Source organism: Chelon labrosus (assembly GCF_963514085.1).
Source record: "Chelon labrosus genome assembly, chromosome: 14".
Lineage (NCBI taxonomy): Eukaryota > Metazoa > Chordata > Actinopteri > Mugiliformes > Mugilidae > Chelon > Chelon labrosus.
The window spans coordinates 29,020,717-29,164,895 of NC_140347.1; the positions used below are offsets into that span (position 1 = coordinate 29,020,717).

General features: G+C 40.2%; 7 protein-coding genes and 1 pseudogene across 9 annotated transcripts; 4 read left to right on the forward strand and 4 right to left on the reverse strand.

Annotated features, from left to right (window-relative positions):
• Positions 1-2,323: 2,323 nt before the first annotated feature.
• Positions 2,324-4,830, reverse strand: fosab (v-fos FBJ murine osteosarcoma viral oncogene homolog Ab). Its single transcript, XM_084559764.1, has 4 exons — positions 4,458-4,830; positions 3,829-4,056; positions 3,611-3,718; positions 2,324-3,497 (listed from the first exon to the last, which is right to left on the reverse strand). Exons 1-4 carry the CDS (start codon positions 4,587-4,589, stop codon positions 2,823-2,825), a joined length of 1,143 nt encoding a protein of 380 aa, XP_084415890.1. The 5' UTR covers positions 4,590-4,830; the 3' UTR covers positions 2,324-2,822.
• Positions 4,831-8,701: 3,871 nt separating this feature from the next.
• On the forward strand, positions 8,702-11,200 carry LOC311499151 (protein c-Fos-like). Its single transcript, XM_084560024.1, has 4 exons — positions 8,702-8,952; positions 9,409-9,624; positions 10,180-10,287; positions 10,472-11,200. Exons 1-4 carry the CDS (start codon positions 8,824-8,826, stop codon positions 11,174-11,176), a joined length of 1,158 nt encoding a protein of 385 aa, XP_084416150.1. The 5' UTR covers positions 8,702-8,823; the 3' UTR covers positions 11,177-11,200.
• Positions 11,201-20,785: 9,585 nt separating this feature from the next.
• On the forward strand, positions 20,786-31,541 carry jdp2b (Jun dimerization protein 2b). Its single transcript, XM_084560441.1, has 5 exons — positions 20,786-21,227; positions 22,261-22,313; positions 28,927-29,144; positions 29,513-29,617; positions 29,825-31,541. The coding sequence occupies exons 3-5, from the start codon at positions 28,950-28,952 to the stop codon at positions 30,014-30,016; spliced, it is 492 nt and encodes a 163-aa protein (XP_084416567.1). The 5' UTR covers positions 20,786-21,227; positions 22,261-22,313; positions 28,927-28,949; the 3' UTR covers positions 30,017-31,541.
• Positions 31,542-32,132: 591 nt separating this feature from the next.
• Positions 32,133-36,051, forward strand: LOC311499048 (annotated as a pseudogene). Its single transcript has 11 exons — positions 32,133-32,555; positions 32,652-32,827; positions 33,457-33,564; positions 33,701-33,794; positions 33,884-33,933; positions 34,082-34,163; positions 34,820-34,905; positions 34,981-35,175; positions 35,285-35,380; positions 35,477-35,605; positions 35,776-36,051. The product of its transcript is annotated as an uncharacterized misc_RNA (transcript).
• Positions 36,052-39,009: 2,958 nt separating this feature from the next.
• Positions 39,010-46,570, reverse strand: LOC311499224 (dihydrolipoyllysine-residue succinyltransferase component of 2-oxoglutarate dehydrogenase complex, mitochondrial-like). The gene is made up of 15 exons (XM_084560122.1): positions 46,408-46,570; positions 44,431-44,461; positions 44,082-44,124; positions 43,828-43,892; positions 43,665-43,739; positions 43,481-43,536; positions 43,266-43,374; positions 42,930-43,070; positions 42,736-42,809; positions 42,526-42,623; positions 42,263-42,393; positions 42,099-42,172; positions 41,892-41,975; positions 41,543-41,710; positions 39,010-41,445 (listed from the first exon to the last, which is right to left on the reverse strand). The coding sequence occupies exons 1-15, from the start codon at positions 46,468-46,470 to the stop codon at positions 41,311-41,313; spliced, it is 1,347 nt and encodes a 448-aa protein (XP_084416248.1). The 5' UTR covers positions 46,471-46,570; the 3' UTR covers positions 39,010-41,310.
• Positions 46,571-47,163: 593 nt separating this feature from the next.
• Positions 47,164-53,688, forward strand: LOC311499881 (prospero homeobox protein 2-like; the record flags this gene model as incomplete). The annotated part of the gene is made up of 5 exons (XM_084561016.1): positions 47,164-47,168; positions 47,373-48,738; positions 49,156-49,257; positions 49,622-49,816; positions 53,466-53,688. 5 exons carry the CDS (start codon positions 47,164-47,166, stop codon positions 53,631-53,633), a joined length of 1,836 nt encoding a protein of 611 aa, XP_084417142.1. The 3' UTR covers positions 53,634-53,688.
• Positions 53,689-54,004: 316 nt separating this feature from the next.
• ylpm1 (YLP motif containing 1) lies at positions 54,005-76,149 on the reverse strand. 2 transcript variants are annotated; one of them, XM_084560120.1, is made up of 22 exons: positions 75,319-76,149; positions 73,804-74,028; positions 72,883-72,921; positions 71,949-72,137; positions 71,359-71,849; positions 68,186-70,840; positions 67,868-67,991; positions 67,548-67,698; positions 67,361-67,450; positions 67,067-67,247; positions 66,641-66,828; positions 66,331-66,485; positions 66,182-66,244; positions 65,933-66,052; positions 65,633-65,809; positions 65,465-65,548; positions 65,268-65,351; positions 65,098-65,172; positions 58,963-59,014; positions 57,189-57,316; positions 56,776-56,958; positions 54,005-56,427 (listed from the first exon to the last, which is right to left on the reverse strand). In XM_084560120.1, the coding sequence occupies exons 1-21, from the start codon at positions 75,880-75,882 to the stop codon at positions 56,812-56,814; spliced, it is 5,982 nt and encodes a 1,993-aa protein (XP_084416246.1). In that variant the 5' UTR covers positions 75,883-76,149; the 3' UTR covers positions 54,005-56,427; positions 56,776-56,811. The 2 variants fall into 2 exon arrangements, with proteins under 2 accessions (XP_084416246.1, XP_084416247.1); XM_084560121.1 differs by lacking the exon at positions 72,883-72,921.
• A 16,912-nt stretch (positions 76,150-93,061) lies between these two features.
• Positions 93,062-126,046, reverse strand: esrrgb (estrogen-related receptor gamma b; the record flags this gene model as incomplete). Its single annotated transcript, XM_084559862.1, has 7 exons — positions 93,062-93,413; positions 95,934-96,203; positions 102,690-102,851; positions 103,153-103,263; positions 111,977-112,093; positions 116,786-117,201; positions 125,997-126,046. 7 exons carry the CDS (start codon positions 126,044-126,046, stop codon positions 93,169-93,171), a joined length of 1,371 nt encoding a protein of 456 aa, XP_084415988.1. The 3' UTR covers positions 93,062-93,168.
• Between the last annotated feature and the right edge of the window lie 18,133 nt (positions 126,047-144,179).

The window sequence follows — 144,179 nt, forward strand, 5'->3', positions numbered from 1 at the left end:
GACACAGCGAAGTGGTATTAATAGACAAGAGTTATTAGGCGCTGCATGGTCGCACATAGAAGCTTTACTGAGGAGAAAAGGGGGTTCGGATTAAGTGCAAAGGAAAACAGATACTCAGAATAAGGCTGTTATGCAACAGCACCTTGCACAAAACAAGAGGTTCTGTAAAAATACAGGTTTCATCCAGACATTTCAAAAGTGATCTGCAAGTACGAAACAAGAGGAAGTATTGTACTTAAGGCATTTTAAAAAAATTTTAAAAAATGTTCCTTTGATTCATTTCAGGCTTTGGAGGAGTGGCACTGTATCCATACAGGAAGTAGAACTGCTGATATCTTGTGTTGCACAAAAAGGGTGTGACTACATTGGAAGTGCTCAAACGTCAGAGTTAGTTATTGTGGGATGTTCCACTGAGCATGTCCCTCACACACTCCACGTAATACTAATTAAAGGTGAAATGGGCAAGAGAGGTGAATAAAAGTAGAAGGGAAGGGTGGGAATGCTTTGATGACAAACTAAGGAAAAATAAGGTGGAAAGTTTTATTTGTAAAGATATCGATGATAGAATAAAAACACGGCAAACTTGATTTGCTTCATTAAAACTTGTGGGAAAGTACTGGAACACAGTACCACGCCTAGATTAATTTTAAATGGCATGAATAAACACTGAGTTAATGATGATTAACAAGATGGAAGATGCATATACACTCACCTGCCAGTTCATTAGGTACACAAGAGAAAATTAATCCACTTCAATATAACTGTCCTGCATTAAATATAGCTGCATGAAGGTTATGGTCTTCAGCATTTGTTTCAAATAACTGTGAAAGCTGTTGACTCAACTGTGTTTTCATTTTGGAAGCTGTGGTTTGTAGTACTATGGAATTGTATTGTGTAGCACTGACACAGGTTTCTATTATTTTGACATGGGGGATTTAGTACAGGGCTGTTATATTAGAAAGCATTTGTTTTTAATAGTGTACCTAACGAACTGCAGTTAAAAAATATGTTTAAGCTAACTGCAGCAAGGATTCAAAATTTGAGAAAATTCTAAAAGAATGTGCAATAGAAACTTGTACGTTTATTTAACCCCATTTTAGTCAGTGGGCTAGACTAAACAACCACACTTTAACGTTTAATTAAGCTCAGTTCCTCCAAAAGAGGACAGTTGAATTACTACCTTTCCTAAGCTGTTTAAACATAAACTCAACAGTATAACTATGAGCATTCAGGACTGGACTGTTAAATCAAAATGCATTCATTTTCACTATTGTCGTTAATGTGTAGTGTATGTGACTTGGTGTTTCTCTGCATCCCGTCTAAATTTGCGTAAACAACCAATATCACGCAAGATTGTTTGAAAATTAAAATCCTGGTTTTGCTATCTTCCAAATCGAGAATTTTCATGAGATCTTTTTGATCAATATTAATCTTGGACCAACTTGGGGAAGGACCCAAGAGGCCAATTTAGACTGTCTAACACCCTGCAGACACCATACACCTACGTCTGACTGTCTGCATGTCAAAGTCCATTTAGTCTACACCAAGCCGAATATGTTGTATGGGCCTTGATGAATTATTTAGGAGGACTTTTTTTTTTCTCGTATCGTGCTGTAACTCACATTTGCGTCTTTTTGCGTCCCCGTTTTGGGAAGAATCTTCCGAGCGAACGCCATACATGAGACCTACGTATATCGTGGTTTAAACGTTGCTTTCGGTTCCTCTTGCAAGTTTCTCTTGTAAGCTGTTGTAGCCTGTGTGTGCTGTCTTGCAAGAAGAAATGAGAAGCATGTGGCCTCGACTATGGAAGAGAAGCAGGAGGTTTTCCTCTTTTCAGACAGACATGACATGTATCAGACGGACGTTCCCTGCAGAGAAACCCCTAACAACAAATAAAGGCAAAAAAAATACCCATGGCCGTACAGCACGTCTCATTTCTGCTGGCAGAAAGAACCGGCAGCAACGACTCCTTGTAGAATTCTATATTTGGGCACGGAAGTTTGACGTCAACGCGCACAGCTTGCAAATTAAAAAAATGGAAAGAACGCACTGACGTAAGCGCCCTGACGTAAAGTTAACCTTGGCAACAGACGGAACAATAAATAGAGCTGGTAGAGGTGCAGGAAAATTACTGCTATCTCTGATACAGGCTGAATTTTGAGATTGTTTCAATAGTTTTTTCGTTTTTTAAAGCTTACCACTGCAGCTCAAGATCAATCAAAACAATAAATAAATAAACAAATAGTAAGCAAATAATAACACAAATTCAACCAAACAAATTACTGAATTTAAATATTACTATTTTTTATTTACACATTTTACAAACAACATTCGTCTTTACTCTCTCTGTAAAAAAATAAATTGAAAATTTCATAAATTAAAACCACTAATGTTTTCACAGAAAACCTTAGATAGACCACTCAGACCATGGTTAAGACAAAGCACGTCAGTTTTTAAAGTGTCACAGACAGTTCACTACATTAATACTCTCACATTCCAATAACCAGAAAATAAACTGGATCGGTAATAATAATTATAGCTATTGCTCTGAAAACACATCAATATACAACAAGTCTTTTTGTTATCTAGCACCATAAAATCATATAGAAACTAATAAAACGACTAAGTGGTATTAGTTGAAACATGCTTTATAACTTGCTACATTGGTGTAATAGGCAAGTATAGATAAAGGCAGATAAAATCATAAATAATTTGCTTCCTGGTACAAGTCCATTCCATAGCCCTGTGATCTGCGCACTTATCTCATACAGTAAGAAATAATGTGCTTAATAGGAAGAAATGTTTCGTGTCTGGAAGAGTCTTTAGAGAGCCAGCAGGGTTGGTGAGCTGAGGGAGTCGGAGGACTGGTCATTGCTGCTGCTCTCTCTCCTGTGGGCAATGCCACAAGTGGGGAAGGTCTCGGCCTCTGGGAAGGTAAAGACAAATGAAGACGTGTAGGTGGTGCAGGCTGGGGTGCAGGTCACGACGGGTGTGCACAGGGGCTCAAAATCATTGGAACCGGCTGTGGCGTGAAGAGGCTCCCAGTCCTGACTTGTGTAGAGGGAGTTGGACAGGTCAACCTCTGGCACTGATCGCGCGGTCTCCATCTCCGTTTTTGTCAGCAGATCCAGAGACTCCTCCAGGACGGAGGCCTCCAGATCTGTCATTTTGACCGTGCTGTCAGCGACTGTGGCGGTGGACAGGATGGAGCTGGTGCTGGAGAAGATAGAGTTGGAGGTTGAGGTGAAAGTCGGCTGGCTGGAAGTGACAGTAGATGTTTGTGGGATGGTGGTCTGGGGCTGGGAGGGCACGGCGGAGGAGAGGCAAGCGTGGACAGGAGAGAGGGAGGTCACTGGGAAGTCCGTGTCCAGCTCTGATGGGATTTTGCAGATGGGTTGGTGGGCAGCCAGAATAAACTCAAGCCTTTCCTTTTCTTTGAGCAGATTGGCAATATCATTCTGCAGACTGGACTTCTCATCCTCTAGATGATCAGTTTCCTGTAAGGGAGAGAGAAAAAGAGGAAGTGGCATTTAATTGGCTGTCGGACAACACTGCTATTAGCTCTGGCAGTAATTTTGAAGAATGAGGGTAAATCTGGTGGGATACTTACAGCTTGCAGAGTGTCTGTAAGCTCTCGCCTCCTGTTGCGGCATTTAGCTGCTGCCTGCTTATTTCTCTCTCTGCGAACTCTCCTCTTCTCTTCCTCCTCAGGTGAAATCTGTATAAAATGGAAGAAAAGGTTAAGACTCCAGCTCTATAGTGCACTATAAAATGTAATTTACTACTTGTTTTGTAACGCTTGAGGTATATTGATTAGATGATAATTACCTGTTCACCTCTACCCCTCTTGGTAGAGCTGTGAGACTTGGATGTTGCAGACTTCATGGTTGCTCTTAAGTAGGCAGGGCTGGGGCTGGAGTTGTAAGGGTGAGCTCTGTGAGAAGGTGCCACTGAGGAGATCAAAGGCTGGACCATCCACTGCAGATCCGGGCTTTTAGAAATGGCTGTTACAGTGGGGATGAAGGAGGCACTTGATGCTGTCAGGTCAGTGAAATCCTAGAAGAAATAAAGCAAAGATCGTCAGAACGTTGGGTATGATTTCAGGAGGGGGTTGCAGCGATGCAAGAGATCTATGAATGAAACAGAGGGTCTATAAAAAGCTGGACGGTTTAAAAATATCCTTATGATGTCAACTATGACGTTACACTCTCTCTATGGAGTTTCCAGGTGGATGAATGAAGACTGCCTTGCACTGTATGCAGCGCAGGTCAACAAGCTATTTCAAGCACGGCCAGTCATGGCTTATTATTATTTGTCAGACAGTCTATATTTATTATCTGTTAACTTTTTGAGTGAATTTTCCATTAGATTTATCTAAATAAGTTCTTCCCTGCAACAACAATTCAAACAATACATGGCTAGTTATATTGTAATAAATGTTTTATGACGGCACATACCTGAGATTGGGGAGATCCCATGCTGGAGTAAGATCCCGCTGGTGATGGGTAGTAAGGATTGTCTCCGGACGGTGAAGCGGTGCTGCAGCGGGAGGAAGAATCGCACTCCGTGTTGAAACCGGTGAACATCATCGTTCCCAAGAAAATGAAGAAGTAAGATCCAAACAAACTCGACTGCGTGGGAATGCAAACTTGAGATGAGGAAATCCCTCTCGTAAGTTTGTGAGAAACTTAAAGCGCTGCTATCGGTCCTTTTCCTCTTGTCCTTGTTGTGCTACTGAAAGTTAGACTGCCAACTCTGAAGGCTTGGACCGCCTTTATAGGAAATCGAGACATGCCGTATGACGTCGGCAACAGGGAGTGCTCTTCACCCGACACCGCGATCAGGAAAACACCAAAACACTGCCCCAACAACCCATTAACAACGCCGACTACCGCTTACTTTCTTTAAATCTATTAAATATTAAACACGAATACTCTGTTTGCAACATTTAATGGCGAAAACTAGACAGCAGTTTAAAATATTTTTCGAACTCACCCTCAAAATGGAATATTCCAGAACGGGATCCCCGATACGTAATTTTCCAAATATGGTGCATCCTGTAAAAAGGGGCGGTCCTTGATGGGAAATACATTGAAATGACGTATTCAAACAACAAACACAAGAGGCTGTTGTGAAAACTGAAGAACAGCAAAAGTGCACCCTACACATCAGACAACACGAAATGATAAAATTAAACAAGTATATGCGTCTGTTGTGAACTAAATGTATCAAACAAACGCTTTCAAACGCACACCTCTGGTACAGCTGTTTTGACATTTGTTTCCCTGAAGTCATTACAACGCTCTTATTAAACACTCTTTATTCTTAATTTTACCCCCTTTATTCAGGTATAATTGTATGCATTTTTATAGATTAGAGCTTTTGTTAACCGAATTTACACAAGTTTCAGAAAATCTTGTTAGATTAGAATTTACCTGTCAGCACATAAACTCTAGCCAAGTAATAAAAAAGTGTGCAAAGAATAATAGTTACAGCAAGTTGAGCATTAGATAATGAATAGAAATATTAAAGATAAACATATTATACATATCTAATGTTTCATTTTAACTGAACAACTAGACTATTGTTAAGCTTGTGTTGATGCAGCAATGTGTACTGGATAACTCATTTGCCTATATAAACATACACCAGCAACATTAAAGAGGCATGTCAGAGCCTCAGTTGTTACGTGTGTCTTACACCCTCAGGCTGGGCTTGTACCATTTGCCTGCAATCCAGGAAAGGGTGTGTTTATAGTTGCAGAGCAAGCAGATAACTGGTTTGTTGCTTGTACTTTTCCACGACAGCTCTTGCTCTTCTCAGGTGTGACCGACTTTTTCATAAAGGTCTTCCCCTGAGACAGAGGGAATCCTCCACTTCCTTTGAGATTTAGACAATGACATGAACTGAGTCCATGTAATAAAGGTTGACATGGAGCCAGCATTAGGACTTTAATTTGCTCTTCACCTGAGTTACTGCAGTGCTTTACAACATTTCATTCACATCCACACCCTAATCCACACCAGAACTGTACAACACATTTTTGATGTTAACAAGCAGGAAATTAGAAAGCAATGTAACTCAGTGACCTAATCTGTCTGCAACATTTTATTGACAAGTTTTTTGTCGTTTTGCATTTATAAGGAGCTATAAATGGGAAAATACATTAGATCTCAAGCTACAATGGTGAATTCAAACATAGACAAAGTTAAGTTTTGCTATTTTTTTGCGATTTCTTTGAGGAATGTTGCTTATTACTAAGCAGTTCCTTGGAAAGTACACAGGCTGTGCCGCTGATAGGGTTAGGGATATATGGGTTAAATATAAAAAGTATTCTTCGCGGTCACTTGCCATTAATAGAGATATAAAACGTGAATAATGGTGTTATTGTGTCAAAGTGCATCTATTCAGGTTAAAAGACTTGTGTTTTGTTTCCCGCGTTCGTGTTTTGTTGAACATTCCTAGTCGCCATAGCAACGCCCAACCCCTTCGCGTCAGTGACGCCATCGTTTTGCATAGCAACAAAGATCGTTTGTGTTGTAAAGGCCCGCCACTTCAACAAAGTAAATCGACACCGACTTCTCATTCGTCGCCAGTGGAGAGGATCCGCACAACACGTCATTGCGTCAGCGCGTAAACTGAAAGTTACGGTTCCAGGAAATAGCGGAAGAGTGAGAGCTCTGTCTGTCTCGTGACTCTCAGGCTGTTTAGCAGTGGAATGAAACAGGACACCGAACAAGCCGTTTACCTTGTGGATTGTTTGACTAGTTGGCAGGAACAGAAGCTTCCAAATCAGCCACACTGAGTGGGACTATTTGTTTAACTTTGTTAATCTTTTTTTTTTAGATCTTTGAAAGTGAGAGTAGATCAGCAGCTCGTAGGCTTCTTTTAGTTGGTGACCACAAAATAAATGAAAAAGTCAGCATCAGGAAGCGTGCAGTAACACGAAAAGGATAAATAAAAATGACACAAAAGTAGTGAGTTATACTTGCTATTTTTATGCCATTATGATTTTCCATTGTTAATTTATTTATTTTTTCTCATTTTATCGAATCCAGTTTATTTTTAAAATTATTAGAAACTGTAGTGTTAACTGACAGGAGCATGGTTAGTTTAACAAAATGATCTGTTTGTCTAATTTACATGAACTTTGAACGCTGATGTCCCCGAGTCTAAAAATAGACTCCGTCAGTCTGTGCACATTCACGCTCAGGTTGCTTTGAAGAAAACAAGTCTTTGAGCTGTGGTGAGAGGTGCGTAATGTTATGTCCGACCTTTGAACTATTCTGTTCTTTGGGCCTCCTGCGACTGAATAGGGTCAGTGACCATCCACTGATGTGCCGGTAAATAAGCCTAGAAAAGGGGGCTGTGACTACCGGGAAGCAGCCGGGAGCGCAGCCCTTCTGAGTGGAGAGCCCCCCTCTATTCACCAACCCGTCCCTTTCCCTTCACTGGATTTGTGAGGTCATCTGAAGCCTAAATATAGCATGTGCAGCCTATAGAGAACCCCTTTCTTATAGGAATGAATATATGCGGGGACAATGTGTACGTAATTGGTTCCGATAAACTGCATCAACTGGTGAATTTGTGGTAGAACAAACACTGTGCTGCTCTCTCACTGACAATCTACAGAGAAGTCACCCATCAAGTCAACCAATTAGTGAAAGGCTACTTGAAGAAAAGCATCTTGAATTCACTAATAATGAATTTGATTACAGATGAGCATATAAAAGCTCTTCTCGTACTTAAAAAAAAATGGGTCAAGTGCAGGTTTACCTCCTTCAAGTGACGCCTCTGTGGGTCGTTCAAGAGGCAGCTAATGACGCTCTTGTCACTATACATGACGAGCCTTTTAGTGCGTGTTTCGCTTTCTTTTGTGGCCGCTTGTGAGTGAGTGGGCCACACGCAGCCAAACGTCCGTCTGCGCGCTCACGGTGCACCACGGCGCAGCCCTTCTCCACCGGAAACACCATATATGGTTCGACCGGTCCATTCGGCGATTGGCTGCCTTACTACAGCGACAGTTCTGTTGCTGGAGCACTATTCATGTGCAGAGGCAGGTGAAAGGCAGTGTGATAGATATACGTATATATTTATGTGACACTTCATTTAGCAGCTCATAAATGATCATACAGTTTGCTGGGAGCTTTAATTAAATAGTGCTGCATTTCACAACACTGGCCAAATAATAGTAGGGACATCATTGCATCAGCTTTGTTTTAGTCTGTGCTCTTTGGAGGGTAATAAAACACCAGAGCCATGTTTAATAGGCTGTTGTTTATTACTGCATAACCATCACCTTGCTTCTAATTAAAAGCATTTCTGGCAACATAAAAGCCCAAATACCGTCAAAGTACATGTAGAGAACATATGAGGACATAACGGGAACATGATGTATAGGATGCAGATGCTGCATACATGACGTGACGTAGTTCATTCATGGCAGTGGGCACCTTTTTCATGCAGGGGTGTTACCCTATCCATGTTCGCTGTTTTTTATAATGTCTGACTAAATAAGATCATTTTAAATGCAGTGATTGTTAAGTGTTGTTACTCAGACATTTATTGGATTTAAATGTTAAACAGTAAACCATCAACTATTTTTTTTAACATCACATCTCCCTCTGTGAAATGGTTTGGTCTCACCACACAGATTTCATTCATAAAATTCCAGCTCACTATAAAAGGCGGGCCTCTCCACTATCTGTACAGTTATAAACCTGGCAAATGGAATATAGGTAGGCGTTCAGGGATCGTGTTATTTTTTAAACTTGGAACAGAAAGACGAGTTCGTCTTTTTATGCAGCGATTTTAGAGGAAAAAATGCGTCCAGACTCCAACACTGAGCTCGACTTGTCGTCCAGCTGCAGCACAGCATCGCCTGGCGGGGACACCCCTGGGTGCAGCCAGCATCCTCCTGACTCGCTTTCATCATCAGTGGACAGCGCCAAGGTAGAACGGGATCTGATCTTTAAAAAACATCACCGAAAAACAAAAAACGAAATACTACCGGATAATTGATACATAAGATTAATACAGGTCATCAAATACTCTTTCACAATTTCAAGTATAATCTCAAGAAACTACGTTTTCTTTCACATGGTTACTGTCCAGCAATGTAAATGATTCTATTGAAACGTATCTTCGTGTAGAAAATCTGTAAATTATGTTTTGTAATATACTTTAAACTGTCATGGTCGTGACCTTTTATTCTACAGTGGTGATGGTGGTGACTTGCCAGTGAGTGATAAGCACGATAGCCGATTTTGATAGATTTGTCTCCTATGACATTTATCAGCCAAATGATTGATGTACCATTTAAACATTGGTAAAGGTCAGCCATGATTCAGATGCGCCAAATTAATGTTTGGCTCCACATGCATGTCTCTGTGATGTGGAATTTTGCAGGATACTGAGATCTGTGCAGCAGCACCCTTTGTTCCGACTGTGACTACAATCTCAACATCGCCGGAACTAAAGTGGATGGTGCAGCCGACAGTCATCACATCTGTCTCCCCGTCGTCGGGCCGTGCAAAGACCAAAACTCATGCCGCGACCCAGTCGGCTTCCCCGGCAGGTGCAATTAAGGCGAAACACTGCAACAGGAAAGGGCAAAAGGAGCAGGTATGCAAGAGACCAGGGCGGTTTTCTGGTTGACTCTTAATGAATCGATCAACAGCTAGTTAATAAAGCAAGCAATCAAGGAGGTTGTTTTGTTCTTCAATGATATCCAAACCAGCTCCTCCCCACGATTCAGGTTAATGTTCAGGTTAACTGAGATATCGCGATGTTTTAACTGGGGGAGGATGAAGTAGGAAGACATCTGCTTTTGTTAATAAAATTAATATAGGGAGTAGATCAATTACTGCATGGAGTAATTCGGGAGCTGATTATGTTTAATTGGTGCAGCTACTTTTTGGAGTACTGTATATGAATGGGATTAGGGAATTGCGAAAAAGCGCGTTCACGTGAGCTGACTAGACCGTGCCTGTGGTGCAGCATTTTAACGCCTGAGCTGAGAGTCTGCACCGGCTAGATCAGTATTCCCAGCATACTCTGCCAAGAAGATTTTTTTTCTTCCTTTTTTTGGCAAATTAAATGGTGTTTAAGAGCCAACTGCCGATATGGCAGGAATTAGCAGGATGCGCCATTAAACTGACTATTTGTGATTGATTTTAGCCTTCCAAAGAGGAGGAGGAAAGGAGGAGGATCAGAAGGGAGAGGAACAAAATTGCTGCAGCAAAGTGTCGTAACAGACGGAGGGAGCTGATAGACACCCTTCAAGCTGTGAGTATGCCGTTTTATGAAATCATGTACATTCACACAGGAGATAGACGCACACCCCAGAGCTGGAGACATACACGATGTGACATGTCATTAAAGAGCAAAACAAGGATTATGGCAGAGAAACACAGGGTAAATTCAAGCTTTGCTCATACAAATATTTTTTTCATGTTGTGTCCCTTCTTAGGAAACTGACACACTAGAAGAAGAGAAGTCAGCTCTCCAGACGGAGATAGCCAACCTGCTGAAGGAGAAGGAGAGACTGGAGGACGCCTTAGCTTCCCACAAACCATCCTGCAAACTCCCTGCAGGTGATGAGAATGACAACATGGAGGACGACAATGAAGATGATGTTAACACAATGCTGCAGGATCCTCCGGCCTCCCCGCAGCTGCTGTCCATCTTAGAGAATGGAAAACCCCCAGAGAGCAACACTACAATTGGAGAAGCCCCTATTGGTCAAGACATGGACAGTGTCCCTTGCATCCCTGCTGCAGCCATTTTGGGGAACTCCAACATCCTCCTGTGTTCCAGTGCAGAAGAGGAGGACATGGAGGACTTAAAAGGAGATGACCTGGATGATTTGGTTCCCAGTCTAGAGATGGCAGTGACGTGTGAGACAGCCGCCTCTGTCCCCGACATAGACCTGAGCGGCCCCTTCTGCCTCTCAGACTGGGAAACCCTGTACAAGTCAGTGGCAAACGACCTTGAATCTTTGAGCACACCAGTCATGTCTTCCAGTCCCACTTGTAGCAATTACCGCACAGTGTTTTCCTTTAATTACTCTGAGATTGATTCCTTGGCTGAGGGCTGCGAGAGCCTCAAAGGCAGCCCCAGCGCGTCTGAGTTAATGAAAGATAGTCTTAACTCACCAACACTTCTGGCCTTGTGAATGCAAAGAATTTATGCAACAACAGTATTTGTATTCTAACCAGCCAGCAAGCTATGATCTCTCACAAATTATCTTCTGTCATGTGAGTTTTGATGTAGTGTAAGATCAGAGGTTGTGTATATGATGTGTTTTCTGTGACTGTAACAGGGTTGAATTCTTCCATGCTGTCACTACAACTGTCGGAGACGAGAGTATCAAAAATGCATGCAAATACAAGTCATCTGTAATCCAAGAAGAGACAGCACCCTGTGTTTTTGTGAAATTAAATCCTGCTCAGTATCTTAATGTGTGTGTGACATTGTTACTGTAACAAAGCTGTGTTGTAACAACTGGAAATAGAGGGTTACTAATATGTAGCGTGTAGGTGTAACATCTTGCTGTAAGGTGTCCTCTTCCTTTAAAAATTTTCCATAAAAAAAAAAAAAGATCATGCCATGTATTTTATCGAGATGTATTTTATGACATAGTTTATTTTTTTACTTATCAAAAAACGATGCAAATGCAAAAACTGAATTATGCTGGAAATAAAATAAGACAACCAGAAATCATTTCTTGCCGCTGTTGTTGTTGAGTTCATTGAGTCATTGAGTCACTAAAATTCACTTAAATGGACAATCTAAGATAATAATCCTCATTTATCCCACAATGGGATTTCAGTCGCATTACTTCCACCACTGTTCTTCATTCACAGATAAAGATAGGTCCTTAAACTGTTCAGGGGGGGGTCCATCGGTCCATCGGCTAATAAAGATGGTGTGATGCTCACTAAACAGCTAAACCTTCAAAATATAATTTTCACCCCAGTATCATCCGTAAAAGATAAAGATAAAGGTAAAAGATCCCTATTTTTAGCCCGAGGATTACATAAAGAACTACAGCCAAGGTGTGAATCGTGTTTAAAATGAGTGGGAGCCGCAGAAACAGCAGGTTAATTATTTATTCACGGCTCCCTCTTTGCTCCACTTTTGTCACGGCGAAGGGAATCCGATTCCACCATAGACTGTACACGGCAACGACGCAGCGCAGAGCGTCAATGCGTGCTGCGCCTGACGTCAACACGCGCTTGTTGTTTCACTTCCGTCATGACCATGTTTGGGTAACTGCAGTTGTTTTGTTTCCATGGCAACCGGTGTCCAATTTCTGGGCTGGCGCAACGACACGGAGAGAATAAAAAAAATATATAAACAGGAGCGAGAAGGAAGGTTGTTTATAGTAAACAGATGAAACTTTCCCATCAATTGCAGAGCGGGAATCACGTGCTTGGTGATAATTGGTAAATAATTAAGCAGTGCCAAAGCCTTTCTCGGAAAAGCAAACGAGGGTATAATGACCACAGAGTGTTTGGTTTCGGCCTTCAGTGAGTAAATTATGTATAATAGTTCCTTCAACACCAAACTGGATGCACTTAATGTAACCACATGAAGCCCAGAGGATTGTATATTACTCGTTTTTGCATGACAGTACCGGACCCCTTGTGTCTCAGGTCTCATGTTTGCTTTTCTTGTCACCGGTAGGGGGAGACAACGAGCAAACAACATAGACAGATAGATAGATAGATAGATAGATAGATAGATAGATAGATAGATAGATAGATAGATAGATAGATAGATAGATACTTTATATATTCCGAGGGAAATTCAATGTCCAGTAGCTTCATCCCATAAAAAATAGAATAACAATGTAATAATAAAAATAAAACTATATACCTATAATCACAGTCCAGTTGGTTCATTACAGGGAGGTGTTGTATAGTCTTATGGCCTGTCTCTGTCCTGGACCTGTCTGTGGTGCAGGACAGAGACAGCAGCCTGTCTTTGAACGAGCTTCTCTGCCTGACTATGGTGTCGTGTAGAGGGTGGCGGAATTTGTTCAAGGTCCTTGCCTCTGCCACTGATGTCTACACATTCATCTAATGAGTGGTGGAGCAGATAAAATAATGCACACCTTTCAGTACATCTGTTGTCTATAGGACAAATACTAACAACAGTTGGGATTATGCAACATTATTTAGATTAGATATTTAAGACTTTACCTCAATTTTAATTGGAGAATCAAAGTGAACTAAGATGCTTAAAGACGCATGCCTCAGCCTCTTACACTGCACAAGTAGTAATTTGAAAATTTGATTAAATCCAAATATATGCAAGATAGAAAACTCAAGAAAAAATTCATTCATTCATTCATCTTCTATACCCGCTTTAGTCCTGTTAAGCGTCACGGGGGTCTGCTGGAGCCTATCCCAGCTGTCATCGGGCGAGAGGCGGGATACACCCTGGACAGGTCGCCAGTCGCCAGTCGCAATCGCAGGGCTAACACAAAGAGACAGACAACCATTCACACTCACACCTACGGCCAATTTAGAATCACCAATGAACCTAATGAGCATGTCTTTGGATGGTGGGAGGAAGCCAGAGTACCTGGAGAGAACCCACGCAGACACAGGGAGAACATGCAAACTCCACACAGAAAGGCCAGCCGGCCCATGGATTCAAACCGGTGACCTTCTCGCTGTGACTCAAGAAAAAATATTCATCTTAAAGCTTGCGACCACTTTTGACAGACTCCTCATAATACAGAAAGTCATTGTGAATTCATAACTTACACTTTACCTGCCAGTTTATACCTGCCAGGGTACACAGTAGTGAAAACTGCTCTTACACTGCGTCAACATAATGAACTGGCAAGTGAGTTTATATATCTGGTTTATTTTTTTATAATTTTATTTTTTATTTTTTAACAGTGATATTTGCAGAGCAAAACCATAAAACTGTAAAAATCACAACAGTAATCTGATCATATTTTAAGGTATTAAACAAGAAATATTGTCAATCCTAAAATTACACAATTTTGAATAATAATTTTACTTGGTAGCAACTTCATGAGATTTATGATAAACTCTTTGCAGCTGTTTCAACATAATGATCTAGCTTGCCACATCTGAAAATCCTTTTAATACTTTTTGAGGAACCTGTTCTTCCACCATACTTCGCAACATTTTTTCTATCGACCATGTGTGCGTGATGTCTTGGTGTACAGCTATTTTAGAGTGATGACAGACGGGTCTGTCAACAGTTCTGATGTCTCCTGACTCACTCTCTGTCCACTTGTTCCATAAAACTCTGTGTATTTAGCAGCGGGATGCTTCTCACCTCCGTAGTTAGTTTCACAGTTATAAAATATCACAGAGCTGTTCCCATCCAAACAGCAAGTCGCAGCCCAACTGTGCGAGACGTGAAGAAGATTTTAGTTTACCTTTTTAAAGATTAGGACTAGCCCTGCGATAGACTGGCGACCTGTCCAGGGTGTACCCCTGCCTCTCGCCCGATGACAGCTGGGATAGGCTCCAGCAGACCCCCGCGACCCTTAACAGGACTAAAGCGGGTATAGAAGATGAATGAATGAAAAGATTAGGACTGGGGATTGAAATGTTTGTTGCAAGCTGGTAAAGGTTAGATCTGCATTGTTCAAACTATAAAGGAACATATTTCATGAACAATCCAAATCTGCAAAGTAACAGTCATTGGTATCAAATGTAGAGAAGTATATGCATAAATATGCATTATTATCCCCTAAAATCTTGAAACAGAATGAAAAAAGTGGTGGAAAAAGCTTTCATATATTTTAGGAAAATAACAATATCACCATGTAAAACTACATGAGGCATTCAGATTTTTACTGAGTGCAGTTAAAGATACATTCATTCATTCATTCATCTTATGTAACTACTTGTCCTGTGAAGCGTCGCGGGGGGGCTTGAGCCTATCCCAGCTGTCATCGGGCGAGAGGCGGGGTACACCCTGAACAGGTCTCCAGTCTATCGCAGGGCTAACACAGAGAGACAGACAACCATTCACACTCACATGCACACCTATGGCCAATTTAGAATCACCAATAAACCTAATGAGCATGTCTTTGGACAGTGGGAGGAAGCCGGAGTACCCGAAGAGAACCCATGCAGACACAGGGAGAACATGCAAACTCCACACAGAAAGGCCCAGATGGAATCAAACCCAGAACCTTCTTGCTGTGAGGTATCAGTCAATTAAAGGTACATAAAAGGTAAAAGTACTCAGTATAGCCAAATCATCATTGTTGGATACTGATGCATTAGTGTCCAATCTGCTATAAAATATTGTTTAGCGATCTTAGCTAAACAATATTTTGGCTGTGAAAATAAATGCAGAGAAATAAAAAGTGCAATATTTCACTCTGAAGTTTGATGGAAACTAGCACAACTTGTTCAGAACTGTATGAACACATGTAACCAACACATAAACAAAGGTACAACACACCCATCTTTCACCTCCTGGGGCAATTTTCTGGTTGATTCAAGTCAGTTGAATGTGTGAAAATGGTTTGGTTTCTATAATCATTACTATCCTATGAAGTTTGGTGACCTTTACGCAAAAGTATTTCCTGCCATAATACCACATCCAACATTAAACTGACCATATATCTAATCGCCCAGAATGAACGAAAACACTTCAGAGCGCTGGAATATATGTAATTAGTTACATTTTAAGTGATGGATCTTGTCTGTTTGAGTGTCCTAGCCTGCACAATACCACGGGCCTCAAAGTGAAACAGCAAAATGGAATTCAGCTGTTGTTAACATTGTTATTTTACTCCTGATTTTTCTAATCTGACTTGTCGAAACGCTTTCTGTGATAAAGGCATATTCATCTTTTCAGCTTGCATTTAGAGATAGAAAATAATAATAAAAGTGATAAATTCAGTGTTCTACTGGGAAACATTCGTGTGGATGTTACTTACCTGTTACCTAGACATGTAGCACCCACCTAGACCAGACAGACCAGGCATCCCCACCTCATAGCAATGACACTCCTTGATGGCAGCAGCCATCCCCAGCAGGATACAGCCTGACACAGACACACAAAAACAGTTTAGGAACAACTCAAGGAACATGAAGAACAGCACAAGGTGTTGACCTGGACTCCAAATTCACTAGATCCCAAACTGATCAAGTATCTGTGGAATGATCAACAGAGGCCCCTCCCCTCAACCCACAGGACCCAAAGGCCCCCACTAACAACATTCTGTTGCCAGACACCACAGGACACCCTCAGAAGGTCCATGTCCATTCTCTGATGAGTCACAACTGTTTTGGTGGCACAAGGGAGACCTACATAATATTAGGAAGGTGGTCATAATGCGTGTTACTAACTAATAGAAAGTGTGTGCAATAAAGCGCTGACTTAGCATTAAAAAACTACCAAACACAAAGAGGTTTGAATGATTTCAGAATGAGATTTCTTCCAGCAACATCATTACCCTCTCTCACACTACACGCCTGGTTACAGATTTCAACCAGTGATTTGTTTGTTGCTCACTGCTTCCACCGGTGTTATCTCATCCACCTTCTGACCACTCTTTCCTGCTTGCTGCAATATTCCCAAGGAAGTGCTATATTTACATGGATAAATCAGCGTCATTTGATTTAGGAAGGCTGGATCACTTGACCTGCAGTCTGAGAGCAACCTTGTACCGGTTCCAAAGATGCTGTTGATACGTGCATGAACTCACTGTCTGGTTCCACCTGCAGCTGGCACAATGGTTGACACAGTGGGAAGATATTGTGCTGAGCTGGTATTTCTTTTATTTTGAAATGACTTGCCTGTTTTTCTTGGGCAACAAAAGATGAAATCATCGCCTGCCCATGTAAGATAAAACTGCAGAGATTTTAGTTGAAATACAGCAACAATGGAAGATTTTACACAAATGGAAACAGGATCACGAGGAGGATGGACTTTGATTTATCCATGAAAGATTGTATGTGCCTCATTATTTGGAATAATTTGTGTCCACCGCTGTGTTGATGCGTCTGTACTGAGTAAACTGTGACAAAATAAGAAATTCCATTTGCTCCACTGCTGTCAGAAAATGGGAACTATCAATCTGTAGTAATACAACATTTCCAAATGTCACACAAAATGTGGCAAAACGCAGGACTTCTGTCAAAAACATAAATCATGCGTCAAGCAGGCATATTTTAGACTTGGCTTCCAACTGCCAGAGATTATTGGGAAAGACGAAAAAAAAAAGAAAGGAAGGAAATTAAATGGAGCAGTGGTAAAAATAATATTTGTATATAATGTCTGCAGTGATGATTCAGGTTTGTGTCTGGAGGTGTCTGGTTCACTGGGTATTTCCCAAAGATGTGATGTTGGATAATGTGACGGCAAAACACTTCATTTTGAAGATGTTAATCAGTTAAGTAAGTTGTTCGTTTAGCTGAGTGCACTAACAAACACGAGTAAATACCCGTTTTGAAAATCACGAGCTATTAAAAAGGCTTTGGTTGAGCAGAAAAAAAGTTGTTTTTACCTTGACTACTGACGCCCACAAAGCAAGAACTCTGCAGGAGTTTGGCAAAGCTGCAAAACCACCAAGTGCAGTCACTCTCCATTCATCATTTTGGCAGCTGTTGGAGAGTGCACCCAAGTGTATGTTGCTAAAGACTCTCTGGAGAACTGCAATAGGCAAAAATAAAGATCTGGATAGGTACTGTAATGTGTGTTGAGGCATGATTCTTTACTTTCAAACAGGAAAGCTTTAAAGTCACATCCTGAAGCAGATATTATTTTCTATAACAACGGTGTTAATGATCATTTATGTGTATTGTAACAACTTTCTTTTTCATTCTTTGCATACTTGCCAGTTCATTAGGTACACTAATGAAAATAAATGCATTCTAATGTAACAGTCCTGCAGCATTTGTTTCAAATAACAGAGAGCTGTTGATTCAACTGTGTTTCCATTTCGGAGGCTGTGGTCTGTTGTACTATTGAATTATATCGATACATATTTCTATTATTTAGGCAACCCCACTGTAGTCAGTGGTCTAGGCTAAATAACCGAAGTGCTTTTGTGAAAATGATCATGGAGTTGAATAAACTCCTTTCTTTTGCTGTTTCAACATAAACTGAACCTTATAACAGTCATGTTAGGAAGTCAGGACGATAAGATTTAGTGCAGAATTGTCATATTAGAATACATTCATTTTCACTTGTGTACTAATGAACTGGCAAGTGTATACCAGGCTGGCATATTTTTATACTGTAATCATCGAGCTTATTGTTCTTGGCAGAGACAGTTCCCTCTTAGGGGCTTAAAGTGCCAAATGTTGCTGCACCATATGTGTTCGCGTACTGAGTGACATTGCTGGCTTTCACCCTGAACGCTTGAAACTCTACACCTGCAAGGGGAAAACCTCTGTCTCGCCTTAACTGTGAACATCCTGATTCATGAAATCTGTCTGCTCATCTGTCGAGTTCTGCTTTATTAACTCCAAATGTCTCCCCTAAAATTTGTCATCTATGTTAAGAGCGACCGTGACGCACAGACTGCCCCAACCCCCCTCACGCCAGAAGCAAGACATAAATCATGGCAGAACCAAATTAGAATCTAAAAAAAGGAACAGAGTGGAGTATTTTGGTGAGCCTCTAATAACTCAGCTGCTTGTTCTAGGTGGAACAGTTGAGCTGGCATCGTGTAAAACCCAACTGAGCCTCAGATAAAGTGATAAAACCTGACATGTAATAAAAGCCACAGTGAAGAATGACTTAATTGCTTGCAGCAATAAAATTATATTAATATGTGTTATTTTATTGCAATTTACGTCCAAACTGATAACAGGGATTGGTTGTGACATTGTAGGTCAGTCGTGACCTTTGCATTGATTTGTAAAGTAAGTCGGTTATGATTCTGGCACTATTTATCTGCTATATCACCAATAAATCAAACATTTCATTCAAGTAATACACAAAACAATCTGAAAATAATCACAATTATTTCAAAAAGAGTTGTTTTCAGTTTGCTATGGCTATAACGACCTGTCTCAATAAGGAACCTGTTTTATAAGATTAGATGTAGTTACGGTGGCCCACACTAGAGGGAAGCAGCAGGAAGGGGTATTGTCTTTCTGGAACTTTCTGGAAACACCCTGTGAAATATTCAGACATTATTGCATATGTGTTTTGGATATTACATTTAGGAATCAAGTAGCAGCTAAAACTACACGTGCAGAATCTACTGCAGTGTGGGCATCTAACTTCCTCTACCAGCAGAAAATAGTAAGACCTTAACTTGTGTGTGGAAGCTGTCTGCAGGGTAACAATGTGTAAACACCATACTGGGGATAAATCTGCACAAACATCTTTGAGGACCAAATGAATTTAGGGTAAAGGGTGAAAAACAAGGTGAAAATAAGTGTAGTGAAAATGTGTCATAGCAGCTGTCCATGGCTAGATTAAACAGGAAGTGAGAAGTCTTGTCTTCTTTTGAAAAAATGGTCTTCAATATTTCCACGTTTGAATATTTATAAAATATGTTGCATCAAATATGAATTTGTGCCATTACTGAAAAAACAAAACATGCGAATATTATTCATTTGAAAAGTTTGACTACTGTTTACAAGAAGCACCCAATTTACTAAACATCCAAATGCAAATCAGGCTTCAAGTTTCCACATAAGTTTCCTACTGAAGAGTGTTATGATAGTTATGATATCACAAATTCTTGCTTGTAGGCCTTAAACTTTTAGTGGAGCTTATAGAAATGATGCACATTCAGCAGAAGTATACACAGCAATCATTACTCTGCACATTGAAGATTAAACATGACTTCTCAATGGAGGGCTACATACACATTTCAATGTTTGCTTTGTAGAAATATGGGTGGCATACAGTTTGTTTGTTTTTGTTATTTGTAGGCTGCAATTTTATTCAAGGGTTACAAAATGTTGTCGACGTACTCAATTCCTTGTAAAAGACTAAATGGGTAATTTACTTAGGCTGTTTACAAGCATTTAACAAACACTGTTTAATATGGCGCTAATCCACATCCTTTACTCAGTCTTCTGATGGATTTAAATGTGATTTTACTCTTTAAAAAATGAATGAGCGTATGTGCTAACAGTTTAAATAAAGTTCAATTGAAAGTATAGGGAGTCACGATGATTAGGATTATACAAGAAAGAAAAATACAAATTTTATTGAAGACTTTTTTTCAATTTCTTTTAAAATTGTTGCTCAATTTTTATTTTATTTTTAAATTCAAAATTTCTCTTTGGTTGACTTACTCAGCATATGTCCACTACCTACAGTACGTAGCCAGTTCATTAGGTACAATCAAATGCATTCTAATAATACAGCCTGGTAGTAAATCTTAAATTCTTGAAGGTTATAATGTTCTGTTTATGTTGAAACACCATAAGAAAAGTGGTAGAAGTGGTGGATGTTGGAGGATGTAGTTTGTGGTGCTGTGCTGAATGAAACACTTTTTTTTTTTTTACCCTAACCCACTGACTACAATGGGGGTGTCAAAATAATAGAAACACGTGTTGGTACAACACAATATAATTCAATAGTACTACATACCACAGTCTCCAAAATAAAAACACAGTTGAATCGGCAGTTCTCTCAGTTATTTTAAACACTAAATGTCATAACCTTTATGAACATATAAGATTTACTGTTACATTAGAATGCATTCATTTTTACTAGTGTACTTAATGTACTGGCAAGTGAGTGTATAAACATTGTAATAAAATCTGTTGCAACTATTTTCTTTCTTTTTCAATTCAATACTGTAATAGAAGTTATAAATAACAGCTCGGACCGATATATTTTTATTGCTGGCAGTCCTCCTCGTGTCGAACATTAAAACACCTGCAGCTAATTCCAGTGCATATTATGAATTGACGAGTTTACGGACGTGGGCGTGTGTTTTACCCATAGACTGTACCCGGTGTGGATGTCTCTATCGGTCCCTCCGCTGAAACTTTCCTGTCCTCCGCTCTGTGTATGTTTTTCGGTTGCTATGGGTGGAGCAAACAAAGCTCTTGTGTCTTCAGCCCTCCTACATTATTTTCATCCATGCTTACGTCTGGGACAGCAGTTCCGCATTCCTGAGAGTAGATCGGTACTTAAACGGGGCTGATGCAACGACCTCACTTAGTCCCAAAACCTACATCCGACTCCTGACTCCCACACCGTGCCATTATTACTGCGGATTTTTGGACGCACAGCAGGTAAGTCTGTGTGCGAAAGAATGGCTCTAGAATGGCTCGCACTGTAAGCCATTCTAGTGTTTTGTTTTGTTTTTATCACATCTTTGCTTTTGAACTGGTTATTAGCTAAACGGTACGAGCGTCACCTATTTGCATATTATTGTTTCAACACTTTTCACACCACGTTTTACAAATTTATTACACCGTATTTTGTTTGGTATGCGATTTCTTATGTTGAATTTGTTTCCGTAATATAAATTGTTGTATTTAGATTTAACTGTCGTAAAAAGTCTGAACAGTTTTAAAGTTTTCCGTTTGTTGCTGCCACAGCCGTCAAGTACGTTGTTGTTACAACTGTTGTAGCAACTGTCGCTTTACAGCTCGTTATTTACAGAGCCGTTAGCTTAATGAGACGCCGGGCTATGTCAGGAGGTATTTTCACCTCGGTATCCTTCATTTCAGTGTTACTAAACTCAAAACTGTCGGTTTGCCTCGTCTATGTGTGTGTATGTGTGTGTGTGTGTGTGTGTAGGCAGTTATGTAACGAAATACACGCCACTCATTGTGGGTTTCAAAGTAGTTAACCGCTAAGCTAAGCTAGCTGGGTGCAGCGAGCTACACGGAATCTGCAAGCTTTTATCTTTTCACGTTAAGGAAACACGGAAATTAAAGTTTGTTAAAGTCGTACAGTCACTGGATTTGATCAGACTGTTGTGAAATTAATATCGGCTAACTCGTACAATTCAGACATCGTTTATTGAAAGTAAACACTTTGCATGCTGCTGTAATATAGGCAATATAAGTACGATTTAAAAAGAACGGAGATTTCCTGTGGGCTTGGGTTTAGAAATAATCATCTTTCAATTTAGCAACCGAATGAATTATTTGCATTTATTTTCGGCCAGTTGAGTTCGTTGGTTTGGTCTTCACATTAGAAAAAAAGGTCACATTTGGTACTATTTGATAATTCACCCTGTTATCATTACCTTTTTTGTCAAACAATTATTCAGCTTCCACTGTAAATAGTGATCAGTGTCTTATTCATTTCCTACAGCGTCCAATCAAAGTTGCATCATTGACAGAAGACAACTGGAAAGTTTTCTCTGAGTAAGTATTCTGCCTTTAAAACAGATTTAGGCAAATTAATCAGAGCTGCTCTCACCATCTGCTGTGCTAAGAAAAAACATCTTGGCATTGCTAGTTCACCTTGAAACATAAGTGATGTAAATGAACTGTGAAGTTTCTTTGACAGCATGGGATGACAGCCAAGAATGCGTGCTCAGATTGGATTCGTAATCTTTGCTTTGGCCCATTGTAGCGTACATGCTCTGTATGTTTCAATATATTTTCATGGATACTGGATGAGGGAAACTCGTGTGTATGTGCAGGCCCCATGTTTACAATTTCAGACTACCAGATAAACAAACTAGTAAATTAACTCTTCTTGACTATTTGAAGTTCTTTCAAAAGATTTACACAATCCTGTGTAACAGTAACTCTGTCTTGGCCAGCGTATCTGCCCTTGTTGGCCTGAAGGTTAAAGGCCAATCATTGCACAGGAAGTATGATTGTTTTGGGGGGGGTTGTCTCTTGCAAGTTCATAGATTCAGTTCTTTCCTATATAGTGAGTTCATGCCCTTCAGCTGCTGCTGTGCCTGCTCTCACAAATATATGCCACGCAAGGGAAACTATTTGTGGGTTCTTTATATATGTTTCCTTTGTGTCTGTATTGGTGTTTGTATGTGTGTCTAAGTAAATGAGCGTGCGCTGCAGAGGGTTTAAATGCCCCAGCGCCTGCCTGGGCACATCCGTAGGATGGTTTCCGCATAAATGGAACGCTGCAGTGGATTAATGGGGAAGGGCTGGCGAGCCGACAAGCAGCGCAGGGCCGACAGGGCTGAGAGGCTCGACGTGGGCGCACAGGGTTTATTTTAAGTAGAAATGCCTTCCAGTGCGTCTCTGGAGAGCTAGAATTGCCAAGCTGCACCCCTGTACACTGAATAGACAGCAGACGCATTGCAGTTGAGTGAGCCAACTATGCAAGAGCTAGGCTCAATACTAATACTAATGCTGGGGGAACAGCTATTCACTGCTGTGGGCATCACATTATCAGTATCACATTTTAGCCCCCCCATAAGCTTTTCCACATGGTTCGTAAAAACAGTGTGTTAAAACAGACTAGATGAACACTGTGGAAGTAAACACCCAAATGTAGAGAAGAAGCGTTAAAGTAGTTATTTTATTAAAAAAAATAAAAATAAAAAAAATGAAGCTTTTACACAATTACGACTTCCAGATTTCCTGAATTTCTTTTGGAACTGAAGCCTGTCTTTTCTGTTTGCACAGAAAACACCCCTGCTGCTAAATGGTGACCTAAACACTGACCTCTAGCTTGTAGCAGTATTTGAGAGCCACAGAAGTACTGGACACATAGTGCAACGCTTCCACTAGGGCTTATTTAATCCCTTCAGGGTCTGCACTGTACAAGTGTCTGCTTGACGTGGGGCAGATGAGGAAATATCAGAGGACAAAGTATGAAGCAGTATCGAAGTGACAACCACACATTATGTAATAATAGTGATTGCTTCAGCAGGCGGCATTAAATTTAATTTTCTGGACTTGGTTGGCCAATATCTTGTTGTCAAAGATTGCGCATAACTTGTGATTTGTCATAGACGTGGACTCCATACGTCTGAAAAGGCTTCTGTCTGCATCTTAAAAAAAGTGATTAATTTAATCCTCGTCTGAGCCAAGCCGAAGTTCTGTGCCATGCAAAGTCAAATCTTGACATACAAAGCGGAGAAAAATAGTAACATTATAATAATTCAACCAGGACCACCCAGATGCGGAATATAGATGTGTGACTGTTTGAATGGCATGAAGCAGGCCAAGCAGGAGCCCAGCCAATGATCACACAGTAATGTTTGAATGAAGGCAGCCACAGACTCCGTGCTTTGTCCATATCTGCAGGTGCTTAGTGTTTGGTTTTGCCTGAAGTTTTTCATTCTTAGGCTAAAGTCTACAATAAAATGCAGTAGTTAAACTTTCTGTTCTCTTGTGTAATTTCATTGCAACAAAAGATGACCCGTGAATGCACTCCAGCTTACTTCACTGCTGAGGCATTCAAAGTGTGTGGGGAAATTAAGCTCTGCTCATTATTGTTGCAGATGAGGGTCTCATCATCACTGACAGTATTGCAAGGTTAAAATGCTGCGTTGTGTCCTCTTCACTGGAGGAGTTTTGGCTGTGGCATCTCTTAGCCCATAAGAACATCCAAAAAAGACGTGGAGGCTGAAATGAATGGATCCAGTTTTCTGTTTTGATAATAACTTCCACTCCTACACACAATCATCCTCAAGTTTAATGGTCAGAGATGACACCAGCCTGATCAGAGGCGTTATTACTGTGTCTCCTCTCTTTCCGTGCCTGTGTCTTGTCTTGTCCCTGCAATGAAAATATAATGAGGGGTTGGAGGAATGTTGATACTGTATATTTGGACTGTCCTGTCCTCAAGGAAAATCGGTGCCAAATTCCCTGGTTTCCTCAGAGAATTGCGAAAGCCTGTAACTCAACACACTGCCTGACTGAGTGCAGACGGTAATGATGATCGCCGAGACCTTGGCCGGAGAGTGAGAGAGTGTGCCTTGGCCTCCGCACCCATTGCTCACTTTCAGTGCTGAGTTGAAGCTGTTGAAGCAGTTTGCAAGAGTTTTGCAAGATGCTGGTGTGTGGGCCATGCAATGCTTTAGTCATCCAAAATTAGACTTTAATAAATTACACTGATAAATAGTGGTCACAAGGCATCTTGGAAATTGCACGTCTTTCCTGTAATGCCACGATCCAGAGATTTAAAGTTGAGCAGTCATGCAGCACAAACATGTACCTTTGTGTTTTGGTCAGATAAGTAGGAATCCTGCTTTCAGTCAACCAAATTGTTTCACAGGTAGGAATTTGCGTGCTCCCTTTTAAAAAGTAACAGTTGAAAGGTAATGAGTAGCCATTGAAAACTCCTACCCCCCACCCCCACCCCCCCTTCTCTTCTTCACCTTCCCTATAAGAAATGCTGCTGGCTATTTGGTAAGGGGCTGAATTCCTCAGCCGCTGCTAATTGCTCTCAGGAAATGGGCACATTTGGTTAAGCTGAAGACAGATAAAGTATGTGAGCATAGAAACTGTGGCTTGGACATATACATATCCAGTATGATCTATCTATCTATCCACTCTGTGTGCACGTTTAGACATAGGGACTTTCACATGCACCCTCCTGGCAAGCTGTCTGCACACACCTACAGCTAGCCACCACTCACGTGCAGTTAGACTAGTTTTGGGCAGTTGCCAGCGTCTGCATTGGTATGGTCCTAGATTTCATATCCAATACATGACATTTCCGCTCCCCGCCCTTGGCTTCTGCTCGTCTCCTCTCAGTTAGCCCTGAGAGCTTGGGGTGCCCACATTGCCGCTGACTTGTGTAGGTGTTTTTGTTTGAGGCTAGTGTGGGCCTAAAAACTGTGGCACTAGCTTTTCTGCTTGACTGCAAAAGCACAGTAACGCCGTTGCATCATCAAATGCTGACCACTAATCCTCGGCTGCAGGCTGCTACTGACGAGGGAAAAAAAAGAAAGAAAAATACCCTTCCTTTGAAAAATGTAAAATTCATTTTGACTCATGCTTTTGGGGTGTAATTACACTCTGCAAGACATGCATCAGCAAACTTTCCCTGTTTTGTTCAGATGAGACTTCTATAGGGTTTCATGTCTCAAGGCTTGAATGGGTGTTGAATTTGCAAGGGGGATTTTCAGACACTTGTGTGGCGGGCGGGTAAAGACAGAGTAAACACAATAAACATACTCAACTTAAAAGTCATGTTTAACTCAAAAGTGATTCACATCAAGAGACTGTCCTGTCATATATTGTAACCTAAAACAGTTGTCTGAAACGGTGTGTAACTCACTTTTAAGTCACATAATTGATAGGCATCTTGCTGCATGCATCATTTCACCTTTGTTTTGGAGGCTGCAGGCTAAACTACCCCTGTGGGGGTTTGATTCATGTGATCTGACATTATGCAGTTAAATATGAGGTTTAGGTATGTTTACATACTGAAAGTGTCTGTGAGTATGGTAAGTGCTGGCTTCAACGGCGTGTTTCAACAAGCATACCAAGGAATGGGGGCTTTCCTTGCCAGTTCCTTCAGTTACATTGTGCTGTAAGAGGAGTCAGTCTAACAGACTAAAATAAGATTATTCCTGAATTGACATATTTTTTTAAGCACCTTTAGTTTACTTGGAAAAACTGCGTTTGTCCAGGTTTGAGCCTAATTTGAGTCTTGAGTGTCTGGCCAGCTTTAATAGTGGACTCCATTTTGACTCTGAAAGTGATTTGCTCAGTCACTCCTAATGGGCGCTTCAGTTCCTATGGCTGTTCTCTCTGCCCAGGGGTTAGTGCGGATTGCATCTTTTGAATTCTGTCGCAGTTACTGATCAGCAATAGGCAATCAAAAAATAATGCAACACTTTTTAGTCACACGTCAAGATCTTCTGCTAACATTGGCATAATTTCTTCATTCATTTAGAAAAACTTACAGATGTGCAATTACAGCAAATGCAGTCGTTGAGTCACGTTTTACACAATTACACATATTTCCTTGTTCTTAGACAGTCTCTCTACACAGCGAGAAAGCCTCAGCACTGGCCACACCACTACACCTCTCCTGGGAGTTTTAGAGAGGAATTTTGTCTGAAAGAGATTTTTTACCAGGCCTGTCTTGTTCCTTTCCTCTCCAGCAAAAACAACAGGCGATTGCCAAGTGCAGTGTAAATGGGAGTATACATACAGTGGGAGACGAGGGAGGGGCTGTTAGGGTTTCTGTAATAAAATGCCTCATGAGACACTGGCTCCACACACACAAACTTGTCCTTGGAGAGAATAAATGATGCAGACTGAAGATGGAGGAGAACATGTCCAAAAGTATGAAGATTAATTGAAACCTTTGACTGTAATTGAACTGCAGCTTCCTTTTAAATGTATTTAGAGTTGTATAGCTTCTTTAGAATTCATTTGCATTATGCTTGTGCCTGATCACTGCTGATGAAAGTGAGCTGATTTTGGTAGCGCCATGCACAGCAGTAAACTCTACTGTAAAAACGCTTTGGGACCAGTCCATATGCAGGGTGGAGTACATTAGAATAGAGTTACATAACCCTGATTTTTTCATTAGCTCTTCTATGGCCTTTGTAGTAGAGCGAGTCTTTCAGTCTGCAATAAAAAAAAAAAGAGTGGCAAGAAAGAAAAACTTGGTTTAACTCAAGATACTGTCAGCTAGTCACCCACCATCTAAGTCAGCTGTTTTTGCTGCCCCTCACAATACACGTCTTTGTTGGTTCTATATGAGAGGGGCTTTGTTCAGTTTGTGGCCAACCTGTAGAGTTTCTGCTACAGCTGAATGCTCAGGAGGCTAATGTGAATATTAATCTCAAAGCTACACTGATATCTGTCTTCTGAAAACTCGGTTTGGGTTTGTAATCTGTAATCTGATGTTACAGATGTGTAACAGTTTTATCCCTTTCATCTGCGGTCAGTGTGAAATGATTGCCTTTATTTATTCGTCTTTATTTACTGGCCACGCTACAGCAGGAGAAACAACTTCAAGTTCTGGTCTTTCTGAGATCGCAGGGATGGGCAGGGCAGAATCGGCTCATGTTACGCTGTTCTCATCTGTAACATTTGTTTTTTATTTGGCCATCAGAAGTTTTCCCAGTCTCGGTCTTACAGTAATTAGAGAGACGTCTTAATTCTCCAGCCACTTCCTTTATGCCTGCACAACTTCTCCCTTTTCTCCTCTGTCCCTCATTCCTCCCTGATTACATTAAAAAGTGCTGTGGTCAAACCCTCTAAACTACCCCAAATTGTTGAAAGAGGGTGGTGATGGAATGCATGAGTGTTACCCACTCTGTTTTGACACAACCTCTTTTGATAGCTTTTGAATCCTCTTTACGAAAAGCAAAATAAGCATTCAAGACCAAAACCACTGGGTAAATTGTGAGAGGCATAAATGTAAAAGGTAACTGTCCGTTTCAGTGATCCTACTAAAGGCCTTTGTGGCTTCTCTTTGCATGTAAAGCTACAGAGATGAGTGTGTAGCTGCTGACAGTGTGGAGTTTGTTTTTTCGCCGGCTGCTGACTAAGAAGATAACACAGCTGTCAAAGCTGTCAACTTTTGAATGCATTCTTGGAAACGGCAACCCATATTTACAAAGATATTTGATGACAAGGACAGAAGAGAGTGAATGATCTTTTTTGGGATGAATGCCACCACATATAAAAGATAAAAATGCAGTCAGATGGCTGCAGGATGATGAGTATAAATGCACAGCTCATGTTATCACCAGATGTTGAAGAATGATAAATAACTATAATGCTCTCAAAATACAAAAATTCTACATGGAACTGTGACATGCTATTTAGTAAATATACAAAACGGGGAATACTGCATATATGAATACACAATATGTTTTAATTTTAATAGCAATTTAAGGAATTTAATTGGTTATTTTAGGCTAAGGGGAAATGAAAGCTATAAGAGGTGTGTTCACTCTCCTTCCCAGTGTACTAAAAAAAGCAGCACTGAAAATTCATTATCAGCAAATTGCTTTTAGCAAGTTATTCTCTCATCCTAATCATTGACTCTCTGCGTCTTCTCTCCTCCTCTCTCCCTCCACAGCGGTGGTGGTGGCCGGGTCGGACATGATGCCGGGACAGATACCTGACCCTTCGCTGGCGGCGGGCTCCCTGCCCAGTCTGGGCCCGCTGGCGGGCATCTCGGCCACCACGCTCACTGATCAATTAAAGCTGGCTGACTTCCGCCAGCTGGGCACCATGCTGTCCCCGCTACATTTTCTGGGGAGGTTGGGGAAGAGGCCACTGGCCATCAAGACAGAGGTAAGGAGGAAGAGAAAAGTGTAGAAAAGAGGAAATGGTGTAGTAGAAGGATGTGTGAAAGATGTGTGTCAGGTCAAGAGGGTATTAGTTTCAGGATGATCTGTCATTAGACAACAGAATGATGCTTTCAAATGCCAACCATTCTGATTTGTTTTGCATTTTGGAAAATGAGTTGTAACTAATTTCATTTAACTGTAGACCTGGTAAAATATGTGTGTTTTTTGTTACAATTGTAATTATTAGTTTAATTGAGATAGCCTTTGGGATAGAACAACAAAGTGACGAGATGAGTAAAGCAATTATCAGATGTTTTCCATGTAATATATAGTCAAAGTCTGTACTGTATTAACAATACAATGCAATTACAGATGGATGAAGATGAAGAAAGGAGGAAACGAAGACGAGAGAAAAACAAGGTAGCTGCAGCGCGATGCCGAAACAAAAAGAAGGAACGGACTGACTTCCTTCAAAGGGTGAGTTCATGACGCAGCATTGCATACTGATGAGCAGCTAAGGATTGGTAATACAAAATAAGCTGACTTTACATTAGTAAGTATTTTAGCACCACCTAAGAGCTAAAACGTATGCACAGTTTCTCGGATTATTAGGCATAAGACTGACAACTGTAAAACTGATACTGTTTATGTCCAGTAGTATCTAATAGTTCAATATGTGTCCAGGAATCAGAGCGTCTGGAAATGGTAAACTCTGAGCTGAAGGCCCAGATCGAGGAGCTCCGTCTGGAGAGGCAGCAGCTAATGGTGATGCTCAACCTCCACCGGCCGACCTGCATCGTCAGAACCGACAGTGTCAAAACACCCGAGAGTGAGGCCAACCCCCTGCTAGAGCAGCTGTCCACCGAAGCCAAGTGAGACCAGAAGAACAGGGATGCAAAGCTCCCTGAAGCCCAAACTAGCACCGCAATGGCTGCCATTTAAATGAAAACATAACTGGCAATGCATTTAAAACAAGCACTTGAACTCCAAGCTGGACACTTTTGGAGACTCTGCCCAAAGATCTGAGGTTGTGGTGCTTCCTCAGTACTGCTACATGAGCTGGCTCTGTCCATTGGAAGACTGGAACTACCCAGGTTCATCTCCACATAAAGTGTTGTTGACACCCGCTGTGCCTCGTTGTTACTTCAACCATCTCTACATAAAGGGACCAATGGAAACAGTAGAGTGTGAGTGGAGACAGCGCTGAGGAAACACACTAATAACTGTATGGTGCTCGATACAAAAGCCCCGAATAGATTGTGTGGCATTGTTGTAATGCAGAGGCCCACAAAGGCTTAGTGTTCTGCAGTTTTCCTATGTATGCTAGCTGAAATATACAGGTGTAGAGTTTTTAGGATACATTACTCGATATGAATACACCAGATGGAGTAGAAGTTTTTTAATGTTGATTGCTATACCCTGCCTTGACGATGGCAGTTACCGGTTGATCCGATTTGTGGTGACGCTGGCGTCATGAAAAGCACATATACACAAAATGTTTACACCCTTATTTTTTGGACTTGTTGTCTGTCCATTATTGTACTTGTTTTATACTGCTTTGTATACATAAACATATATGAAATGCCTGTTAATCACTTGATGTGATTTGTCTCTTCAGTCTTTCCAGTCTGTCATGTTGCGCTGTCAAACAGCTGTGAAAACAAGCAGAAATCTCTTCAGCTGAGCAGTATTTCAGTGTCTGTTCTGCATCTGTATCTATGTATGAACTCTGATACCCTGAATAGATTAAATTTTATTTTCTAACTACAAGAAAGAGCATCTCATAGTTTCTTTACTTCACAGATGTTCATTGCACATTTTCTCCAGTGAAGTAAGTCTATGTATTTCTTCCTGTCCTGACAGTAGAACTATAAAATGAGATGTTGTGCAACTATGTTTTCTTCAGCTGAGGCATATTGCCAAAATCAGGGCTTTACTTTCATTTACACAACTCTGAAAAGGTCATTCATGTTTTTGTTTCTTCCAGCTTCCAGTACTGTAGCTCCCTTTTTTCAGGGCTCAGCAAGACAAAGTCTCCTCTGCAGACAATGCTGACAGGGGTTTAACTAACCACATATCATTCCATGAGTTACTGCCAAACACTGGCTGCAGCTAACTTTTACTTTGTATTAATAAATCACAAAATTAGATTTTAGATTTTCCCGTAATGGCTTCATTTGTAAATTTAAAATTCCTTTGTGTAATTGTTCTTAGTAATTAGTATATAATAAAATATATAAGACTTATCAGATTGATTGTTCACAGAGATGTTGAAATGAAATTTTATTATAGTCATTTTTATTATTCTGTTCTCTTAATTAGATGTAGGAACAAAATAATTTTGTACAGTTAATTTTCTTGGGGTTGATTACGGCACCCATCAAAATGTACGTGCAAGATCCAAAAAGGGAAGTTAATAAAATGTTCAAGGCGACTAAAAACCAGAAATGTTGTCGGGTTACTCTCCTGTATTGCATCTTCCGTAATATGCGTTACGACAACTACTACAACATATAAACTGTAGCGATGCGTTTACGGTCAACAGCTCCATCTAGTGGATACCTTAATGAACTACACGATCTCAATAAATAAATCGATGGACAGTCGGTATTTAATAACACAATGCCGACTGCTGAAATGTCGGATTTAAAAAGAAAAAAGTCAATTTTTAGGTTTTATGTTTCATTACTTTTGTCGTCTCATAGATTTGTCGCATTTTTCCTCGAGAAATTGAACTCATCGTGAAAACACCCGTTAAGTTTTCTACGGTTAAACGTTCATATTTTTAATAATCATAAAAATTGCACTGGTAAGCTTACGTTTTATGGACTCTGAAACATAGAGAAAATCTGACAGAAAAAATATAATTGTTTTAATACAAATATATCTACATTTAATATTTTATTTATGTTCTTTATTTTCTGTTATCGTTGCTTCATCATTAAATCGAGTGGTAGAATTAGCTTGCTAGCTATCTGAATCGTCGGCCGTTCGACTTTATTGTCAAATATTATTTAACAAATTAAACTTCAGCAATGTTAAATTAACCACAGTGTACCTTATAACATTGTCCACACTGTGCTAAGGCTCTGTGTGTGTTCCCTATTTAGTTTTCTCTATCAGGCTAACACTACTACAATAAGCTAGATTTAGTCAGCTCATCTTACGTTTATCCTCCTCGTACGTGTAAATAGACGTGAGAGGTTCCCGGGATTTTGTGATGCGATGGATGAATTTCATGAGGACAGTGAGGGGTTCCAATCCAGTGAAGAACAGCAAGAAGAAAAGCAGCCAGCGGATGATCAGTCAGTTCTCCTGTCCGTAGGAAGCCAGGATCAGATGGAGGTCCTGGAGAAGCTCACACAGGGCCAAGAGGGGGACACTGGTGATGAGTGGGACACTGATCTGGAAGACAGCATGTTATAGAGACAGTTCAATAAGAGTAAATGCAAAATCTTGACGTTCTCATGTATTTTCTCCTTGATTCTCTTTTGTCCCATTTCCCGTCCAGATGCCACCAATCAGAAACAGAGCTCCTTCCTGGCAGAGTTGTACCTGCGGGCCTGCCAGAAAACAGGGGTCATCCCTGTCTCCTCCTTCCTCCATCATTTGGGTGAAACCACTGCAAACCTGAATCACTGTGGCGTGGGACCTCTTGGAGCCAAAGCTCTGGCAATAGCTCTTAAAGTAATCTTTCAATCAAGATATTCACTCATTCCTTCATTCATTCATCTTCTATAACCGCTTGTCCTGTGAAGGGTCGCGGGGGGCTGGAGCCTATCCCAGCTTTCATCGGGCGAGAGGCTGGGTACACCCTGGACAGGTCGCCAGTCTGATATTCATTTTATGTCTGCAAAATTAAGTTGGTGCATTTATTTTGGGTGGAGTTTGTCTCGTTTGTAAATTGTTATCTTTTAAAAAGTCTGAGTGGTTAGAGAATCAAACTGAGGGGGTCAGGTTCGAATCCTTTCTACATCCATGGCTGATGTGCCTTGAGTAAGCACCTAATAATCCCCCACAAACGCATCCCCGGGAGCGCCATGTGTATCTTAACCCCTGCCAACTACTGTCTTTACAAAGGGATAGGTTAAATAATGAGAGTGAATTTCCCCATGAGGGGTTATTAAAGGATAACGATGTAAAATATAAATACATTTTAAATGTAGGCAGAGAAAAAGAGATGTAGACAGAAATGGGTTTCAGCGTCTACTCATCAAATGTTCAGTATCTCCTGTCATTTATTAACAATGGGAGTTTAATGATTCTATTGCCAAATACTTAGTAGAGAACTATTTTGTCTCTTTTTTGTTTTCTAGAATGACAATGTTATCACTCACCTCGAGCTTGAGGACAACGCACTTCAGGCAGAAGGGATCCACTATCTGATGAAGATGCTTAGATCAAACATCACCATTCAGAGTCTTGTAACGTTTCTAAATCTATAATGTCGAATACTCAAGTTCTGCTTTGAACTACAAGACGAACACCATCATTTGTCTAATTTAATTTATTAGCACTAATGTTTTTTCCATAAAAAAACAACTGAACATCTTTCTTCAGAATCTTTCCGACAACCATCTGGGCCATAAAGGAGCGTACATCATCTCCAAGATGCTGTTAGATAATTATTACATCAAATCCATCAAACTCTCAGGTTCACTACTGCACTTCTTAAGATCTTTTTCAGTGTTAGAAGGCTTTTATTGGATTAGTATTAAAATTTATTCCCTTTTGTTCTCTCAGGAAATGAATTTGGTGATTCTACTGCCAAATACCTAGTAGACGCTTTAATGGTGAGTCCAAAGTACTAAATGTTGTCTCGATGTGCCAGATGACTGTTTGGACTCGCACTTCTCATGTTCCCTAATGAATCAAAGCTATTTCGTTATATCTAAATGTGCATATGAGCTTCAGTTCAACATTTTCTTTGTTGTGAAACAGGACGACTATGTGGTCAAAGAGCTGGACCTCAGTCACAACGAATTCTGTAATACAGGAGGAGAATACCTTGGTCACATGCTGGGTACAGTAGTTCATTTCTGACTGTATGAATGAACACACAGATTTAATCTCATAAAGTTGAAGCTAATGCAAAAACGCTTACAGACTGAGAGTGCAAATGAAATGCTGAATGCCCTTTAGTTCCAACTTTAAACTGTAATGATGCTACAGCTATGAGCATATTTATCCATTTGTCCAAATAGCAACGAGCTGTTTGTGGACATAATATAGGAGCAGAGCAAGCTTTTATTTAACAATAAACTTGCAGGACAAATGCAGGTGTTGATACAAACATAAATGATCATGATCATTACATGTGTTAATGTTAAGTGTAATGCTCAGTGTCCCCTGTGATGTTTGGTGCTCCACCTAAAGGTGCCTGAAATCATGATGGGAATGTTGTTCAATTATGTTGCAGAACGTTATAGTAAAGGTGTCACACAGTAACTACAGCATGTTGAGAGAAGAACATGAAATATGCTGTACAGACATTCTTAAATGTGTCGGATTATTATAATAACCACACCAGCAGCATGTGTTCATTTATTTAATTATTCGGCCATAACAATACATAATTGCCATAACAGTGGAAAAGGCTACGTTTTCCCTTTAAAAAACATAGTTTATACGATTTAATGTGTAATTTTTGTGTTTCAATTAAATTCCTTTCCACCTAAGCCAGGAATCAAGGTATTGAAGTCCTGAATCTGAGCTGGAATCATCTTCGTATGCGCGGGGCTGCAGCTCTGAGTGCTGGTCTGAAGGTGACAAACAACACACTCACATCTTAAGTACTTACGTAACTGTCTGATCCTAGCTGTCTCATTTTCCTTTCTAAGGTGAACTCTACTCTGAAGCAGTTCCACCTCTCGCACAATGGTTTTGGCCACATCGGGGCAGAGTCACTAGGTCAAGCACTGAAACAAAATAACACACTCGTGCTGCTTGACCTCAGCAGCAACTATATCGACGATCAAGCCGTGGCGCTGCTCTGTCAGGGCCTCAAAACAAATGGCACCCTCAAGGTCCTCAAAGTGAGTGAACAAAAGGGTGATTTACGGAGCAGTGTTGACCATAATCATAATTATTTCAAACATTACGCACTCTGAGAGGAGTAACGCTTGGTGTGTACATTTTATTCAGCTGTCCCATAACCCCATGACCAGTACCGGAGCTCTGGCTCTGCTCAAAACAGTTAAAAACAACACAAGATCAGCAGTGGAGAAGATAGATATTTCTGTAAGTGGTTACCTCAGCATGTGAACGGAAACTTCTGTGCTTTATAACTACTGTTCCTACTGTTCCTACAGTATGTATGTGCATGTGTGAGTGCAGAGGGTGTTTGTATGCGAGACCTTTGTGGAGCTGCTTCAAGAAGCCCGTCAGAGACGTCCTGCTCTTGATGTCCAGTACAGTGTCATGAGCTCTGTCACCAGGAACCTATCTGCCATTCAGACCTTCAAGGTCAGTTGTTAGGAAGAGGGAGAAAACTGGTGATGATAATATAATGAGAGAACATGAAATTATTACACCTTCAGAAAAGTTGTACCAGGTATTTTAAAGAGTTATATATGCACTCTAACCACTTTTCCACTTTCCACTTAGTGTGAAACATGATCTGGATTGTTTTACAGAAATAACTTGAAGAACGAAATGAAAGCGTCACGGATTTCTTCCGGGATTTAGATAAACCAGAAACCATGAAGGTCTCCACCTCTGCCTCAGGCTGTAAAGGTCAGGCTAACCATTTCTCACCCTGCACTTATGTCATGAGTGAATACAAAGAATCTGTCACAGATAATTCATCAACTATGCTGCAGCACTTACTCATGCATGAATGACCAATGTAGAAAATTAACTTGGCTTGCATATTTTCAACAGTATGCCGCAGTGTGACTTTGCCCAAAGGTATTGTGCACCACTGACAGGTGCAACTCAATAGCCGCTTCCTGTGACGTCAAATGTAGTTCTCAATCCAATGCTTTACTTGAACCTCTGACACCAACCAGCTGCACCAACCTCAGCGCTCTCAGCCGTATCTGCGGTCGGGCCACAGGGTCCTCTGCCTCATTCTCTCCATCTAAAATAATCTTCTGGTATGACAACAGAACAAGAGGTGGAAGAAAAAGAGAGCTGGCGTCCATATCAAAGGAGCGAGCGGGAGGAAAGAATAGCGCCAGATGCAAGCTAGTTGTTTTGCCACGTGGGTTAGCTTTGAATGAAGCAGCCTGTAGAGGAAATGGCACTCTCATGAATATGCATGTTGAGCATTACTTATGCAGGCCCTGCAGAGTGGGATTATCAAGGGCGTGCTGATGAATTGTCTCAAGGTGTGATATCCAGCAGTGCGTTTCGTTTCCGTCAGGTGGCTCTGTTGGTAAGCACAGAGGAGACAATGACAGAATCCACTGCCTCACCGGCACCTATTCTTTGCGTTACATTTTAACAGCTTATACTAATACTAGCTTATACTACTGATTATACTAATTAGCTACATGTGTTGCTGCATTTGGTTCAATTTTCAAATGCAAGTAGCTTGATTTGCAGTCATAACAATTACCTAGCTGTAAAATGAATTTAAAGTAGAATAACAAGGACATCTTATTTGTGGAATAAATCAGAAGTACTAGTTTATAGTCAGACTCACAATGTTGATGCTGCTTTCACCTTCATCTCATCTTCTCTTATGGATCTTTCAGGCAAAGTCTTCTTCAGCATGCTTGCAGACTTCTACGTCAACACCTGTTTTATTGTCAGCTTCATCAGAGCTAGTACTGTCACGATCACTTTTGGAGGTGCTCTACAAGCTCTCAGTCGTAATATGTAACCTCTCTCAACTCCTTAGTTCATCACAACTTTCTCTCTGGATCTTCTCTCAGATACCCCAGACCACAGAGAGGCCTCATCTATTCAACATCTGTCAGCCTCAACTAGCCTCTGTTGCCTTTTCCATCATTTTATTAAAAAGGATCAGACACAAAAGTTAATAAATGTGTTGCAGGTTTACCTCAATCCAGCTGGTGATATTTAAACCCTGCAAGTAAAAATAAAATAAACTGTGCAGACATTTTAGACCAAGTGCAGAAAAGGTCAGACCCAAATAGTGGACCCTCATCAGTGAAATAAATCTTTCTGTCAGTATCTATATGACAAGTGAATCCAAATAATGATAGCATGAAAACAATGCACTGAGCTTATTTGTCCCATTGGCTGCTGTAAGCTATTCAGTTTGAACCAATAACTAACTTGGGCACAAATTAAACACATTAGAATGATTTACTCTGTGGACAGAGGAGCAATAAATCTGACAAAATGTGTGAAGATGAGTTGACAACGGCTAAATTAGGATGCTCTCAAAAATTATAGTAAATTAATTTGTGTATTATTAAGTCATTTGTGACAACATTTAATGTGACCAAACTTATAGTTCTCATGAGTTTCTCAAGGTACTTGTCAGGTAAGAGGTCACAAACATCTTTGAGAACTCACCTTGGTATTTTCAGTGGGTTCGTTCTCCCAGTTTCTCTTCATATAATCCCACTCCATGACGCCGAGATCCGTCTTTTGGGGTTCAGATCATCTGCATATTTGTGGTCACTTTTAGTGATGCAGAGTGAATTTAGGACACGTCCGACGTCTCCCCTTGCCTAACAATTTAGCACTCTCCCTAAAATAACTTGTGTGTTTAAGAATAAAAAACAGGAACATTTTGACTATTAAAATAAATATGTCCTTAAACTCTAAATACACTTTTGATTTGTACGAAAATACAATTCTTTATGTAATAGCACAGGTAATAATTGGCTTATTTAAAAGACAGAAAAAAATAACAGAATAATTTAGGTAAATCATCTCTCTGATGTGGCTTAATGAAAACAAACAGCTAGCTGCCAATTTCTAATGGGCCATCTTTCATCTGAATGGACACAAAGACTTAAAACCCACGTCTTATTGAGCAGTCCAATTGGAAATTCACAGATTTGGCCAAATTTTGAAGACGAAACAAAAACCTGCCAACAAACCCTTCAGATATCTATGCACCCACTGGCATACGCTGCCAATTAACATGATCTCGAAAGCGCTAATGGAATCTTGAGCGGTAATAAAAGTAAATAATTAAATTAAAGGAGCCCTTGTATCATTGTTTGCTGTATTCAGGCCCATTAGGACCTCTAGTATTCTCATGGTAATCTAATGTTTTGGTTTTTTGTGCCCGGATAATGAATTCATTTTTTTCCCTCCAAACAGTGTTGTTCAGACATTTGTGTAGGTGCTGGCAGAGAAACAAAGACATACATTAGGAGCCATTGTCCCCCGTGATTATTAAAGTAAACAGAAACACTGAAGAGGTATCGTACACAGCTGCACACACTTGAACCTGTGTTTGTGAAGTGGGAAAAAAGGGCCAAGCAACCCTCAAGACTCTGTCAGAGACGATCCCATTATTTGGAGCTTCTCAAGAGTCGAGCGGCAGGCTGGCTAATGAAGCTTTGAAGATGCACCGTTGGCACACAACTCAGACTGCAGGACAGAATTTGGGAACACAACAGGTTTGGCACGAGATAAAATGTTTCAGCTAAGATCGACCATGAAGATGTTCATTGCCTCGGCTTTTATTTTGCCGTCATTATTTACCCGAATCCTTTTCAAAACAAAAGGTCCTCATGGAAGATCAATTTTAAGGTGACATGCGAGTTTCTCTTGTACAGAGTTTGCTTGGCACCATATAAACAATCATTTTTGTATCAGTTTTGTATAAAACATAACAGGAATAACTCGTTACTTGCTCCAGGTTGAAAAAAATAAAAATAAAATAGGCAACATAAGCAGTACATACAGATTTTGAGAATGGATGAGTGCAAGGAAAGTCTCAGTGAATAAAACTTTTGCGATGTTTAATGTTTAAAGTTGTTTCTTTAAATAGAAGTATTTCATGTACAAGATAAGACAGCTAAAATCCGTCCCAACAGTGGAGCTCAACATAAACACCTGCTGGCAAATTGTGCGTTTTGAACAGTACTCCCCAAATAGTGCCCATAAAGGAGAAAGAATAAATGTATAATAATAAATGTATAAATAAAACAAACAAAAAAGGTTTGTACAGTTTCTGCTCAGAATAGTGAAATAATGTGTCTAGTTTGATCAGAATACGTAGTCTTGACAATAGCGAGGCAAGTTTAATACTAGAAATGATCCAGGACACCGACTGAACTGAGTCACATTCAAACACAGACTACAGACATGGATTTAAAGTCATGGCAGTGGCATACGCTGCGTGCACAACTATAAGGCAAGTTGCACTTTTGAGGATTAGTTTTATTATTTAACAACAACAGTGCTCTTGACCAATCCAAAATGTTAATAAACCTCAAACCTGAATATTTAAGGAAGTGAAAGTGAGGTTTTGGATTTTGTATGACAATATCTGTGTGTGCACAATTATTAGGCAACTCAAAATATTCCCTTCTCACTTCTTTATTTTCATCTTTTGAAGTGAGAATAATAAACAACTCAAACTTTACAAATAAACATTTCTGACATTTCAAAAAATAAATCTGTGACAAATATAGCCACCCTTCTTTTCATGAACACTCAAAAGTCTTCCATCCATGGACTCTGTCTGTTTCTTGATCACTTGACCATCAACTTTTTGTGCAGCAGCAACCACAGCCTTTAAGAAGGGCCGACAAGTTCTCAGTAGGGTTTAGGTCTGGTGAAGAAGGGGGCCATGTCGTTATTCTTTCACCTTTAAGGCCTTTACTGGCTAGTCAGGCAGTGGAGTACTTTGATGCATGAGATGGAGCACTGTCCTGCATAAAAATCATGGTCTTCTTGAAATATGCAGACTTTTTCATGTATCACTGTGTGAAGAAAGTGTCTTCTAGAAACTGGCAGTAGGTTTGGGAGTTGAGTTTGAGTCCATCTTCAATCCTAAAAGGTCCAACAAGCTCATCTTTCTTTACCCGGTATGGGTTTCAGCCTTTCTTACCATGACCATGTCCCTGAGCACTGAACACCTTGTACTTCTGGACACTCCAGGTGGGCTGCAGTTCTGGAATATGACAGCACTGGAGGATAATGGGTTCCGGGTAGATTCACGATTCTTCTCAAATCTTTGGCAGTTAATTTGCGTCTTTTTCTCTCTCAACACGTTTCTTGCGACACTTTTGGCCATTTGCAACAAAACACTGATGGTGGTCCGTGGTCATGTCCTAATAGCTTGACAATTTCAAGAGTGCTGCATCCCTCTGAAAGATGTTTTATAGTTTTTGACTTTTCAGAGTCTGTTAGAGCTCTTTTCTGGCTACCTATTAATTGCGCACACCTGATATAGGGTGTTGATCTCCTAAGGCCACACCCTCCCACATTACACAAATGCACACGACCTAGTATGTTTAAATCCAATAGGCATTCAAGTTTATTCAGCTTGGAGTTGGAAAGTATACAAAACGATATGGTTAAAATACTCACTTGCCAAATAATTGTGCACGCAGTGTACACCTTCCATACAGAAACCTAGTGTTCTGGTTGCCAAGTCTTTTTTTTCTTCTCCAGACCGTTGCCCATTACAATATTTTGCAGCAAACCAAGGAAGCCTTTCAAACCTGTGTTAAAATTCAACATCTTGAACTTATTTGTATTAGCTCCGTTTGGACCGGCTGTGGAAAAACTGGCTCCAGCTAACGAGGAGGTTATGCAACCAAGAGCTGTCTGGAAAAGCCATTTTTTGTTTCATTATTACACAACTGTGACGAGAACACAGCGAGCGTTTATCTACTGCCTCGTAAGTCCATCTGAGGAGCATGTGGATTTAATTGCAAAGCCTGCCAATTTCTAATTTGAATAATATGTGCCACCTATGGCATGCTTTAATGTGTCTGTTAATTTAAAATGTTGCAAAACCATCAGTGATGAAAGAATAGTAAGCCATCTTAACATTTTGTCGATTTAGCCCACATTGCAGATACTAAGGATACCTTCCTACAAGCAAGAGCATACGTTTAAGTGCCATGAGTGTTGGAACCCAACCTCAGTATTTCCCTGCAGTTTGAACACATAACAACAGTTGTATAGGTGGCATTGTGTGATTTGTGCGTTGTCTGCTATGTGGAGTTCGGTTTATGTAGCTGAATATCTTTAAATAAGAGTAATGTGGTGTGGTAGAAACATCACATGTCCAGAAGCAGAACTCGTGGATCTTCCACCACCGATTTGATCTTGCGTAAGAAAGTGACCGCTTCTCTGCCATCGACGAGCCGGTGGTCGTATGTCAGTGCCACGTACATCATGGGGCGGATCTCCACCTGCCAAAGTCGAGATATGTTTAGATATGATTTTACTTTTTCTTTTGAGACACAGCGACAGATGCTGCATTTGTTTTCTTGGACACATAATTCTCACCTTGCCACTGATCGCCACGGGTCGGTCGAAGATGCCGTGCATACCCAGGATGGCAGACTGGGGGGGGTTAATGATGGGTGTGCCGAACATGGAGCCAAACACCCCACCGTTGCTGATGGTGAATGTGCCGCCATCCATGTCTTCAACAGCAAGCTCATTTTTACGAGCCTGGGGAACACAACAAATGACTCTAAATTTCATGATAGCAGTCTTAAGAAGATAATACATGTGTTGAGTTTTGTTAAGCTGTCCTAAGTGGCAAATATCAGAGACAGAGAGCTCGTCACAGTGAACGATTTAAAACCACATCACTCTTAGGTGTCCTCACTTGTTGAATATAGATTTATACCTTTTCCCCCAGTGCATTAATGGCTTTTTCAATGTCAGCGAAGTTCATGGTCTCAACATTACGGATCACTGGAACAACGAGCCCCTACAGGTGGAAGGCGAGAAACTGGTTAATCATATGTGATTCATTTATGTGCAACAATATGCGGTATACAGTCAATATAATGTATAAACACCAATATAATGTATAGAGAGTTCAGATTTGCACCTTTGGAGTTGCCACAGCAACACTGATATCTACGTAATCCCTGTAGATGATTTCTTTGGTTGTGTCATCGATTACTGTAGTGAAAAACAATAGTAAAGTCCTTTAGGTAAATAACTTATCGTTATTATTAACAAAAAAAAAAAAAAAGGAGACTGTGCTCTTACCAGCATTGACAGCAGGTTGGTCGGTCAGAGCGTGTGCAGCAGCCTTGACAAACGCTGACATAAAACCCAGTTTGATGTTGTGTTTCTTCAAGAAAGCGTCTTTATGAATTTTCCTCAGTTCCTGAATGTTACTGAAGCAAAACCGAGGACATTAGAGAAACAGAGACTCTGGACGCAACTACAATCATGTTGTTTTGTACTGAGACTCGAATCCTTTTTAGCAGTGACATACTAAAAAAAGTTCTAACGTTTTTGTGTCTCACCTCATGTCCACCTCGTTGAAGGTAGTCAGCATGGCGCAGGTGTTCTGAGCCTCCTTCAGTCTCTGAGCGATCCTCAGCCTCATACGGTTCATCTTCACCTGGACAAAGAAAAAGACAACGAACAAACCGTGTTTTGTAAATTTTTGACAGAACCTTTTCCAATATAAGAGGAAAATAAATAGAAATAACTCAAATCCACATGCGTGTTACCCTGCTTTCTCCTCTGACCGCTGCTGCTGGAGAATCTGGTGCTGGAGCTGCAGCTTGAGGCTTGACAGCAGAAACTATATGAAGAAGAATAAGAATAATAATGACAAATCGAATAAAATAAATAAATACATGACAAGGAAGTTGTCTGTGCATACGTTAAAATGAATACATTTATTATAGACAGGGAAACACACCAGGCTTAGGTTGGACAGCCTGTGGCGGCACTGGAGGCGTGGCAGCAGGGGTTACAGCTGGAGGAGCATGAGGTGGGGTTTCAGCCGCCGGAACTGGTGCCTCTGCAGCTGGGGCGGGAGCAGCCTTGGCAGCAGCAGCAGCTGAGAGGAAAAGAAACACACACATTTTTCTTTGAAATCAGCGTTCTGAGAAATGAACAGAATATATAACTTCACACTTAATACAGATTGAAGAACCTCCCAGAGGTTTCCCATTTAAAACAAACAGTTAAATGTGGCCTATGTTGTAGAAGTGAAAATTGATGATGGTGATAATTGATGTTCAACTAAGCAAACCTCCTTTCCGGAGTTTGAAGAGGGGTGTTCCTCCTTCCACTTTCCCTCCATCAGGCACCAGTAGTTCCTCAATTACACCAGCTACTGGAGAGGGGACTTGTACTGACGTCTGTAAGCACAACACAATAAAGTTTTACCGTTAAAAAAAAAAAAAAAAAAAAAAAAAAAGATAAGCAAACAAATGATTGCAAGTTGACAGGTCTCCTTGTTCATACCTTGTCTGTCTCAATTTCACACACCACTTCATCTTCTGCCACCGAGTCACCCACAGCTATAAATAAATAAATAAATAAAAATTCATTCATTTAATGTGCAAACAAATTAGTAACATTAGTCTCACTGCTATCACAATGTGGAACTCTAACAGCTGTGAAATGCTGAAAATAATTCAGACGTTACCTTTCTCCCACCTCACATCCCCCTCCGTAACTGATTCTGCAAATGCAGGAGTTTTGACCGTGACCACTTCATCTCCTTTGCAAAGAAAGAACCGTTAACATAAGCAAAACGTGGAGCAGAGTTCAGTTTCATACTTAACACTGAGGATTTTTGCAGTACATACTGTGAACAGCAGATGTCTTAAAGTATCTGATGGGGCAGACGTTGGCTGAAGATGGGAACTGACACCTAAATGTCAGAGAGAAGAATTTAACAACTGTTGTATCATCAGCTGTTATATTTCAGTTTTTTACTGAGTGCACTTGTCAATCAATCAGCAAGAAACTTTTTGCTTTTCTGATGACGAAATTTTGTGCAGAGATATACAAACCAGTTTACAAATGTTTACTGAAGGGTATTCAAGGAAAGAGCACTTACGGCTGAGAGTTCCTGTAAACTATCTGGCTGCAGACTGAATGACCTATAAGGTGAAAAAAAAGAAAAAAGACAAAAGAAGAAAATAAGCAAACGCTTGAAATACTTATTTCCAATCAAGCACCGACACGATATACAAGTGGAGTTCTCTGAAAGCTGCAGTTAACCACTCATGGGCTCCTCAGGCATCTCAGCCATTCAACAAGCATTACTGATCCTGCCGCGGATGACCCACTCACACGACATGTTTATTCACGAGCAGTGAAGTAAAGACAGCAGTCTTAGATGCTGCATTACTGCTAAAGGTTCTCAAATCCTGTTAAATGGCTATCGAACTCAGAAGCACACTTACCTGACACACTTTGTCGGAGCGCATTACTGGCCTGAAAAGACAAAACAGAACAGTTCAGACGTATCTTGATTTGAAAATGAAAATGGTTGCAGCCTAATGTGATTTAAGTGGAGATCAGTATTAATAGAATTATTCATTTGTTTTAGTGTCTGAATTTATTTATTTTCCCACCGTGGGATAATTTAAAGGATTATATTATCTTAATCTTTCAAATAAAGCAGACCATTTTCTCCATTATGTCGGGGGATACACATCATGGGTACAGTTTCCCAACATTTCAGGAAAAACATTTTTCAAAAATTCCTGAGGAAAAATCATTTGCTCCTTCTCAGATGGAAATAAACATTCATACCCTCAACATTCAGCTAAACCACAGGGCTCTTCTGGTGCTGACAAAGCAGCCGTCGCTAAAGCTACCCAGCTTCTGAATGGCATGATATGAGTCATACATGTACGTGTATTTTAAGGGCAAGGCCTTGACAGAAGAGGCCTGTCCAGTTTAGTCTGCTTTTTACACTGATGTTTATCTGGTAGAGTCCTTCGTGACGCTAACCTAAACCGTATGATGTGGGAAGCCAGAGGAGGGTGGAGTAGCCACAAACGCACAGAATAATTTGCTTCAAACTCACTTGCGCTTCAGTCGCTTTTACAAATGGACTCAATTACAACTGAGAGTACAACGTTACACTGGTTGATAATCTCTCCAAACAGATATCTACACGTGTATATGCAGAACATTTAGGCAAGGGACATGGTTTTTGTAGTGGAAACCTTTTGGTTTGTGTTTGTCACTGACAATCAGTCTTAAGTGTTGAGGATAGTGGGATAAACAGTCTGTGTGGGAAGCAAAAGAGGCAAAAAAAAAACATGCGTACCCTGATGGCGAGCAAGCAAATACGGCAAACAAAGCTAATGGTTTGAAACTGTCAGCTGAGTGTAAACTGTTGTAGATGTCATCTCTAGACCCCAAATCTACCAGACTGAAGAATCACCAACTCCATTCTGTTTTATTCAAACAGCAATATTCTTGCAAAAGTCGTTTCTTTAATAAAATCTCCAGATGGATTCTTTCCAACAACTCTTTTGTGCCAGTACATACTGCAACTCAGTTGACCGTTTATTAGCTATTAATGGCGTTCCTAATTTATATAATTATTCAATCAGCTAATCAAAAGAAATTTCTTATGCAAAAATGCAACAACAAAAAAAGCCCTAGTTCCTGTTACTAAAACTAACTACAAGGAAAATAATAATTAGTTGGAGCCCTAGTTATATATAATAAAATGATAATTAGTGAGGGAGGGTTAAACATTAGTATGCTGGATGGATCAACCTTTCAAGTTCTTTCAGATAAAAACTGAACCCTGCAACCTTCATGTGTGTAAGAGTTGTTATCTTACACTGCTTTACTTTTAGGGTGGTGGGAGAAATAAACTGACAACTGAGTTTTTCTCACAGACACCAACACTAGCAGCAGGGGGCTCTATGAAGCAGAGATTAGTACAAATTACCCAGTTTCATGATAAAAACATTGAAAAGGCCGCTAGACTAGCACGTACTGTTTAAAATGACACGGGCGATCTCAGTCAGGTCAGCAGGTCAACACAACTCACTCACACAACTATTCTGCACCACTAATATTAGCCTGTCAAGACTGCGGCAGTCACTTATAAACAGCAGCTAGCTGGGGACAGAGAAGAGTTTCCTTGTTAGCTCGTCAAGTTGTTATGACCAGCTGTCTAAAGCTTTCCTTTAAGAAAATTCAACCTTATATTTGCGGACTAGTTAACACGATACTGTTCTGAGCTTCATGACAAACTTGAGCTGCCCCTAAAGGTGTGTGTCCTTGGTAGACGAGGCCCCGCTGAACAAGCTAGCAGTTGATGTGCGTTAGCTAACAGCTAACTGCGTTGTTTTAACATGTACAGGTACTTCTGGTGTTAATATTAAAACAGGGACACTTTATTTGCCACATACCTGACTAGCTGCCGACAGAGAGCGGCCAAGCGTCCGGTAAACACACGGTGATCTTGAAAGCATAGCGTTAGCTAGCTGAGACTGTCTGAGCCCGGCAGGAGGAGAAGCAAGCGGTACGGAAGCTCACTGCTGCCAGGAGCGTGAGCGGTCAGACTGGAAGGAACCATTACGGCCAGCCGGGAGGGGTGGTTCGTGTACTGAGCGGCGACAGCTGGGGTAGGTTATTACCGGATATTACTCAGCCTCTACCACACCATAAACAAGAATAATATAAATAAGAATACCACTAGTTTAATTAAATACTTAACTAAACTAAATTTTACTTATTTAGATAATAAATAATAATAATTTAAGTATAACAAGACTGTACCATCACCTGACTTGAGCAGCAAACACTACTGCTATACTTCAAAAGCAAAAGTATTTAAACCGATTTAACCCCACAACAAAAAGCGCTTAAAACAGTAGGGAAAACATAGTACACATCGTTATAATTTATTATTCACTGGAGCTGTCCAATTTAAATAATATATTTAATATTATTATGTGGCAGGCAGGGATGGGATAGGTCGCCCTATTAAACCACACCTCCTAGTGTTTGGAGGGGCTCTTATCTGGACCAGTACAAATATCAGTTGAGTCGTCTTCTCCGCCTTCACCCTCCAGACCTGCAGCCTCCTCTGGTCCTCTCCTAACCCCAACAGGTAGGTTATCAGCTCTATATACTGCGTCTGCATTGTATAATATTTCAGATACATGCTGTATGTTTAGTAGTTTAATTACTAGTTTGACTTTAATTGTGCGTTTGTATAAAAGCTCTATAATCTGCAACAACAACAACAACAAAACATTTTGGATGCATTTTTCTTTTTCTTCACTATGCTCATTATCTATAATTAATAATAGTACTTTTCCTTTGTGTCTTTTTTTTTTCACCTAATAAGCATGAATCCAAGTGTTTGAAGCAAAGGCATGTATCCTTGCACTGCAGAGCACCTTTCCTCTTTCCAACCTGTCCCCATGCCGTCAGATTCAGATGCATCCGGTACTTCTGTGACCTTACACAAAGACAGTGACAACATGGAAACAATACCAGACAGTGCGTATTACAGCAGAGACGCTGGTTCAGGTTTGATGTGTTCCAGTCAGCTGGAGCTCAGTATATCCAGAGACCAGAGCACCACTGGACAGCCGTCCACGAGAAGGCAGCCGTCTCCTTCACCCACTTCTTACGGGCACCATGACTGGAGCCTAAACAGTGGCCATCAAGCAAAGCGAGCCAGAGTAGAAAATATCATCAAAGGCATGACCAGCTCTCCTGGTATGTACTGTACAGACGTGACAACAAATCAGCACGAGGAGACCAACTGCATGCAGGAAGATAAAATGATTCAAGAGCTGCCTTTAGATCAGAAGCACATGGAAAGAAATGAACCTCACAGCTCGAGAGAAAGCAAAGCAAGAAGACAGCTGCTTGAGAGACAGAATCAGCACCTCGGACCAAGGTTTACTTACGTGGACGGAGAGACTGAAACTACAGAGTGCAACAAGGAAGAGAAATATCCCACCTGGAGCGATTCTCCCGAAATATCTCCAACTAATACATATGCTGATACAAACAGTGAGTTTGAAAGCAACTCGAGTAGAAAATATCAAGGATGGAAGAAGGTGAAGTTGATGAATTATTTCCAATCCAGACCAGAACGATTAAAGCTAATGGCAGATGTTTTAAAGTATGAACTGTCCAGAGCTGTCAGTAGGAGCGTTGACTCCATTTTCAAAAGCATGCCGCTTTTGCACACAGCGACAAATGATGTGGGGAATGTAGAGACCGACATGCCTCTTCAGTCGTCAGTGTGCGGCGATAATAAATTAAGGCTTTCTTGTTGTGGGGCTGCACAGGCGCAGGTCCCAGATGTTCAAACAGAAGCTCTGTCTCTGGTTGTACAAAAACCTGAAATGGAACAATCCGACAAGTTTGACCTCCAGCCCAGGCCCAGAGCTCATCATCACCCAAAATCTACAACCCCCTTCAGCCATGAATGCATACTGGACGAAGATCATGCATCAGAGGAGAGTCATGGCTCCAGTCGACGTCATGCTCTCAGGTGCTTGCAGGAGGGATGCTCTGAAGTCACTCAGTCGAAGTTTGAGACGTTTGACACACATTGGAATTCGGTCAAAGTGAGATCAAAGGTCAACTCCAGATCCATGAGAAGCCCTCAGACTCACACTCTGTCGATGAATCCAGTGCTTCTGGAAACCCTGTGTCTGCCTCATGTAAAGATAGAGTCTGATGCCATGGTGAAAAATAACCTGTACATGCTGAATGTATCCTTCAGACGTCCCCAATGCTGTTCATCTGTGGCTTTAAGTAGCACTCAGAGGTGCCTGATATTTCTGTGATTATTGCAGCTGCCCTTAGATACCAGTAATAACGCTACCTGCCTATTTGAGGTTCAAATAGCAACTAACAGTGTAATAAACCTTGTCACCACCTCAGATATTTGCTATGAATCAGTCAATTTGCTTCCTGTAAAGGGTAACACTTTGGCACCTTCCAGAATCCAATAAGAACTCCCTTTGATCTTCCAAACTTTGAAGAAAATTGCACTCCCTCCATCTGTCCTGAGCTGTAATGATTTCTTGGAGAGAAAATGTCTGTGGCCTCATTAACAAAGAAAACTGCTCCGTTAGTCAAGGCTGTGTGTGTGTGTGTGTTTTATCCTTAACACGGGTGTATTTAAGGAGGGTCTGACCACAAACCATCTGAAGAAAGCAAAGCTTATGTTCTTCTACACACGCTACCCGAGCTCACTGGTGCTGAAGATGTGCTTCCATGATGTGCAGGTGAAAAAACCCATGCAGTATTGAAAACAAGCTCAATTCATCTCCACTTTAGAAGATTTCAAACCCAAAACAAAAATTAAATATAAATGTTCTATAATAATAATATCTGGGTTCATTAAATCTTATTTTCACACACGGGAGTCAGTATTTCAATTAAGAAATCACCACACATATATATCGGTATGTAAAAATAAAAACAACAGCATGGTCAAGCACAGTTAATTTTATTTGTGCCACATTTTATACTGTGTTTTATACTAAAACATGTTTATCAACTCACATAAAGACAAAATAATTCCAGTATTTCATATTACTTTCACTGTCTTCACATTGCATCATTGCTCACTTACCTGTTTGTCCTCAGTTTACGCGCTGCATTACCTCCCAGCTCATCAAGTGGTTCAGCAACTTCAGGGAGTTTTACTACATCCAGATGGAGAAGTTTGCCCGACACGCTCTCATGGAGGGAGAGTCCAACGTGAGGGCTCTGGCTGTGGGGAGAGAATCAGAACTTTTCAGAGCTCTCAACATGCACTACAACAAAGCCAACGACTTCCAGGTGAGGAGGAACAGATGGTCTATACTGAGTGTTACTGAGAGTTACAGTCCTTTTTGTATAGTTTGTTGTTGAGCATAGTTCCTGAATGGTCAATCAGCTATTTGTAGTTGCATTTGTAGTCTTTGCTGCTTTTAATGATTTTTTTTTGTCTCATTTTTGATCATGTGCACCCAACACAGGGATGACTCTATTTTTTCAATTTTCTTTACTTGGTCATGCTCACTGCATCTGCAGCTCTTTTTTTATTTGATTTAATTTCATTTTATTTTATAAGAAAACAATAATGGACAGTGGCTTTATATAGTTCATCTAGCTGCTCCTAATATTTATGTATTATAATACACCCACAGAATAGTAAATTGCCTAAGCGACACCTGTAACAAAAGGTTTTTCATATCATTTATATGCATTTTAGATTTTGCACCTATTTTTAATTTAGTTACAACATGAAAACATGTCTTAGTACTGCATTTAAGCTTTTAGAGTTTGCGTAGTATTGTACTTTTTAATCTTAAGCTAAAATGTGAAAAAACATTTTCACCCATTAAGAGGACATAGTTCACATATTTCATTTGGTTTGTGCATTCTGTAATCAATAAATAGAACAGAGCGAGGAAATTATTTGTTGAGGATTAGGTTTCATCAAGCTTACTGTAACTTGCAGTAATAAGTGCTGACTGTATTAGTATAATGTTATCTAATCATTTCTTCAAAAGGGCTGGAGATGCAGTGTTAACAGTGACTTTATTCATAAAGTAGCTGAAGTTAGATTTGTCTATAAATTTATAATGCAGTGAAATGCTATTCACGTGGATCCATTATTATACGCCATATTAACAAGATCACTTTTTCAATCTGCCACATACTAAATATATAGTTCATATATAGATCAATGTGATATAAGTGATCATATAAGTGATCTTAACTATAGAGAACGGCTAATCAACTTTTACTAATTTTGTAATTTTGTCATTTACAGACTAAACGCCGTCATTATGAACGAGCAAAAAATTCTTTGTGATCAGTCTCACACACAGCACTGAAACAGACTTAAATTATTTTACACTTTGAAAAATTTAATTACTCTTTGCACCTTTTTTTTTTTTAGAGCATTTTCAACACAATCAAGTTAAATGTTATTATTTTGTTTGACTCGTTAAGTATACCAGGACAAGACAATTAATAAATCTAGATGACAAAACATTCAAAACCAAGGGGGCCTAAACTTAAAGTTGTTATAATGTCACCATTTAGCAGACAGGTATGCTTTTTGTTTCTTGATGAGTAGCAGGAGACTCTCAATGTACAATTCTGCTTCAAGGAGCAGCCGTGCAGGAGTAATAAAGGGCAGAGAAGATAAGAGGGTGTGAAAGACCATGACTTTTCTAAGGTTAAGCAGATGATTTTTTTTTTTTTAAGAGAAAAATACAGAATCTAGTAAACCCATTCCTGCTCTGACCAAGATGTTTAAATCAGTAAATGCTGCACAAATTTAATTGTGGATATCATTTGAGAATATGAACTGAAATCTGTGTTCATGCCTCCTGCCACAGCTGTTGCCAGCCCGGCAATGTAAAAAGATGTTTTCGGGTTACCCATCTGCCCCATTCTCGTGATAGCAAATAACTCAAGAATGCCTTGAGGGAATATGTTCAAATTTGGCAAAGCGTTCACATGGACTCAAGGACAAATGACTAGAACTTGGTCATCAAAGGTCATTTTGACCTTTGAAAATATGTTTCCGCCATAACTCAAGAACTCATGAGCAAATTATGAAAAAAAAATCAACCAATGTCTAAAATGATAAAATGAAAAAGAAATATCTTATCCAGGAAGGTCAAATGTCTACTTCACTGTGACATCATGTTCTAAAAAAAATCTTTTTTTGTGTTTATTTATGTAACCCTTAAATTAATACAGCTGAAAACTACAAAAGAAACCATTCAAAACTGTATGAGGAAAGGGCAATACAGTCCAAACAGACCTGCAAGAGACTAAATACTTTGCAATAAATGTTCATTAAAACGACCAATATCGGAATATAAACATCAGTGTTGATTATGTTGGTATTTTAAATTTATCCTGAGGTTAAATGAAAAAGGTCATATAATATTTGACATACTCTTTAAGCAAACCAGACATTTTTGGCACATGGAAATTTCAGTATGAAACATTTATTTTGGGCACAAACATAGATCACTACATTTTACTTTTTTTTTGTGGTGCACACTTGTGTAAACAAAAGGTTATGACCAGAATATGGTGAGAAAAGCTAAGTGAATAATTCATTCAAAGTGAATGATTTGTTCAAATTCCAAGGTAATTGTACGGTTCTGTTCATACGACTACTTGTTTGACTTAAAGGACCAGTGTATAGGATTTTAGTGACCTCTGTTGGTGATGTTGGAGGTTGCAAATAAAGGTTCTACCAAGCATATAGAAGTAGCTAGGTGGCCTCCAGAGGCCAGTAGCTACTTCCCAAATGATATTTGAAAAAGCATTAAGTAGTAATATCACATGATGGCATTAGATATACATTTACTCTTTGTTTTTGAACATATGAATGTATTAGAGCCTTATGGTTGATCATAGCCAGGCTGACAATGAAAAATGGCTACTTCTATTCACATCACTAAAGAGCTAATCACCTGATCATCATACTGATGGCATCTGATGGAAAATAGTTTTTTCACTAATCCCAAAAAATATTGTGATTTCACCAACAGACAAACCAACAAGATGTTTCACCACTCATCTGAGTAGCTTCTGCAGTTCTAGGGGACTGTTAGGAAGTTTGAGGTTTAAATCTGCTCTAACGACCTGTGTCAGTCAGAGGCTCCAGTCTCAGGCTGTGAATGTGGTTGAAACTTCTTGGGGACAGAAGTTAAAACTGTATTGTGAATAGATGGCAGATTAAATCTCAGTCCACCTTCTCCCTTTAGGCAAGGCTTTTCCAGTCTAACATAGATGGCTTCCTTTACTCCTCTTTCAAACCATCAGTCTTGTCTGGCTAAGATTTGGACGACGTTATTTTCAAAGGAGTGTCCTTTGTCCCTCAGGTGTAGGTGGACTGCTGAATCGTTTCCTGATGAGCTGGCTCTCCTGTGTTGGTACATGCGTTCGTGGATGGGTTATTTGGTTTCCCCACTTTATTCTCCCAAGAACTGAAGAAGCTACTCGGATGAGTACATCTTCTCAAAAACTCTACAAGTCCTGTTGCCTTTTCTTAAAAAAAAAAAAAAAAAACTTTTTTAGATACACAAATGAAAACAAAATTATGTATACTATATTCCAGTTCTGCTAATAGAGCCCCCAAATCTTACACACTGGTACTTTAAATGCAGACTAAACCATAGTCTTTAAAGTCTTTTGTTGACCTATTTTGTAAACATTTTTACAATTTTGCCTTGAGTGCATAATTAAACAGAACTCTGTTGCCAGCTCCACATTATTCCAATATTCCAACCAATACCGTGTTGCCTCGTTTAGATTTACTTACCTTGATCTGTCTGTACAGATTGTAGTTGTCTAAACTATTATGCCAATCTACAATCCGTCCCTCTTTGTCTCAGACATTGTCTACAAGAACAGTAGGAACTCAAAGAGGTTTAATGATCTTTTTTCACCTCAATCTCATGTGAATTCACAGGTGCCTGACAGATTCCTGGAAGTGGCTGAGATTACACTGAGAGAGTTTTATATTGCCATTTCAATGGGCAAGGATCGTGATCCATCCTGGAAAAAAGCAATCTACAAGGTGATCTGTAAACTGGACAGTGACGTACCAGCTGAATTCAAAAGTCATCACTCTGGGTAAGAATCAACCAGAAGGCGTCACGTGCCACAGTGCTTACTGTCACAACGTGGACGTATTATTTCAAAGTAAAAACCATGTCGTGAAGTAGGTGGATTGTCTGGTAAATTAAGTACATGTCTGAACATCTTTAATCTCCATAGACGTGTCAGATTGATGGCACATCTGATTATCACAGATATCACTGGTTGTTATTGTTGCATTTTTGGGGTCATTTGACATTAAATGTATTTTGCTATATCAGCCTTATTATATAGCATGAATACATATTTTGCATGGCTGAAAATGTTCCGCAAATTATCTTAAAGTCGCACATTGTGTTTTTTTGAGAAACAATGTAATGGCATAAGAACAAAAATAAGGTTCACAACAAGAAAGAAAAAAAAAAAAGTTTAATATTCTCCAGAGCTCATCGACATTTTATATGAATGTACAGGATATACAAAACACATGTTACTTGAATTATAAAGTTACTGAATCAGAAAATTCTTTTCATTTTGTATGTCTTTATCTCATTTGTTTTTTAAAAAAATAGTACTGTTTGTCTCTTCTGTGCTTACCATAACGGATCCATCCATTCATCCACTTCCAAATATTGTGACTGGGTGTCCATTGGCAAATTGTCTTCATCAGGAGTGATGTCTTAGGTCATATATGACCATCTTCATGACCGTCTTCAGTTACTCCAGTAACTGTGTACATCCAGATGAAATTTTCAGACAGGTCAAAGTTCTGGGTGCTTGGTTCGACAGGTGCAAAGTTTGTAGATATAAAAGAAGTTGTTGTTGTTGCATATTAACTACTATAACTATTTATCAAACTTATTGGCTCATGTGAATACTAACACTCACTTCATAAAGTATTCTAACCACTTTTTGGCCATCAATACTAAATTCCTTGGTATGAGGACTTCTAATAAGTCAAAAACTGAAATCTGTCATTTAGAAGTAGAAATGAGTCAACATTAAAAGTCCCCAGACTTCTATGAAAATAGCATAGTTTTTTTAAAAAGAGATTTTTGCTTTATAATGCAAAGCTTAGAATTACCCAACTTTGGATTTCAGTAGCATTGTGGAGGTTTCACTTTTTCTAAATGTTTTGCAAAGATCTTCATAGACGTGCATAAAAATCTTATATCTTTTTTTTTTTTTAGGTCTAAACCAGCATATAATACCACTTCCAAATGGGAAATAGTGTTTCCAGGAGCTGCGCTTCAATAAATATGAAATGGAAGAAGTTTGGTACCACCATCACATTTCATAGAGTTGGCCATCTAGTCAAACTGAATAGCAATATGGGCCATAGCCAGTTCGGACACCAAGAAGTCAACAGCCCTCTAGCAGAGATTAAGAAGTCCTCCCTCAGAGCAGATGGTATAAACCTAATGACAGTCCGCTCTGGAAGGACTGAGAGCACGAAGGAAAAAATGTGGACAAAACAAACCATTTGTGTTGGTGACAACACTAATCTGATAGTTTGTAAGTATCTGCAAGGATAAGTAATATAAACTGCCCAAATCTTGTATAAAATGAGTGAAGGTGAATCTACCAACTTTTAGTAAACATGCAAACATTTCTCAAAACAATCTTCACGGTGATTATGTATCTACAAGCACAGTTCAATGTAGGACATTTTCTCATTGATTTTTTTGCTCTTGACAGTGAACAAAAGTGTGCAATTGCACATATATATAAAAAAAGCACCTCACCAAGTAGTCGTAGCAGATATTGTGTACAAAACGTCAGCTCTGAAAATTGTCCACAGTTAACAGTTTGTATTAGTGCTGAATGGATTGGATCTGTTAGAAACTTTGATAGATGTGTAAACAACAACAGAAGCACTTCACTGTCTTTGTACTTATTCACTTACTCATTAACCCATGGTTACTTGTGAGCACACGAGTAGATCATATATAGTAGAGAACATTTTTTTTATTTAATTACTTTGGAGTAAAACTTGAATGAAAAATGGGGTGGTCTATCTTAGAATTGCTTGAATGCACAATGCTCCCAGTATTTACATGTATTTGCCGTTATAATTAAATGCTAATAAAACAATGTGAGCTGGTCTTCTTCTGGCCTGCAATCATGCACTTACAAACCATATATGGACACATGCCCAAGTTGAGTCAAAGAAAATGCTGCAACTTCTTTTTCATTGGCGACTTCACCCTAACTGCAATTACATTAGTTTCATTTAAATTTAAAATTATTTTTAATTGAAAAACAAATTAGGGAACATGGAAGCAATACACCAAGGAGGAAGAAACAAATACGTGCAGTTTCACGTTGAAATTTGGTTTCGTGTATAAAATTATCCACAGAGACTTTTCAAAGTCAACACCAATATTACACATGTACAGAATAATGCCATTACCATTCAATATTCTAAATGAACCATACACAGTTATAAACCTGACTGTTTGAACAGACTGTAAATATTTATCATCCATCAAGTTTCTAGATCATGAAACCCAACTGGCAAACTCCAGTAAAACCCCAAGCTTGGAATTTTGTGAAATATTTTATTTTTTCTGACTGAACCATAAAACAGTGCTACAGATATACAGTACATGAAGTAGGAGGAGTAAAAAAAAAAAAAAAAAGAAAAAGAAAAGCGAAAATGACCAGAAGTAGCACATAAATTATAAACTACAAACTGATTATTGAATATCTAGAAGAAAAAATACACTCTATCCTTGAAAATGACCTAACAAAGAATTTGATAACTGCTGGGGATGTAACTGTGACAAATGTTTCACCATCTGCAAGCGTCAGCATTTTCACATTTTGGACACCTGTGGAGAGAGAAAAATGTTACTGGTATTTTTGTCACAGATTATATATAAGGTACATTAAGAACATTTCCCTAATAAATAAAGGTTTTTATCATTTCAGGGCTATTTACACATTCTGTGAACCGTTTTTTAACTGAGAACATAATACCATCACAAATGTATTGTAGTGTTATAGGAGCCATTGCAAATGTTTATTTGTTGCCAATCAAAGATGGCCAGACATGCATTTTTGAAGAAAATTAACCAAAAGTGTCTTTTCATATTCTCAAACTCACAATTTCATTCACTTCCATTTAACAACATACTAATCATAAAACCTTGAAAAAGGCAAAAAATTAACATACATACCTTGTTCAACCTTAAAAAGGGGATAAGATAATCTTCTTAGAAATACTTGGTGCGGTTGAGAGCTTTTTGTGCCAGCTGGCCGGTCTCATCCGTTATTCGTTCCCAGTCTGTTTGACCCACCACAAAACCAATGGCGCGCTTTCGATCTGCATCTTTTTGCTCTTCAAGATCAGCCCATCGAACCTTGACAAAAGCAGAACAACCAGGGCATTGTGTTATGAGCAGGAAACAGAGGAATGAGCACCATTCCAGTTGATAATCTAGGAACATTATCTAACATTTTGTCTTAAAATGTTGTACTTCTAAATGAGCTACTGGATCTTACATTCAGACCTTTTGTATTGCCTTTCTGACAAACTATATACTTTTAGATGACCACAGCGGCAGCTTTGTAGCTCAGTGTGTAAATTTACCCTTTTCTTTCCTGGCTCAGACATGCGTGTGGCATAGTCATCTGGCAGCTGAAGGTAGTCCTCCAGGCCTGACATGTGTTCACCTTCACGTTTCCTCTTCCCGCTGCTCCCTAGACCGTCCAACTTGTCTGTACAAATGGAAGATTACTGTGCAGGTCAATTTTACTCTTTACTACAAATTTACTTTACTAACCTAGCATTTCCTTATCTATATCATCAGTATCATCATGTTTTAGAGTTGCCCTAAAACAGATGATGCAGCACCTGAGCTACTCACATAGCTCATTCGATTAGATTTTAATACAGGTCTTCCTAAGTCAAAGACAAAATTGGGCTTTACATAAGACATTTTAAGCTTCCTTTAATTGACACTCACAAGATGAATAGTTTAGATTACATTTACTGAAACAAAAGCCAAAGTCTGGAAATAGTAAATGCCTATATAATCAAATAATATAACATAATCAGATACAAATGCACAGCTATAAGACATAAATCAATTAAATTTGCCCCTTAAAATGTAATGTACTGGTGCAGAAACCTCCATACTACAGATGTTTAAGTTTGGATCATACACTGTTTGGCCAAAAAAAAAGTTGCCACCTGGATTTAACTAAGCAAATAGGTACAAGCTTCCTATCGGATAATTACTGCATGAATGATTATCTTTCAGCTGGCAACAAGTTATTGAACCCCAACTGATGCAATGAGTAGCTTCTCATTTCTTAAACAACCATGTCGAAAGACACATCCCGTGGTCATGGAAAAGATGTTAGTCTGTTTGAGAAGGGTCAAATCATTGGCATGCATCAAGCAGAGAAAACATCTAAGGAGATTGCAGAAACTACTAAAATTGTGTTAAGAACTGTCGAATGCATTGTTTAAAAACTAAAATGATAGTGGGGAACCATCATCTTCGAGGAAGAAATGTGGTCGGAAAGAAATCCTGATTGATCGTGATCGGCGATCACTTAAACGTTTGGTGAAATCAAATCGAAGAACTCAAGGGATTGAGACTGAACAGCTGTGTAGCCTTAAGAAAACCACTGATCAGTGAGGCTAACTGTAAAGAAGGCTTCAATTTGCTAGGGAGCATAAAGATTGGACTCTGGAGCAATGGAAGAAGGTCATGTGGTCTGATGAGTCCAGATTTACTCTGTTCCAGAGTGATGGGGGCATCAGGGTAAGAAGAGAAGCAGTTTAAGTGATGCACCCATCATGCCTAGTGCCTACTGTACAAGCCTGTGGGGGCAGTGCTATGATCTGGGGTTGCTGCAGTTGCTCAGGTCTAGGTTCAGCAACATTATTTGCCCAAAGAATGAGGTCAGCTGACTACCTGAATATACTGAATGACCAGGTTATTCCATCAGTGGGGTTTTTCTTCCCTGATGGCACGGGCATATTCCAAGATGACAATGCCAGGATTCACGGGGCTCAGATTGTGAAAGAGTGGTTCAGGGAGCATGAGACTTCATTTTCACACATGGATTGGCCACCACAGAGTCCAGACCTTAACCCCACTGAGACTCTTTGGGATGTGCTGGAGAAGGCTATGCGCAGTGGTCAGACTCTCCCATCATTAATACAAGATCTTGGTGAAAAATGAATGCAACACTGGATGGAAATAAATCTGGTGACATTGCAGAAGCTTATAGAAACAATTCCACAGCAAATGCTGTGCGGTCCAACGAAATATTAAGTGTGTAACCTTTTTTTTTGGTGGCGATTTATTTTTTTAGCCAGGCAGTGTAGAATAAAGAGCAAAACTACCTACCGAGCTTGGCCTCAGACGTGTCCATCTCCCATTTGCTTTTTGGAATGTAGCCCTATATCAAAGAAACACTGCAGTAGTTAAATATCTGGGTGATACATGGACAAGGGGAAGGTAGAGAAAGCAGGGAAAAGAGAAGAAAGAGTTTACAACAAGCACAACTGCAGGATGAAGATGCAAGAGGAACTGTTTAGTAAAGACATCCAGTGTTTCGCTAAGACTGGCATGCAGACAGTTTGATATAGTGTTATAACAAGTTGAGACAAACTGTTGTGTTCAGTGTTAACAGCAGTGCTCCGATTTAAAGAACACAAACTGTGTTCCTTAATGCTTCTTATAAAATGATGGTCAAGCAGACTGCTGTCAGTTCACCTGTGTGTCCTAATGATAGTTTAATGAACACTTTTTAAATATTTTTCTGAAATCCTTTCCACTTCCAGATAATAGCATACTTTACATTACAAAAAAACAAAATGGTGCTTGTGTCTTATCTTGAGGCTGCAGTGCTGCTGCTTGTAAAACGATTGCAGATGTTACTGCCCAGTAATCTGCTTGTACATTCGTGTCTGACAATGAATGAGCAGACAGCTGCATGATATTGTTTGTCTTACAATTGGTACAGTACATCCCTCAACGATATGGAGAAAGTAGTACCTTTGCACAGCTCATTTGGAAAAAAAAAAAATTTTTTATGTGAGACAATCATTCTTGAAAGGGAACTCTGTTCAAATCTTTAGTTCTAGTATTATATATATGTATATATGTGTGTGTGTGTGTTTCATGTTCCACTGGCTGCTGTTTAAGCCACTGCTAAAGTTATTTGTTGTTTATGGTGTAAGGCCAACTAATTTTGAGAATCTTTTTGAGGAAGGCGCTCATCAAACTATGGGTTCTCTTCATGATTGTAGCAGAATTTCTTCAGAATTTCTATGACATAACATTTTCCTTCAACTAAAAGCAACAACATCCTTTGTTACAGTAAGCTCAATACAACTTTTCTGAGTAAAAAGCCAAAAAGTTATTTTGCACACAACCTACTCAACAAGAAGAAACTTCAGTATTTCCAGCGTATTATACAACCACAGCACGTTTGTTAACATGAATTTTTAAGAGCAAAGATAATCGAAAGTTAACTGTTAGCTTAGTCTGCATGTTCATTCAAATTTAGCAAATTTGTGAACACTGCTGCTTCTTCTTCGTTCTCGCTCAACTTGACTCTCTACTTTTATGTCAAGAATACTGTTTGTTTTACATTTAATCAAATTCTGTTTTCAAAAAAGCCATTTTTTTTTAAATAATATTTTTTAATCATAATAGCTGGAGAACACACCTTGACTATTGGAAGAGCAAAGAAACCTCATTGCTTAACCACTAAAACCTATTCTAAGTCCTCCAGAATCGCTCCCGCGGGTCTTGCTCTCTCCTTGCGGGTCTGCTGAGGCCTAGTTGTGTTCTGCTGGTCTTATCCTGCATTTGTTGCGGAGAAGGGCTGGATTCCAAAGTCCAAATCATTCGGTTAAGTTGTCCATTCCATCCCATCTGGGGGTTTGGATGTCTTAATGACATGGAGCACTCCGTACACCTTACCTGTGTCATAGTTTCTGGTGATATTGGTGATCATCTTCTGCACCTCATATAGCCACTGCATTTTTTGCAAACTACATATTTCTATAATTTGGCAGTTGCGCTGTTTTGTTTTTTTTTGCAAAACTCTGAAGATCTGTGCACCAACACCCAGTTTTTTAGTGTGTGACAGCACATGAGTGTGGGTGGGAAAAAACAAAGCACAAACAAAGCAGAACCAGCACCAAATAAGGGTTACAAAGATACCCTGTTACAGATTGAATGTGCAACTGCTCAGATTAAACTTAAATTTAAAGGTGACATAGAATGATTGAACGGGGTATTTATCCTTGATCTGTGATGTGACATGCAGACAAAAAAATTTTGGTTGGGTCTGTAATGCCTTAGAAGCTTCCTAAAAACCTCTCTCAGAAAGCTATATTAGGGTGGGGGATTTTAAACGCGTGGTTTTGCACCTATTTGGCGCCCCTTCGGGCTTAACTGGCAACCTCATTATGAAATGCAAGCACTTGACGCTGATTGGCTGCATTTGCTGCCACTCAAAAGAATGTAAACTTCGCTATAGAGAGCCGAAGTCCCGCCCCTCTACTTACCGAAGGGAGTTTTGGTCGGTTCTGTACGCGCCAGCATGCGGGACTTGTAGTTCGTTTAATTACGTATTTTCCATAGCGTTTTACTTAACTATCTTGCGACAAACTGTGACATTCTTGACATGTAAAATCATTTTTTATTCTGAAAAACAACATATGTATAATCCAAGGCACAAGTCGATCGGGACCAGAAAATAATTTATCTTTCGCCATAGACTGCCGTTCACAAACGAAGTAGCAGTCTGTGGTTGAATGTAGTTGGAATCCGATTATAAATGAACAGCAGCCACGCATCTCGTGCATTTCTTTCGGTGGGAATGTAATGGAAAGTTTGCACACCGCTTGCACAGCCTGGAAGAGCACACCTCGGAACGCGACTCGCCATTTCGCCTTGAACTCCGCAAGCACTGCTGCAATGTACTTCCCGTTGGAGGCGAGAGGGCGGATGTATGCAAATTATTTTGAAGGGGAGGGAATTGAATGAGAGTGGGGGGGCAGTGAGATACATGTTACGTAATATGTATCCGTTGTTCAGATTGGGCCATTTTCTGGCTGACATTTCTAAAGGAGGAATTTCTATGAAACGGAGATGTTCAGAATGTCTAGCACTTTTCGTATGTTCGTGAATGCGGGCAGACTACCGTTATTCAACTAAGACAAGGTAAAAACGTTTTTTCATTCTCTGTCACCTTTAAGTAATCAGTTTAAAGGTTTTCCGTGGATAGCTTTTATTCTCTACAAATGCTATGAAATGTTGATGTTTTTGTTTGTTTATTTATTTATTTTAATATTAATTGTATCTCTACCTTGGAAATGGACATCACTGAGGTTGATATTGCTACAAGTACAACTATCAGGTGGATGCTTCTCTTTAGACAGTTAAAAGTGGAGTAAAAAAGGAGCCAACATGTGCTTTACCACTGATTGCCTTTTGGACTCATTAAACTCACAAGATCTCTCCCTTTAAGCGTACTAATATATATTATACGGGCAATATTCACTGTTATTTCTTTTTAATGGGAACAAAGATAAAAAATATATATGAATAAGATAAAGTAATGTTTATGCTGCAATTCAGCAACTGGCACATGCTCCATCAAACAATATGCCAACCCACGAACAAGATGAAGAGAAGGTTTGTCCAGAGGCAGATCAAGTAGTATTTTTTTCCAGTCGAAGCTAATCCAGGGGACCGCACACATACAACCTGTGAAGGATCCCCAGATTAATATGCACATGGGTATCGATGCTGCTATACAGATATTGGTGGATATCTGCACATTTATTGTGAATAATGCGAGTCAACAGCTGCTTTCGGACCAAACTGTTCTGAGGACTCTGATGGTAACTGAGGAGCAACCACGACATACCTACCATTTGTTTGTGATGTAATAGCTGGTATAACAACATCACTTAGTTCTGTGTGGCATACAAACCACATTTAGGCTTAAAGTCTGCATTTCACTGAAGGTCTATTTCTGTGTTTTTTTTGGTTCAGTTTTATCAGGCAACCGTGAAGCGATATTGTTTGCATGACTGATGCTTTATCAGAGTTTAAACCTTTGTTTTTTTTAACAGCCGTTGTTGCTGCATTAATGTATTTCACCAATAACCTTAAATTTAAAGTGACTCAAGGTTACTCTAGACTGACAAGTACCTACCTACCCTGAAGTAGGAGCTAGCTAAAACAGATTTTTTTTTTAACAAAAACAAAAATTGTTCTCGGTTCCAGCAGTGTAGAACTACAGAAATGGAAAACACTACTTAAATGGAAAATATGGACATTATAATCTTTTTTCTTTTCTTTGAATAATTACTTAAAAAATATATTTTTTCTGCAGGGCTTTTACATTTTATTATAGTATGGATTTTTGGGAAACTTAAAAATTAAAATGAAATGACTTTGTATTTAGTATAATTTTTTACATGTTTCTTTTTTATGAAACACGTTAAATGTTTTATGTTTACCTCACATAATTTTTATCTCCACTATCAAAGTATATATATATATATATATATATATATATATAAAGTGACTTATGATCTTGTGGCAAAACCATAAACAGGTATTTGTGCGTTCCTTCTCTTATAGAATTTCCTCGATTCCACTTTAATACAACCCAAAACAGCCAATCAGAAATTAGATAAGATAAATATGTGTGACGCGTTTGCACAGTGTTTAACAGTGAAAAAATAAGCATCAAACATCAGTTGGAAAAAAGTGTAAATTCTGTGATATTGCAGTAGTAGTAAATTTACACATTTTGTTTATATATATATATATATATATATATATATATATATATATATATATATATATATATATATATATATACACACATATATACATATGTGTGTATATATATGTGTGTGTGTGTGTGTGTGTGTGTAAATTTACACATTATATAAAGTTAACCGGCTCAGTCTCACTTGGCATTGATGTGTACACCTTGAAATTCTGTGTTTTTAATGGTTTTTATCTGATAAATAACAAACCATCACCAAAAACGTGTTTCTCAGCTAGGGTTAGTGATTTCATGGTGTAAGTAATGCACTAACAAACTATATTTTAATGATTAACCAAGAATAAAACACGATAAAATGAAATAATATCTAGGATAGTTTTCTTTACTCATAATATACAGGAGTCAGTGTGTGAAAATGCACATTTTGTCTCCACACACTAGCGTCACATCAATGTCAACTAATCATATTTCACCGTGTTTAACCCCTTATCGGGCGAGGAACCATATTTGTTAACTTCTGCATACACTGCAAACAGCGTCCCCATGCCTCTCAGTGAGGAAATGGGATGGTTCACACATAAAGAGGCATCTATGAATACAAAGTACATACACGTTTCGAAAACAGCCGCCAATTTCAACCTCATCTCGATTTATCCATTTATATGGAGGTTGAATTTGTAAGTTGTAGAGGCGCCTTTTTCAACTCTGTACGTGTTTATTTTAATATTACAAATATATTTATCAGAATACTTCCAACCAAAGATGGTCACAGTTTAACTGATAAGACTGCTTCTAAAATCTCAGAAATATAGGTGATAGGTGGTGCCACAAGAAAAAAAAAAACATTTGTTTAAAAATCTGTTTCTAAGCCATATGTGGTACACCTTTGTTGGTATCATCATACTGCAGTTACAACTGAGGAGACTCTTTAACTACAACCCGGTGAATATTAGGATAGTGTATGATGCTGACTTTATCAACAACAGGGCAAGGAAGTGTAATTAAAAATGATGAACTTATCTATTAGTCTGCTTGAATATCAGAACATCAAATCCATTCAATCCTTTTCATGAGATCATGTTCTCATGAAAAGGATTGAATGGACTCGCGTGTCTAAGTTTCTAAATGTAACTGAAAATGTTTCCTTCACATCACAGGCAATGCTGACCGTCAATCAATCAATGGAAAATTCATGTGAAATTTGTGGTGATTCATTAATAAAAATGAATGAGCAACTGATTAAGTTTGAGTGCATTTTGCACGAGAACTTTTAAGCTGTTACAGTACTGTGTGACCTTCCTTTTTTTGTGTCAACCTTCATTTTGTTCATCATGGTTTTTAATTTATTCTTTTTGGAAACTATCTGAATTTAAAAGGTTCACATTAAAATAATTGTTTCAAGCTCCTCATACAAAAACAGGAACCCTGGATCATGTAGTTAATGGATTGTTGAAGCTATAGCCGCACTGATATTAACAGTACAATACGTTTTCTGTGTCTTTTCTATTTACTGATGATTACATAACAAAAAAGTACCATAAACTATTCAGAATAAATTAACCTGCTTTCAATGTATTTCACCCATTTAGTCAAAGAAACTACACGGTTGACTCTCTCATAACTAAAAATTATGGATAAACCTAATGCGATAGATGAAAAAACACACAAGATGATTCTGACAACTATGTGGCTATAAATGTAAGCTTTTCATGTCCTACCAGATCACCCTCTTCTTCCTCTTCTCTCTTGGGTTGCTTGGGCTCGTCATCTGGATTGAAGTCCTCCATTTCAACCTAAAAACACAATCATATGTTGGTTTAGGTCAGTCAATGATAAAGATATATAATTATATAAAACTCTGACAAGCCCCCAGCTCAAAAGACCCTACCTCCTCTATAGCAGCATCCTGAAGCAGGGATCGGACATCCAAGCGCACCATATGACGTGGTGAAGGCTCCCAGTTGTTGGACATCTGTGTACAGAATGCTCCATTAAGAAGTGTATGTATGAGCTTTAAAAGGACATTACTCTTATCACTATCAATTAATACAATCAATTATCTCTGTATCTGTATCTCTCACAGACCTTCATTATATCCTTTAGCGTCCGCCCATGGACATTCCTCTTAGCACAGGTCTGAGTGTCTGCAGTGATTTCAGCCAGGTACACCTTGAAGTAAGACAAACAAATCCTCTTTAGTACAGGGTATATTGAATTTTGCTTTGTTTTGACACATTTCTGAACACAACTCACCTCAAAGCCTTTAGTTTTGGCAGCACTCCAGAACTGATCAAAATGTTTAACCCTGTCATTGATAGTGTCTAATATGATGAATGGGAAGAAGCCGTCATCCAGAGTTTTCTTAAATGTTTTAAGCATGCTGCTTCGGTAGGTATCCTCCATCTCTGGCTCATACTCATACTCAAGAACCTACAAGACAGGTTTTTTTCGTGTTACAGTTTTTATTTTGTTTGCTGTGAAAGTCAACTGTGCTTATAGTGTTCACCATCATTCTTCTTTCAGTTCATGCTGAATTCTATTTGTCAAACTCACCTTGGTTTTGACCCTCCTCCCAGTGTCTGGGTCTTTCTCAACTTTCTCAACCTCCGTCATGAAATAGTCATCCAAAACAAGAACTCTTGGAGGTGCACCACCACAATCCACTTCCTTGTCCTAAAGATTGAAAAGCAGTTTTATATGCTTTATTACAAAAGAAGGCTTTTATGTAATATCAAAAAAATGCCTATTTAGATTATATTATGATTACTTATTACCATGATTTGCTAGTATGAGACCACTGACCCGTATGAGTTTTGCGACGTGGCTTTTTCCACTTCCTGGAAGTCCCCTCATTATTATGACAATCTGTTAAAATAAAGAGCTCCACTTGAGTACTCAATAAACACCTGTGTGTCACATGACTCAATATCAACAGTAACAGTATTTAGTACCCTTTCAGGCCGAGTAGATCTGCCGGGTGGTTTCAGGATATCATCAATATTCTTGATTTCAGGCTTCTTCTCGACCCTTGGGGGAGGCTGCGGTGGCGGTGGGAGTGGTGGTACAGTAGGAGGTCCTCTTTCCTCTTGATAACTTCTTCTGTCCCCTGCATGACATTATTTGCAAAGGAAATATTTCTTCAAATTCCATTATTTTTCAATTACAACTGAACTTGTTTTCACGCATATCCACATTAAGCAAAAAAGCAAATTTTAGTCTCTGGAAGAATTTCACTGATTGAAGTGATTATGTTAAACATACCATAAGGTGAGGAGGAATGACCGTAACGCTCGGGGCCACTGCGGTCAAGTCCAGGGCGCTCATATGGAGGTCTGTCATAGCCAGGCCTTGTGTAACGGTCATCTCTATCACGGCTTCCACTTCGCTCTCTGTCTCGAACATCCCGTTCCCTCTCCCTAAATCCTGAGCGTAGAATTGCTAGAGGAGATCTACACAGAGGAGGAGCAGTATGAGTTTCATTTCCTAAACAAGACTTTCTGTTTCAAACTAGCACACTCACGACTAATCACAATGTATAGCACAATGCGATATAGTACCTTTCGTCAACCATGGCTTGTGTGCTTGAATCAAAACAGACAAATAGAGAGCAATATTACAGATGTCAAGAAGCAGCACACTTCCCCTTACATAGGAAAAAAGCATGTCGGATGCCTTGCAACACATTACCTGTCATCTCTCTCTCTTGGGGGATAACGGTCCCTCTCAAATCTTTCCCTTTCATATTCAGGCGGAAGCTTTTCTCTGTATAGTTCTCTTTCTCTGCTGTACTCCCGGCGGTCCATGTAGGGGTCTGACCGTCTTTCATAAAATGGGTCTCTGCCATAAGGATCTCTGGGGCCAAGAGGTTCTGTGGAGAATTGAGTAGTTTATCAATGAAAACTGGTTAGACAAGTTCAAAAGCAAGCCCCAGTTGAGTATAAAAAGATATATTTTACAATATTGAACCTTACTGAAACTTACCTTTCTCATAGCCCCTGTCTGATGGCAGTGGATCAGGCCTCAACACAATTCTCTCACCATAAGAGATCCGCTCAACAGTGGCTCCAGGCTCTAAAACACAATGTGTTAACACCAATTACAACAACGTCCTGATACACAATCTGGGTCTTCTTGGAAAAATGTATGTGTTTATATCTGCTGCTCTTACCGTGCCCATGACCATAATCTACAGTCTTTGGAATCACTGGAGGTATGGATGCAGCGGGTAGGGATGGCTGGTATTGTGTGGCAGCAGATTTGGTTTCCCAAGACACAGGCTCACTTACACCTATCTGTGCAGTCTGTGCAGCAGTCATACCCTAAAAAAGACAACATTGTTATAACAAATATCTAAGCGTAAAAGGCAACATAGCACAACCATGAAAGTAAAAATGTTATGAAAACAATTTGTACTTTAATTGTAGTATACAACTACTACCCACAGGGCTTCTCTCTTACTAATTAAACAAAAATGTAATTATCCTTTACCTTGAGAACATTCCTGACTTCTGGTGGGATTTCTAAACCAAGAAGACCAGCAGGTAGCTCTGGCAAAGGATCAGTTGATGCAGGCTGTGGTTCAGTACCAGGTGTCTTTCCCTCATGCAATTCCCTGTGGACCACAATTAATTAAGTTAAATCGAGAAAAAAATGGGTCTCCAAAAATCATTTAACCGGAAATTAAAATACAGAGAAGTAGAATAGGCCAGAAATAAATCTGAAATGATAATTGTCAAAATTTATTTTAACAATTTGTGTTAGCCTAGAGTAATGTAATATGATAACTGATGAAAATTTTTAAATTACCTCATTAGCTTAAGCTCTTGAGCAGCTTTCAAGATGATCTCATGTTGGCGTTGGGAGAGGGCAAGTACGTTTGCTCCACTTGCTCCTTGTGCAGCTGGGTCAACTGAGCCGTCGGTCAAGTTAGTGACAGGTGTTGCAGGTGGTGGAAGTATATCCAGAGGACGCTCCTCGTCATAGCGAGGTCTACGATTTTCATAGTCGGCAGGATATCCTCTCTCTGGAGGTGGAGAAAGTCTGGAAGGCCGATCCCAGTCTGAGGATGGTGGGTACGGTGGGTCTTCCTGTCGGTATGATGGTGGATCACCATATTCACGAATTCTGACTTCTCCTCTTCCCCTGTCATGTTCATCATATGGATATGGGTGACCTCGTTCTCTTTCCTCTTGCCAATGGCCATCTCTGTAGGGCTCTGGTGGTGGCATGCGGGGAGGATAGTCCCTCTCAGGGAGACCACGCTCTCTGTCGCACTGTGACTCATAGTACTTGGTATCACGGCGATAGTCACCAGGAGGACAGTCCTGTCCTGGCCTCCACTGATTTTCCCCATGACCATAATCCTTAGTGTAGCCTTCATTATATTCCTCATGTGAGGGACCTGGTCGCCACATGCCCCTTGCCATTCCTCGACCCATAGGCCTCCTCCTTATTCCTCCCCTATCTATTATGTCATGTGGTGGTGGAGGAGGGCCTCTTCCATGTGTTTGGTGCCAACCTAATTCTCGCTCCATTTTTTCATCATACAATGGGTCCTCCATAGAATCCATAATTTCATGGGGTGGTGGTGGCACACGATGCCTTCCTCTTCCTCCTTCAGGAGGCATCGAATGGCTATAAGGGTCATGACCATGGTACATGGGGTGTATTGATGGATCCATTTCAGCATCATCTGTGTCGATTCCGTGGCCTAATGACTCGTGATCCATTGGCCCATGTGCTAGGAGAGGGGGCCGTCCTCGTCCTTGATGCATGAAACCAGGGTGACCGCGTGGGGGACGACCTCGGCCAGGTGGAAACGGTGGTCTCATGTCTCTCATTGGAGGTCTCCTTTCTCTCCAATAAGGCTCCCCTTCCTCTGAGTAATCAGCTGACTCAGGTTCTTCCCAGTGCCTGTCCATTGGCTCTCCTCTTCCCATAGGCCCTCCTCTCCCCATAGGTGGGCCCCCTCTCCCCATAGGTGGGCCCCCTCTTCCCATAGGTGGGCCCCCTCTTCCCATGGGGGGACCGCCTCTTCCCATGGGGGGACCGCCTCTGCCCATGGGGGGACCGCCTCTTCCCATGGGGGGACATCCTCTTCCCATGGGGGGGCCACCTCTTCCCATGGGGGGACCTCCTCTGACCCCAGGAGGACCTCCTCTGACCCCAGGAGGACCTCCCCTCCCCATATGTGGACCTCCTCTACCCAGAGGCAGACCTCTTCCCATTGGAGGACCACCTCTGCTCCCAGGTGGACCTCCTCGCATCACTGGAGGTCCACCTCTTCCCATGTGGGGTCCTCCAATTGGTTCTTCATAATACTCTTCATCTGGGAAGTGATGTTCTTCTGGCATCCACATTTCTTCTGTTGGCACCTCTGATTCCTCACCATCAAACTCCTCATACGAGGGATCTTGCCAGTGGTAGTCTTCCTGCTCTTCTGACATTCCAAAGTTTTCTTCAGGTTGCATGTAGTCATAAGGCATCTCTTTTATCTCCTCTCCCACCGGTACAGTGTTTGGTCCCCTAAACTCCCCACGACCTCTTTGCCCACGGCCTCGTCCATGAACTTCGACAGAAACTGGGGTCTGGCCTCGTCCCCTACCAGGGGGAAGATTTGGAGGTTCTGGTTTTGACTGAATTTGGCCAGAAACTTGTGGCTCTGGTTGAATTCCAGGAAACTTTGTAATCGGTAGTTTGCTGTTTGTCGATGGTCCATCTTTCTTGAGCGAATTTTGTGCGGTATTCTTTGTCACCACGGGAGAAGTAGCAGTTACAGAGGAGTTGGTCACTGCAGGTTTTGGTGTTTCACTATTGTCAGAAGTGTTATTGCCATCTGATTCTTCAGGCTTTGTGTTTGTTTGTAGAGTCTGAGGGATGGGGTCATTTTGGACAAAAAAGCCCTCTGTGGACAGCAAATTGTCATCTGTCATGTCTTCAGCATCATCAGCTTTGAATTCACTCTTTTCTTTTTCAGACTGTGGTAGATCAACTGATTTTCCTGCAGTCTTGGAATCTTTAGCGGGAGGTTGTTGAGTGTTGGGTTCTGCCTTAGGTTGGGGACCTTGCTGTTGTTTTTGCTGAGGCACTGGTGGACATTCAAAACGAGGTGGAGGGCCAGGGAGCCTTGCAGACTCGAACCTAGGCTGCTGTCCAAATCGAGGCTGGTCAAATCTCGGGGGACCATCGAAGCGCTGCCGTGGTTGTTCAAATCTGGAGGTACCATCAAAACGGTTCCTTGGCTGATCAAATCGAGGGGGGCCATCAAAGCGCTGTTGTGGTTGGTCAAACCTTGGGGGACCGTCAAAGCGATTCCTTGGTTGATCAAACCTTGGGGGACCATCAAAACGCTGCTGTGGTTGGTTGAACCTCGGAGGACCATCAAAGTGCTGCCGTGGTTGGTCGAACCTCGGGGGACCATCAAAACGTTGCTGCGGCTGGTCAAATCTTGGGTTGGTTACTCTGAGACAAACAAGACAACAGAATTGTAAGAGAAAAAATAACTTTTTTTTGTTTCAACCATGACTGGCAGGCTAACCATTTAAAACAATATATTTACAATGTAAAAACAAGAAACCGTAAATAATTTAAGTAACCTCTCTAAATTTAAATTTTCTGGCATAATTTTAAGAACTGAAATAGCCCAAATGTTCCCCACCCACAAATGTTCTGTGGAGATGCGGAGTGGAGTCTCTTCTGTTAGAAAATCAAATTATATGGCGGCCTTTATGTGGTGATGTACAGAAGAGTAACATTAATGTAGGCACATACGTCAAATCAGCGCCGGTGAGTTGAATTTCCTTACAACAAAATGACACTGCACTGGTGATTGAATGACTGGTTGTAGAACTATCCATAAGTTGTTTTTCTTTGTATTATTAGAATCTGTGTTACCAGACTCACTTTCTGATAACAACTAAATCTGGCTACTTCAGCATAATGATTTTAGGCAACATTTTTATTTATAAAATCCAACTGACCGTGGACCTCTAACGCTGCTGAAGCTTGGTGGCTGAACAACTGGGGGACCTGGGGGTCTGGCTACCATGCCAGCAGGGCCACTTCCTCGTATAGGGAGTCCAGCGGGTGATAGTGAATGTGTCTCAAAACCGGGGGGCTTTGAACCTTGAAGAGTGGGACCAACAGCAACTGGGGACGGCTGCGGCATTGGCATGTCTTGTCCAGGGTACTGGCCAAATTGCCCCATCATCCCACTATTATACTGGCTTGAAGCAAAAGGCACCATGGCAATGAGAGTGGCAACTCTTTCTTGAAGGTGGGCATTGGTGGCATTCATTTGTTCCTGCCACTGCTTCCATTGGTGTTCATAGTCCTGCAGTTGGTCTTTGTGGGGATAGGTCTGAAACTGTTCATACCACAGGGCAAAGGAGCGATTCCAGTCTTGGAATAATGGAGTGAACTGCTGCTGTTGCATTTCATAGTGTCTGAGCTGCATTTCAGGAGACATTGACTGCAACAAAGGACATAAAGAAGAAGGTACTATTTATTGTCTGTTTACAGTGTATGAGTAGGACATACAGCATAGTGACACCAGTGGGTGTATATGTACCTGGATGTTTGGAGGCTGCTGAATCAGTTGTTGGTATTTTTCCAGGACCTGCTGTAGCTTTTCATGTTGCTGCATGAGGGCCTGGTATTGTAAGCCTGCTTTCTGCTGTTGGACCTGCTGCCACTGTGCTGCTGCAGCCTGCAGTTGTTGGAGGCGGGCAGCTTCCTCTGGGTCTTTTGGGACTTCTGGCTGTAAAACAAATAGAGGACAAGACTGAAACAAAACATATCTTTGTGACTGAACAAATAACACTTTTGACGTAGTGTAGCTTGTAATGGAAGGGATGGAAAGGGATGACAAGACTGAGTACGTATTGCTCAATTAGTTAAAAATGATATCCAACAAAGGTTCAAAAAAAGGCAACTGGACTTGTAGAGTTTTTTGAGAAGACGTTTCACCGAGTAGCTTCTTCAGTTCTGTGGTGAAACTGGGCGTTCAGTGTCTTTCTCAAGGACACTTCGGCATGTGGCACATTCTGGGGATCGAACCGCTAACGCCCTGGTTCGTGGACAACCTGCTCTACCTTTTGGTGAAACGTCTTCTCAAAAAAACTCTACAAGTCCACTTGCCTTTTTTTCAAGCTTTGTTGGATATACCATGACCTGGATGACTGAGAACCTTCACAGACTTAAAAATAATATGTAATTCTTTAAGTAACACCCAATGATTTTTTTATTAGACAAAAAGTGAAATACATTTTATGATCAGCAACATTTTGCTATTCATATAATATAATAAGGTTTTCCAAATACACAGAGATAATACTGGTACCAATGTTTTTGGACATAATGAACAAATAATACTAATAGGGAGCATTATTTTGAATGAATGAATGAATGTGCTTGAGTCCTGTGAATTTCAAATGGAAATTATCACATGCGCTGGAGTAAAATATTTAAGTCATGATAATGGGAAAACAGGAAGTGTGACTTACTGTTTCTGTAAATGTTGAGGACTGTCCTACATTTTCACTCTGTAAATTTATGCAAATAATATAAAAATGTTTAGCTCCAGTGACACCTTTCTCTAGAATAGTAATGGTAAATGGCCTTGCTTTTATATAGCGCTTTTCTACCTATTGGTACTCAAAAGCGCTTTACAGTCACGGACGCATCTACCCATTCGCTCACACAAGCACACACCAGTGCCACGCATGTTCAGTGTCTTTCTCAAGGACACTTCGGCATGTGGCACATTCTGGAGATCGAACCGCTAACCCCCTGGTTCGTGGACAACCTGCTCTACCTACTGAGCCACAGCCGCCCAAGAGGATTTGGCGAGTTCTTAAAGGCTGATGAACAAAAACATGTCACTGTAAACGTACTGTAAACTTAAACACACAGAATATCCCTCAATCTAACCTGAAACAATGCTAAAGATGATGTCATTCTTGTAATTGTTTCTTTAATCACAATACTGCACACAAACGCATTAATATAAGAAATTATCATTAACTGTTTCACAGGATTACCTGCAGGACCACAAAATTTTATTTCCTCACAGCAACGATCAAAGCACATAATTATTATGTTCACAAACCTACCACACTGCCTTTTCAGCTCACACCAACTTTAAATCCATAATAGGAAAAGTGACAGCTGACAGGTACAGTTTTGCATACTTACAAAACATCTCAAAATAGATTTTTCTTTTCATCCGTGTTTCCACAGATTTGGCACTGCAACGTATCATGACCATCCTCTCCCTCAATTCATGTATTAAAAGCCCATAGCAGCCAATCAAAGGTTTCTACGCAGCAACGAAAGTCTTTACATGATCTTTTCCACATATATAGTTGAACTCGCTAATGTGTAAAATTGTTGCTTTTCTCATGCAACATTTTAGGAGTGCTTACCCGTACTTCCTCAGGTGGTGGAGGTGGTGCAGGGGGCTCATCTTTGGGAGGGGGTGGAGGTGGTGTGCTTTTCTGTGGTTCTGATGGAGGGGGAGGAGCAATCGTATGGATTGAGGTTGGTGGTGGCATAGACCCATCACCATCTCTCTGATTCTGTTTGGCTTTCTCTTGCTTGAGTTTCTGTAGATTTTGAAGATGCTGTTTGTACCAAAGTTGCTGCTTCTCCTGGAAGAAACAATTACTGGATGTCAGAAAAGGCAGATAAAGAGCTGTGAACTGTTCTTTTCCTTCATTTGTGTTCTAAGTGTATTTACTTGCAGAGGTTAGGAGATGTATTCTTAAAACACAACCATTTAGACAAAGGGCCTTTACATACTCCAACACAAGACAAATGCTGAAACTTGGTGGTTGTATGGATAAATCATGGAGTCTTGCTTTTCCAGTATTACCTGACAATTCTTTGTGCAATGTTACACGACTGCATTACATTTTCAATCATTCTGTCAGGGGCTCAATAATTTAAAATGTCTGCTTTTTAAAAACAAATAAACCTACTCATCTTTCCCTTTTCTGAAAACATAAATATCACTGTACCGAACTGGAACAAATAGTGCTGTCTGATTGTGATTTCATACTGTCCCTGATATCTACAATATCACAATTAATCAAAAAAAAAAAAAAAACACTTTACTGATTAGTACTGTGATGACTTTATACATTTTTTTGTGAATTAATGTTCTATTAACCATCCAAAAAGAATGAATGTAAAAAACTGTCAATTTAACTTAATCAAATCATTTAAAGATTTCTCCATTTCCATATCTGCAACGCTGATATGGAAATGGAAATTATTCAAACTTCACGTATATATGGCTTGCCGCATGTTAGAATGGCCTGTCATGTTTCCGGCATGACTAAATGGACCGACTGTCTTAAAATGTATTTTTATTGGGATATTTTGCATAACGAGTGGTAAAAATATCAACAAGCAAATGTCACACGCAATGGGTGGACACCTTAATGTATTGATGTTCTATGATGAATTCAAAATGAAGAATGTTATGGTCTCACAATTGCAACAACCAAAATGATGCCTCCCAAAGGGATCAATAAAGTTATCTATCTATCTGTCTATCTATCTATCTTTTGAACAGGTCACTTTATATTTTTAACATAGTTTATAGTTGTATAAAACATTTTATTTCTAGTTACTTTCTATTTTTTTATATAGTTTTTGTATTGTATGTTCAATGTATGTTACTGCTACTGGATGCTTGAATTTCCTTCAGGATCAATAAAGTATCTATCTATCTATCTATCCATCTATCTATTTGATGCTTGCACATACTCTACTTATGCATTAATTAGTCAGAAACCGCAGATCCTAAAATCAAAACATGTGAATGGAAAACCTTTGATTAGTGCTTGAGGAGTTTATTTGGAGATTGCTGTATGTTCTGGCTGCAGGTGGAGCAAACAATGTGATCTAACTTATCAGCTACAACAATAAATTACCTGCAAAGGTAAAGATTTGTCGTCTTCTGTCGTGGATGGCTCCTTCTTGTTCGTCTCTTTGGGAGCACCGCTATTCTCCGGTGGTTTTGATGATTGAGGTTCTGGAGGGGGAGGGACCGGGTGGGGATCGACCGGGTTCGGTTGCGATGGAGGCGGAGGAGGCTGCTGGTGACCGAGTTTGGGAGCAGCAGGGGGGACTCTCGCCTGAGTCTCGTCTTGGGGATAGTACGACTGAGCGCCCGAACCGCTGTCAAAATGTCCAGGTCCTTCTGAATGCCACGATGACCCCGAATACCCACCGGGGAGTCCACCACCGTACGAGGCAGCACTGTTGCCGTGATGTAGCACTGACTGGAGCTGTTTCTGGTGAAGCATCTGCAGCTGCTGCAACTGCTGGATATGCTGCTCCTGCAAGCTGGAGATGAGCGAACCGCCGGAGGGAGCATCGAAGCCCCCGAACCCTGTAGCCTGGCCGGGGTGGCTGCCACTCGTCGGCTTACGGGGCCCAGGACCTCCATAGTTTTGAGGCTGATTTCCACCGTAATTTCCCCACGAAGGATACATTGTGAAAAGCAAAGCTGCGCCCGGCCTTTGTGGTCACCTACTGCCGGCCGGGCCCAGGGTGGATAACAAAGCTAACAGCTAACGTAGACTTACGTTTAATAAAAAACGATAGCTACATTTTTATATTCCTTCTGGTCAACCACGGCTTTAATAAGACATTAATATCGAATAAGTAACCGTGAGTGGCAAACTGTAACGTTTAGCGTTCAGAAAATAAGTTACAAAAGCACTGAAACGACTTTTGACGATGAACGGCTGCAGCTACAATGCACAGCACACCGTTGATGCCGGAAAGACGTCATAAGGAAATCACGGTCTACTTCCGGCGTCTACATCGTCTTCTTTGCGTTTTAACCATAGCGGGTTGGAAACCATCTTACACGAACATTACCGCCACCTACTGGGGTAGAGTGTGGAATAGCAGATTAGTAGGAGAAAACGTAAAGTCTCTCAGAAACTCTTAGATAATTAAATAGAGGCCGTATTCCAGCATTTAGCAATAAACACTGTTAGAAAATTAAAGTTTGTATTATGAAACAGACTAGCAGTAAAACATGTTGTGATGAGTTTTACATATTTTTTCTTTATAAGTCATTATATAATATCTTACATATTAAGTGATAGCTATTGGTGGCAAAACCACACTGGAGCACAAAAACAGATAGATAGATAGATAGATAGATAGATAATATATTGTGGTGGACCACCAAGTTTATAGCCCAGGGTCTTCTATAAATCTATTTTCCAATAATAAAGAAATGAAAAAAAAAATGCAACACATAAAATAATAAATTATAGCATCCAGAAGTGTTTTTAATGCCTCCGGATGGTTCCACGGAGCAAATAGTGTCAATGATTTTCACTCGCAGCTGAGATTTGTGCTTTGACCACAAGAGGGAGACATTTACAAGCACATTTTTATTCAAAAGGGACCGTTGACAGGAAAATAATAGATACAATTAGAAAGGCAACAACAAAAACAACAATAATGGCAATTTTAATGTATTAATTCCAAGAAACTGTAGCACTGAAAACCTTAATTTAACCTTAGTTAGAAATAATTTGACATTATTTAACAATAACAACAATAACACTGCATTAAACTATACTGAGAAATACAGGAGGTACGAAACAACAATTAAAATAAGCTTTTTTTTTTAGCCTATACAGTTCGTGACAGGCTTTAGTCAGCGACTCACAGACCAACTGTGTGAGATCAGGCTGAGTGAAGTCTTTGTGTTTAGCAACAGAGAGGGTAGGACGCGAGGGAGAGCCGTGGGAGGTAAAAGACCGGTGACTTTAGGTTGCCCTTGAGGTCTGATACACATAAGAGTATTTTTTCTCTTAAGATCACCAGTAAATCTGTATTAATTTTGACCAGAACCACTTAAAAAGAATCGTTAAAGCGGATTAATCAAGCTGGTCCTGTTTAATGTCTCCCGTTAATTAGTTTGTCAGCAGTGTTTTAATATCGTCTAATGACTTCATATTTCACTGATGACATTCAAGGGGTGTTAAAAGAGGGAAATGGCCCATTCAGGATTCAGTTCTTTCGCTTAAGACGCCCTCGATGAATAAGACAAGGTCATGGAGGCCTAGCCTTTAGGGAGAGATACATTATCAGGGGATGGGGGTGGGAGAAATCCCATAGAGGAAGTTCTCTCCCCTCTAAAACAGCATGACGGGCACAATGTGATACAGTTCTGTCTTAGAACAATACACTGCACAGGGAATTCATGATACAGCTTAGGGCAGCCACACTGTATAGGATGGCAGGATAGCCACACAGTGCACAATAATACTGACACTGGGGATTAATGTCTCTGCTTTTTGGATGGAAGTGGTGATTGTTATATAGTATTTTATGGTGTGATAAAAACAACTAAAATTAATTATAATCTTTATCATTATTTGATAAATATATGAGAGAAAAACAACAGTCTAATATTTTCACAATAGTTTAGTCTCGCTTAATCTTCATCAGCACTTTCTAAAGCTTTCTAAGCAAGAACAAAGAAATCAGAAATCGTAAAGTTGCAGCTCACAGTATTGAGGACACGGCATTTTCCTCTGTGATGAAAATCCTATGTTAAACAAAATGCTCAATGGAGGCTAATGGATCCCGAACAAGTCCATGCACTGCTTCCAAAATGCTTTGTTTGACAAATCAATTTTCCCATAACCCGGTGAGGAGAAAAGTGATGCGGATTGATCGCCCCCCCTGACTTTGTTTCCAGAATATTGTTTGATGGCTGGATAGATTAATTGGTATGACATTTGAAAGCCTTCTCTTGACTGTCAGCATCCGAGCCTCCATATGCCAATCGAAGCTCGGTCTAATTGTCTCCTCTATAATACCTCAATTCACAAATTAGAGACGCTGCCTCTATAAACTATTCCCAATGTAAGGCGCAAACAACATCACACTGCTCAATCAGACGTGAGTTTGAATAGGGGTGATGTGGAGCTGATAAGATAGAGTGCATTAAAGGGCATCACCCAAACTGCTGCGCCAGCACATCTCCCTCTCAGCACAGTGGATCTGAAATATACAAATCAGATCAGCTGCTCAAGTAAACAGCCTCTGGACTCATGGCAGTTCAGATCTAATTTGAATTAGGACTATTACAGAGAGGATCGCAAAGGAAAATCATCTAAATCAATGACCTTGGCAAAGCTGGTCATGTTTATAAGTAGTAATCATATTTAATGCATTTTTATATGTTTGTTCTCGTTATCAAAGTCTCAAGTTTTTGCACTGACAGTATTTTAACATATGACAGAAGGAAAATAAAAAATAATGATGGTTGTGGTGATTCTTGAATTACTGCAAGTAGCTTCTGGCTTCAGATTTGCCAGTCGAGGCCTTTCTGTGTGGAAATGCCTGCATGGGTTTTCTCCCCACAGTCCAGAGTCATGCATGTTAGGTTGATTGATTCTAAAATAAGCAGTATGTGCACATGAGAGTGGGAATGGTTGTTAGTCTCTCTGCGCTGGCCCTCTGCTGGCCTGGCGACCTGTTCAGGGTGTATGTATCCTCTCTCTCCCGATACCAGTTGGGATAGGCTGCAGTCCCCCGGAACCCTCTACAGGATGAACTGTTACAGATGATTGATGGATGGATGGATGGATTCCATTTAGCTGTTTCAGTTTCAGCAAACTGGTAAGAGCATGCTGGCTCACAATCACATATTCTATCAAACATATAAAACAAACATACCCAAGAAGCAAGACCGTTAATTTCTTCAAATTTCTGCATTAAATCAAATCTAAAAATGACTTATTTCTCCACTTGATAGTTTCTGATAGTAAACCAACATAATTTTGCTTTAAAAAGATGGAGAAAGACTGTTCAATGTTACTAAAAGAGTTAATAAGTTTGTATTTTCTTATGTAAAAAAGGAGCAAATTTTACTGAATCAAATAAGACTGTTGGGATATCTGCCCTCCACACTTCATCACCATTTTTTTATCATTCACAATGACTAATTGCCCCGACTGGGCTTCAATTTTGTGGGCTGGGTCCCTCACAGAGCAAGCTGCTCAGATGCCCTCCTCCCTCGGCTCTCTGCTCCTCCCTATCACCCCAACACACCCACTCGCCTTTGAAAAACTGTAATTGAATGAGTTTATGTCGTCAAATTGATTAATCATATTAATTTGTACTTATTAGTGGTACGGCTGAAAGCGATGACAATTAGATTAATGAAATTAGTTAATTCTTCCTACCCACGCTGTACTCCCAACTATAACGAACCAAAAAAAAAAAAAAAAAGAACAGAAAAGAAAAGAAGCATAGAAAAGAAGACTGTTATGACAAAATTGGCAATCAAGATTTGGCTGCTAATTGAATGTCTGCTTTTATTAATGATGAGGTTCATAAAAAGACCTTGAGAAAGGAATATTAATTGATTAATCAAAGTACTCCAAATTAAGAGGGAAGTGTTCAAAGCAAAGGTCTGAAATTTCCCCTTACATTTAATTGGGAAGAATAAACTGCAAACATATAGCTGTTTAATAAGAAGCAAACTGACATCTGATTTTATTAGTGCAGTTTTTACTTCCTTGCTGAAATTTTTTTTGAAATAAATATTTGTTATGAATGCCAAAATAAAAGATACAATTTCTTTATATTGTTGCTTGAAATTAGTGATTAAAACATGTGACTATGCATACTATTTGTGTATTATTGTATTTACCAAAGAAATTAGTGCAGTTATGTAATTTTTACATTAATATGAAGCACAACATATTGAGGTGATGAAAAGCCTGTATTGCAATAAAAAGCTGTTCAGACTTTGCAGTAAAGTATGGCCTGATCACAGATCAGTTCTGCGGGGAGCCTCAGGTCCCAGAGGGGCTGCAGCCATACATTCATCATGCCTGTTTGCCTGTTGTGGAAAAACAAAATCCACATAAATATATGTAAATATAAGTAAACGGAGTGTGAGATCCCTCCAGCCGATAGAGCACTTTGAATTTCATTATGCAACAAGCTGTCCTGCCGTTATAAACGATGCTCATGAAAAGGAAGTGATTGTTGGATGTGATAAAGATGAAATGTAATAGTCTATGCCACCATGAATCTGATTGTAACGTCCACACTATTAGAAAGGCCGATAAGAGCATTTATGACTATTTGCTTTGTGTCATAAAGGGAAGTGGGCTGTTTGATTAATATGAGCAGCTGGCTGGCTCCAGGTTCAGCAGATTGTGTTGTTGTATAGACGTTACAGAGGCTGTAATGGGCTGGTTTATATACTAAAATGTGGTCTGTCGCACATGTGAGATAAGCAGAACACATTCTGTATTTACAAAGTGTTGCACTTGATATGCATGCTGTGTAAATGTAGGTGAGTAATGTTTTTGTTTTCACTAAAGAAATATTCACTTCGATGACCGATGCTATCGGCTAATGTGGGCTACACAAAGGTGTAAAACTGGTTGGTGTCCACATTCAAAAAAACATATAAATCTTGCTCATACCTATGCCGCGGGAATGGATTGCACCAAGACATTCAATCAATGTAGTGGGTCAGTATTTTTTACACAACTATATCCTTGGCGTATCCCTTCATACACAGGGATTCCTTGCCAGTAAACACCATTGATTTTGCACATAAAGGTCTACTAGTCTAGAGGAGAACGTGTGAGCAAGTTTGTGTGGCTTCAGTGAGAACTGCTAGAAGGCTGATTTAATTCTTCAAGTAATTACATTTGTGTCAGTTTCTGTTGAAGCTAAAGGCTTCAACTAGCATGAAAAACAGAAGTGAGTTTAGCTCTGCTCTATCACTCGAAGTTAAATTAGCTGGCACTAGCATAACACATCTGAATCATTAACAGAACTGTCAGTGGTTGTGTTGTATTGTGGGAAGTACAGCTGCCAGGTTTTAACAAGAAGAAGAATAGTGAGCGGACTGAAAAAAGCACATCTACAGAACTGAAGAGCAAACTTTGATGAGAGGTGAAATGTCCAGGCTCAAACAAGTTTTGTTTTTAGACAAATCTACAGAAAATATCACTAATGACTGATATCTAATTAAGTTTGAATCATAAAACTGCTGCCTAGAGTGGTGTGACACGAAAACATACTTTACTTTTAGTTAGCAATGAAAAAGGAAATTAAAGGACCACTGCATGGGATTTAGTGACATCTAGAGGTTGTATGTTGCAACCAAGTGAATACGCCTCTTTTTCCAAGCATGAGAACCTATGGCGGCCGCTAGAAACAAACAACAACAAAAAGCAAACAAAAAAAGCTCAGTATATGATTTGTCCATTCTGGGGTACTGAAGAAACATGGTAGTGTAGATAGTATAGATATGAAGGACTTATTCTAAGATAATGAAAACACATTAATTCCTATTTTCAGGCAACACTTGGGACATAAAGTCATCTACTGGACTTCCTCCTAATGTCAAAATGTTAGAAAGAATGACAGTTAAACAACCAAGAAGCCCATGATAAACTCTTAATGGTCCCAACTAAAGTCAGTTTTCAGTCCTCTGAGTGACAGTTTGAAATTACACCTGGAGGTTACAGCCAACAGATGTGTCTCTTAAATGTTTTGACATCTAACTGATAAACTCCATAAATAATCACACACACGCCCATTAGAAGTCCCACAAAGAGGACTAGTGCATGAGAAAAGCTGATGCCTGAGATATGGTAATACCTCAAAGTCCTCAAAGGTACAGCAAAATGTTTTATTTATAATGAATATCTTTGAAAGTGCACCCAGGTTTTGTCTAGGGAATTCCAACCTGATGCATGATATTAGTCTGGGAAATAGAAAAAGAAGAACTGTGTGCACACATGGTTTCTTAACATGTTTGAATATTTAAAACATTTGCAAATAGACAATATCCATCAACGTTAAAAGCCTACTAACAACTTGAAATATCTTGTTTTGTCAGCCCACAACTCCCAAACCAAAAGAAAGATTGATTAACAAATCAAGTAAGTGACTAAATGGCTGCAGCTTGACCTATTCATATCAAGACACATGCTAACAGGAGGAACATGTGCTCCAGTAACTGTCAACTCGTCAAGGTCAATCTTCCCACTGCACACCCAAGGTCAATCTTATCTGATGACCGTTTGCAAATACCTACCTGCAACTCTGGATTCTTACTGACTCTGGTTCATCCTCAGCTGTAACATTCAAATGGGAGAGAAAGGACAGAGCAGGAAGAGAGTAAGGACACAGAAGAAGAAGCTTCCCTTGAGTGTCTCTAGTACCAGTTTCTTCCTATTTAGCATTTGACCCTGGTCTTGGCTTTACTGCTCAATGCAGCAGCCTTATTCTCAGCATATAGTCGATGGCTGCCAATATTTTGAATGACGACTTGTCACTGCTCTTCAACAAACTCTAAACAAACAGACTTGATGTATTTGAGGTCAAAGGTTTGAGTTTCTTTTCCTTTAAATTCCTCTTCTCTCCTCTATCGATTTTCACCAGGTCAACGTTTCAGCCCAAGGCAATTTAAACAACAGTAAATGTTTTCAGTTGAGTCGTCCTCCTTTTTCACAGGGCGCCAGGTGTTCTGTACCTCCGCACGTGCCACTCAGTTACTGGGCTTTTCTCAGCGTGGCCAGTTGCTGTCGTTATTTTACTCAGCCCATTAGCGACACCGCTGCCGGAGCAGAGCCGATAAACCATCTGGCCAGACTCCTGAAACAGATAGCAGCTTCTTAATGGAGTGAAAAAGTAAAAGCAATTAATGTCACATTAGCACATCACTAATAAGACCTGCCCTCCAGTATGCTGCGGTGAGAATAATCGGTGGGTTCAGAGCGCGAGAGTCCTGAGCAAGGCCTTGTTGGGAAAATTAATTTCCACAAACAAATACAAGACTTTCAGGTCAGCTGATCAGGTTGTAATGTCAAGTACAAGCCTGCAAGAAGCTGATTTAGCCACTTAAATGTTTGATATTGTGCACCAAAAGCAGAACTTATATTCATTCTCTCCTCTATAACAAACGTGGCACCCGCTGTGGCTGCACATGGCTCTCTGAATGCTACACGCTGCTGTCATGACCTCCCTCACTTTCAGCTCTTGTCTTTGAACTGTAATTCCGCACAGCAGCAGCGGCCCCCATCTCAAGAGCTTTCCAGACACAAAACATGCCCTCTCCCCAGCTCCGGCGAGATCAGGGCTTTAAGATTCAGCTTAATTGTTGTCTTTTCCAGTGTTTAATTATACAAAAACACCAAAGCGCTGCCATCGCTGCCGTCTAATTCCGCCATGTTCCGCTTATTACGTTGAGCTAATGGAGCTTTTTTCTTATACAGCGTCACACTCATTAACTTAGCGGTGACACTGCCCTTAATTGGATAAGAGGCCATTAAGTCAATTTTCTTTGATTAAAATTATTGCTTCCTTATAAACATCAACCCTGACACCAACGGCTTCAAAGCACGTGAAACAACATTAGCCTTGGCCTTTTGTTTTGACTCCTCCTTTAAGAAAAACTAGTCAAAAGCTCCTATCTATCAAATTCCTGAATATAATTAGAAATTCTCATTGCATCTCGGCATACTAAAGAAAACTGTGCACACAATGTCTCCATATCGGGGGGGGGGGGGGGGGGGGGGGGGGTCGGGGGGTCTACTTTCTGCTGCATGCTCTTGTTGCGGATACAAACACAGCTTGCAGGTTTAATAAGGATCCGTCTGCAAAGAGAAGCTCCACAAACCTCCAAAATGTCAGACACTGCAGTATCATCACTCAAAGTAAATGGGCTTCTTCTTCCTCCAGTTTCTACCTTTCCTGTTGTGATCCTCCTGGGTCTGGTGCACAGTGGCGATGCTCTGAACTGATATTTAACAAACTGGTGTTTCTTTTCAGCCGGCCTTTTCTTGGATTAATTTAAATGAAACGTACACAGATTATCAGATTATTATGCCATTTCATTTTTAGGTAGTTGGCCGCCAGGTTTTAACTCCTCAACATTAACATAAAGCAGACCTCCATTTAGCATGAAGCCCAGTATGGACAGAAAACAGACCAAGAACCAGCACTGCTTTCCAATCTCCACCACCCCTGTTCCCATACCCACACATGCCCTCAATTACCCTGCAAGCGCCACATGTGCAACATCATTAATAAGGCCCACTAATAATGGTGGCGAGCTCCATTGGCCGTGAGTGAGATTTGACTAATTACTGTAATTGTATTGGAGTCATGCTCATTAAATATGAAAATTGTGTTCTGTGAAATGAATGGGGTTTCATGATCACTCTTGTATGGACAGGCGAGAAATAAATTAGAGAACAGTTTCTCGTTGCGCAATTAACTACAGCACAGACAGCTACCTGCCACACCCCCCGGTCTGCTAATATAATGTGTGTGTGTGTGTGTGGTTGTGTGTGTGTGTGTGTGGGTGTGCGTGTGTGTGTTTTTGTGGATGTTTGCCAATTTGTCATTACTTGTTGCTTATGATTCTATTCATACATACCGTATGCATGACCTGCTTGCCCCTGAAATGTGGAAATGTTAATATTTCACACAGCATATAATTACAATTGTAATGATTTTTTTGTAGAGAAGTTTCTCAGTCAGTTTTTAATTCATTTTTTTCATTCGATTTGATATTTCTTAAATCAAGTGTGCTCCATTTTCTGGTATGGATGTACTGCATAATGTACTGCACGAGGCACCGTAAACCATATATTGTAATGGAAACTGGAAATTTATGCACTTACAATCCATGTTATTTCAAAAAGTCAGAGCATTTCTGCTCACAAGCAATTAGTGAACAACTTCCCGTCCAAACACAAGTCTCTCTTCACACAACAGGATGTGCCGGTGACTCTTAACTGTAACTTTTGTTCATATTTCTTTCCACCATCTCTGGGGATTTACTGTCAGGACTCCAGAGTCTAGATGACAGCGTCTGGGAGTGGCTACGTCCCTGAGGAGCAGAGCATCTCTCTCCACCACCACCACCTCCTCCCCTTGTTTCTGCACGCTCAAGTTGCTTGAGAAATCTTGCAATGCAAATGTGATGCTTACCTTTTTACCGCCCAGTAACAAAACTGTGTCACAGTCAGAGGCTTGTGTGAAAGCCCTGATTTTGTCTGAGGAGATATAGAGGTGAGGAGAGGCAGGTAAACAAAGCATAATGTGGAGGTCAAATGCTAATGAGTGCTCCATTTGTTACGTCTGGCTCCCTCCAAACGCGAAGTAACAGCATCAGAGGCACCCAGACATAATAAATCATCCAAATAAATAATAAACTTTTAGACATGGAGAAGACTTCATGGTACTCATTGTGCCTCCCGGAATGAATTCACAGCTGAGTCCTGATTCCTCTCATGTGGCCTTATTTAAATTGTCCCATTTTAAGCCGCCTACTTGAGATAGCAAGATGCTTGCAAGTCCATTTTCAGGCCTCCTATATAATTTCCATCTGCTCGCTGGTTAATAGGGTAAGACCAGTGAGAACCCCATTATGAACTGTAACTTGCTTTAGCTGGGATACAGGCTCGAACAGATGCAGTGCCATGCGGGGTTTGCAGCTGTTGCGAGGCCTTAGATAATCCACAGCTGTCCCGTCTCCGTCTGAGTCCCCAAGTAAATAAGGAGACTGAAAGACGGACATGACAGATGAGGTGGTGAAGCATCCAGTGAGGCAGGTGGAGGATCACAGGTAGCAGAATATACTCTTTACAGCACATGTTTCCTTCCCGTTCTCCTCCTTCCTGCCTCACTCAGTCACTGTGGCTACCTACAGATGGCGCTCAACTCATTTTGAAAAAGCCTCTCTCAGGGCTGTCCATCACAAAGTGCCACTGACAGCATGCTCTTGGTGGTGGGGATGAGCTGCAGAGAAAGGCACCCTTACCTGTCCTTGAGCCAGGCGATAGGAGGGGGGGAAAAAAAGAGTAGATTCAGCATGTATGTACGCTGTAGCTGGGAGCCATAAATCATGACCTTCTTCAATTTACACAGGGAGCATATTGATGGTTTCCTATCTCCTTCACTCACTTTCACCTAGTTACATTGTCTAAGACAACACCACTCCGGGTAACTATGACTGACACTTTACAGCCTATTCTCAGTGGACTCTCACCTCAGCCGATGAATAATCTCCACATGAGGCAAAGGAGCAGTGCGAGCATACGGCAGTGGCGACAGCACAAGGTTGCACTCAGAGTGTGATTATAGATTTAGTGAAAGAAGTAGGAAGCAACAAGACCGGCTGATTAACAGAGCGCAGGGTGACAGTGTCAATACCCCTTCATAAGTACAGACAGGCCTGGTGAAGAAGAATAAAACAGGGAGTAAAAGATGCAAAGTCAGTCTGAGGACAGTAGGCCATGCCCCAAATCTCCTCTACATGACCGAAAGCAGAGAAAGAACTACTTGCTGCAAGTTCACAAGATGAGTTATAGCATGTTTTTGAGCTCATTTTACTCCCCTTGCAGCTTATTCAATCTTTAATGGAGAACACCTATGCAGCCACTACACTAAACTACTGTAATGCTAATGTTGAGAGCAAGCTACCGTACAAGTTAATACGCAGCTGTCATTTGCAGCAATAATACGGAGTGCCAAGCGCAGTCGTGCCAAGATAATAAATAAAAAATGAAAAAGTGACAAGCTCATTTATTTGTTCAATACAATCCACCGCTGAGCGATCTTTTCGCTGGACATCGCAGTTGATTTTGTTTAGGGGAATGCTTTGTGGCAGGCTGATTAAACACAGACTTACTCCCCCAACCCCACCCTCGCCAACCCCCCCACACCCACCCCCCGACACCCACCCCACCCCATCCACCTCACCCAATATCGGCTGAAGTTGAAAGCCCAGTAAATGAAATGACTTCCACAGGATTGCACCACAAAGTAAGGGAGTGTGTCAGATGTGCATTCAGCCAGTGTCGTAGCCAACGCAAGGTCAAACGGGACATTGTGTAGACGGTTAACCAGCTGACAGTCAGGACTAGAGGATGCCACTACACACCAAGGCACTGTCTTGCTAAACACACAAGTCACAAGTGGACATATACATTTAGGCATCGTTCTGACTGTACGTGTCATACTGTTTCTGTACGAGGTGCCTCAGGCAGTGGCTGTTACAAAGAAAATAAAAATAAAAAATCACCAAAAAATAAAAAGAAATTACTGAACACGAGAGAAGGAGAAAGAAATCAACAACTGGTTCTGCTTTGCTGAAAATTTTCTGTTGTTTGTGCAGCAGGTAGTGTGAAAGCTGTAAGTTTCCAAACTTTTGTTGAACTGGTTACCGCTTAAATGAAGAATATCATCGATTGCATCCACAGAGGCAATCATCACAAGGACATGTGCCTTGCAAAGGCTTTTGCAAGTGCAATTTACCAAAGGAAAATTTAAAAAATGCTGGCAAACTGCCTTCTCCATCCCTGTTCTCCTGTTATTCTTTAAACGCCAGTGGTCAAAACACTGACTATAGAAACAGCAATGTGTTGTCTGATAAGCTGATCCTGTCTGTAAATATGCAGCGACCCCTCTCATATTTGGTTAACTAGAGTGATTTCTCATCATGACCTGAATATATTTTTCAATAAAAACAATTTGGGATGCTAAGTGTAGCTGCGAGGAAAGCAATCACAAAGATGCTCCGCCTATAGAGGATTGGTATAATGTATTTTATGAAATCTTTGTAACTAGAAGAGTGACTCTACGAGGCTTCAGTGAACAATGTGTAAGGTGTATATTTTCCCAATATGATCTTCTTTGATTTAAATTTTTGTAAATGAATTTCTTTATACTGGAACAATTTGCGTCTTAGTGGCTACTCTGGGAAGATGGAGTCTAATCATGTTGTGTCCTGGACGGGGCATAACATGAACTGGGGGCTCGTCCACTTTCTTTTCGCGCTTTGTTCGTGGTAAGTTCGGTGAGTACTTTTTTCTTCTGGTTGGCAGTTTCTTTTTTTGGGTGTGTGGGGGGGGGTTATGGAGTTTTCTCTGGATGATTTTGTGACCAGTCCGTCTTTGGTAAAAATCGATAGATGCACAAAAGCGGATTTGTTAATTGTGGCTAATTTCTATGGGGTGCAAGTGCCTTACAGTGCTCGGAAAGCAGAACTCAAACACGCTGTGTGTGAGAAGTTGGTGATGAAATTGATACTTCTGGTAACATGTCCACAGAGGATCTCCGCTTAGCCCTTCAAATAAAGGAGGTGGAGAATAAGAATAAACAGCTAGGGCTCTCGAGCTGGAAAGAGGAGCACCTGTCACCACCAGGGTGTTTCTGCTCCTGCTTTTGATTTCAGTAAGCACATTGCATTAGTCCTGCCATTTCGTGAGTCCGACATTTCAATCAAATGTAGTAAAAAAAAGTCTTAAGACATCTGTGATTCCAAATAAAGAACATAAAAATACTTTGCAGCGATTACATAAACCATGTGATTTTATTGTCACTGTACATTCAGTGCACTGTTAGATCTGACTCACTCAAAAAAAAAGAAGCATATATTTACACATGAATACAGTAGTCGTGAACACAATAAACAAAACACAAGAAAATGCCACACAAAGCTGTCCAATGACCTGTGGTTGGCTTTTTGCTTCTCAGTTCCAACGTTTTTTTCACATTTCTCTCTCCGTCTTCCCAGGACGTGTGTGCATAGTTAGCCGGTCCTTTTCCAAGTGCAGGGTAAGTTTATAATTAAAACGAACCAAAGCTCCCTTTTAACTTGATTCATATATCACAAATGCTAACATATTGCTTTGGGGGGGGGAGGGGGGCCTCTTGGGTAATCACATGTCTATGGTACATACACCTAGCAGGGTCCTTTATACACTGCGGACTGGAACAGCCAGGGAGGTTCCTCCATGTTTTATGTAAATCTCGTCATCTCAGAGTGCATGGAGATAAGGTAAGTCCGCAAATGGAACAGCGAATAAGCAGCTTTCTCCTCCGAGGAATGTGTTCCCCAATTGCAGTAAGTTCATCTACATTTTTTTTTTTTTTAATACCCAGCCAGTGATGTCACTTTATTTCTGTGCCAATGATTCCCAGGAGGAACTCATGGCCCGCTTCCAAACCCACTATCATTTTCAAAATATGAATTGAGGTATAGGGTCTAGACGACGTTGCTCGCCATATGTCCTGCTGTGCCGATAACCAGAATCAATGATGACACAGAGAGTCTTTCAACACAAAGACGCAGAAAAAAAGAAAACATCCCACCTTGGACCAAATACGATGGACTTAGTCTCACATGAGTAATCACCCTTTGATAAATTGATATAAAGTCTTCTGTGGGCTCTAAATTCCAGTCACTAATCCAACATGAGAAATGCATTAAATTAAACAAAAGATCATAGGTATAGCAATGCACAGCAGTTACAGTATAGTACAGTGAAATATGCACAATACATTTGTACAGTATGTTGTAAACAAAGCACAACTAAATGCCACTCTGATGCTCCACAACACAAGGAACATAGGTGGCCATATTTGCCTTGCATAGCCCAGTGATCGCTCTGTTATGAAACTATTACAGACGCCCATGAAATCGCCTTTGTAAAGGTTTAGACAAACCCTCCCCGCCGTCAACCGAAATAAAACGTCTCCCGTCCCCAAGGTAGAGCCAAAGCAGAAATTTAATTGCTCCATTTCTATTGAGGATTTCGGCTTAGGAGACAATTAGAATTAATTGGATGTAGTCGAACCGTTTTAGAAGTCTGAAAATAAATTAAGCATTTTTTCCCTTTCTTATATTAATTCGGGAGAAGGGAAAGTCGGGAAACAATTATCTGTCTTCAAAAGCGCACAGAAAAGGTTTGTGAGTGAACTTTGATCAGAGGAGGGTCAGTTTTTTTTTCTGTTTTGGTCATTAACAATTCACGACAACCAGCACAACATGAACTGATGGAGTTTACTGAATCACACTCCTTTAAGAATTTTTTTTTTTTTTTTTTTTTTATGGTAGTTTTATCTCTTAGACTTCACACAGTGTCTCATGTTGACAAAGATGATGCTCAGAATTAATGGATGCACACCAGCGTAAAAGGATAACCATGATTAATATACGGTGACATCTAAATTTAAGTCATGTTCATCAGCTGGCTCACATTGCAGTTGTATCAGTATATTCAAAGACGCTTTGGTTTGCTGTGGTACACAGGTGATACATCTGGGGATGAATTAGCTGGTTAGCAATTGGGGAAGTGCATAATGGGAATTATATCATCTACTGTATTGGGTTATAATTATCTTTGCATTACATTACAGTGAATCAATAGTGTTCCCATGGGGTTCGTCAGTAGTTACTGGTAGCTTGGCTTTACGTTTTCTTATTGTTTGGGCAGAAGCTAATGGCACTTGACACTGTAAAGACACAACTGCTTTAAAGTGTTCACAAGAGACAATACCTGTCTCACTACAATTCTAAGAGCAGCTGATTACTTTATCCTTATATTATTCTGATCTTGTGATAACATGTTCCATCTAACCTGCACAGGCTATCAGGACAAGAAGACATTTCCTTGAATAATTTGGCAACTTGTTGACCACTGATAGATATTACGCTCTAAAAGTCTACTATCGCTTCTGAATATACAGATTTACTGATGAAGTCTGTGCTCCTCAGAGGGAGTTTCAGTGTTTGTACACAGTGCCTGTCTGGATGATTAGCACCTTTGTTAAAGATGAAACCTATGGAGGCTGAGAACGGCCAAGTTTGAAAATATACGTATATTTTTTTACCACATTTACATGAGATGTCCTTGAGATCATGGGATAATTATTGATAATTTGAAAATGAGTGATCACTAAAGTGCAAATGACATGTTAAATCTTGAGCACTGTTGAAATGTTAACATTGTCCTGGTAGGGTTTCTGGCTTTGTGATACATAGTTAGTGTTGCCTCTATTTTAACGCAAACTTAAATCTAACCAAGTAGTTTCGATGCCTAAACTCAAACAAACTGAAACTGAAAACTGAAAACATTCTTTTCCTTAACCCATTCAAACACCTGCCTTCTTTTCTAGGCTTTATTTTTTGTTTCCTCATAATAATGAAAAACTGAAGTCACAATCTTGAGATAACGGTATAAAAAAAAAAAAAAAACACAGCAAAAATGGCCGTTCCTGACCTCCGTAGAAAACCAGTGAAGAAACAGAACATCAGTGAGCTGCAACATGAAGACTTATATTCTGTCAATATAGCTGTTTAGTGTAATTCAAGTTATTCTCATTAATACAAGTGTCATCATACTGACAAATACCCAAAGTGGAGAATAGGTCAGTTTAATAAAAAAACATAAAAATAAAAATTAAATTTGCCTGTACAAATTAATAGTGGCGTTCATAAGTAAATAGCTTAGTAATGGTGTCACCATTAAAAATAAAAACAGTGATTATATAATGAAATGTAGAATTATTATTTTTTTAATTAAATCTATTTTTCTGTTTCCTGCCTCCAATCTCCGATATTTTACCCTGTAGTCCACATTTTATTTATGAGTTTAGGTGTGTGAGGCTAATGCATAAGCTTTGGTATCAAATATACAATGTGTGTGTGTGTATGTGTGTACCAGAAATACACTACGGACTAACCTGTTTGTAACTAATGCCATCAATATAGTGACACTTGTCGTTTGAGAATACAAACTAAATAAATAAAAAAAACCAAAAAAAAAAACCCTGTACAATATAATGCAATCTATTACAGCACCATCACAAATTAAAGGCCTGACCACAGAACTAAATTTGACACAGACTGAATGCTATAATCGTCACAAAGGTAGTTTTTATTACAAGCTGCGTTGAGGGCGTATTAGATTGCATTACATAGATGTTGCTGTTATTGCATCGTTTAACAAAAAAAAAGAAAATCCTTTTTGACATACAGCCATAAAGTTTCACTTAATAATTCTTAAATATAGCTTATCATTATCATGTGCATGTTTCACAGTATGTTTAGTTGCCAGTGTGCGTGTGTGTGTGTGTGTGTGTGTGTGTGTAATGACGATGAACACAGAGGTGAGGAGTCTCTATAAAACACTGACTGAGACGCTACCAGACGGAGCTAGCTAGTACAATACCCATTATTGCCACGTTATTCATAGATGCTTAGTGCAAACTCTTGGTGAACTTTGACCACTAGCCAACCACTGTCCTTCAGTGAGCACCGAGTTGACTGAACCACTGAGTCGATGAAGCTACTACGAGGTAAATATATTACGAGGAAATGGAGAAGCTCCACTTTCTTTGATGACGAATATAAGAATATGTCTAACAATTCTCCCCCCACCCCGCATCCCAGTGCAATTTCACACAATATACAGTACACATATTATATGCAGACCAGTTAGAGAATATTGCTTTAACAACTGAGATTAGAAAATATGAGAAAAAACAAAACAAAAACAAAAACACATCATGTGGCTATGTAGCTGTACAGTTATTTAGGACATTTATATGATCACACTTCCATTTTGAGATGAAAATACGATAAGAAACAAATTCACAGAAGCGTCAGGTGATATAGAGCAATGGGTCTCTGGTTATAACAAGACCTTGGTTGCCTGATTTTCTGTACACAACAACTTTATATACATCATCGTGATCCCACATCAATCAGTTTTTGTCACCCTTTTTAAAACTATTTCAAGTTTTCCCCTTTTTTCTTTTATGTTTATTACTGTTTAAAAGTGTTAAAATGACTCAGTAGTCCAAACGTCATGCTTTCACTGTCAGTTGGCACACCTGCTTTATTTTCAATGGGCTGTCCCTCGCCTCGGATTGGGTGATGCAGCTGTCTGTCAAACATCCCCGCTCATGTGTCAAGCCTTGGCCTCCAGCATCTCAAGGAATAGTTTGTGCATGGGGACCTTGCCCTGCATTTTGATGCTGTAGAAGTGCTGGACGGCCTTGGTGGCGGTCTGACGGAGCAGAGGCAGGGTCATTAGCAGCTTGCCGGCCCGTCGAGGGTCCTCAGGGTGCTGGGAGCCCTCGAAATCCTGCAGAGCCTCGTGTAGAGAGTCCTGGAGCCTTTGCACGGCCTCGATGTTCTCTATGTGCATGGAGTCTGGAGCAACGAGGGTGTTGTGGAAGAAAAGGAGACATACAAGAGGTGTAATATTCGTATTTTAAAACCACTTGTTGAATGACGAATGTAGTAAAGCAGACACAACAACAGCTTGTTTTGCAGTAGCGTCGTGTGGTTTTAAATTCTGCAGCTTGCCTCAGCAAACATGCAATTTTGGAGAGAGCTTTTCTCTTGTTAGTAGTTAATGATGCTCCTTAAATAAATGCCTACGCGTGGCCAGGACTCAAGGGAGAAGGAGAGAGAGGTACTGTAGGTCTGTATAAATATACAGTGGGACAGAAAGAAGATTCATTCCTTTTGGTATCATGGACCACATACATCCCCCCTGCTAATGAATTCAGATGGCTGCATTACTGGGATATCGTTCAGCTGAATGATGGTGGCAGATGGCCTTCATTTCCATAAGAAAGAGCAGTTGGCCCCCTTATGTATAGGCTCTAAAATAAAACCAGTTGAGACTTATTAAAAACTGCTCACTATGTATAAGTCTACATGGTAGAGGAAAACAGGCTTGTCCTCCAAAGGACGAGTTGTCAGCGAGTGTTTTAATGGACAAGCAGTGGTTTGCTTTCAGCCAATTTCACTGCACACACTCATAGTGTCAGGTCTAATCTGAGTATGCATCATATCCACAATTCATTAGATAAAATGTGAATTCGATTCAGTATTATAATTGAATCCAAGAGGATAAGATAGACTTGTCTCATCCTCAATGCACTGTGTTAGTAAAGCGAATCCAAACATGGCCGCTGATTGAAGTGTGAGTGAATTAGATCAGCTCTGCCATGTGTCATGAAAGTTGTGGAGTGAAGTGAGGCCGTGTACGAACATGTAAATGAGGCAGAAAAAAGGAAAGTACAAGGCTAATTATGTTCCTAACTGACTGATTAAGTCTCTTTTACCAGTCGCCTTCTGTGTAAATTGCATTTCTATCTTGGGAAATTAACTAGGCTATGTGGACCGCACATGTGTTCCAGCACTCTTCATTTGAAACCTTCATGTTAATACTGATCTGATCCTCGTTTGGCTACGAGATTGTGTGTGTGTGTGTGTGTGTGTGTGTGTGTGTGTGAGAGAGAGAGAGAGAGAAGAAGGGGAAAGAAAATATGTTTTCAAATGTGTGTCAGTGTGTGTAAATGCACAGGGAGTGAGTGCATGTGTGTTATCACGTGTGTGTATTTAAGGGGGTTAGGGGCGGAATGCAAAACTAACTTTGAAGAAACAATTTCCATGTAATCCGTCAGCAGCCTGGCGTCAATCCTGTCGATACTCTGCTAATTACAAAATCAATGGCCATGAATTTCCACAGCTGTCACACCCACAGGACTGCTGGAGACGAAGCTCTCCGAGGCCATGTTCAAACGAGCCGAAGTTGCCCTCTCGCCCTCCCTGAGCTTCCCTCCCGACCCCTGCTTTCCTCTCTCACACTTCTCCCTTACCTTTCCATCCCCGCGTTTCCATCGCCTCCCCTGCTGTCCACAATTCACTCTCCCATGGAGTGTTTGTCATCAGAGGACTAAAGCTCTGAGCTCAGCAATTTTCATTTTTTCAGTCAGGCAGGAGAAAAGACTCCTAACAGGCATTGATTAGTGGGGGACAGGCCCAGCCACATGAAAAGCAAACTGTCAATACGGGCGCAGCATCTTCACATTGGAACAAACGAGGCCCGTCGCTCCCCAACGCTCATTCCACTCCACTTAACACATTTTATTGACAGCCCCTGTTTTTCTAATGAAATGCTAAATATATCTCCCTCGGCTGTGGCGCGCTGGCAGCTACTGTTATGGAGATGGAGAGAATGAGAGCGCAATGTGACAGTCGCACGCATGCACATGTATCTGCACACAAATTAAAATATAGCTGCACACACACATCCACGCGGAGAGGGTTGGGGTGCTGTGTTAAATTAAACAGCCGCGCTTGTGACCTCTATGTCCCTTCTTATCAGGGATCCTTCAATGCGGAAGCGATGGTGCCACTAGATATAGTTAACCACTTCACATTTTGTTGTTTTGTTTGTTTAATTAAATGCCAACTATCTCGATTTATTTGAGATTTAATTGAGAGATTCCTGTCAAGCACGTGGTACCTTCTACCTAGTAGAATGCATATTTGGCCAAATGTTGTTAGGTGTACCTATTCAGTCTGAACCCTTATTTACAAATCTTACAATATTCAGTATTTGATTTTTGTTTGAAGAATATTAATAACTGTGTATATTTCTTAATGAGCACATAGATCAGTTGTTGCAAATTCTTGCTTGTATATTTGATAAAAAAAATTTTTTAAATCAAATGTTCCTCAGCCAGAAGGAATTTGAAACACACACTCTTTTGCTTACACTGCTTTATGTTTTTATTTTGACTTTGTGTAAATTGTGTAAATTTCAAACTCTCTTCATTTCTCCAAAATGTGACTCTGGATAGTTTACATTGTTGGGTTCTACTAGGAATGTGAACTTAAGTTGAACAATGTTTTACTGAGCTCTGTTAACCTTACCTGAGTTAGCCAGCGCGATGGCTTTGAGCGTGACAAATTCCTCCTTCTCCATGCGCAGTTTCTTGTAGCGCCGGACCAGCGGCAGGATGGCGACATGGAGGTCCAGCAGGCTTGAGATCCTCGCCTGCTCCTCGTCCACCACGTAGTCCTCTGCATACACAATCTCATCCTCGCAGGGCAGCGAGCGAAACACGATGCTCAGCACCAGGATCTCCATCCAGGCGCTCTGCAGTAGACTCATCTGGTCTGCCAGCGAGAGTGTGGAAAAACCTACAGGATTGTGCGGAAAATGTTACATGACATTTTATTTCCACCTGCTTTTAGAAGCTTGCACACTACAAACATGTGACATGGAAATAGATCAGCTCTAACATAGCTGCTCAATAACTGGTCATCTCAACTCCTCCATTTGTTTTATGGGCAACTTACAGTCCCTGTACAATCCCCAGAGCAGACTAACTTGAAACAGAGGCCGAACACTGTATGTGGTGGCTTAAGGGAGGAATATAAATCAGTCAAGTGTAGAGGCCTTTGAAACATGAGCCAAGGCTGCTTCAACCACCAGCAGTCAACAGTCAGCCCTTTTGCAACCCCGGACATAAGCACACGAGACACAGCTTACAGAGGACAAATCCACTCTTAACCCTAACTCTCTCCTATTCTTGTCATCTTTACAACAACAAAATGAAATAATGACTGAACTTAAAGTAGTTTCAGACATTATTTGTTGTTGGTGTTATCTGTTAAAATGGACAAAAAACAAAGGAAGTTACAATTCGGGCTTTTTGGATGTATGATTACGCTTATTTTAAGCGTGTGAAAGGGTTTAGCAGCAAGCTACAGTATACTGGAAGCTGTTTTATGAGTGTGATTTGACATTTTTTTTTTAAATCAAACAAACAATAAGAGCCAGTACATTTTTGGAAATCATGTTACAATTAAAGATGCCATATGTTGATATCAATCAGAAATGATATGGAGTCACTTCAGCGACGGAAGGAATTGAAGTATACTGAAGATTTGTTTTGAATTCTGAGAGAAATATAGTAAAGTGTAAAATAGTGTAAAATCTAATTGTAAATTAAGGTTTATTTTCTAGTTTTTGTTGTGAAGAGATGTGGTGGCCTGTGTTGGTGTAATGACTGCAGTGTTATGTTCTCTGGTCTTTTAAAGGCACGATTAAGTCAAATACTCATTTAACAAAAGGTGACTGCAACAGACTGCAGAATAACACCCGGTACAATGGAGAGAATTTGCGCTCAAGCATGTTCTTGTATCTTGAATTAAAACTGCTTATAATATTTCTGTCTTTTAAATTAAGTGCGTCATAGCTACGTCTGTGTGTACTACAGTGTTTTAGTCGAGGCAAGTGAAGGTCCAAGGCAAAACAAAAAATGCAAACATGTTCCACCCAATAGTCTCCCTCCTCTTCAGTCTTTCATGTTCAACCTTCTGAAGTCAAAGTGGCAATTCATCCAGATCTTGAGGTCGACCCATCAACTCTCTCCTCTAACGTTCACACACACCACATCAAACAGACGGGCATCTGAAAGGACCTCAACCAGCCACAATACCTTTCACGACTCTATGGTGAATAGGAAGGTGATTGGGGGTATTGACCAGGGCCTTGAACCCACCAACGCTGCTTACTTAAATCTGAACTTGTATGGATTGGGATCGGGCAGGTTGACTTAAAAGAGGTCCTCACGATGGTTCTTATCAAGCAAATAGAGAAACGGCAGAAAGTGAGTGAATGAGGCAGAGAGAAAAGAGTGCTGGGGGTGTCATTGATTAGTAGATTGTAATCAGTCCACCAAATGCGAAAGGGGGATCGATCCAAGCCTCAGATCTGACAAACAGACAGTTGATGGAGGACATCCGGTACATGTTTAGTGGGGGGAAGGGAGGACTACAGGATCACTGAATGTAGATATCGAGGAGGTATCAGGAATTCACTAATTTAGTTTCCCAAAAGACATTTTAGTTAAATGAAAGAAGCATTTAGATTAGTTTCTTTTAAAAAAGTCTAAGAGAAAAAAAAATCTATAATTATGAAGGAGATTCAGACTAAAACTTACAATTATTAACACTTTTAATGCATAACAACTTTCAAATAGCTCAAGAAAAAACATTAAGTCTGCATTATGTATTATTTCTATTGTCATGTGCTCAGCGTCTTTCTTCTTCATCTTCTTTATTTGTGGAAGAACCATCCCCCTCTTCAACCGTCTCTCCATTTTCTTCATCATTCTTTCCTTTTCCCCAGCCTTTTTTTTCTTCTTTCCACTCAATTTACTGAAGCAGTGGAGTGACTTCCTGGCTCCCAGGGGCCACCCTGGGGAGCTTCAGGTACGTCGCCGGGAGGCGGCTGAGTTAAGTGTTGCTGTGGAGGGAGAATCCCCCTGATGAAATATCAATATTTCACCCTACTGATTTAATGCCGTTTGACCAAACATGACACAATATTGAGCAAGCCGGGGAATGTCAATGTCTCTGTGTCTGCAGTCTCGCTGCATGGTGACAGAAAGCACGAACAAGGAATACTAGAGGTTTCCACTGCACTAAAAGAAATTAATATCTGCTGTTCTGCACAGACAAGACAACAGCAATTACAGAATTAATGCTTATGTAGTTGGCTGATTAAAATTTTAACTGAATGACTGTGAAGCTGTTTAATTACACACAGAAGAAATAAATGATACATGATAAGAAAATATCTGAGAAGCACTCTGCCTCTGCACGACAATCTTCCTCACATAAAATGGAACAAGACATAATATTTTAACTTAATGGTTTTAAGACATTATATTTTGATATGCTACAGTTTATTTAGTTAAAATCCCTTTTTACGGTGACTTCCTACTTATTACTCTTAAAGATTCAATCTAAAAAAAAGGAGCTTAAAACTGGATATGTGACTTAAAAGTAACTCAAAACAAACTGCATGGGTTCCAGTAGATGGCAGCCGGTTATTACTACTCAGCTAAGCTAATTACCTTTTAGTCATTAACCACTTAATTAGCATTTCATTTTGTCTCCCTCATGATTATATTTAGTTATTGCCTACTTAATGATGTTCGATAACACAGTGAGCAACCAACATGCTGGTTAATCCACATTGATATTTAATGTTTAAAAACACTCACTTAAAAAAATAACTTAGCATTGTCTAGCTAGCTTTTACACTGGCTGCATAGACATAGTTCTAGTAAGGTTAAAATTATGGTCTTAATTATGGCTTAATATAAGAATATTGATTTTACTAGAACACTTCACTGAGACATTGTGTGGAAATATTTAAGACAAGAGAAGAAATAACTGTCTAGGCTGAAAATGGAAAAAATAGCATTGATCTGAAATGATTAGGTCATCAACATTCACTAAAATAAAGGACTTTGTCAACAAAAGGCAGAAGCTTGTTTTAACCTAACAATCTAACAATCTTTTTTCGCCATTATTTATGATCATCGTTAGCTTTCCTTAAGCAGACTGTTTTTGTTTCCCAAATAAGTTAAAACACTAAGTCCCTTTACGCTTTCTATATGGCACCCAGTAGCTCATTTTTCAATTTCCACATCAGACATTTTGTCACAGGTGTTCAGGATAACATTAACGGTGGGTCTGTTCCCACTAATCAACTGAATTCTTACCCCCTGTGCATTTCCTCCTGTGACATATGAAAATGTGCTCTGTGAAAAAGGCCTGACGTTGGTGATTGTTTTCAGGAAAGAAATGTGTTCTGGCAGTCCAACAGTACAGTACAGGCACAGATCAAATAACTAATTGAATCCTTATTCAGTACAGTGAACAGACTGAGTGGTTGGCAGTGAAGCTTGAAGCTGTCATTGAGAGCTGGGTCTAAAACAGACAGCAGTTCACTCTCTATTCATTTAGTATCATTACAGGCCTCCTAAGAGCCCTAATGGGCCTAATAAAAAGACAGAGGTAATAATGAGACTAGAGGGCCCTATATGAGTAGGAGGAGTAAGGGGGGGAGGGGGCAAGGGAGAGCAGAAGAACAAGGAATCCAGAGTGTGTTAAAGATATGATAGTCAAGAGAGCGAGGAAAAAAATCAAAGAGGAACCGAGGGATGCTCTGAACTCAGTGAGCATTAAATACCAGAGGGTGCTGAATGCTGCTGACTTGAATATAAATCTGCGTGTTTTTGTGTGTGTGTAACACAACCATGTTTAACTTGCGATAAAAAGGTTTTTTTTAAGATAAAATATGTTCCTTCAGTTTTCAGATCTTTGCATTTAGTGTAAAAAAAATCAGATGCCCAGCTACTCACTACAAACTTTTCCGTCTTCAGAATAATGACATGCAACAGAAATCCGATTCAGTGTTGCATGTTTCTTCCCTGCTCTCTACATGTGGATGTTGAAGGACTTTTACATTAATGGAGCGATCTGCACTAATGAGTCTTATTACCTCATCGTTAAGGCCATTAGCGCAGTGGACTATGAGTGTAATGGTGGGAGTGGACGGTTAAACTGTAGGGACCCCTTTTGTCTTAATCGTTACTTGGTGACACTGTGACCTGGTGGACCCGGGTAAATTGTCCCCAGAGTGTCACATGCCCCTTTAATAACTCCGTCAGGTCTGGATTTAGATCTTCACACCACCCAAGATCAATAACTATACATAGAAAATGCAACAGAGAAAAAAGAATGAAATGTTACCTTATAAGGCCTCTTTCTTTTTCACTTGGAAAAATACACCTGAATTTGATTCTTTTGAAAACTAGTTAAGACGTATCTTTGTTCTCAAGGCATTGGCTGAAAAGGAGGACAAAGAAGAAAATTTGGGTCAGGGATGCTCCTTCTGTCCCTGTTAAAGCTGGTCTCTGAGGGTAAACTCCAAAGTGGTGAGACAGCACCCCTGCCTCAAACCCCCAGCATCCCTCTCCGGTCTAATCGCTTAATCAGGCTGCACAGCTCGCCTGTGTCTTTGTAAAGTCATTCCTCTGAGGTTCAGAGTGCTGGACTCAACAAACCTTCACACACATCAAATTGCATTAATTACAGCTGGGTTTCTGAACACACCTCCTTTACTTGAACGGAAACTTTTATATTGTGTTTTTTTTGTGGGAATTACATTGCTTCCTGCATGTTATGGCTACGACTCAGCAACGTTATATTAGGTAGGTGAAAAATAAACTGATGATAAAGCTTTTTGAGAGGAAGCACGTAACATCAAATTACACAAACTACCTCACAATCTATAGCACCATGGTTCCTCACCTGGAGGTCATGGGATAGCTGCTAAAATAAGGTTGTTCAAATCAAACTCTTGGATGAATTATGGAACTGAACAGGTCATTGACAGAGCTAAGCTACAGCCGCCAGATGTATTTTGTGTTTGAAGGCGCTAACGTCAGTGCAGCCCATGCACATGTTGGGCAACTCACAAACCAGGTCTGTTGCCATGTCGTCAGCTGTCATCGCCGCAGAGTGATGTCCCTGTTGCTAGTCACTCGGTCAGTGTACAGTTATGGCCCATGCTCCATTTTATCACAAAACTACTGTTTTGTGATAAAATATTCACAAAACAGATCCTTTCGCGGCTGGTGAGTATTGTGATGGCGGCGCTGTGTTTGTTGCATGGGCGCCAGTGTCCTGTAATTACCCAGCTGCTCACAGAAAGATTCATAGTCCTGCTTGGAAGTGGTAAACATAAATCTGATGATGAATCAGTGACTAAATAATACTTCATTTCATTTTTTTAAACTATAAATCCTTTAATTGCAGTCGATATATTACTTGTTTTCCAAGAGAAAACATCCATATGATAATTTGCTGCTTCTTTTATGCCATGTAAATTAAATATATCTGAAGACATGAGAAGATGTTACCCTTATTGTGTTCAGAGAAACCTTCATGGCCTTTTAACCTAGTTTACTGAGACAAAACATTTAAATGTACCGACTATGACTAGGTTTGATTGAATAATAATTGAACTGGCTGCATGTGCATCTTTGTGCATTACTTGACTGGATCAATGGCTTTCTATACTTAAACACACTGAGGTCCAAAGTGTCTGCTTCAACTGATAAAGATGAGAATAACAGAAGATCTAAGAACATTTGCATAACAAGTATTATTTAAGGATTCATCAAGAACGAGAGGGGGACTCCGTCAGTATTTCCCTAAATAAATCAATTTCACCATAGGCCCTGTGCAGTCTCCTTAAGTAAGTAAGAGGATTGCGTTCTTTAAGTCTGGGATTGAAATGGAATACATTGACATAGGGGCGGATCCCAGCCCCCAGACTCTCCCGCCCCACCCAGTCAAATCAAAGGTTTCAGCTGCTCTTTATTGATTAGATTTTAGAATATGGGACTAGCTTCTCCCTTAGGTGCAGATGAGTAGCAGATGTTAATTATCCTGTGTGTGTGCTTGCGAGTGTGAGGGTGGATGGGGGAGTTGTGTACAACAGTCGGTGAACTACTTCAGTGATCTCATACTGTAACGTTTCAGCAAATCCAAAAACAAATGTTCCTTGCATCACTAACAACATCTTGTTTTCAATCATTTTTTTCTAAATATTGTGATCCATAAGATTTAGATAATCCTACTTTTGTCTCTTATGTAGCAGAGTCAAAACATATTCTACTAGTTGAAAAAATAATGAGATAATCTATTGATATTAGAAGTCCTGACTTCACATCAAATCTGTATTTAATACATTTTCTAATGATGTGTTCAGAAAAACCCGATCCCAGCAGTCATTCATTAGCAGTCACATCTCTCTACCTGGGATATGTTTGGCCCAGCCAATGATGACCACCAGCTCGCGGTCGGCCAAGTCGCACAGCGTGGTCAGGGCCTTGATGTCTCCGTCGGGCATGGTAGGGTCAGGCATGGCATAGATCTTCTCTGGCTCCACCACCAACAGATGGGAAACGATCTTTGTCACTGAGGGAGAATGCAGAGAATGAGAGAGGGAAAAGAGAGAGAGCGATGTAGCATGCTACACGACAATTTTAGGCAATAGAGAGTGGATAATGCTGGAATGCAGAAATTACAACACTAGTGGAGTATGCTAGATGGAGTTTCGTCCAAATAATGAATCCAAAACTGAAACTTAAACATCCATCTATACATCACCACGGTAGATATACACGTTTTGTAAAATCTTTACATGTTGTTTTTTTATTTGCATCCAAAACTCAAGATAAAAAAAAGAGATACTAGAATTAAAAGCTGAGCGACTCACATGGCTTTTTGGCTGGTGGGGGGATGGTGAGGCCGAGATACGTTCCATTTTCTGCATCCAGCCTCCGCTTGTACTTCTGTCTGCCCCCTCTCACCCGGTCCAGACGCACGCCTGCAACAAATATCACACATGCATAAATGGCAGCTAAACCAAAGACACTTTGAAGAGTGATTATTTAGCAGAACAAAATAAATAGGAATTATTATGACCAATTCAGTTCTGTGTACAGGTTCATTTTTAGCTTGATCAACTAAATCTACATAATTCGATTTAATTACAGTGGACTGTTTTGTGCTTTTACAATAACTACTAAAACCGCTGCTGGTGGTAGCATTGTACCACTTTTATTTCAGGTTATTATTAGGAAGCATGTTTTGCTGAGTCATAAAACTTCAAATATTTGAATGTTTTTAAAGTTTACATTGCACATTATATGTATGTTTATTTAAAATACACTGTATAATTAAGTAAAATAGTACTTTATTCCTAAATGTATTGTAGTTTTCTTCCTTTATTTCTAACCCTTTGACAGTCAGGCAGCCCTGTTCAGCGTGAGCATACAGATGTGACACATCTGGGATTATCTTCAAAGCCCTCACAGAGGACACAGCCTCGATTCACCTTACGTGCCGAATTTACACGCTTGCATTAAAAGTTGTTTGAGCATCGAGGGAGAGCAAACAGATTTTACATGGTCAAGTGGAATTGAGTCGTGTGAGATTTCCCAGTGACTCGCATAAATTCCTTTGATTCCCCTGGAAACAAAAGAATCCGATTAGGATGGTCTTTCAATTTCCTGACACCGACTATCCACTAACCTAATTACCCACCGTGCCCAGAGGGAGCTCATTCTTCCCAGCAAACACAGTGAGATCATTTTATGCCTGGCAGATTGAAGCTAAATCGAGAGCCCCTCTCCTAACACAGCTTTCCATTTGTACGCCTTAAAGTAATCAATAAGGCTTGCAAATAGACTTCTTGTTCTTTGAACACATGTGGATGCAGTTTTAATTAGTCAGTTAGGCAGCTAGGAACTGGGTTTACGATAGATGGAGCTTTAGCGGTTGTTTTTACCATTATTCTTGGTTAAGTTAAATTTAAAATTATAAATTGTGCTCCAGGAAAGTGCATGCATGTACTCCAGATATTAAATCAATTCAGTAGCTTCTCTGTTTAATGACACACAGAGGGCTAATATAAGAATATGCAGTTAGCAAAGGCTATAACTTTAAAACATATTAAGCTGGTATATAGAGTATAAATTCATAGACTTGTCAGTTTAAGTGACGGTGAATTGTTGCTGTTTTTGTTCCAGGCATCTACCACCATAAACACACACACACAGAAACACACAGAGACACTGATTTCTCTGCCGTAGGCTGCTGGGTCATGTGGCTGCGACAAGCGACGAGTGACCAAACAGCCGGAGTTAGAATTCCAAGATCTGCGGGGGCTGTTTGAACTGGAACATCCAACTGGCCCATAATTAATAGACGCTGACAAGAATTAAGAGCTCAGCGCTAACCAGTTTCAGTTTACAGCTTAGCGGCGCTGCAAACAGCACAGGCCCAAGGCAGGAGGGCAGAGAGAACGAGGGAGAAAGAAGAAGGGTTAGATAATGCTGAAGAATGAGAGGGAACAAGCTGGAGTTTTTTTTTATGAATGTATCAGTTTTCTTTTTTTTTTTTCTTTCTCACACTTTTCCCCTCTCCCTTTCACCAGCGGGCGCACGTCTCCTGCCAGTCCCAGCCACCGCCTGATCTGACCAGTGTGGGATTATCTCCTCCCCATGTGATACGGAACAGTACTGAGAAGCTGACCACAACAAGACAGCTGGATGAGGCCCCTTGTCGAGGGCTGGAGAGGGAAGGGAGGGGTTGTGTCATCGTCAGCACCACATTCCACTCCCTCAGGCCCAAAACCACATCAGCCTCCATGATTCAAGACAACGCTGGTCCAGAGGAGAGCTTGTGACAGGGCAGTAAGACAACCCTTGACATGGAGGCCAGGCGGCTCCACAGATCCTCTTAAATAGCATCTAGATCCATTTTTTATGGTTACCGGCCCTTTATAAAGTGTGACAGCCAAAGTATGGAAGCAGATGGGTGAGGTAGTGGTGCAAAAGATGTGTGTGTGTGCTGAATGTTACAAATTCGGCATCATCATACACTATAGTACTCTCAAAATGCTGACTGAGAGAGAGAGACCGTCCATCCTTGCTACGTGTGTACTCACGTGTGTGCGTAAGGAAAGATGATAAGCCATATTTACATAGGAGAAATCTTTACAGCCACCTGATCCCGGCTTCCCTTTCACATTTACTATCTTTATTGACTTGTAGAACTTAAAGCAAATTCCCGACTAAAGCAGCTGTGTTACATTTATGTGACAGTCACTGTGTGTGTTTATGCATCATATAGATTTATTTTATACTACTGCGCTGTATTTATATACCCGTTTACTTCAATAAAGTAGTCCCTAAGAGTCGCTAAAATACTGTCAATACTGTGTTTGTCATATTTTATTTTATAAACAGTAAACTGTATAAATAAATGAAAAACAGACCTACAATAATTTAAATTCCCCTTCTCTGTGGAACAAAAAGTTTAAATTTATTTTATTTAAGTACTGACACTAAAGATAATACCAGTAATGCGTTTGTCGGTCTCCATTGTTGTTAAAACCCTGAATTTCCCAAACCAAATACAGTCTTCGATCTCCTAAATGCATGATATCAACTACAAGGACCTAGGAAAAAAGCAAGCCATAAATATATACGGCAAAAACTCCCAAAAGCTCAAACTATGTAAGATTCAATGACTTGATGCAGGAGAAGAAGAAGCTAAAATGTGCATGCGTCTCATACAGCGTGTGCTGAGGTTGTGCGTGACTACATGAACATGTGCATGTGTGTGTATCTCACGCAACTATTTTCGGGCCCTCACCTGTCAGAGGCGCTTCTTTCTAGAGAATGTGTCAGAATTGGCTGGCTGGCTATCGCTGCCAAAGGGAGATTAGGAGCTCCCTATTTTAGCTGAGAAAAAAAATCAGAGGGATGCAGTGTGTGGCCCCTCCTATAAAGCCGCGCTCCCTTTACAAAGCACAGGGATGGTTCCCCTTCTGGAGCTACATTCGAAGGCCAAGTCTGTAACCCCGCGAAGAGCTGAAGGCATCGTGAAGCTTTTGTTTAAGTCTGGGTGGGCTGGGAAAGGAGAAGGGGGGAAATGTGTACAGGACATGAAGTGTGTGTGTGTGTGCGTGTGTGTGTGTGTGTGCAAAGGGGTGGGTGTACAGTATCAGGATGGTGGGCCCCACCTGCTCTAACCCCTGATGGGCTGACAAGACAAAGCCGGAGTTGTTCTCCCATATCCCCGCACTGGCATCGCTCTCTTTATCACGCTTTACACTTTTCATAAATCTGAGCTGGCATGTCCACAAGGGGTATTATAGTGTATTACAGAGCCACCCTGACCACAAATGCGCCTGTAATCGAAAACATCTGCCTGGCTGGAGCTGGCTGGGTCGATTCAGGATCCCCAGTGTACTGGCGTTCACTTTTTGTGGCGTTCGCACAAGTTGTTGTGTGCGCTGGAGTGGGTAAAAGAGGAAAAGAAGTAAAGGAGAAAGGGAGTCTGCAGGAAATGTGTACCTCAAGGTCCGATTCCATGTCGCTTGTCAGTAGTGATATACATTTGACGTGTGTGTATGAATGTGTGTGTCTGTGAGTGTCGGAGGGTTGTAAAGAGGTCAACACTTCGCTAAATCCCCTTCTTCAGAGGAACACGTGTTAGCATCCGTGTCTGATCTATCACCTGCCAGACAGTGAGGACAGGCCAGGGCAGAGCCTCTGGGTGGGCACTGACTCTCAGCTGCAGCCTGCCAGATACTCTGACACCCTAAAAAGCAAACAAGGCCCCATACATGTGCTGTTAGATGGACATGTTTGTGGTACGAGAAAAAACAAGTGGCAAGGGGGTCAGGGGGCTTTCTGTCTTTGCAGTTTAATTCGCTGCGGAGAAATACATGAAAAATACATGTGGTTTTGTAGATGTATGATATTTAAATACACAGTATATCTTTTGATGATGTAATCTTATAGTATAGATTGGTTTCTGATCTAAGCCTATTGATTGGGAAGGGACCTGACAGTCTGTGATATTGGATATGGCTTTACTAATCTTTTGTGTATGTGGCCGGAGGAAAATAAGGCTGTAACATAACCCTGGTAGCCACGTTCGCTCAGGAAAGACTGCTGATCCCTATCTGTGGTCGGGCGAGGGCGAGACAGCGGTGTAGGTTGCCAAAATAGTCTGGCAGCTTGTATTCATCCACCACATTACAGTGGTGTCAGAAAATCCCCACCAGCAAAGAATACAGCACAGAAACACCAAGCTGTCACTAAAACATCAAGCGCTGACTTCTGAAGAGCAAAGGCTTAAGTGTCTTTCATTCAGATTATTAAAATGTCTTGTTTTTGATAGAAATTCTGTAAATCTACAGGCCTGGATGCTTCTATTTCAGTGAGACAAGTTAATTTGTTAACATGATGTGATACTTGCTCAAAAGCATTCATATAATTCTGTTGCAGCACTAAAACTACAAAAATAATTTCCAATCTACAGAAGAAAACAACAAAAGCAACTTAAAACAAAAAGTCAAAAATGCAAAATCAGTCCATAAAATTCTTGCATCATTTAACACCATACAGTAATGCTATGGGGCATTAGCACTGCTATTAGCTGCAGGCACTGACTCCTGGCAGTAGTGACTGACACCATACCTTCCGCGAGTTGTAATTACGTGAGAGTTTTTCCACTGGACCTGTGACCTTTTATCGGCCTCAGCTGAACATTTGCGGGGTCACTGAGCAAAGGCTGGTTTCCTCAAACGGCCGTCTGCCGCTAATATCCACCCAGCTCGTCCAGGTGCTCTACTGTGACATAGCAGTAAAGCCAGAGCAGACAGGAAACCTGCCATCTACAATAACTTTTGTCTCTTTGATTTTCTCGTCAGACACAAGATGCAAAAAAATAATTTACTGTCACAATAAACTGGTCAGACAGAGTCAAAGTCACATAATCCACCTGCATTACTTAGGAAAGGAGAGACGTGATACTTAACTGTACAACTTGTATTTAATGAGACATTTTGTAAATTGGGCAGTTGCTATTTTAGAATACCTGATTTGTTTAGACCTGGACTCTACTGCAAACTCTCCTGAAGCCACCAAACTGTGTTAAAGAAGTGAAGTCAGCCAACTAGTGGCAGGTGCCTGAGAGGAGTGGTTGTTCCCACCCACTGATGGTGCTGAAAAACCCTGGCAGCTGGCACTTTATCATTCAGGATGGCATGTTTGGCATGAGGTAGAGAAACATTAGATACTTTTAGAACAACTGATCTCTACATCAAGTTCTCACAGCATAATTTCTTAGGATGCGGCGGCCCCATCAAAAGTAAAAAGCAAGCAGTAAAGTCCAAACATTGAAGCCATCGCAGAAGTGCAGTTCCTCAACTCACCACTTGAGGCTGGCACCACAACCAAATCAATCTCCATTGACCTCCATGGTAAAATGCTCAACTTAATAGCAAAAGCTAACATGTTTACAGGTACAAAAAAACTTTTGGGTCTCTAAGCTAATTGCAGGACAATTGTATGGCGGTGGATTTTTAACCCATTTAAATTATATAGTTTAAATAAGTTTTACATAATTAACCTTGACCGAAGTCGGTGCACTCCCACATCACTGGCTGTCCATTCCACTCTATGAAGGACATTTTAAGGGTTTCTCCAAAAATAATCATATGATTAGCTGCTGAATGATCCACTTTAGTTTTTTTATGTTTTAAATATTGCAGCTAAATTTGAACTAACCCGAATACAGTATGAGACACATCTTAAGCTGCTGTCCTTCTTTACAAAAAAGACCACTTTTGCACATTTAGCTTATTCTTATTATTTAAGCCTATTTCCAATACTTATCTTTGGTAATTCTTGTTGCTCTCACGCCGTTTTATGTATTTTTTTCTTGATTTCAACACACAGCCATTATGCCAATTCTTTGCAGGTATTTCTGTGTGCCTATGCACCTTCTATTTTCAATTACAACTCCATTGTTGAACTTGATGATAGTCTACTCAATCTTCATGTCTCCCAAATGATTTGTTTATATATTTTTTAGTGGAAACCAGTAGAAATGTGTGTGTTAAATGTGCTTTTCTGTGGATTAAAACACTTGTGTTGGTATTACTCCTTTTCTGTGGTGAGCACTCGGGCACTTGCTACGGTGATCTCATTGCCTGAAGTAGGGCAAGAAACTGTCCCCCCACTGACTCCATCATCAAAGCCTCCTCTACAACTACAAGAAGCCAAGCTACGCCATAATTAAATATCTTTTTTTCCTTTTAATTGAATGCCATCATTTTAAGAGAATCCCCTACTGTGCCACATATTGTGGCTGAGACTCTCTGATCACACTGACTGTCCACATCAGTGGCTTAGCTTGGCTCTCCACAGACAATACCCGCTGTTTTTCCTTTAAGCTTGCGCTAATAGTTTCAGCTTTATTACTGTTGTTTTTTCTGGCTCCGAGTCAAAAAGGCTCGGTGTGAGATATTTGGGCTGGAATGGAGACATCAAGAGAGGGGCCGCATGTATAAATAGCTCTGTAACACCAATGCAGCAGATGACCCTTCAGTCCGAGATGAACAAACACAGCTATGTCAGGACACAGTGATGTTGTATTAGGGGAAGTGAACCAAGAGCCTGACATACAATCTTGTGTAACCAGCACAGACTGCAGTCAAGTGCCACTAGCATCTATTATCAGATGTGTTTCATGATGGCATAACAAAACTCTATGACTGTGGTTTAATTTTAGGAAAAGTGGAGCCTGCAAACAAACTCTTTAAATGCTCTTTTTTATATTAGGTCATATATCATACAATCAAAATGGATAGCAGCAGACTGAGTCCCAGAATCTGATCTGATATAATTGGTCTGTGAGGATACAACATTGTACTTGGTGGAGTCTCATGCGGATCCTACAACATGTCCATTGACATTAAAACCAGAGACACTTGTCAGCTAAACTTTTTACAGGCTGACTAAAAGTCTTACACTAATGAAACTGAAACATGATTTTAATATAATGGGTTTTACTGAACTTTTTCTTTTTTTTTTTTTTAATTGCAGAGATTTTTATTTAGATGTCTGTTATGTCACTGTCTATCACCAAATGACATAATACAGTGCTGTCAGGGCAGATGACCTACGGATACAATTGTATAAAAGACCTTGCTTTAAACTGGTGTCTGTGGAGACATTACAGCGCAACATCACAGTTGTTGAGGAGTTCCTTCACCCAGCAGTTATCTTTGTGCTAGAGAGGGTAGGCGGTGCTATCGTTCAAACATTCAGTGAACTGACAGCATCACACCGAAAAGCGAATTTCAAAAACACACCTGTAATTACCACGGTTTGCCACCTGTGGCGCCAAAGAGTACAAAACAGAATGCTAATTAAATTCAGTGGCGTTACAAACTAAATTTTAGAGATAATACCGCCAACAACACAGGGAATGTATCCACTTTTTGTTGACAGTGTGCATGAGCTTAAATTTTATATTTTTAATGATCAGTTTTTCTCTTGTATCTGTTTGTTATGTTATGTGGGCATATACATTTTTTATGTTAGTGTCTCACACAGAAATGTCATAAAAAGGGTTAATTTTTTTTTTTTTAAACCCCAGTCATCTTTGAGGTCTGTGAAGATGTGTAAAAAAGATTTATATAGAGTTACACTTCATGCCTTAGTCTCGCTAAACTCACTAATTCCATAAAGCTAACAAAAAAAGTTCTCTTCATGTAAAAAAAAAAAAGAAAAGAAAATCTATCGGCTAGATTTTCCTTCTGTACTCCCAAAGGTCTCACACTGGAGGAAAAACAACACGTGCAGGAAGTGAGGTGGGATGTTCGGAAAGCATTTAGTGGATCAATAAGCCAGGCAAGAGAGGGGAAGAGAGACAGACAGAAAGAGAGGGAGAGGGAGAGAGACACCCAAAGCCCAAGGGACAGAGAAGTCTTGAGGGAACAGCCTGTGCTTTTCAAGAGTACTGTTACACATCTCAGTCGGTCTTGCTAAGAACATGCAACTCAGCAGCTTTTACAACCCGTCTGAGTTAAACACTCAGAGGCTTGGTGTTGTGAAGAGAGGTAAGTAAGGACTGTGGGTGATGTCACTGGTGTCTCCCCGAGGCCACAGCTGGCTTTAATGTCTGATTGACCGCTCGTACAGCCCACAGTTCTGGGACACATGGGATAACTTTCTATATTCAGAATTAGGATAGTGACTCCTAAGTGCAAGATGCACCAAGCTAGACCCTCTTTATTCCAATATACTGCACAAACCCACATAAGATCTTAAATTATAACCTTCTTTCAGGCTAAAAACAAGCGTATATTCAACCAAAAAGATGTTATCATTAGTCTGTCTGGTCCAATAACATAGAGCTTAATTCTTTTAGAACAAACACAGGACTCTAAATCAAATCTGAGCTTTAGAATTGTGGTCTGACATAATGCTTCCATTATAATTTTCTTGAATAAACACAAGCTGTTTAAAACCTCTCTAACAAATATTTCAATTATCAACAGCTTTTTCTGTAAAACGGCACAAAATAGGAAGAAGAAACATCACTTGGGTTTACAAAGTTCGCAAAATCTTTAATATTTAAACCATCTTTAACATTTAAAGGTTTAGATCTATTTCTTCAGTAATAGATAGTTGAAGTGAAATAAATAATCAGAAAGTCAAATCAGTGCTCACCCTCTTTCAACATGCCAACTTTGAGACATTTCATGAAACGACAGGCCTGGCAAGACTTCCGCCTCCTTTTGGTGATCTCACATTCGTTGGTGGCTGGACAGCTGTACTCAATATTCCCTGTAGGAGAATAGAACAATGAATGCATTATCCTGTGTGAGTAAAAGATATGCATCTGCAATTAGGAATAATTTGTTTTAAAATGACTGCATATGAGAGGAGATCAAATCGGAAATGGCAAACAATAGGCGTAGAAAGACAATAAAAGACACATGTGGTTGTGTGTGCGCACACACACACCTGTCCCAAGGTGACCCTGTGTGACACTCCTGAAGGAGAGGAGGGTTTAGTGGCATTTTGATGGGACATGTAAAAAGCACCTCCCCGCCCCGGAGTCCCACTCCCATTTTGATTCACAGATAAATTAGCTTCATTAAATGCAGAGCGTCCTCTCCGCTATGCTTGCCGTGACCCTTTCCAACCCATCCTTCTTCACCTAAAGGATGATGGGAAAGCTGCCCTCCCTCAACAACACAAGGGCTGAGAGATGGACGCACAGCCAAGCACTGTGCATAATGTTCTCCAGCAAAGACCAGAAGCTGCTGTTAGACTGGAAAATCTAACACTCCCATATCGTGTAGCAAAGCTCAATGTATTATTCAAGTCTGTCTTGACGGTTGTTGGCTCACTATGGAAATATTTCCTATGCAATTTAATCACTTGGTTCCTAAAACAGACAGAAACGCAGACATAATGAATTTGCTGCCATATAACCGCTGTCTGTCTTTCTCAGTAGTTTCCAATTAACTTTTTTTTTTTAAATGAAGGCACACACTTCAAAAGTTAAGACAACCCCAGGAATCCAATGACAAATCCTCTTTCCTAAGTATCCGTATGCCATGATTGAATGTTTAAACAATGTCCCGTAAGTCCTGAGATGTACTAATGGTACCTAAAAACAGCAAACCAGGTGTTGTCTGTTGCAAATCTGCCAGAGTGCTACCCCCATCGCACACACAACCCCCTGTTGGTCAAGGAGAAAGTGCCAACATTTGTCAGGATCCCTGGCATCGATACTGCCAGCAGGGTCACATGCACAGTTAGGGGCCCAGGGCACTACGCCAGGATGCTGGCAATGGCTGCTGCTGGATTCAGGGTAGGTAACGTCTGTTAAACTGGGTGGCAAAGGGAAAATAAAGTACACGGCAGTGCTCAAGTGTAAGGTCACATGCTGCGTACCAATCCTTTACCACGAAATAACTGTATACAATTTGTCATAATAGTACGCAGAACTTGTACTTGTTTCATTCTACATGCAAATTCTGAACAGGGTTTAAATGTGGACTGTGTTCTAACAGGAAAAATGTCAATTAAATAGACATAAAATATTATATATACTAAAATAACACATGGTATTTGAGTCCATGTACACTAATTTACCACAATCATGTTTTAAGAACAACAAAAATAATACATCTGAATTCTTTGGAAAGACATTTTTCTTCCTCTTCTTCAGTCATTTCATATAGCAGCAGTTCATAGTCACAGTTCGATGAGAAACATTTTTTCAGAAAAACATGCAATAAGGTTTGAAAATTACGGAGAAGGACATCAATCAGTCTGTAACGTCTCATCTAAATATTCTGTCCGTTGTGATGTCCATTGTGGGATCATTAAGACTATATCCTAAAACACTTTCTGCTTATAATGCGATTTTTCTAATGTCTACTGTTAGAGCGTCAGAATGCTGAGTGTGAGATACCGTATGTCCATTGTATAGTGCCCTCAAGAAAAAAATGACTGAAAACAATCCCACAATGAATCACATGTTGCTATCATGTGACACCGTTTTAAGACTGTCAGTGATGATTCATCAGTAGTGTCTATTAAACACTGTATTCCATCAGGCATTTTTATTTAATCTGCTTAGAAATGGACCATTGCTTATTGATAAAAACATTTTGCTACAAGGAAATTAAAAATAGGAGAACACAGTGAATTACTGGAGGAAATATTTTCACCTAGATGGACATGATAACCTCTGTATATGCGTGTGTGTGGTGGATGGGGGTTGCATTGGAGGTCCACAATAGACTCAAATTGCCTACCTCTAGAAGCTCACTGTCGGCATACCCTCTTAGTTAAACAGGTCTTGTGTCCACCTTTATTTCTCAAAGGACATTTCAACCACTCTAATATCCTTCCTTAACCTCTCTTATTTTCCCTCTAAATTTTGATATATTATTATGCTATGCTATTATCCACGTGCTCATCTCCACTCAAGCTGGACCTCTCCTTGTCCTCCTCCTTTACCGAGGCCGGGACCCCCTTCCTGATTACCATTCCATTAAAGCGCCTTCTCCTTTCTGTGAATGACCACGTCCCCTGTTCCCTGTCCCTCTACCTTTATTTAGAGGACTCCTCAGCGTCTCACTCTCTCTCCGTCTCTCCCCTTCTACTGTTATTGCCCCAACAACACGTGCCCGAGCTTCTAATTGGCCCCCATCTCATCCCCCTTGGGTGTGGGCTAGAGGGGCCTGGGGGCAAAGAACAGATCTACACCTCCCACCCCCTTCCTTGACTTTCTCCCAATGAAATGCCTGGTTCTTAATTACAGTCACCCAACACTGATTGTTATTGACTGAAACTCCCGTGGCTCAGGACGACTGACGGACAGATTAAGCTTGTTACAGGCCTGTCCTCCATGAAGGAGAGCGAGACGAAGAAGAAGAAGAAGAAGAAGAAGAAGAAGAAGAAGAAGTAAAAGAAGAAGTAAAAGAAGTAAAAGAAGAAGAAGAAGAAGAAGAAGAAGAAGAAGTGGAACGATCTCAGCAAGACAACACAAAGTCAAACATGAGCACCATTTACAGTCCTTTCTGTGTTGTTGGAAAGAGACTGAGACACATAAAACTACCATAAAGCCATACAATTACCACTTATTAAACATACACTGAAATTAAATTGGATTTATTTTTCCCCTCGAAAAGTTTTGACTGGGACACCATTCAGAAAACTAGCCACCACCGAATTATATGTTGTCTTGATACCTGGTTTAATTAATTGTAATCACATATGATTCTTTTATGACAAAATATCTGACCTGTAATCATGTAGATCATAAAATGATTGTCAATCTTTCAAAAAAGCCAGATTGCTCTCAGTCAGAATAAAAGAGAATAAAATTGAATAAATCTGAATAAAACTCAACAATCACAACAAGCTGGCCTGACCTGAAGGACTTCCCGATTGGATTGAGAGTAGTGCGGTAAACCTATAATAACCCGTTGAAAACATTAGTTCCTAATAAGCATGTAAAAGCTCCATCCTAGCTTTTCTCTCTGGATGGAATAAATATATAAGAACCAGGTGACGTGACAAGTTTCCATGCAGGGAAAGAAACATGGTGGTTACAAAACAATGAGTCTTTGAAAAGACAAGTGAAGTAGGAAGTAATATGCCACTGAAAACATGGGTCCACCGTTTTGTACTGAATAAATTCAACTGTCAGTGAAGTCAGGGAAAAAACTTTTCCGGCAGAATAGATATGCACAGCATTCAAAGAATGTAACATGTCGAAACAGTTACATTCGTATTAACGTTTTGAGGGATGTAAACACACATTATTGGATAATGATATATACTGTTCATGTAAACAGAGCTATTCTGATGTAACACTATAACAGTAAATGAAATAACTATTTTGTTAACAGGATTATGTGTAAAGTGTGTTGGGCTATAAAGAAACACAAAGAGTCTAGACCCACGTACACCCTGAAGATTAAGTGAAGTTACCAACTGTGTTTACCAAATCAGAGATTCTCTGTTATGGATTTTGAGAACCACCTATAAAATTAAAAAGACTTTTTTCTTTTTAAAACATGTTTCAATTTGCCTGCCATGGCCTCACTAACCTCCTGCCTGACTCCATGCGTCCAGCCACAAACACTGCAAATTTGTTTCAAAAATCTGCATCTCGCTTTGTGGCATATTATGGCCTAATGCCTGCTGTAGACACTCGTAACCACTTCACCATATTAGTCCCGTAAGAGCAGAGCCCTGATGAACACGTGATGTACATAACAATGAATTCATCATCTGGTCAGTAGGCTTTCCTGGCAGCCAGAGCTGTCATAGTAAAGCTAAAAACATGTATTTAAAATCATCAGGAAGAAGGAGCACATTAGGAGCAGTGGTGAAAAATACTTTGACTATTTTACTTTTACTTTGTTTTACTGATTTATTTGGCAACCTTAGTTATGAGTTACTTTGCAGGGGAAGATTTTTAAAAATATATTATCGGAATGAAAACACTGGTTTCAAAAAAAAAAAAAGTTGTTTTTTTAGTAAGGGACCATATTCTTGGTCACTTTACAGATGACTATGGGACAAAGAGAGATCTCCACTACAAACATGTCAATGCTTTCATTTAGAAAGCACTGAAGCACCAAAACATAGAATCACCAAACCAAGTGAAGAAAAGTCAATCCAGAAAATATTAACATATTTGTGTGACTGAACTTTGCTTATTCTTCTTTCCTGTTCTTTTCCACTTGACCAAGTGATCCCCAACCTAAATGTGTTTAATTGTGTAAAATGAGCTGCTCCTGAACCAGCTGCAACAGTAAAATGCTGCCTAATACCCAGGGATTTTCATTTGAGTATTTTTTAGGTTGTGCTTTTACTTCAGTTTACTACATAATTTAAGTACTTTGTTTGCGGACATCTTCTTGAGAAGATTCTACCACCCCATTATCATCATTACAGAACAGCTCAGGTGAGCCAGACAAAGCTGTAAGAGAAGGTGGGAAATACCTTGTATTGTCCTTTTGAAAAAGGCTTTGCAGGCCTCACAGGAGGCCACCCCGTAGTGGTACCCTGAGGCAATGTCACCACACACCAAGCAGAGCCTCTTGGGGATGGCATTGAGCATGTACTCGCACTTGATTGGAGAGTCATCTGCCATGCCGCCGGAGCACTCCTCGTAGCGGCGTAAGCAGGCGCTGCCACCTCCGAGCATGCCGGGGTTGAACATTGGTGGGGAGTCCAAGGCGTGTGAGCGTACACTGCCGCCGTTAATGTAGCCGCCACTGGCGTCTGAGTTGCCGCTGGGACTGTGGTGGCTGCCGGTGTCTACAAGCGAGGAGGAAGGACTGGAAGGCTCAGTTTTGACGTAGGAACCGCAGCTTGAGGACAAGTGTCGGTCGTCAGAGGGCATTCTGGTCAGCAACCTGGTTAAACATGCACAGAACCAGAGCTATAGTTAGTTTTGTGACAAAACTTACAGTAAATATGGAGTGATACACAAAGTGATTAAATGCGAGGAAATGGTCATTTTCAAAACTGTGACCATTCTCCGCCATATTTTTCTTGACTAACAAAATATTTTGAAAATTATCAAATTAAAACTTTAAGAATGACACATAATCATTTGCCAGGATTTCTAAGATCTTTCTTAAGACCTAATCATGAGGACGTAGAAAAGATGCCTTTTCATCTTATGTGGAAGTATAAACTGACTTCCTACAGAAGCACACAACCTTTCATGAAAGTGAATACACATCGGTGAACTGTAGTATCAGTGAAATGTACTGAATGTCGCTTTCTACCATCATCGCCCTATCATTCTGTGAGAAATTCATCAGCTGGTTCATCTGAGTTTGATAGATTATGTTACCGACACAGCCGTTAATGTGCTGGAATGCCAAGTGATATACTGCAGTAGCTTATTCCTCTCAGGCAAAATGGTAACTAACGACCATGTCAACAGATGCCTCATTCATCTTGCAAACAATGCCTACAATTGGTCGGCTGCCAGAAGTAAATGAATGAATGAAACTTCAGATGGATGTTAATAGACAAAAAGAGAGGTGTTACACTCAGCATATGGAGAATCAAGGGTAATACATGACCCAATCAATAGTCCCGGTGATTTTGCTAGTGGATGGTGCTTGGTTACAGAGGCTCTGACCTGGGATTAGGTTCCCTAATCCAAGTGTTTCATCATAAAGAATGGGAAGATAGAATTAAAGCCAGATGTTTAGACTTTATTTTTGCATACGTCTAACTAAAATCTTTTGTAACCTTTTTTTTGGTGGCACATTTTACTGCAGAGATTAAAGACGAGGTAAAGACAAAAAAGTGGTGGGTTGGGCACTTCCATGTCTCTGACACAATTACTATTGCTATTGGTGGACAGTAATTTCTCTTTGAGGCTGTGTGTGTGTTGCTGTACTTGCAGTGCATTCAATAATATTCTCTCAAACGAAGCATGAAATGAGGCCTGGGTCAGTGTTAGAACTGCTGGCTCTGTCTGTCACAGTTGGTGTTGATCTTAACACTACTTCAGCCCTACAGTCTTGTGAGTCGTAAATACTGGGTGAGAGTGGTGGAAAGCCATGTTAAGAATGTCTGAAACTAACAGAAACCTAATGCTGCTTAGATTCCTCGCAACTTTTTGCCTTTTTTCTGCCAGGGGCTGCCCCTTTTTGAAATACGCGGCTGTGGTTAGCAGTGTATTGTCACTTTTTTTTTTGACTCTTTGCATAAGTGTTTCCACAAAGCCAGGAAGTCATCAGGCACTGACGACATGAAACCTCTCTTTTAACTGCTAACGGGTAGTGGGTGGAAGGAGGGAGGAGGAGATAGCCTCTACCCCTGGGCCCAGATCAGATCTATTGATCCTCTGCTTCCTTCCTGTTCCAGATGAGGCATGAAAAAATAAACCCTCCTCTTACGGGTCCCAGACATTCCTTATGCATTTTTAATCAGGCAAGACTGTTAACATAGTGCGAGATGGAGAGATACAACATTATGTTAGTCTTCATTCTGAGGCTACGGGACTCCCGTTAAATCTTGTTAGCAATCAGCGTGCACCTATAGTCAATTGCAAGGTATATTTTTTCCCATCTGTGGGAATTGGAGAGAGCAGCGTGGTAACAGTTAATACATCATCGCAGCCAGATAGGGGGATTCCCTACGGAATAGTACATTGTGGCATATGTAAAAAGTAGTTCATTCCACACTTAGCACACAGCAACGCTGGGGAGATGTTTTTTGTTAGGTTTAATGGAAATTTCTAATGGGTCCTTTCAAATCTGTCCAAATGAAATAATGGAACAAACCACCAATTCGCGCAGACAGAAATAGCTTCATAGTTTCATAATTTGCTTTTCCTCTTTTATTATAAAGAGACATAGAGTTTTCTAAGTACAGCCTGACTCTCCTCAACCTGTCCCGCTCCCTTGGCAACACACACTCAAACGCACGCACACACACACACACACACACACACACACACTGCACCTAATATCTAATGGGGTAGTGTTTGCTCCGCCGTGCAGAAAAATGGTACAAACCGAGCAGACAAGCAAGACTCATCCGACAGACGTGAAGGTCACCTGCCTTCTCTGTTCTGCTGCTCTGAGAGGCCCAGACGGTCCCACCGTGGACGCCTCGGAGCAGCAGACGCACAGGTTTCCGCCTGTCCACCACACACCGAAAGACCAAGAGTGTCTAGACAATCTGTGAAAACTACAGATCCGTCCAGAATGTTTATTAGGAGAGGAATGAGGTGCATGCTCAGATCACTGACTGCTGCTTTTTCAAATTATTATTATTTTGAAGTGTGATGGGTGAGAAAGTGCCCTAACAGAGCAGCTTAAAAACTCAAATGTTTGCATGTGTATGTGTGTATTTTGGCATGGCTTCCTCATGCTGGCAGTGTTGCAGATCCCCAGCTTCCCTCCATAAATCCTGAATCCATCTTCCTCTCCTGCATGAAATATGTTTTCTAGCCTACGAATTTCGCCACAATAAATTTACGCTCCGCAGCCAAAAAACTAAATAAAATGCATATTCAAAACAATTCTCCACAATGACCTCACGCTGCTGTCCTTGTCTTGAGTGACGAGTTAAACATAAGGCACTCCGTATTTTACAACTGCATTTTTCCACTGAAGGGAAATATTATTGTTAAGCTTGGGGTTAAGCTAGTAGCGAGGAACACAGCGTAAATCATGGTGCTGAACACACAGTCGAACATGGAAGCACAGAAGGACAGAGGCAAGGAGCCATGCATGAAATTAGTTCATTAATCTTTCTATGATAGGCTGTCCTTGTTTGGGGCAAACTCTATCAGCTTTAAACCGAGTGTCCCTTCCTGCCTGACACATAGATTACACTGTTAGTCCACGGCCGGGGTGCCGGGGAAATGAATGGTCATGCGAGTGGGAAATGGGGTAGTGTGTGTCGTCCAAGTGTTAAGTAGTAACAACAACATGCGGGTGACAGCGTCGGCACAAATGAAGGTCGTCAAAAATGTGTGTGTTCTTAAACGTAAACGGCGCCGCTGCAAATGGCGGTTGTTTTTTTTATTCACACAGAACCGACATTAGTCAAAATGAATTTATAAGACGTTCTATTAATACGCTGATTTGACAACAAAAACAGCCGTGCTGTTTTAGAAATCTGCACGCTTTCATTTTTGTTCTTCTACTTGCAGTTTCATTTGTTGTATTGTTGCAATTTTTGGGTCTACATAGAAGCTTATGTCCTCTACTAATGAGAGTCCAGGAGATGTTTTCAGAACTAAGCTTAAGAAACAATAACCATTTGTCCAGTTTGTTCTTTTGATAATATGTCTTTGCTGGTCTAATTATGGTGTGTTATTGTTTTATTCCTATAACTATCTTGCATCGTTAGTTTTTTTTCCCATCACATTTATGTTTAATATACGTTTCATTAGGCTTTCTCCAGGACAAATTTTCCTTCTGGTCAATCATAATTTTTTGATTAATCTAACTAATCTAAAACTAATTGTGTCTGAAATAGAGAAAATGTCATTCACAAGTTGTTATATCATTATATTAACTTAGAAAAAACAACAAAATCACTTATCACAATAACTTAAAATAATAGGTAAACATGATCAAATCTGTTGGTCAATTCCAAATTTATTGACTGACTGTTTCAGTTGTTTGGTTGATCTTCATGTTTTGTGATTTAACTGAGGAAAGATGTCAGATTTCTGTTGCGATTACTCTAAATGCATCGTCCAGAAGCTCCAGAACTAAGGCAGTGGACCTGAGAATACATTCAATCAAGGATTTGAGCGGTTAAGTTGGAGAATAAATCTCCATGCCCCTTGTGAATTTTGCTCTGGGATCATTTTCACTTTTTGAGACCTAGATATACTTTGTTTCAGCTAGTCTACCCCTGTACACACGAATACCCCCCCCCCCCCCCCCCCCCCCCCCCCCCACACACACACACACACACACACTGTACACAGAACTTCCAGCATATGGTCTCTTCAATGTCACTGCCATGAGGAGAGATTGCATAGATTTCCCACATGGATGATGTCTCCTTACCTGGAGTATCAACCCCCATCTACGTACACATCCACCACCTCTAGGAAATTGCTCTCTCTGCAAAGTCAAACACACCCCTAACTGCCTTTTAAAAAGAGACAGAAGAAGGAGGTTACAGGGGAGAAAAGAATAAACGAGTAGAGACTTAAGCCGTCATTGGGAATCAGAGGAGGACTCATGAGGGACAGTTACAATATTGATTTCATAAATAAACAGAGATGGCCATCGATCCTAATGTTATTTTGCATTTCAATTACTGCCCAGAAACATAACCTTCAAACGTCTGCTTCTCCACAGTAATAACATCCACTGATAATCACAAGCGAGTCTTGTTTGGCACAAATTGGCTTTTCTCTCACCCACCCTCACCCAAGCACCCCCCCTCATTTTTTTTTATTTTTTTTTTTTACAAATGTGTAAATGACACAACTTTGCATTTGCCTAATGGTATTAGGACACGGGCTGAATTTCAAGTGAGACTCAAGCTGATACAGTAAGCGCTCCGGTCAATTGACACAATGCAAATTAACGTGGTGAAGAGGAATTAAGTTCACAATGGGAGACCTCGTGAAGCCACGATGAGGCCCATTAAATTAAACAAGCTGGCCGGTCCACGCTCCATGATTAGACATACTGCTTCTTGTCTCTGTGTTAATTTCATTTGATCAATAAAACAAACTCCTTCTAAGAAGTCCTCTCTGCTGCTGCTGCTGCTGCTTACATTCAGCCCTGAGCGCATGAAAGGCACATTCATGTTTTGATTGAACAGTGGCTGCAAAAAAAAAAGGGAGTCCCATCTACATCCTAATGAATTCAGAGTCCTTGACAGGCCGCCTAAAGGATATATCTATATCAAGGGAGGGTCATGACATGTAATGAAGTTATTTCTCCTCTCGTGCCGTCACACAGAACCAATAGAGCTGGGCTGCATCCTCGAACGGAGCAGCCAGCGCCATTAATAAACATGACAGTCGCAAAAATATACAGCAGCGCGTTTAGATGTTTGGAATCGCTTTTGTCACTGATAATTTTTTTCCTAACTTCGTGAAAACTCTAAGCTGGCGGTAAATAAAAAAAGTTGGAGAGAAGCAGATATTTTTTTTTCTTTCTCCACAAAGCGGCACTTTCCCACCACCTGCTCCCTCCATCCGTCAGTTTTACTCCTTAGATTAGCCAACTATGAAACAAAGCCGGGAAAGATCATGGACTCGGTGCAAGGGTTTGATAATTTTCTTATATTTTGGCGCAAACTCACAACAGCGTTACACTGGACATATCAAACTTTGTGTCAACCCACTGAAGTCATTAAGCGGACTCTGAGACACTGGTTTTTACATTTTCAAATAATGTTTCCAGCAGCAATAAGTCTTTTGAAACACACAGAAGTAGCGATAGGACCAAGATTAGTGAGGAATATAATCTCTAAATACTCTTATGTGGCAAAGACGCTTGAAATGACAATGCCATGTGTTCTATGATTTATTATTTATATTATAATTTATATTATTATATTATTTCCACACTACAATTTCACGTCAGTTCAGTTCGGGCTGGTGAAAACCTCCAATTACTGCATATTTAAAGTCATGAATTCATGAATACAGTTCAGTTTAATTCTTGAACAATCTGCTGCACTTGAATGTTTCTTTCCAATATTGCACAAACAGTGCATCCATACATGCTGTTTAAACAAAGGACTTCTGATAGACAGTTGACTGGACTATGGTGTTTATATTAATTTCATATTTAGATATAAATTACATAGACTAATTGAAAAGATATATACAAGCACAATATTAATATGTGCATAACTAGTGTAAATGTAGATGATTTGGTTTCTGTTAACAGACACTGTCAGGTGTTTCCACTGCTAAAATTAGATCCCAGGTCAGTGTGTGATTCTTTGTGGTCTAATCTGTATCAGTGTGCACGAGTGTGAGTGTCTGTGATTGTGTGTGTGGGTGTGTGTGTGTGTGCATATGTTTGACCGCTAATGCATTCCTGTCTGTTTGCTTGTGAAGGGCACCTATGGGAAAAGCAGGTGGAATGAGAGACAAAAACAAAATGTGATTTATTAGAACATTTAAACTTTAGCGATGCGGTTGTCAGAACTGTCGCGGCTAAACATATTACGACTGCGTCTAATGTCAGATTGACCATTTTAAAATTACTGCTTAAACATTTAAACAGTAGGGAAATTATTTGTCTATTTTTAGTAAAGCGCATGTAAAATTATGTTTTAGAAAATAAGTGTTGACCATAAAGAAAAAAGTCCAGAAAGCAGGAGACAAAGTTTAAAAATTTTCTCTACGTAGATTTTTTATTGTTATTATTTTTTTTTTTAACTGAGGAGAGCTACCTTCTGACTTTAATCCCACATTATACAATTAAATGGACTCCAGTCCAATACTCCACAGTTATATCTACATGTTATTTTGACCTTTCTTATTAAAATGAGTTTTCAGACACACCAAAACAGACAAACAGTATGACACTAGAGATATCAGAACTTTTCCCTGTGGACAGTAGGTTGGACACTGGGCCAAAAAGTCTCACAGGGTTAATAGCATTCCCCAAAGCCAAATCTAATTAAAGCACAGCTTTATGTGACACTAAACGTACAGATTTCCAGAATGCAGATACATTAGCAACTGCGGTACATTTACTTCCAGGTGGTGAAATGTATAACAGTCTGGTTAACAGAACTTAAATGTTCAGACACTTAACTATAAGTCACACACTGGTTAAGAGGTACTTGTTTCTAGTCATAAAATGTTGTTTTTTTTTCCTTTAATAAAATATTATCTGAGCAGCGGGTGAAATGTGTTTATTTTGTAAATGCAGCATTAATCCCTTAAAACTTCATTATAACCCGTATGAATACATAGAGTTTGTTTAACATTTGTTAGTTTCTTGTGTAGTGTCAGTGTACCATCTCCTATCAAACTGACAAGTAGAGAGCATCACACACTTTGTGAATGTTTACACATATGTTACCAGCTACTGACTCACCAAGACACAGACGCACATTTATATATGATACAGGTAGAAATGCCGAAACATGCAGTCCCACAAACACAGACACAGACACACACACACACACACACAAACTAATATACACACACTAAGACCTGATCCAGGGTCACGCTAGGTTAATAGGATACTTATTTTTTTTGTTTGTTTTTATCATTTAATCATTTTTTTAATGCAGTTAAATGTTTTATGTGATCATTGTGTAAGCAAAAAAAAAAAAAAAGCTCTGGGTTGTGTGTTTTTTAACTGCACCGCAATCTGCATAGGAACTGTGATATTGAATATCAAAGCCTTAAAAGGTAAATCATGAAACAGATATATTTAACCTGGAGAGTAACCCAGAAGTCTCTGCGCAGTTGTGGTTAAACATTTCTCAAGCTATTTAAATGTTTTTACTGGTGATTTTCTTACAAATAATTTGATTGTAGTAAATTTATTTTTATTACTAGATGTTGTTAGACAGTTCAGTTGTCATTGTTGTGTATGGAACATTTCTTTTAGTAGGTGTCTCCACGTGGAATTGAATGTAAAAATGAACTAAATATGCATTTTAATGTAAAGTACACGTAATCAACAACCCTTTTCAAATGAATGTTTTTGACCCTCTATAACAGAAAATGTTTTGTCCTTTCTCTTCCTAAACAATATTGACATGATTTCACTTTCATGAGCTTAATTCTGGAGTTGAGTGTCTGATGCAGTTGCAGAATAAACTGGACTACATCTGGTTATCCTTCTGATTCTTTTTTTTTTTTTTAAGATTCTTGGAGTTTGAAATCGCAGTCCTGTAAAACGTGCTAAGCAGGTTAAACCTCTCCAATCCCATCTACAGCTTAACATTAAGAGGATCCCAGTGAACTGTCTCTCCGTCCTGTCTTATTTGGTTATGAGAAAAGCGTCTTTCCAGGTATGTGGAGTGTAGAAATGTTAAGGATCGCTACTTCTTATGGGATTAGAGAGTTGTTTGACCTATTATTTCGTGAGTTAATGTAACAAACGGTGCTTGATCCCTGCGTTTGTGAAGCAAATGTGCAATTACAGTTTGCATCAGCAAGGTAATCCTGTCTAAGTAGATTTAATTTGCATTTCACTTGCACTTTGGAGATTATATCAATATAGTTGTTTTGTATTATTTAATTATAACCACATACATTAAGTAAAGTGTAAAAACACATGGTGATGTGTGATTTATCCAAAACAGAAACAGCCGATTATCTGCTCAATGAAACGTACTCTAGACGTTCTGTCTATTAGGAACAAACATTCTCACATAAACTGTCCAGCAGTACAGTGGCAGTTTAGTTTCTCGGGACAGTGGCTGCTGCTAGAGAACAATATTGTCTGCACAAATCAGTCTCTGGCTCTTCCCTATAGCTGAGGTTAAACCCTGGATCCCGATGCAGAGCTAGACTGCTGTAGGGCAAACGTCCGCCCTGGACTCCCTGTAGGCTACACTGCTGCAGCTTCACTGGCAGAAATCTTTTGAAATAGTTTTGTTTTATTTTATTTCACGGCACTTTTGAATACCAATGGAGGCAATGCAGGAAATAAAATTCTGTCACCTAAAGTATAAATAAAAGTACATTAAAATCACAGAATAACAAAAGAGAATCACCTACTGGTTGTGGTAGCAAAGAGGGTCAGGGATGCACAGTTCGGAAACATCCATCAGTCCACGTTAAGCATTCCAGGTGTTGCAATATAAAAACAGATAAACAAACAGCTGGGCAAAAGCTGGAGGAGGAGATCAGTTCCTAAGTCTCCACATATCTTCATGAAATGTTGGTCAGGTGTTCCTGGGTGTTGTCTCCCCTCCCTCCCCTGTTCAACCCGCACACACAAAATTAAAAAACCTTCTGCCTCGGCCCCAACAAACTCCAGTCTGCACAGGTGCTGCGCACTCAGGCGCTGCGCACTCAGGCTCAGGAGTACGGGCGGTGAGAAGAAGAAGAGTGGAGTGAGACAGGGAGAGGAGAGAGGGAGAGGAACCCGAGGTAGGGGTGAGGAGAGGAAGCAGCTAGAAGCAAGTGTAAAGAAGAGGAAGAGTGAAGATGATTAGAGGGACGGGTAGAGAAAGAGAGAATAAAAGATAAGAGGCAGATGGATGGAGAGCAGCAGTAGCAGCGAGAGCGTACTCAGGCTGAGTAAGTCAGTGAGGGGACTGAGTCTCCATTGAAGACAAGGGGGCTCTTTAAGAGGAAGGGGGAGTGGTTTGCTGCATATGGAGCAGCGGCCATTGGTTGGTTTCAGGAAGGCTGTCCTGACAGCGGCCAATGGTGATGGAAGATTACTGAGATGAGATGGGCTAATGGGAAAGCAGCCGGTGTCCATTCACAAGGGAGCGCTGCAAAACACAGAGACATAGGCCCCTCTGAATATATATATATATATATATATATATATCTATATGTATGTATAAATATATATATATATATACATAGATAGATAGATAGATAGATAGATAGATAGATAGATTACAAACTGTAGAAGTAAACAGCACTAACTGACAAGCAGCAGAAGCATCACTACATTCACTGAGGCTGATTTAAACAGGTCTGTTTACGGTGCTTTTAGGGGCTCAGTGCCAGCTTATGGAGCTAAACTGTTCTCTTTAGTCTTTTATCCTCTCCACCATAGATCTGGCTTTCCACAGCCTGCCCTCCTTTAAAGTAATGACAGCTGCTTCCCACAGCATTTCACCAATCACACTGTGAAGAGAGGGGGATCAACCAATCCTCACAGAGGCACGATGCAAGAAACCGAGAGCGCTAATGACCTCGGCAGGGACGGTTACAATGACGACGACAGCAGAGGAAGTTTGAGTGGATCTTTACCACGTCTGTGTAATGTGGCAGCCATCAGAGGAGACCCAAAGCCCCACCACCCACCCTCCAACCCTCTTCATCAACCCACATTTTCCTGATCGATACAAAACCCATCACACACTCTTATTGATCACAGCGTTGCCGTGTCGCCAGAAGCCTCAGGACAGACTCTGTTTCCCTGACGTCTTTTAAATAAAGAGGAATTATAAACTTTAACGTTTTCTTTTCATGTCACTCCATATCAGTCACTGGAGCAATGGCCGATTGCTCTAATAAAGGACTTGTGCATTCTCAATTACATTTTTGATCAATATTTTGGCATTTAATGTACTTTCCTGCAGAGGAAAACCAGGATTTTCCCACTGATCTGATTAAGACATCCAGACATAATCAATAGACGAGATATGTTTACGTTTTTAATGAGGCCAAGAGAAAAGACAGAAGAAGAACAAATGTTCAGAAGACATGCATGATTTTTATGGTTGAATAAGGGAGCAAATGTTAATTGAATAAAAAAATATGCCTGCTTTTTTCTGCTTTATTAAAGATTCAATTATATGCAAAACTTTAAGTGCATGCTAAAACATCTATGTTAAAGGACATTCTTTAATGATAAAATGCTAACTTGGTGAATAAAATACATCTTTACTTGATAAAGATGAATATTTTTATATCAAGGTGGATTTATTTCATTTTAAATAATTAAAAAATCGTCTTTCTCCCGCCCTCCCAGCAAGCAAACATACACAGGGTGGGAACACCGAGCTTCATGGCATCTGACAGGAAATCTATTGAGCGCACAGTCTGTAATCCCGCCATCACGCTATCACCAAACGAAGAAACAGTAATCCAATCATTAAGTCCGTATTTAAGGAACAAAAAAAAAAAAAAAAAAAAAAGATTTCCAGCTCTGTGAACAGTGTTTCTCTTCAAGGAGATCAGACAGGGCAGTCTGGGATATAACCACAGAGTCTCGTTCTCATAATAGTTTTGCTCTCATTTGCTGTTTTTCATTTTCAGCCATGTATTCCCCGTCTAATGTGTCCCTGAATGCTGGAATAATTTAGCAGAAACCGAAACAAGATTATTTTTAGAGTGAAATTGAGATTATGAACTGCACTTATGAACAAATAACACGAAAAACCTTTAAATGACCTAAACAGATCTGAGAAGATTTAACCGTCAACAGCTTGATTCTGAAAAGTGTGAATAAGAACCAATCGTCAGCTGTCGATAAATAGCAATTACATATTGTGCTGTGCTGAGGGACACAATCTCACGTGTTGTATGTAATTGAAGTCCTGATTTATGATTCTCTAAAAAGACACTGTATCATGTCTGGCCCAGCGGCTCAGCAGGAAGTTCACTATGTGCTCCTTCCTCACTGCGCCGTGGATTCAGGCGGTGACAACTGCTGCATGTCAACTCTTTACAGCAATAAATTGTTAGACAGAACAAGATTTAAGTGATGTGTTTCTCCACCAATGGATTTAACAGCTAATTTGGGAACAAAAAAAATAAAAAATGAACACAGAGGAAATAAGCAATGTGATATCACTGAATTATGTGCAATCAGTGCGCTGCTTCTGGCACATTTCACCTGTCATGGCAACACATTTTAACCTCTTTGTGTTACATTTTACAATGTTAAATGACATTACAGATCGCTAGGGCTAAGGACAAAGGTAGGAGAGATTACTGCTGGCACTCAACAGGACAATATGATATGATACCAGGCGGAAATACCAAGCAAACATTGATAGTTTTTGATGGAACTGGTGGTGTTATTTGTATCATATTTCATTTCAGTCAAAAACTATTCAAACTATGGTTTTAATGAACTCATCACATCAGATAAGAGATCGCCGCTTTAATCAAATTACAGTTAATAAAAAAATCAATGAAATAAAAAACACTGTATGAAGGAAGAATTCAACCAAAACTATCAGTGATTGTTTTTTGTAAAATAAACAGTAATAGAATTAAATGTTTTTTTTATTTGATTGAATTTAGCTGCTATAAAAATGTTGCGACATGACATATAAATTTGACAGTAATCCGCATATTTCTATATTATTTTGCATGCTTTATGTCTATTATAACAATCTTTGACATACGTACACTGAAATCAAATTTAGACTGAATTTAAACATCAAACCAGATAAAAATTCAGCAGCTTAAACCTCTAAAATTCAGTGTAAAAGCATCAGCTCCTCCTCCACTGTCAGCCACATCAACAAACACGTGTCTTTATGTCCGACTACTTGCACGAAGCTCGCTAAACAGACTCCGAGTCCCACAAATCCATCATTTGCACATTCCCCTTTCACACACTTGTTTGGCTCGTCTGCTGGAGGAGTGTGGAGAGGGATAATTACTATAGCCACAGGGCTGCATTAATCAGCTGGGTGCATTTGTTGGGTTTTATTATATTCCACTCCCCTCTCTGGGCCGACTGACTGAGCCACCAGGACTAGACGGTGCTGGTGGAGGGCCGCCGTCTCCCCGCTGCCCGCTCACGCTGGGTTAATAAATGCTATTAGCCTCTATCTCTTGCCTCTTAATTTCTCATTTACCTGAGGACAGTTAAAACAAAACTACAAGAGTGGTGGTGTTAATCAGAGACTTGTAGCGGGACTCCGGTGTCTTGATTGAGAGAGCTGGACTCACACAAAGAGGGAAGGAAATGTATGATGGAACCTGTAGCATTGTGAGTGGATCTGCAGTCAATTCACATTCAGTCATTTACTATAGTGGTGTAATGCTTTGATATTATTGACAGGAAGAACAGACAGACAAAAAATATACAAAAAAAAATGTATATGAAATGAAGCTCATTTGCTCATTTTGTTGCCCCTTTGTGAAAATATTTTGTATTTGAGTTTTGCCTCAGACTTCTACAGAGGAGAAATTGATACCCATATTAGCTAAGCAGCTCTCATAAGAGTTTTTGATTAGGGCTGCATTGTTGATTGGTGATTACAGCGTAGAGCAGATGAGTAATACATATGCATTTCGCATTACAGCACAACTCACAAAGGTGAATCATACTCAATGGTGGAATAAACCACATCTTCAATAATTCAGTTTACACTGAAGGAATCTTGTGTTTCTATCAGGTAAACAACTGTATTATAATGATAATTTTGAGAAAAAAAAATCTGTAATTAACTAAACTGTCGTCTATTTACTGCTGTGATTTATTGCAACTCCTACATTATCATTGTTGTTCTCAATGCACTGCTTATCACTAAAATGTTTTCAGTCATGAGGAGTCACTTTAAAGGCAGCAATATATATATTCTTGGGAAAATTTCTCTCCCCTGCGTTGCATCTGTTCCCCAGTGAAAGCCATGATTGGGATTCCAGCAGCAAAACATGGCCTACACTGTTTTTAATCGCATCAGATAAAAACAAAATCAATTGCACCTCAATGCTCTAATTTTAAACGGCTCCTTGACACTAGCTGAATCCTCTGCGTAATGCAAGAGGAGGGTCTGGATGGAGTCACCTTTAAAGCAAAGCCAGGTTGTGTCATTGCCATCCAGAAGCAGGATCAATACATTCATCTCAAGTTCATTTCAATATGGCAGCTGGCAAAAAGGGCCCCTCACAGTGTCAGCTTTTTAAAGCTTTATGACGCTTGTGCATGCGTGGCCAGCCTGCTGCATCTACCAGCAGGTAAAACAGCTAGCCCAATGAGAAGTGGGTAACTTCTCAAAACGGTTGCTTTTGAGCGTCTGCTGGATGAACGGGCTGATTTCTGCAGAACACTGTGAGGTGTACTTTTTACATTAAAATTTGCGAAAACAAAAAAAAGACATTTCCATCTATGTGATCAATAACTGGCCTGCACAACAACAGCCTAATTTATTAATTTGTAAGGCTTAGTAAAAATGTCTGAGAGAGGTAAAATATTTAATTTTCATTAAATTCACGTCACAGAACTGACGATTTGGTTCTCCAACATCTCAGAACACCTGCAGGGCACTAGTAACTCTTCAATTGCCTTCTTCACACTGAGGAACGGTTAACTTAAGTACAAAACTTTCTCTTAAGATGACTTAGAGTGTGTTTGATCAGGAAATTATCCTCTCAGTGTGTCCCAAATGCCCAACAAAAGAGGCCTTTTTTTCTGTGTGAATTGCCTCCATGAGCGAGAATTGTCAAAATCACAGTTGGAGTCAGTGGTGTATGCTATAAGACGTTCATCTGAACATTATTTTAGCTGCTGAGAAATCACTGAATTAACAGACATTACAAAACAAACATTTATGTAAAGCAGCCTCTGTTGGCAGTGAACCTCATTTTGAAGAGAGGCTTTTTATTCCAGACTTGGCTCCCCTAAGATCCAGGGATGACTTTCATTTAGTCTCACCTCTCCATCCAACTGGGGTCACCCCTGTTGGTATAGCAAGCACAGCAGTCACATTGCTCCACCATGAGCACAGATTGCTTACTAGACCCGCCTGGAACCTTTCATATTTCCCAGTCAGCATTTTTACAGGATAATTTTGGCAGCCTTTAAGGATATCGCTGCCTTAATAGAGGATAAAAATAAACGGGTGGTGGAAGGGCTATATCAGGCCGGTATAATCTTGTATTCTACACTGTGTCGAGCTAAACGTCTGGCTTTGGCTCCATTCAATGAGATTAAACTTCTCCCCAGCTGATTCCAAAAGACCATTTGTCCTATTTTTAAAACGAGAAAGCGCGTTTGGAGCCAAGTATATCTAAAAAGGCCGGTTAAATTGATTAAAATACTATGGTGTAAATGGCATTACAGAACAGCTTCTGAGAATGCCTTTGGTCTATATCCCATTGAGCGATTCTGGTCAGCAGATTTCTACAGATGGTTTGTCAGATTAAGTTTGTATTTGTGCACGGCTTTCATGTAGTGTATGTGCATATCTGGATATGTGCATACATGTACGGACATGTGTGCTGCATGTGCATACTGCTTTGGGTGTGTGCAGTTACAGTAGTGGCTGGCTTCTGTATAAGAAAGGCAGTCAAAATCTTTCAAAGAAGGAAACAGCTTAATTCAATCAGCGCTACTACTTTCAAGACCACAAGGGAGCCAGCTAATGGTGTTAGAAACTTGAAAAGTTGGAAAAATAAGCTTGAGGAAGTTCTTACTACCTGGGAAAGAAGTCTGTTCCTTGAGGCTTTCCTATACTGTATGATAGTAAAAGCTCCACTCTTCTGGGCCTTGTTGCTTCTCTGTGAGCTCAAATGCTGGATTTTAGTGTGTGCTCCTCCCATGAGGGGCAAAGCTTTGCAGAAGTTAGAGGAGGGTTATGTGAAGTTCAGTGGGAATGTTTTTTTTTGTTTTTTTTTTCTCGAGTCCTCAGCCAACTTTTTTAATAAAAGAAAAGAATATGGATCGAGATGTTCCGCAGGAGCATGTTTGGAAGTGAGAGGATGGGGAGTTGGAGAATATAGAGGTTTAGTTAAATGTGAAAAAAGTAACCCTTCTTCTAAATAGGCATCCTGTGGGCATTACCTTATGAGAGTTATGAGACAGAGACAAATGTTATGCCAGAATCTTGCAAAAACACGACAGTCTAAGAGTGTGCAGTACAGCAGGAAACTGTGGGTCTATAAGGCATGCACCTCGTTTGTTTTGCGCCACCCTTCCCCCTTCTCCGACATTCACCCACATTAATTTCCTGATTGTGTCTTCCTCTCATTTTCTCCCTCGTTATGCATTTAATGTTTCCAATTTGCCATCATCATAGAAAAACGCCACAAGAAGCTATAAATTCTTTTCTAATTCAAAATAATTAGGATTACACGGACCAGTGGTTTTCAATCAGCGAGATCATCTCAGTGATAGATGGTAGGATAACTGGTCATTGCAGAGACATAAATATTGTGTCGTTCAATTAATCTGGTCTAATGAGGTGTCAAAGCTGCCACTCATCCATCAAATACAATTAGGAATAAACACATATGCATGGAGATGGATAATTAATAATTAGCAAAGCAAAGAAAACAGTATTGGTTTCGGCAGCCACATTCGCAGAGCAATTTACCACAGCTCTGTCTTCGCCCATTTTTTCAAGTGAGTGAGACAATGCCACATCAAAGGAATTTGAATCAGTTTTATCGTCTAATGTTTTTACGCTCTGTGATCTTGCTAAGACGTGTGTCAGTTTAGAAAACTGTTATGAAGCTTAAATAGGCAGCCCCGAATCAAATTAAACGACAGTCTCACCTTTAAAAACAAATCTATGTACCTTTCATTTAAATAAGCAACAACCAGACCTAGAAATAAAAGTGCACCCTTTGTAGGAGTGCTCCTAAAACTTAATGATGGATAGAGCTCTTTTCTGGACCAAAAAAAGAGGAAAACATTTATTCTAGATCTTGGGAATTAGGGACTGTCATCAACAGTTTGTCTTCATATCTCTCTAAAGCCCACAAGGCTCATTGTCCTAAAAAAGACATTTCATACAGAGTGTTCATTGTCTTCCATTTCCAGGAGGCAGTCGAGCATCCTGACAGAATTAAAGTGTAGTGCTGGGATAAGACCTCCGGTATGAAAATAATAATTTATTCTGCCATGTTCAAAACACAGTGTCAAATGCTTTTGTCAGTCTCTGTGACACAAAAATATCTGTGACCCGCTCTTGTCGACTCTCAGGGAAAAGGTCCTGCTTATTAAAGGCCCTCTGTAGCAGCAACATTGACACCTGTCAAACAGGAGCAGGGAGGTAGTTTGCTTTTGACACATCACAATCATAAAGGTTCTCCTCCAGACATTTGGTCACGCTTGTTAAAACCAGACAGAAACACAGCACTTACAAGAATTCAAAAGGTAACACATCATGCCATACTAGTACATTTTGGTGGTGCCTGGCCAAAAAAAAAGTCGCCACCTGGATTTAACTAAGCAAATAGGTATGAGCCTCTGATTGGATAATTACTGCATGGGTGATTATCTTTCAGCTGGCAACAAGTTATTGAACCCCAACTGATGCAATGAGTAACTTCTCATTTTTTAAATAACCATGGCGAAAGACACATCCCGTGGTCATGGAAAAGATGTTAGTATGTTTGAGAAGGGTCAAATCATTGGCATGCATCAAGCAGAGAAAACATCTAAGGAGATTGGAGAAACTACTAAAATTGGGCTAAGAACTGTCCAACGCATTATTAAAAACTGGAAGGATAGTGGGGAACCATCGTCTTCCAGGAATAAATGTGGTCGGAAAACAATCCTGATTGATCGTGATCAATGATCACTTAAACGTCTGGTGAAATCAAATCAAAGAAAAACAACAGTAGAACTCAGGGCTATATTTAATAGTGAAAGTAAGAGCATGTGAAGGGAACTCAGGGGATTGGGACTGAACAGCTATGTAGCCTTAAGAACACCACTAATCAGTGAGGCTAACCAGAAAAAAAAGGCTTCATTTTGGATTCAGATTGGACTCTGGAGCAATGGAAGAAGGTCATGTGGTCTGATGAGTCCAGATTTACCCTGTTCCAGAGTGATGGGGGCATCAGGGTAAGAAGAGAGGCAGATGAAGTGATGCACCCATCATGCCTAGTGCCTACTATACAAGCCTGTGGGGGCAGTGCTATGATCTGGGGTTGCTGCAGTTGCTCAGGTCTAGGTTCAGCAACATTATGTGTCCAAAGAATGAGGTCAGCTGACTACCTGAATATACTGAATGACCAGGTTATTCCATCAATGAACTTTTTCTTCCCTGATGGCACGGGCATATTCCAAGATGACAATGCCAGGATTCATGGGGCTCAAATTGTGAAAGAGTGGTTCAGGGAGCATGAGCCACCACAGGGTCCAGACCTTAACCCCACTGAGAATCTTTGGGATGTGCTGGAGAAGGCTTTGCGCAGTGGTCAGACTCTCCCATCATCAATACAAGATCTTGGTGAAAAATTAATGCAACACTGGATGGAAATAAATCTTGTGACATTGCAGAAGCTTATCCAAACAATGCCATAGTGCTGTAATGAAAGCTAAAGGCAGTCCAACGAAATATTAGAGTGTGTAAGTGTGTTTAGGCCAGGCAGTGTATATTAAAATACAAAAATAGATTCTATCAGCAGATTAAGTTGGTAAGAAAAAATATGACCCAAAGACAAGCAAATACTGTATATGTCCAACCGGCCTGCCATAGGGTAACCTATCTTTAGTCATGTCTCTTCAAACTCCCAGAGTCAATACTTAAAATAGCCAGACATGTCCTACAAGTATATCTGTTCTCACCTAACTAGGGTATGCAGATAACCACTAAAATATTTCATTTTTCATCATCAATCTACAAATAATACGATAGCCAACAACTCTTTGCTGAAAAAACTGACCTAGCAACATTACAGCCTATATATTATGATAAATGGGCTTGCATTAATACAGTGTCTTTCTACTTACAGATACAATGACACATCTACCCACTCTTTCAAACATTCAGCCACCAGTGCTAAGCCATAGACATGTTAGTGTATGGGACAAGGGCCGAACTAAAATACTAAAATACATGTCAAATACATTTTTTTCAATGATGGCTTCAGTCCCTTTAAGTAGTTAATATAATGCTGATGCATGTTCAAATGTCAGCTTTTTGGATAAGTTTCGTTTTGGTTAGTTATTTGACGCTGTAGAAACATGTGACATAATGGCAACCACCAGTTGGTAAAAAAAATAAAAATAAATAAAAGTAAGTACAGTGCATAATCCAACATTGCCTTGTAACTGGTGGAGGCAAAGCGGAGCGTAGTATTAATTAAACAAAAACACGTGTGAGTCTGGTGGAAGTGTGGTCAGGTCATCGATATTGTGGCTCCACTCTCAGGCCGTACTGCGCAGACTCTGGTTCCAAACTCACAAGATGGCACTGCCCATATCCCCGGAAAAATAGCGTCAGTTTGGCAAGTGCAAGGAAGTGGTGACACGTTGTCCATATTTATACAGTCTACTGTATGTGCCACACCAAGTGTGTCTTGCTTAACAGCACCTGGGTATGTGGTCCATGCATTGGGATTGAACCACTAACTGTTGCACCACTGTTGTAGTTAATGGATCTGCTCCACCTACAGAGCCACAGCTGACCCCCAATCCTTTGACTTTTCCTTTCCCAGCATGGGGAATCTTGAATGACATAAATGTCCAACATGGTCCAACACGTGAAGCATGCAAAACTGTGTAAACACTGGTAAAACATTAGCCGTGTAACAACAACTTTTAACAGTAGCCTAAAAAAACTGACCAAAACACATGATATGGACAACCCTATTATTGACCTAAATGATGTTGCTATAACCACCACTGACTGACTGTTACATCTCTTCAGCCGTCCTCTTGGTGGTGAAAATGCAGAAAAGTATGTAGTCCAGAGTATGTAGTTCTTTAGAGGGTTACCAGAACTGTTTGGTCTGAAAACATCTGATATTTTTTAAGAGGTTAAGAGTGTTCACCTTAACACCAAACTGGACTGGACTCACCACACGGATGCGCTCTACAGGAAGGGACAGAGCAGGCTCTACCTTCTGAGGAGACTGAGGTCTTTTGGAGTGAAAGGGGCACTCCTGAAGACCTTCTTTGACTCACTTCCTGTACGGAGTGGTCTGCTGGAACAGTGGCATCACAGAGAGGGAGAGGAAGAAGCTGGATAAGATCATCAGGAAGTCCAGCTCTGTCCTGGGCTGCCCCTTGGACTCAGTGAGGGAGGTGGGTGACAGGAGAGTTCTGGCTAAACTGTACACCATGCTGGACAATGAGTCCCACCCCCTGCACGGTGACCTGACAGGACTGAGGAGCAGCTTCAGTGACAGACTGCTTCACCCTCCATGTGTGAAGGAAAGATACAGAAGGTCTTTCCTTCCTGCTGCTGTTAGGCTCCACAACGAGCACTCCTAATATGTGCAATATTATTACACCTTATGGTGTAATAACACCAGTCTGTGCAATATGTCTATTATCTATTCTATCCCTGCAATTTCTGTATGCTGTTGCAAACTGCAATTTCCCCATTGTGGGACAAATAAAGGTTTTCTTATTATTATTCTTATTATTCTTATTATTTAGTAACTCGTAGTGTCCTTTTTTCAGATTCCTAGTGCTTCAAAACAGTCAAATTATTACCTTAGAAATGGTCCTAATTCTGATGTTAATTTTTTTTCCACATGGAAGTTACAGTATATATTGTACTTTAACGACTACTTTAAAAACTACAACATTAACTATATTTTTACTCAACCTTCCAACTCTAATGCTTTCTCCCTCCTACAGAAAGTAAACATAGCTAATTCTGGAGGAGATGCGTAATGCAGATTGAAGTCAGTGCGTTTGTCTTCTAGGACTCTACATACGAGGCCAGAGACATCGAGACACCCTGATGGTTCAGTTCAGCCGTAGCAGCAGCAAAGAGGCAATTACCCAGAGGCATCGGGGCGAAAGACAGGAAGAAAATCAATACATAATTTCAGCATTTCAGAGAGTGTTTCCTTCAACTGAATCAATGTCTCAATTCACCAGCACGAATTAGTTGTTTTTTGAGTTAATCTCTTTTTTGTATTTCATACCGTACAATGAAAATGTTAATTACTAATGATTTACGTCTCATTCCTTTTGCATCCTGTTGTATAAGACGATTTCAATAGGATGGATGTAAATGCAGTTAGAACTGGAAAGTGAGGTCTAGCATTTATAAGAACTGACAGCATACTGCAACGAATTGAGTCTGAAAAGAGTCTGAAAAACCTTATTCTAAATTCACAAAAAAAAGGTGATACAGACACCTCTGTGCATCCTGTGAGTGGCATACTTGGGAGAAATTCACTTCACCTGACCCTGGGTTAAGTGTCTGAGAGAAATTTCATCTAGTCCTGATGGCACAGGAGCGTGGTGTAAGTTCACACAAAGTTTACAGCTTCCACACAATGCCATTTTGTACCCTGTCACAATCTGTCACGGAGGTGGGCAGATGGGCAACCCCTGCCTACACAGCGCCAAGATGCCATGGTTAAGTGACAGCAGCCAGACACAAAAATGAAACAAATCAATAGTGGCGTCTCTTATGGTGAAGACCAAACCCACAGCACAACATGATAATGACCACAGATCCACTCAAGCGTTGAGGCTACCCCCAGAGAGCCCCTTGTTTAAATTAATGTAGGTTAGTATGATTGACTAATCGCCAACTAGATTAGAAAAGACAATATCACACAGCTTTGTGCTGCTTATGAGCGCTTTGTCTGACTGATAGGAGCACCAATGGCCCACAGTGACTGTTAAACATAACGGTACACCATCTTCCATAACTTGGCAATTATGCTGCCTGCACTAACTTCAGGCATTATCTCCTTACAAAATAGTAAAAGACCCGTTTTTAGGATTAGATATGGCTAACTTTTATGTTGTGGATTTGAATATGAAAAGGAGAATAGTGGGGAGCGCAGGGAGCCCAAGGGACTCAAACACAGACTTCCTCTAAAATGTTAATCGTTCGGCTAATTGAAGGTATGTTCTTTGTTAGCTCTGCGATTTGGAGGGTCCCATCTATGGACCGAGGGAGCACAAGGTAACAGGGCTTTTAGATGTTATTGTATTTGACTGCTGCTGCACTGGGGTGCCAGTGGATTTAGGTGCTTTTAAGATAAGTTATGGGGAAACGCACTCACAGCCACAGATGTGCATGAGACGCAAACCTGTATGTATACCCACGCACCCACTCACACAGTGACACATGCACGTGTGCACGCGCACACTTACACATGTACAGGCCAACTATTTGCATTTCAAAAGGGCATAATTGCCCAGGGCGGTGGCAGGGGGAGTGTGGCCTCAGGATTCCCCGAGAGCGCCTGTGAAGTTAACGAATCCTGAGTTGAGACTCAGCCGAAGCTCCTCTTTCATACAAGCACATTCACACCAGCATCCTCCTGAGTAACAGGCAGGTGGAGTAGTCATACAGCCAACTCATTTGCAGCTTTTTGCAATTCAGTTGAAAACCTTAAAATGAACCTTTTTTGTAAAAGAAGTGTTTTTCTCTTTCCCTTGTAAAAAGGTATGGTTAATTGTCTAAAGTGCTGAGATCTGTTTTTATCCAGTTTACATTTGAGCTGACCTGCACAATGACTAGATAAAATACATAAAAATATAAATAGATACTAGTTTAGAGAGGACACATTTACATATACTGAAATAACCAAGGTGCTGGTAAACCCACAGTTCTTTTCCAAATACGGACAAATCCAGACGTCACCTATACGGTATTTTTACTAAAGAGTGGTTTTGAAGCTCAGTGTGGTGGCTCTGGTTGACACCAATTTAGTAAATTATCCTTAGTATCCACGAATTCAGAAATGGTTAAAGAGGTAAACCATGAATGAAGCTGAGGCAGTGGGTGATGTCAAGGCAGACAGCTAGCATGGCAGAAAATTTTAAGGCCAAATGGGGAATGGGGCAGCATCAGAACGACTGGATAGCTCTCTCTCTCTCTCTGTTGTTTTCGCTCATCTAATATCACTACAGCTACCTGTCCTCTCCAGTGCAGAGCGTGCACAGGAAAGTTTAAAACTTTATCTGACAGCAATGCAAAAATATTTGACTGGAAGTAATGTTATCATTATATTGACTTTCAGAGCACTTGAGTACCAACATTAACTCACTTTAAGTTTATAAATTACTTACTGGTCGCTTTAGCCTGTTGCTCAGCATACCACTTAGCAACCCACCTCCACTGTGCTCCTCTTTTTATGCTTCCTGACTTCTCAGTTTCATTGTTGTACCACTGATGCCTGCTCTACTCTGTATCCGGGAGTCTTTGCTGACTCTGTCTCTTCCAGCCTAAGGGAGGCAGGACCCAGAATGGAGCCATACAACCAAAATATTTTACTGCAATGCAAACAAAGTATCTTTGACTAAAGTGGTCCTGACTGAGCTGCATTTTTTGAGCAAACTTTTGAAACGTTACAACAAACGAAGAAAAGCTCAGATTTTAAGCAAATGAACTTGGATGTGTAGTGTCTCCAGAAGGTGGCAGAATAGAGTACATACTTCGGGTTGTAAGGAACAGAGTAGAAGAAGTAGAATTTACAAAAAACAAAACAAAACCTCAAAAAAGAAAAAGACGATGAAACAAACCCACCACCAAACCAAAAAGAAAATAATTAAGAGGGGGCTTCAGGATTTTGTTTTTCAGACGGGCAAGTTGTGATAATTCTTTCATGTCATCTATTATTGGCTGTGTTTTCATGTTGTGTGGAAAAAAAAGCAATGATTCCAATGCACGAGCAACACCATACGCACCTTAACTCAAAAGCTTTTTCAAGTTTTGCAGTTTCTGTAAACCTTTTCTAATGCAACAATTAAAAATGCAAGTCAAAATGATTATAAAAAACAGCTAATGAGATGCCATGCACAAAAATGTTTAATTTTATCTGAAGTCTCGTTTCTATTAATTAAATACAAGGTGCACCAATTTGCACTAAAGGTGGCTAATGTTTCTTGAGCAGACAGCATATATTGCTTTAATAGAGATGTACTGTATGCACATTCAGACTTACAGCAGAGTGAGGACAGCAGAGGAAGCTGAGGTGATGCCGAGTCTGATACTACATGGACTACAGTCAAGTGAAAGGTAAGCTGCCTTGTTTCTGGAAAGAGTGATGGCCTGGCAGAAGTGTTATTTGTCTTGTATTGCTGGGTGAGCCCTCACGTCCACTCAGGAAGAGATGAAAAAGGGACGGACGGTCTGTCTGGGAGAAGTGCTAGCAATGTGGTGGAGGACAATCTGTCATCAGCAGTCATCACTTAACTCTGCCCAGAGCTGCACCACTCACTCGATGAGAATCTCACCAGACTTAAATGGGAGCGCTGGGCAGAGCCAGAAACAGATATGATTAAAAATATGCATCAAGTAAAATGCAAATCCTTTCAGTTGCGTACTGGCTGCAGAAATCTGCATATTAAACAATATAAAAAGGAAAAACTGACCAAAATAAGGACAGAAGAAGAATATTTACGTTTATGAACCACATCTTACCCTACCTTCTTCACGAATAGTCAAGATTGTCATCCCACCTTGTCACCAACACAAAATTACACACACAATTTAGTATCTAATAAGAGCTGGCATTGCACATGGAGGTGAAGGACGCGCGGAGGGGCTGCACTGTCTCGTGACACAATAAATGACTGTGATCCAGGTTCCAGCAAAAACAAGGACTGCTTTTCAATTCCACCTCTTTTACTCAGATGAATGATGAACCCCGGGGAAGAGGTGCAGTGTTGTGGTATTAATATACATCAGGGGCCAGAGCGCCACACTAAATCAGGAGCCCCAGTGCATTTGTTATTCTAATGACAAGCAATAGCCATGTCCGGACTGTTTGGACTTGGGAGGAACTAAGTTCCTGGAAGACTAAACTAGAAAAGGCAGAAGGGGGAAAACGGGTCATAAGGAGGAATGATGCAGAGACGGAAGCAAAGAGTGACATAAGTCTGTTGTAGCAGTAATACAGTTAAGTAAAACAGAAAGGGATGACAAATCAGATTCTTACAGCATCTTTTCAAATAATACACCAAAGTGATCTCTTAGAGAGGTAAAATTAAAATTCCCCCGACAAAGCCACATTTCAGTCAAGGTATGGTGCTTTTTAAAATCACATTAAAGGCTCTCTGCTTCATATCAGTTTTATTCTCGAAGGTGTTTTAACCAACAGCTGCTCGTCTGACCCGATGGATCATAAATCAGCTCTCAGGAGAAGATTGAGTGAAAAGGAGAAGAGAAGACGGACGATTCTGGTGAACTCTCCGGATTGAATAATCAATACTGACAAAAATAAATGGCTTAACTATTTATCAAAGTCTGTGGTCAGCGCTATAACACAAGTCCTGTAATGTATATTTCATATACTTTTATAATCATTGATTACCTGCCCTGTAGTTTGTAAATTACGTGTACATTGATCCGCTCATCATGTAGTTGTGGTTTTTTACTGTCGCCCATTTGTGCCACTGACAAAGAGATCAAGATTGAACTTTGGGATATCATTTTTTTTTTTTTTTACCATATCTCCTAGGTAATGGCAGATAATAAAATGATCTCTGCTATAGATTACTATCAAGCGCATTTTTTGGGCTAACAGATTGCTAAAGCACTTTCTTTTAGAAATCACTGAATAATAATCAAGCATTTATTATTTAAGTATCCTGTAAGAAAGTCAAATGTTTAAAAAATGCCTGTATTTCAATTTAGCAATGATAATGTAAAGTTTTAATCCAAAAACGCAAAACAAAGTGTATTTTCATTATCATCAGAGGGTGATTCCTGCATCTAAACTCTAAAATATTGATTAATGGTGATAAATCTAAATAACAGAGATATACTAGTAGCAGTCAGAACTGCCATTTATTCTCATTATCTGAACTTATGTGTATACTCCATAGGGAGATTGGAGTCAAAAGATGTCCCTGTGAATGCGTCGGGGTGGGAGGGAAAGAGGCTAGGTTTGGATCGATGGCGCCAGATCAATGATCAATAGGCCGCTCACACCAATACACTTCCTGCTGACGCCCAGAGCTCTGGTTACACAGATGAAAATGGGTGGGCAGGGCCAGAGTGTGATGATGATTTATGTTAGCAGGGCACATGTGTCATTTTGGAGAGAGACTGTCTGATGGGGATGCCTGAATGTCACTGCGTGGACTTTGAGAGCGCAACTCAGTATTTTAACCAATGAACTGGTGCTGGCCATGACTGAATAAATCATTATTTCCAGAAACTGGAAAAAACTCAAGCCATTAAGGAGTACTTTCAGCAGCTTTTGAAAAGTAAAATATTTTTGTGTAGGTCTATCAGTAAATGTTCAGTACATGCTAAAATGAAAATCACATAAAGGCAATTTTAATCCCATCCAACGAAATGATCACCTTAATGTAAAACTGAGAACCAGAGAGGTTGAAAAATAATTTTTAAGCCTAAATGTTCTGCTGCAGGCCAAAATCTCATCTTTGCAGACACTACACTGAGGAGGATTCAGTAACTGAAGATCGCAAAAAAGATCAAAATCAATATCATACTGCCCAGGCAACCAAGAACAAGGTAATAGATCATTTCCCTGCAGCAACACGGATGATATTTTATCATTATAGATTACAAACACGCTGTAGTGTCTTCATCACAGTTTATGTTATAAAAATGTCTCCACTGTATATGATTTCTTTTCTGTTCCTTGGCAGAAGTGAACATGTGTTTTCTTGTAAATAAGCTTTTCTAAACCTGTAAACTGAACCCTGATGAGAAAATTCTGCTTGTGCACTTGTAGAAAAAGTTTGTATTTGTGAAATGACCATAATAATGTGTACAAAAATAAGTGCTTTTGATGACATTTGCGTACAGACTAAGTATCTGTACGCAAATGTCATCAAAAGCGCTCAAAGTTCCCACACTGTGTGCAGATCAGATTGGACAGTGGCAATCCAGTCACAATAACATTATCTTTCCTTTTTTCTAAACTAGATTCATAGACACTATTGTGGTCATGTGGTTAAATGCAACCAGTTTTGTGTTTTGCAGCAGTTATTTCATGTCACACCATAAATATAGTATAACAGAAGATAGAAGCTGCAAAATTCACAACATTCCTTCCCATACTATAATCACACCACTGCAACAAACACATATTCCTATGCACATACACAGAGGTGAACACATTCAACATGTGCACACGCCCAGATGCACAAACGCTGGCCTTGTTTCGACCTGTCACTCACCCATGCCTCTCACAGCCAAGGTCTAGTGACAACTGTTAAATCAGAGCATGCCTTAATCCCTGCCGTGGCTAATGCTGTTAACTGTAGAGCAGCATCTCAGCTAATACATCCTGGGTAACTCTAATTACCCCTGGATGAGTCTCGCTCCTCCTTCTTCCCACATGGTGCACAACTCTGCATCGTGGTGCAGAGAATAGTCCTTAAGGGACCACACAGCATCACTG

What these genes read in the sequence shown, in the direction of transcription:
- fosab (XM_084559764.1), bottom strand. Translation starts at nt 4,589, where the DNA reads ATGATGTTCACCGGTTTCAACACGGAGTGCGATTCTTCCTCCCGCTGC. An exon ending in AGAGGGGTAGAGGTGAACAG is followed by an intron (nt 3,719 to 3,828) that starts GTAATTATCATC and finishes CATTTTATACAG; the next exon opens with ATTTCACCTGAGGAGGAAGA. An exon ending in TTACAGACACTCTGCAAGCT is followed by an intron (nt 3,498 to 3,610) that starts GTAAGTATCCCA and finishes TCTCCCTTACAG; the next exon opens with GAAACTGATCATCTAGAGGA.
- LOC311499151 (XM_084560024.1), top strand. Translation starts at nt 8,824, where the DNA reads ATGCGTCCAGACTCCAACACTGAGCTCGACTTGTCGTCCAGCTGCAGC. An exon ending in GGAAAGGGCAAAAGGAGCAG is followed by an intron (nt 9,625 to 10,179) that starts GTATGCAAGAGA and finishes GATTGATTTTAG; the next exon opens with CCTTCCAAAGAGGAGGAGGA. An exon ending in TGATAGACACCCTTCAAGCT is followed by an intron (nt 10,288 to 10,471) that starts GTGAGTATGCCG and finishes GTCCCTTCTTAG; the next exon opens with GAAACTGACACACTAGAAGA.
- jdp2b (XM_084560441.1), top strand. Translation starts at nt 28,950, where the DNA reads ATGATGCCGGGACAGATACCTGACCCTTCGCTGGCGGCGGGCTCCCTG. An exon ending in CACTGGCCATCAAGACAGAG is followed by an intron (nt 29,145 to 29,512) that starts GTAAGGAGGAAG and finishes ATGCAATTACAG; the next exon opens with ATGGATGAAGATGAAGAAAG. An exon ending in GGACTGACTTCCTTCAAAGG is followed by an intron (nt 29,618 to 29,824) that starts GTGAGTTCATGA and finishes ATATGTGTCCAG; the next exon opens with GAATCAGAGCGTCTGGAAAT.
- LOC311499224 (XM_084560122.1), bottom strand. Translation starts at nt 46,470, where the DNA reads ATGCTTTCAAGATCACCGTGTGTTTACCGGACGCTTGGCCGCTCTCTG. An exon ending in GCTCCGACAAAGTGTGTCAG is followed by an intron (nt 44,125 to 44,430) that starts GTAAGTGTGCTT and finishes TTCACCTTATAG; the next exon opens with GTCATTCAGTCTGCAGCCAG. An exon ending in TAAGACATCTGCTGTTCACA is followed by an intron (nt 43,740 to 43,827) that starts GTATGTACTGCA and finishes TTCTTTGCAAAG; the next exon opens with GAGATGAAGTGGTCACGGTC.
- ylpm1 (XM_084560120.1), bottom strand. Translation starts at nt 75,882, where the DNA reads ATGTATCCTTCGTGGGGAAATTACGGTGGAAATCAGCCTCAAAACTAT. An exon ending in AGATTATGGTCATGGGCACG is followed by an intron (nt 67,451 to 67,547) that starts GTAAGAGCAGCA and finishes ATTGTGTTTTAG; the next exon opens with AGCCTGGAGCCACTGTTGAG. An exon ending in GGAGGAGGGTCAAAACCAAG is followed by an intron (nt 65,810 to 65,932) that starts GTGAGTTTGACA and finishes CCTGTCTTGTAG; the next exon opens with GTTCTTGAGTATGAGTATGA.